This window comes from Ruditapes philippinarum, unplaced genomic scaffold (genome assembly GCF_026571515.1).
Source record: "Ruditapes philippinarum isolate M1 unplaced genomic scaffold, ASM2657151v2 ctg2395_1_1_1_1, whole genome shotgun sequence".
In the NCBI taxonomy this organism is placed as follows: domain Eukaryota; kingdom Metazoa; phylum Mollusca; class Bivalvia; order Venerida; family Veneridae; genus Ruditapes; species Ruditapes philippinarum.
The window spans coordinates 11,423-152,444 of record NW_026854306.1 but is presented as its reverse complement, the minus strand read 5'-3'; the positions used below and the strand labels follow the sequence as shown (position 1 = coordinate 152,444).

At 32.9% G+C, this 141,022-nt stretch overlaps 4 protein-coding genes across 6 annotated transcripts in view; all 4 read left to right on the top strand.

The window, feature by feature from the left end:
* The first annotated feature begins 23,965 nt into the window (after positions 1–23,965).
* Positions 23,966–93,996, top strand: LOC132739752 (protein naked cuticle homolog 2-like). 2 transcript variants are annotated; one of them, XM_060727538.1, is made up of 8 exons: positions 23,966–24,168; positions 26,451–26,483; positions 28,379–28,491; positions 59,205–59,286; positions 65,333–65,445; positions 89,675–89,776; positions 91,731–92,185; positions 92,924–93,996. In XM_060727538.1, exons 1-8 carry the CDS (start codon positions 24,144–24,146, stop codon positions 93,756–93,758), a joined length of 1,758 nt encoding a protein of 585 aa, XP_060583521.1. In that variant the 5' UTR covers positions 23,966–24,143; the 3' UTR covers positions 93,759–93,996. The 2 variants fall into 2 exon arrangements, with proteins under 2 accessions (XP_060583521.1, XP_060583522.1); XM_060727539.1 differs by lacking the exon at positions 26,451–26,483 and having other exon boundaries at positions 23,967–24,168.
* Positions 93,997–104,685: 10,689 nt separating this feature from the next.
* Positions 104,686–107,370, top strand: LOC132739751 (lysozyme-like). Its single transcript, XM_060727537.1, has 5 exons — positions 104,686–104,725; positions 104,986–105,063; positions 105,319–105,368; positions 106,225–106,339; positions 107,038–107,370. The coding sequence occupies exons 2-5, from the start codon at positions 105,015–105,017 to the stop codon at positions 107,292–107,294; spliced, it is 471 nt and encodes a 156-aa protein (XP_060583520.1). The 5' UTR covers positions 104,686–104,725; positions 104,986–105,014; the 3' UTR covers positions 107,295–107,370.
* Positions 107,371–109,040: 1,670 nt separating this feature from the next.
* On the top strand, positions 109,041–116,235 carry LOC132739750 (sorting nexin-20-like). Its single transcript, XM_060727536.1, has 3 exons — positions 109,041–109,534; positions 112,760–112,896; positions 114,820–116,235. The coding sequence occupies exons 1-3, from the start codon at positions 109,339–109,341 to the stop codon at positions 115,480–115,482; spliced, it is 996 nt and encodes a 331-aa protein (XP_060583519.1). The 5' UTR covers positions 109,041–109,338; the 3' UTR covers positions 115,483–116,235.
* Positions 116,236–131,984: 15,749 nt separating this feature from the next.
* Positions 131,985–141,022, top strand: part of LOC132739749 (terminal nucleotidyltransferase 4B-like) — a gene marked incomplete at its 3' end in the record, with an annotated part of 19,073 nt that continues 10,035 nt past the window's right edge. Inside the window, 2 exon segments of one of the 2 annotated variants that reach the window (XM_060727533.1) lie at positions 131,985–132,455; positions 139,618–139,741. In XM_060727533.1, the coding sequence (XP_060583516.1) occupies positions 132,088–132,455; positions 139,618–139,741 (492 nt within the window). 2 annotated transcript variants of the gene reach the window in all.

The following is a 141,022-nucleotide window of genomic DNA, read 5'->3' as shown; positions in this document are numbered from 1 at the left end:
AAAAGAACAATAGAGAGAACAATAGAGTAGCCACATAATTACTGTCCTGTGAGAACGTCCATCCGTCCGTCCGTCCGTCCGCTTTTCTTGTCCGGGACATAACTTTGAAACAACAAGAGGTATCAACATGAAACTTTGTAGGTAGATAGATCTCATTGAGTAGGTGTGTAGTGCACAAGAACAATAACTTTGCCTTGCTCAATTTTTTAATTATCCGGGTCATAACTCTAAAACCATAAGAGGTATCAACATGAAACTTTGTAGGTAGATAGATCTCATTGAGTAGATGTGCAGTGCTGAAGAGCTGTAACTCTGCCTTGCCTAATTTTTCAATTATCCCCATATGTTTTTATTTTTACACTTTGAACTTTGTCCGGGACATAACTCTAAAAGTATAAAGAGGTATCAACATGAAACTTTGTAGGTAGATAGATCTCATTGAGTAGGCGAGCAGTGCACAAGAACCGTAACTCTGCCTTGCCTTATTTTTTGACTTATCCCCCTTTGTTAATTTTAAACTTTGAACATTGTCCGGGACATAACTCTAAAAGTATAATAGTTATAAACATGAAACTTTGTAGGTAGATAGATCTCATTGAGTAGGTGTGCAGTGCACAAGAACCGTAACTCTGCCTTGCCTAATTTTTGAATCATTCCCCTTTGTTTATTTTTCACTTTGAACATTGTCCGGGTCATAACTCTTAAAGTATAAGAGTTATCAACATGAAACTATGTAGGTAGATAGATCTCATTGAGTAGGTGTGCAGTGCACAAGAACCGTAACTCTGCCTTGCCTTATTTTTGAATTATCCCCCTTTGTTTATTTTACACTTTGAACATTGTCCGGGTCATAACTCTTAAACTATAAGAGGTATCAACATGAAACTTTGTAGGTAGATAGATCTCATTGAGTAGGTTTGCAGTGCACAAGAACCGTAACTCTGCCCTGCCTATGTTTTTAATTATTCCCCTTAGTTTATTTTCACACTTTGAACTTTGTCCGGGACATAACTCTAAAACTATAAGAGGTATCAACATAAAGCTTTGTAGGTAGATAGATCTCATTAAGTAGGTTTGCAGAACACAAGACTGTTACACTGTCTTGCCTACTTTTGGAGTTATTGTCCTTTGTTCATTTTGACACTTTGAACTTTGTCCTGGACATTACTCTTAAATTATAAGAGATATCAACAAGAAACTTTGTAGATAGATAGGTCTCATTGGGTAGAAGTGCAGTGCTAACGAATCATTACTCTGCCTTGCCTTATTTTGAGGTTATTGCCCTTTGTTTATTTTTACTTTTTGATGTTTGTCTATGTAGGTAGCTAGATATCATTGGATAGAACTGCAATGCTTAAAGAACCTAAACAAAGCCTTGTCTAATTTTGGAGTTAATACCCTTTGTTCATTTTTATACCCCCAAAAACGAAGTTCGGGGAGTATACAATGTATAGTGTTACGAGCCAGGCGTAACGAGAAAGAAAAGCCAGCAACAAACTTGTAACAATAACAAATTTATTACAGAAAAATTATTAAAGAAAAATAAAATAACAAATTACGTTTACAAATACCTGAAATCCAAATAAAAATGTAAATTACAAATGTCTAGTCTGATCCTGGAATGATCCTTTTTGAATAGCACAGTTAAATCCAAGTTAAATCAATGAACACTTTAGAATAAATTCCCACAATAAAATTCACAAGAATAATTTTAACTATTTTAAAATAATCCAAGCTCCAATAAATCACTTAATTTCCAAGTTGAATAATACTCCAAGGTAACTGATGACTTAAAAGATCACTGATTACTTAAAAGGGTAAAGGTAATGAAAAATGTATCCTTATATATATTAACTAAGAAGTTTCTAGAATAGTCTTCCATTTACTACAGTAATCATAATCTAGCAACTTCACCAATAAAGATCATTCCAGAAATTTCTATCTAAATATAATGCATGAGTTTTCTACAACAGTTAAGAACGTTCTAGTACATACATGTAGTTTATGTTCTAAAAATAGAACAATGATAATATTGGAAATACCAACTGGTCATATATAAATTATATACATGTAATAAGTTGCATACATAACACTTCCCCTCTTCAAGAAAAAGAAATATTAATGAAATGAATATTTCTTTTACATAAATTCAAATAATGTAACTTACAAATAACATAAGAGAAATGTTAAACAATTTTATACATTCATATATATGTGTATTACAAACAATAGCAAACAACAACAAAAACATAACCAATCATATCATATAAATGCTATTACAAACAATAGCAAACAACAACAAAAAAAAAATAATCAATCATATCATATACATGTAAATGTTAAATTTAAAATACTGCAAAAAACAGTTTTAGACACTTGAAAGTGCATCAGGGATCAAATTATCTTTCCCTTTAATGTGTCTAATGTCAAGACTATATTCTTGCAAAAATAAACTCCACCTCAACAACCTTTGATTTTTGTTTTTAAGTTTATGCAAGAAAGTGAGGGGATTGTGATCACTAAAGACAACAACAGGTAACTTTGAAGAAGTTAGATAAACTTCAAAATGCTGAATAGCAAGAATAAGAGCAGGGCACTCTTTCTCTATAGTAGAGTAATTTTTCTGATGTTCATTAAACTTTTTAGAAAAGTAACAAACAGGATGGTCAACACCATTGTTGTCTTCTTGGATCAATACACTTCCAGCACCTATGTCACTAGCATCTACAGCTAACTTAAAGTTTTTATTAAAATCTGGTGCCAAGAGAACTGGTGCACTCTTAAGTATGGCTTTAAGGCTGTCAAATGCCATTTGACACTTGTCATTCCAAATGAATTTATTTCTTTTCTTTAGCAAATTTGTCAATGGTTCTGCAATAACCGAAAAATTATTACAAAATTTACGATAATACCCTGCCATACCAAGAAATCGCATCAGTTGTCTTTTACAAGTAGGCACAGGAAATTCAGAGATAGCTTTGACCTTAGCTTCTATTGGTTTAACTTTACCCTGTCCCACTACATGTCCTAAAAATGTTAAAATTGCATGACAAAATTCGCTTTTTGCAAGATTAACTGTCAATTTAGCATCACTAAGTCGGTCGAAGAATGCTCTTATAGTTGTGAGATGTTCCTCCCATTCATTAGAGTAGATGATTGCGTCATCAATGTATGCGTCACATCCGTGTAGACCAGATATTACCATGTTTATAAGTCTCTGAAAAGTTGCTGGTGAGTTTTTCATACCAAAGGGCATGACTTTATATTGATATAAGCCGTCTGGTGTTACAAAGGCTGATATATCTTTAGCTCTATCAGTAAGTGGAACTTGCCAGAATCCTTTTAGAAGATCAAACTTTGTTACATACTTTGCTTTTCCAATTTTGTCAAAACAGTCATCAATTCTTGGTATAGGAAATGAATCAGTTTTTGTTATAGAGTTCACTTTACGATAATCTGTACACATTCTATATGTTCCATTTGATTTCGGTACCAGAATACATGGAGAGCTGTAATTGCTTTGACTTGGTTCAATAAAGTCATTATCCAATAAATACTGAACTTCTTGTCTTAGGTACTTTTGTTTTACAGGATTTGTTCTATATGGATGCTGTTTTATTGGTTCAGAGTTTTCAAGAATGACGTCATGATGTATTTTATCAGTCCGTGTGGGAATATCAGGAAATAAGTGTTCATATTCATATATAAGCTGTTTCAGTTCATCTCGTTTTGACGGTTCTAAGTGAGCAAGTTTTTCATCCAGATTTTTCAGAATATCAGAGTTTTCAAGCTTTGCTGAACCAGGATCAGACTTTTCAAAATTTTCATAATTATTAGATTCAACTGAACATTGATTTTGTGGAACAGAGTTTACAAAAGATATAGGTTTACTAATTTTGCTATCTCTATCAAAATATTCTTTTAACATATTTATGTGACACATTTGTTTTTGCTTTCGCATCCCAGGAGTATTAATAATATAATTAAGGTCACTGACTTTCTTTTCAATAGTATAAGGACCAAAGTATCTTGCCTGTAATGGTTTTCCAGGTATAGGTAAAAGAGCAAGTACTCTATCACCAGGGTTTAAACTTCTTTCATGAGCATTCTCATCATACCTTGATTTCATTTTGCTTTGTGTTGATTTTAAATTAACCCTAGCTAACTCACATGCATAAGTCAACCTATTTCGAAAATCTGATACATACTGAAGCAAATTTAAAGATATGTCATCTTCAGACAGGAATTTGTCTTTTAGAAGTTTTAAGGGTCCTCGGACAGTGTGACCAAATACTAATTCAAAAGGGCTGAAGCCAAGAGATTCCTGAACAGATTCTCTTACAGTAAATAACAATAAATGGATGCCTTCATCCCAGTCTTTTTCAGTGTCAAAACAATATGACCTTATCATATTTTTCAGAGTCTGGTGAAATCTTTCTAATGCACCTTGACTTTCAGGGTGATAGGCTGAAGACCTATATTGAGTAATTATTCCTAACTCTGCTGGAAAATACCAGACATAAAATTTGACCCTTGATCAGACTGTACTGATTTAGGTAAACCAACAAATGTGAAAAATTTAACAAGAGCCTTGACAATAGTTTTCGCTTTAATATTTCTTAAAGGAATAGCTTCAGGGAAGCGCGTAGAAGCACACATAATAGTTAATAAGTACTGAGAACCTGATTTAGTTTTTGGTAATGGACCTACACAGTCAATAATAACTCTACTAAAAGGTTCATCAAATGCAGGAATATGCTGTAAATGAGTTTTAGGTATTGTCTGGTTAGGTTTTCCAACCATCTGACAAGTATGACAAGATTTACAGTACCTAGATACATCTGCTTTAAGGCCAGGCCAATAAAAATGACTGAGAATTTTATGGTAGGTTTTATTTACACCTAAATGACCTGCAATGGGTGTTTCATGAGCCAAGCTTAATATTTCCTGGCGATATGATTTAGGGACCACAATTTGGTGATTAACAGTCCACTCCTCTTCAGCAGGGACATCGGGCGGTCGCCATGTTCTCATTAAAATCCCATTCTTTTCATAATAACAAACAGGGACTTGTAAAGCTTCATTTTCACTAAAAGCCTTTTGAAAAAAGACTGAAATCTCAGGATCATTTTGTTGTTCCTGGATAAGCTGTGACCTTGACAGCGTATTATGACCTTGATCTTTAGATCTTGGTGTAGAAAAGTCAGATATTGAAAAATCTGTCTGTATTTCAGACAGAGTAGGAGTGAGAGAAAAATTTATTTCATTATCAAAAGACTGACCTATAAAAGTATCAGCTAAGTCAATATCTGAACAATAATTATCTTCTTGAATGGCCTTCTTAGCCATAGCTCGAGTAACTGCACATGAAGGGTAAAGGTCAGGAATTTCCTGCTCAATGGGGTCAGGTATCTGATCCACACAAGGAGTGTCAGTTACAAGTGGATTAACCACTACCTTATCTCCAGCTAAGTCATTACCTAGCAATAAATGAACACCTTTAAAGGGTAAGAAAGATCTTATACCTACAGCCACCGGCCCAGTTACCAAATCTGAGGACAAATAAATATTATGGAGAGGGACATTAGAAAAACCACACTCTACACCCTGAATAAGGACACTAGATCCAGAAGAAGTCTTCTCAGAAAAAGGCAGTGTATCTGCTAAAATAAGAGATTGAGAAGCTCCTGTGTCTCTTAAAATTTTAATAGGAGTAGGTGGGCAAGTATCACCGATAAGTGACACAGAACCTTCCGAAAGGAATGGTTCATAAATCTCCATTATAGAATCAGACTTGGGTTCTTTGACCTTCAAAATTGCATTGTTATCAATACAAGACTGAGGTTCAGACCTTGAAGTGGTAAGACCTGTGGGTTTGGCCTCATCACGTTGCTGTTGCCTCCTTTTTAAAGTAAAGCAATCAGAAATAAGATGTCCAGTTTTCTTGCAATAATTGCATGTACGACGAGATAAGGGTTATGACCTTTATGTTCATCAGATGACTTTGGTTTGGGAGTATTTGATTGACTAGATGAGCCAGATAAATTACCAGAACTGAACTTGGAATTAAAATGTGAGGGTGTGGACTTCCCTTTATTTATAAATGAGACTTTGTGGGTTAAAGAATAATCATCAGCTAGACGGGCAGCTTCTTCTAAAGTTTCTACCTGTTTTTCATCTAAGAAAGACTTAACATCAGAGTGAATACAACGTTTAAACTCTTCAACTAACATGAGCTGTCTGAGCTTTTCATGATTTTTATTTATTTTCTTAGATAGACACCACCGATCAAAAAGTTGTTCTTTTTCTCTTGCAAATTCGACATGGGTTTGACCAATTTCTTTCTTAGAATTTCTGAATTTTTGCCTGTAGGCCTCTGGTACTAACTCATAACCTTTCAGAATTAATTCTTTTACATTATCATAATTAGAACTTTGTTCAACAGTAAGATGTGTATAGATTTCACGAGCTTTACCAGTTAAGACGCTCTGTAAAAGTAATGTCCAGTGCTCTCTTGGCCATTTTAAATTTTCAGCAACCTTTTCAAAATGAAGAAAATACTTATCAACTTCTTTTTCTTGGAAAGGTGGAACAAGCCTAATATTTTTAGTGACATCAAATTTTGAATTTATTCTATGTTCAAACTGATTTGCTCTCTCTTTCATTTCTAATTCTCTCATTTTTAACTGAAATTCTCTCTCTTCTCTTTCTTTTTCAAACTGCCTTTCCCTTTCTTTTTCTTCCCTTTCTTTTTCTAACAGTCTTTCTTCCCTGTCTTTTTCTAACAGTCTTTCTTCCCTTTCTTTTTCTAGCTGTAACTGCCTTTCTTCCCTTTCTTTTTCTAACTGCATTTTCTCTAGTTCAAATTTAAATTGAAGTTCAAGCTCTTTAATCTTAATTTCTGGATTTGTTTCAACAATCTGAGAAAGTGCATCTTATCCAAAAATATCTTCATCCACAAAATGATGAATCAGAAGATTTTTAAATTCTTGTTTACGCATTGAAGATTTAATTTCTAATAAATTATACTTTTTTGCAAGATCAAGCAAATCAGTTTTCTTAGCCAAGTCTACTACCTCCTGGGAAGGTTCAACTACAAACTTTTCTAAATTAAAAGACATGACTGCTTGCTGCTGGTTTTAAACTCAGAAAGTGATGTGTTTCAAAAATTTCAAAATGAAAGGTACACTTAATAGAACAACTATGATATCAACTCAAATGAGTAAATACGGTAATAATAAAATGTAAAATAAACGGTAATAATTTCCAATAATGTAGCCAAAAAGAAATATTCATTCCCGGACGAGCCCCCAATTTCTGTTACGAGCCAGGCGTAACGAGAAAGAAAAGCCAGCAACAAACTTGCAACAATAACAAATTTATTACAGAAAAATTATTAAAGAAAAATAAAATAACAAAGTACGTTTACAAATACCTGAAATCCAAATAAAAATGTAAATTACAAATGTCTAGTCTGATCCTGGAATGATCCTTTTTGAATAGCACAGTTAAATCCAAGTTAAATCCATGAACACTTTAGAATAAATTCCCACAATAAAATCCACAAGAATAATTTTAACTATTTTAAAATAATCCAAGCTCCAATAAATCACTTAATTTCCAAGTTGAATAATACTCCAAGGTAACTGATGACTTAAAAGATCACTGATTACTTAAAAGGGTAAAGGTAATGTAAAATGTATCCTTATATATATTAACTAAGAAGTTTCTAGAATAGTCTTCCATTTACTACAGTAATCATAATCTAGCAACTTCACCAATAAAGATCATTCCAGAAATTTCTATCTAAATATAATGCATGAGTTTTCTACAACAGTTAAGAACGTTCTAGTACATACATGAAGTTTATGTTCTAAAAATAGAACAATGATAATATTGGAAATACCAACTGGTCATATATAAATTATATACATGTAATAAGTTGCATACATAACAATAGGAATCACCCGGTGGTCGGTTGGTCGGTCGGTTGGTCGGTTGTATGGTCCAAACATCAGTTGCATTTTCCTTGTCCGGAGCATAACTTGAAGACTAATGGTTGGAATTCAATATAACTACATACAATGGTCAAACACATTGAGAGGAAGTGCAGTGTTTAAGAACCATAACTCCATCTTGACTTATTACAGAGTTACAGCCCTTTGTTACTTTTCCTTTTCAAGAACATGACATGAAAACTACTGGTTGGAATTCAAAACAACTTCATACAATGGTCAAGCACAATAAGGGGAAGTTCAGTGCACAAGAACCATAACTCCATCTTGACTAATTACAGAGTAATTACCCTTTGTTACTTTTCCATTGCTTTTTTGTCCGGACTAATGGTTGTAATTCAATATAACATCATATAATGGTCAAACACATTGAGAGGAATGTGCACAAGAACCATAACCTCATCTTGACTAATTACAGAGTTATTGCCCTTTGTTACTTTTCCTTGTCCAAAGCATAAATTGAAAACTACTGTTTGGAATTCAATACAACTTCATACAGTTGTCAAGGACATTAAAAGGAAGTGCAGTGCACAAGAGCCATAACTCCATTTTGACTAAATACAGAGTTACTGCCCTTTGATATTTTTCCTTGTCCGGAGCATAACTTAAAAGGTACTGGTTGGAATTCAAAACAACTTCATGCAATGGTCAAGCACAATAAGAGGAAGTGCAGTGCACAAGAACTATAACTCCATCTTCAGTATTTATAGAGTTATAGCCCTTTGTTCCTTTTCCTTGTCTTTCTGGACTTATTACAGAGTAATTCAATAAAACTTCATCAATGGCCAACCACATTGAAAGGAAATGCAACATACAAGAACCACAACTATCTTTAATTGCCCACAACCATAACTCTGTATTCAATTCTTTTACAAGGAATTCTGTTACTAGTAATATCCTCATTTCCGAAGCAGTCTTGTGGGGGTATTAATCACATTTAGTGATAGTTCTAGTTACACATTGAATTTTACCCGGGACATAACTCTGAAACTATAAGAGATATCATCAGGAAACTTTATAGATAGATAGATCTCATTAAATAGAAGTGCAGTGCAAAAAAAAACATAACTCCGCCTTGCCTTATTTTGGAGTTTTTGCCCTTTGTTCATTTTTTTATACTTTCCTGTGTCCAAAACCTTCTCGGGGAGCATCACCCGGTTCAACCGGTTCTTGTTTTCTCTACTTTGGGAATGGTGCCGGTACCAGACTGATTGGGGAAAAATGCGTTATTTTGACTTAAATTGGGGTAAAAATTCATTTTTCAGCTACAAATAAGATTAGTCATCATGAATAAAGATAGCTAACAGCTTCCATTGTCCAGGTAGTACTACTGAGTGGTGATTTATATGAATATGTTGAATTTAAATGATTTCAGAGAAATCACTTGGCCTTGTGGAAATTTGAACAGCCATTTTGGGAATTAAAACATTAGAAATTGGGAATTTTAATGTCTATTTGCTATTGGGAACAGTACCCTTTTAGGATAGTAGTTATATACAGAAAAGGCACTGCATACAATGGTCAAGTATATTGAGAGAAAGCACAGTGCACAGAAACCATAACTCTTTCTTGACTCATTTTTTGAGAGTTTTTGCCCTTTGTTACTTTTTATTGTCCTGTGCATTACTTGAAAATTAATGGTTGGAATTCATAGAAACACCATACAATGGTCAAGGGCAGTGAGATGAAGTGCAGTGCACAAGAACCATAACTCTATTTGGACTAATTACAGTTCACCCTATGTAACTTTTTTGTCCAGTGCATAACTTGAAAACTAGTACATGTAGTTGGAATTCAATACAACTTCATACAATGGTCAAGCGCAATGAGAGGAAGTGCAGTGTACAAGAACCATAACTCCATCTTCTGTTTCTGTAGAGTTATTGCTGTTTGTTCCTTTTCCTTGTCAGGTGCTCTACTTAAAAACTAATGTTTAGAATTCAATAAAACTTCATTCAATGGTCGAGGGCAATGAGAGGAAGTGCAGTGCGCAAGAAGCGTAACTCTTTTTGGACTTATTACAGGGTAAGTCAATAAAACTTCATCAATGATCAACCACATTGAAAGGAAATGCAACATACAAGAACCACATCTATCTTTAATTGCCCACAACCATAACTCTATTTCAGTTGTTTTGCAAGGTATTCTGTTACTAGTAACTTCCTTATTTCCGAGGTAGTCTTGCGGGGGTATTAATCACATTTAGTGATAGTTCTAGTTAAGACGTTCGCCTCTATTATTTACTATGTTTAATCAATATTCAAAGATATCTACACAGATGTCTGTCAGGAAAACATGAGGTAAGACAATAAAGTTAAGATTCAGATATGAGTTATAAAGAAGTAAAACAATTTTAGGCATAAATTTGCTTGTGTAATCGGCTTGTGTTGACATAAACAAAACATGAAGCGAAGAGCACAGCGTTTTATAAGAAGCTGGTTATGAATGTATCTATAAGCAAAGAAAAAGCATTTCATAATATGATTCAATATTTACATACCGTCACAGATTAAATGCAAGCCGTCTTAAAAAAATTATGGGTCATCCCGCCTGTTTGTACCCTCTCACAAGACCCGGTTGGGGTACAAATCGTTTATATACTGTGAAGATTCGTAACAGATGACCTTTTTCCCCTGAAACCATGTAAGAGGTGTGGTTGGTGAAATGTTTAACAATGGAAGAGGAAACTATGTGTTCCATAACCTTACAAAAAACACATGTTAAGGAAATTTGGCTATAATTGTTTTGTATCGATAAAGACTTCGGACACAATTGATAGTAAGAATACACAGAACGGGTCTAACCTTCGCTAAGAAACAAATAGAAATTTAATGATTGGAATTTTGACAAGTTTTTTTTTCCCAATGTATCAAGTAAAAGTCCACTTTGAATAAAAAAAAATAAGTTACTTCATAGATATGAAAGTAAACAGTACATTATTTATTGGCGTCCGCGCCGAAGCGCGACGCCCTTATGGAATGAAATCAGAGGGCAATTGCAACTTCTCGGGCATTTTCGTCGGCCATAATAGCCGAACATTCCGATTGGTATGAGTGTTTGATTATCAAAAATGAAATGTCGCGATATGTAAAATGAATATTTCGCAATGTAAACATATTCAAATGAAATTATCTTATCCGTCAATTTATCGCGCTCTTCGGTATTTGTATTAATCATTTGGTAGTACACAGTGGGTTATTATATGTGGAATTGCTTTATCTATAAATAGAATGATGACCTGAACATTGTGAAAGTCCGAAAATCTATTTATAGACGTAGTTTTAGTTTACCGAAACGGTCATTCGTGCCGCAACGAACTGGAGAATTTTGCAGAAAATGAAATGCAAACATAATTGCAATCTTTAAGTAGGCAATTTTTACGAATTGTTTTATCATAATATTATCATTCTTCGTCTGCAATTTTAACGACTTGTTATGGGTTAATTGATAGGCATGTAAACACACTGATGGGTCAGACTCTAGTTAGGTCATTAAAATAGTAGATTGACCTCCCAAATAAATCAATTAACAGACTTTTTTCATTTTGACTATTATGTTGTATGTTCCAAAGAAAATACTACATGAACTTGAAATTCTATCAAATAACCAATATTAATGATAATATCCAAAAATACCCCCTATATAGTATAAATAAATTTATACCATATAGGGGGGTATATTTTGGATAATATAGACCTGTATATTTTGGATATTATCGTTAATATTGATAGAATTAAAGTTCCTGTGGAAAAAACATTTAATATTCAAATCTCTAGCATGCCTTCCAAAGTTCATGATGAACAATGTCTCGTCCGCCCATTCATAAATGATATACAATACTGGTTAAAACCAATTTAACATTGAAAAGTTTATACGAATATCTGGTCATCAGATGTCTACTAGTTCATCTTCACTTGCTGCATTTCTTGCATGGACGCCCTTTGATGCTTTGCATTAATGCTTTTCTTGTATACTTATTATAATGGTTAACAAAATGCCAACCTGTTGACATTTTAATAGTCGAATTTGTTTATGAGTGTAAGTGGATATATTTAAATTGCAAATGGTTGTCAGACATATTTTAAATCATAATTTTACCGAAACAGGCCTTATTTTCCTTTGGATGTCAAATATATATGTTCGTTTTACATTATCAAAGGTCTGAACCACGTGGTACTCCTTTTTAACTCGTATCAACTCCAAGTAGCCATATAATGTAAACTTTCGATAAGGCGGTTTGTGATAAAAAAATTATATTAACCGGTTAAGGCATGTGATATGTACTTGATTTTGGTAAGCATGCCATTTTGAAGATAACGCCTTGGTTTAATTCTAGTTTTCAGTATTTACACTATAACCTGTTTATACGTATTAAGACCTTTTTATCTTGGAATTTATCATCAATAAGTTGTTATAATTCGCTGTCTTGCTTGTTGCCATCGTGTCGAAAAAGTAATAGGTATTTATAACTGTTTTCTTTTTGCAACATACATGTATGGTATTAATTGTAAATGCGCTTTTTATCTTTAAAAGAATCCCAAGGACGCATCGTTAAGGGCATCGATTTCAACTTGTAGATCCTATAACTGGCATATGCTTTTAATAATATGAATTATTTTGTATAAGGAAGCTATTCAGCTGGCCTCCGGAATGTCCATGGTTCTACTCAAGTACCCGGTCGTGCCGAAAGAATGTACTTGGGCTCGTGGACAGGTTTGCTGAGAAATCGCACAAAACTTACAAGAGATCTTAATCAGGAAGGCTGTTATTTAGCTTCTGTACTTTGTTTCCATTCTTAAAAATATTCATCTTGCGGTACAATAAGGGACATTTTCTTATATGATATTGTTGAAAAGCAAGCAAAATAAACAATGTATTGTACAGAATGCTTTGAAAAGTCAACTGCGCTGTACCGTATTGTATTTTCAAAGGAAGTTCGATTCAAAATCATGGTGTCTATATTCTGATATTTCAGGACTTATTGCATCTGCTACTCTATGGCTGGATTCGACCTCCTTGGTATCGGGAAATATGCTGCAGACATCGTTAAAACGTTACACCGTCTGGAAAGTAGAATAGGAGATACTTCGGATAAACTAGAAGGAAGAATAGAAATTACTTTTGATAAATTTGATATGCTTGTCCAAACAGTGCAGAATGCGATTGTCATGTTTTCATGCATTGCTATTGTTTTCATAAGCAGTACTCCTTTAGCTGCTGGTTTTATTGGGAGAGAAATGTCCAGATATTTAGCTTCAGTGACGCTTTCTATGGCGTTGATTATTTTCTTTAATATAACATTAATTTTATGTTTTGAACTCAATGTCAAAAGATGGATTTCGAAAAATGTGACAAGAATGTTGTGTCGTGTCGTGAATCATGTTCTTTGGATTCTAGAATACATGGTTAAGTATCTTGTCCTCGGAATTTGTAAGGTGATATGTTTAATCATATGGATTATCAAAGGCATCGTTATGGTTGTTCTGACCACAATGTACAAATGTATTTGTAAACTGTTTTTTCTGATGAGAACCTATGCTTTGTGCATGTCTATCCTTTGTATTTTTATTTTACTTGTGACTGTCGTTGGCCCTTATTTTCTTTCTTATTAACTTATTTAGTTATTTTTATTTTGTTTCATATCATGAAATTTGCCTTTGCATTCTCATATTTGCTTAAAAAATAAAACAAATAAAACAAAAAATGACTTTTTTCAACAAGATATTATTACATAAATACCTTGTATATCTACTGATGTGAAATGTTGGGACACTGGGTCTTAAGTCATTTCTTTGTTATCACTTTTGGGCTTAAAACCAGCATCACTATTATCATGTGTAAACAAAAGAATGTCTTCAAATGAACTTTCAAATGTCTGCTCACAAATATAATTATAAAAAAATCTGTCATGCCATATGTCTCTGGAACAACAGATGAAATTTTAAGAAGCAAAATAAAAAGGTCATGAAGCAGGTCCCTCAAATGTTGACTGTGCTAAACATTTCCTACACAGACATTGATATGAAATAATTGTTCATTCAATGAAGGCAGCCTCCCAACAAATTTAAGCAACACAGAACACAGATGAATACACGCTGAATACTGACCCGTTTTAATGAATTTATTTTTTATTGCATTAACATTGTGTCATCTAAAAGTAAACATTATCTTCGGTACAGACTGACTTACACGAGTAGTACGCATAAACTTTAAGAAATTAATTGCAACAAATGAGATAGAAAATACGAACATAGAAATAAGATGACATCTTGATTGATGGTATTTTTGTCTGGAAAGTAGACTAAATCTGTCTCTTTTGATGCAAAGGAGGAGAATATGTTAAACTTGTCCATTTCCAAGCCTTACAACGAAATAAAATACATGTATATAAGGCATATACATATGAAAAAGAAATAAAAACTGTAATTTTCTCTCTGTTCTCCCACCACATACAACATTACAAAATACAATATCTAGGTTATAGGTTATTTGGAAGCAACAGAGTCAAAATGGACAATTAAATCCTTCAAAACACTATATCAGTTGAATTGTATAAAGAATTGCTCGTAATCCAACATACTAGTAATACGCCACGCCCGATACTTTCCTTCAATCAGTTAAATCTACGTTAAAACTACCTTTGCATCACCATCTCAGATATCAAGCCGTCCGGTTAGCTCAATAGGTAGAGCGTTGGACTGTGAATCGGGCGACCCGGGTCCGATTCCCGGACGGCGAAGGTAACTTTCGTTGTGATTGATCATGAAATCCTTTCTAAGGTCATTCGTCCTGTACCTCTGCTGTGGTACAGAAGTACATGTAATCAGTTCCTTGCGAAGGTGAAGGCGACTAGTACTAGTAAACTGTTTGACAGCATATTCAGGAACGATGCGGTGGCTGAACTGTGCTCTGGTAAATTCAATGTAGCTTATTGCCGTGATCCGGAGTGAAAAAACTACCAATACCACCACCACCACATCTCAGATTGAAATTGAAATAATTGCATTTACCACATTGTAAAATACGGCAAACTAAAACAAAAGGTTTTTGCGACGAAGCATTTTAAGAAGTCCACTTTGAACGCCTTTGAGATACAGTTTACAATATACTTGAACGCCCCCAGTTTTAGTATTGTTCTAGTGTCCCCACACTAAACACTGTCCAGAGCTGTATTGAAACTGACTGAATCAATACAGCATCGTGTTACCCGTTGGTCCAAAGGGGACAGTCAACTCCCTAAACTGGAGGCACATTGAACTTCGACGCAAAGATCAACACCTGATCGTGTTCCATAATATTTGTATGCTGCAAAATCAGATTGTCATTCCCTTGACAACATGACAAACACCCATTCATTCAAACATAATAAAAACACTGTATACTTACAACTATAAACCCATTTTCCATCACTACCTAGACTGCTCGTCACCTTGTCTTGTTTGCTGTATCCCAGACAGAACACGTCCCACTTTAAGTAACACACTTGTCCTGTTGTTTTTGTTTTATTTTCTTAAAAGTGTAAGATTACTCTCTTTTAATGCCTTTCTTATAATTATACCAATTGAAATAAACATATTTTAAACATAAATTCACGGGACGGCCACATCAAGGGAGGTAATCAATACGAGTTAATTTAACATTTAGGACAACTTTCGTATATTAAAATGTCTTCACATCAATACGATAACGACTTAGTCTTTGTTTATAACTACCAATAGGGAACTGAGAAGATCATTACAGAGGTAACAGTTACCATGCTAAATATCTTTTTTTTAAAAAGGCATTAATTATTTTTGGACAAATTTTCAGATTGGAATAACGAAAGATGCGGAATATCATTTCATATATCTGTAATAAATCTGTGTAGACTAAGATATGGCGGCATGCATTCCTCAATTAGTTAGAGCTCGGGACTTGAAACCTCGACATTGTGGGTTCGATTACCGGGCTGGCCAACAAACTGGCCGACAAAAATTACTAATCATTCTTTCGGATGAGACTTTAAATCGAGGTCCCGTGCAGAGTGCTTAAACGCTTAAACTTCTGGAATTGGGGCATCTTCTGTACAATATGAAATGACTAATACTCTTCTGGAGGATTCGCCCATATGTGCAATCGACGTCACAATATGTCAGTCAGTTGAAACTTCGGAGAATAACATAACTTTGACTTTGGACAACCATTCAAAATCCAGTCCCCTCGCACTTTGATTCCCGGTTTTTGGCGCCAAAACATTGGCCCGGGTCAATAAAAGACGAAAATTAAGAGCTATCCCCGCTATCAACCGGAAGTGGGACGGGGTTAGGATCTTGAAGTGTGGTTTGCTTGATAAATTTTCTTTTTGAAGCTTATCTCCAATATGCAGGCTTCATAACCTCTGATTCCCTTTCATAATTCCCTTTTATTTAGTTCCGCCTATTGTTTTCTTGTTTAGGGCACACGCATTCTTTTACTTGGAGACCATACCCCGCTTTTCATGCAATGGCACGAACGTGTCATATTAAAGGTTCCATGATGACCGCCGTGTGAACACATCTGCGGATGTTTCTACATTCAAAATGTCAACATTGTCACGTTTAAATGTTGAATTCTGCTTAAGCCGGTGCTAGGGGGTGTGAACGATACTATCTGGATTTATGGTATTTTTGTACTAAACGTGCAAAGGGAGGAATGGGGAAACTTATCCATTTCCAAGCCTCACAAAAGAATAATATATATACACATGTATATACAATATTCATAAGTGTCGCCGTTCCTGGACAGCAAAATACGTGTATACAATTTACAAGATTTAGCCATCTCTACCCGAACACTGCCTGCATTAAGCCAATCAGAGGGGAGAATTGACTACCACATGGAAACAAAGTGGACGTCAAAATACCTCAAAAAGAGGTGCCTATGGTACGCCATTCGCCATGTTATTGTCGGGTTACCTATTTATAAAATTGAAATATTGTCTTGTCTTGCATTCATTGAACGCCGCCTTTCCTTGTTAATCTTGTTAAAGAAGCTGGGAACAAGTGTGTTGGCTCCTGCAGGGTGAACAATATTTGGAATATTTCCCTTAAAAGAAGATGCATTTGCTGTATTGTTCGGAAGGAGTCAGTTTCACAAAACAAATCAAATATGTTACCCTGCTGAACGGCGATTCCTAATATTTTTGGAAATGCTTATAATTGTTAAGAAATTTAAACGATTATTCTCACTCTGTTCCCTTACCACTTATATTTAGGTTATTTTGAAGCAAGAGAGTCAAAATTGAAAATTAAATCCTTCAAAATACAAATATCAGATAAACCGCCTCCGTGGTCGAGGGGTTAGAGTCGATGACTTCTAATCCAGTTACCTCTCTGGCGTGGGTTCGATCCCCGGGAGATGCTTTGGTAGTTTAGCGCTGAGGAAGGTAGTCTAGTACTGGTGTCACTCTCCAGGAACGATGGTAATACTGTTGGAAAAAGGTGTAAAATGAAACAAACAAACAAACAAACTAGTATCAGATCAATTGAATTGTATAAAGAATTGCTGGTATACCAACATACTAGTAATATGCCACGCACAATACCTTCCTTGAATCAATTACAAAATGTACATCTACATATAAAACTACCTTTGAGTCATCATCTCAGAAGTCATTTGATATGACAGCACTGACGATATTGTAAAGTACAGCAAACCAAAACTAAGGGCATTTTTTTTGCGAGGAATCATTTAAAAGTCCACTTTGAACGCCTTTGATGTACAGTTTTCAAGATACTTGTACACCCCCAGTTTGAGTATAGTTCTAGTGTCGGCACACTTTACACTGTCAATAGCTGTATTGGAACTGACTGAATCAATACAGTGCTGTGTTGGCTCAAAGATGACTGCAAAGTTGGCTCAAAGATGACTGCAAAGTTGGCTCAAAGATGACTGCAAAGCATCTGCAAGCATCACAATTCATACTTGATTCACTAAATTGGAGGCACATTGAACTACGACAATTGATCGTGTTCCAAAATATTTGTACACGGCAAAATCAGGTTGTCATTCCCTCGACTGCAAGACCAACACTTATCCTTTCATAATAAAGACAGCTACCTACATTCGCCTTATGCTAGATTGCTCGTCACCTTGTCTTGTTTGACAGAACATGTCTCACTTTAAGTAACACACTAAGTAACACACCTGTTGTTTTTGGTTTATCATCTTTAAAGTTTATGATTACCTTTCTTTTAACGCCTTTCCTATAATTATACCAATTTAAATATGGTTGGAACAAAATTATGAGGAACAAAACTTCATAATCAGCCATATTCAAGGGAGGTAATCAGTACGAGTTAATTTAAGTTTTAGGACAACTTTCGTGTACTTGTTACCAATAAGGACCTGAGCAGATCATTGCAGAATAAACATATATTTGGACAAAACCATTTATTATTTTTGGATATTCTTTTCGACTGGAAAAGCAAAAGGTGCAGATTATAAATTAATGTATCTGTAATAAAAGTCTCTGTGCAGACTAAGATTTGACGGCACGCATAGCTCAATCGGTTAGACTTTAAATCGAGGTCCCGTGTATGTGTGCTTTTAAAAACACATGGCACGTTAAAGAACCAGGAGAAGCTTCTGGAATTGGGCTGTATCTTGCACTATCCTTCAAAATATAAAAAGACTAATACATGTACTCCTCTGGATGAATCGCCTATATGGGCAACCGATGGCGAGTATAAATAAATTCAAATACGTGTACATACACACACGGCTGATCTTGGTCTTCACTGGTTCAGTTGTCGTCAGCAGACATCGGCGTCACAATATGTCAGTCACTTGAAACTTTGGAGAATAAGTTTGACTGGGACAACCGTGCAAAATCTAGTATGGTGATGTTACACCCCTCGCACCATGATTCCCGGTTTTTAGCTACAAAACATTGACTTGGTTCAATTAAAAACGAAAGGTTAAAACGCATCCCCGCGATCAACTGGTTAGGGGGCTCGAAGTGTGGTTTGCTTTTAGAATTTGCATTTTGACAGCTTATCTGTGATACTAGTATACAAGTTTCATAACGTCTGATCCCCTGATTACATTTTATTTAGTTCCGCCCATTGTTTTCTTGTTAAGGGCACGCATCCTTTTACTTTGAGACCATACCCCGCTTTTCATGGAATGGCCCGAACGTGTCATATTACATGTTCCATGATGACCGTCGTATGAACACATCTGCAGATGTTTCAAAGTTTCACCATTTTCGTTGAATTCTGATAGGAGGAGTGGACGGTAGCTTTCAATTTCCAGTACTGTCTATGAACAGGCTAACGCAAACCGAACCGGCGTTCTTTAGGGATTATTCCGACCAAATGCCGGTCTGTTTTCAGTTTGACTTCCTGTAAAATTTACAGCAAAGAACTGAATATAAGAAGACTTTTCATTGGTCATTTTAATATTACAAAATAAAATCTGGGAATCTCATTGGCTATTCTAAAATAATATGTAAAGGATAGTTTTTGTCATTCTAAGATAGTTCGCCATTATAAATAAAATGTAAAGGATAGTTCTAAAATGAAATGTACGGAATATTTCTTTAACTTTCTAGTTAAATTGCTTAGATATTTAAGTTCTGTTTAACAATACTTTTTGCATCAGTTTATTTAACCGAGTTAAATTTATTTAACACATGATCTGAGTTTTAAAATTTGTCCAAAATAACGAGAATAATATCAGAACTTATCAGGTACCATTAGTTTATGATGTTCAATAAGTGTCTAACATATTATATGATTAAAAAAAATTGATGTGTTCAATTGATATGATGTTTATAATTTTTATATATTTTTGCACATTTATCAAGTATTTACAAAAAATAAATGCCTCACGTTGGGTTCACTAACCGAAACAGTGCATGTTGTTTAGAAACATGTACATCTTAAAGTGTTCCATTTTTCAAGATTAATAACACTACAAAAATTATTATGTCATTGTTATGCAAGCTATGCTAACGTTTCTATATAACTTTGCATGGAAAACTAAGAACTAACATATTAAGCAAGTTAACCATTTTTACTTCGGTCGAGTATTTTTTTAAAGACAGTTCTTGTTTTACTTCTCTTTAATAAGAAACATCTTGATAGGGAAATAATAAGCAAAAAGCACAAAAACAAAACAAAAACAATAAATGAGTTTTTAAGCATCATAACCTTCTAATTTTTGAAACTGTCCGGCCATTATCAATTTTGGGGACATCAAGATGAAAACCCAACAGTATATTGGTTGGACTGGACTGCGCGTGGCAAAGGCTTTTCACTTTTTATGCAATTTTGCTCTTTGCCATTATCTGTACATGTTGAATGTGGTCATTAATTTAACATTTAGCATGCCTTTCAAATTCCACTGTTATATTACAATATTTAGTGGTAAAAATTACAATATTTTGAGCGTCTGGTAAATTTTGGTTGTGCTTTCCTTATAGGTCTATATAAGTGACATAAATTTGCATAGTAAATTTAGTAAGGCTTGACCTTGCATTATTAAAAAGAATATAGAAGTTAATATCTCCTAATAAATTTAATGTTATTACTATATTTTCATTCATAAAATTACAACGTTCCGGCTTCTAAGGGTAAAGTTTTTTGTGTTTTTTTTTTTCATATCAAAGACCTTGCAAAATCCTGTTTCCTTATCCTTTATTTACATATTTAATAATTGAAGAAAACATCCAAAACACGTTTAAAATATTATACAAGTTGACCCATCGTGGCTTTTTAAATTTGTCGAATGTGTTTGGAAAGTATATATAAACGCGGACATGGGGCGGATACACGGGGGTGGAACCCCATATGAATCTCAAAAATGAGCATCGGTAAAAATGATATGTGAATTTCCGCTGCACCAGATGTGAAGCATAATATCAGATGTGACTGGAAAAATAGGCCGATCGCAGGGTAAGTTTTCATCTTTTCAAACATTTATATAAAATTCAATCCTTTTTTTAAGAAAATCGAAATGTGATTCTACCCTCCTGACTCTCCTCTATATTACCCCTTGTTGTTTTGAATTTCTATGCAGTCTTCATCGAGATATTCTTTCCGTCGTGGGTTCTGGTGTGTCCAAAACATGCAATATGATGAAGAAAATGTCACTAAACGGACTCAAAAAAACATAGATTTTACGAAATCTCACTACAGGTCGATGCTAAACATTCAAACAAATCCTGGTTTATATATTTATTGAGATTTGGCTACATACAAGGGAATCGCTGCTCAAAATTGCATTTGAGCTCCAGATGTGCTGAAGAGATTCATATGTGCATAGCATTAAAAATTTGCAACAATCTAGAATTAATTCTATTGTGTATCATTCTGTAATAAATACTATTATCCGAAATAGACACATTTTCACGAGACGAGCTTGAATAATAGTATCCATATAGAAAGAGATATAAGACATTCTGCATACGAAAGGTTTTTAATATACGTAGATATGGTGGGAAGGCCTTTTTTGACTTATTGACGTTGTGTGTACTGCAATCTTTCCCTTTTTATGCCAAAGGCCTTTTTTGACTTATTGACGTTGTGTGTACTGCAATCTTTCCCTTTTTATGCCACCATGCATTAACTAAATTAATTAATTAATTAATTATTCACTCAATTGCACTGTCTGCTTAATAGGAGAGTAATGTGAAGCGTGTTTGAATTTGTTATGATGCTGTAAGAAAGTTAGTGATAAACTTTTAAAAAAAGACCAAAGAAGATTTGCATATTTATTTTCCACATGAAGAAACGTCCCTGCAGTATATTTACCTGGTTCACTTCATGCCCACAGTCGCAATTATGGGTCAATGCCTATCTGAATTTTATGCCTGCTCTGTAATTCTTTGAATGGTTTTAAAGAAACTTTAACATATCTTAACCGTATTGAGCGGACATGCGAAGCTCATAATGCACATAGATTGTTTCCTGAAAATGTTCATGTACGCAAAAAGATCACTAAACTTATTCTCCGCTTTATAACTGTTATTTCAGTGGGAACTGTAAATTATAAACACTTTCGTAATTCGTTTCTTTTGTTATTTTTCAGGAAAATGGGTCGTTTTCTAGGCACAAAAAAGAAAGGTTTAAAACTTTCAAGAATAAAACGTCACGTGTATCGTGAAAAGAGGAAGTCATCAGCGCTTACATATCCTTTTTTCGCCTTTTAAATTGTCCCCATGTGTCAAAAGATTCCGCGTATCGCAGACTCCAAAGTCCAAGAATTCACCAGAAAGCGCACGTATTACTTTTTCCAATTCAAAGAAAAAACGCTTAATATTCAATTCACAACTATATATTAAGTCCCATGAAATGTTCTCCACAGAAAGGATTTGCAAAGAAAAATAAAGTCAGTTGCAATGAACAGATAGACATTATGGATGACATGGGTTACATAAAAAGTAACCAAGGTTTCGGGTGGGAAATTTAATTTATGGAAAGAAGCCAATCATAAATTGAAATTTTATGTTTATTAAAATTCTCATTTCTGTTTATCATGCGATAAAACAGTTATAGTATATCGAACTCGATCATTATGTAGAAATATCATGACCTGGGGCGGCATCTCGGGTTTTCCTTACAGACAATGTTCTCGGCCCATATCCTGTAAAGAAAAACCTTCGATGTCGCATCAGGCCATGATATTTACACATAACAGTCTGTCGCTATAACTATAACTTGTGGAATATTAAAGTTATAGATATTTTTTAAGAATGTAAACATTATTAAAGAAACATATTATATGACACGATAGGTACTCATAAGAGTACTATCCGCTCTGCGTCAACATTTTCATGTACTCGAGCCTTTTAGTATTTCTAATGCTAGTATAAGCTAGTAAGCTCTGTCACTGTGGTAATCAAACACACTAATGTTACAATTAAACTTTCAGCCAAAGATGCAAAACCTATATTGTTTCTATACATTGGCTATTCAATGATTATATGGAAGAGGTCCGTAGTTTTGTAGATGGTTTTCTACATCACTTATGAATCTGTTCAGCACATCTGGAGCTCAAATGCAATTTTGAGCAGCGATTCCCTTGTATGAAGCCAAATCTCAATAAATATTTAAACCAGGATTTGTTTGAATGTTTAGCATCGACCTGTAGTGAGATTTCGTAAAATCTATGTTTTTTGAGTCCGTTTAGTGACATTTTCTTCATTCATATTGCATGTTTTGGACACACCAGAACCCACGACGGAAAGAATATCTCGATGAAGACTGCATAGAAATTCAAAACAACAAGGGGTAATATAGAGGAGAGTCAGGAGGGTAGAATCACATTTCGATTTTCTTAAAAAAAGGATTGAATTTTATATAAATGTTTGAAAAGATGAAAACTTACCCTGCGATCGGCCTATTTTTCCAGTCACATCTGATGTTATGCTTCACATCTGGTGCAGCGGAAATTCACATATCATTTTTACCGATGCTCATTTTTGAGATTCATATGGGGTTCCACCCCCGTGGGATATATGTAAAAACAATATGGGGCTAAAATTGCGCCGACTATTTATAATAAATATTCATTTGCAAATCCATCAAAGTTCACCTTTAAAATCTACTCTTCACGCACAATCATTATAAACGGTGATTTGCTTGATAGCCGGATATAATAATTTCAGTATTTTCTAATGTTATTCGTAAGCAATTTCGTATATCGCGCTGTCGGTTAGATCAAAGGGAAAATGTTAGACAGGTCCATTTCACTTATCGGGTTATACTTAATTACTTTCGAACGAATACTGTGAGATATACCGCATTTAGAAACTCTTATGTGTCGTACTGCATTGCTTTTATGTTTATCAAATTCAAAATTGTCAACAAAATGAACTTACACCTTGCAAGACGGCTTTGTTAAAATATAATCATAGTAAAATCTACAATTACCCCCTGGCCGAAGATGGAACAGCCCATCTTGTCAATCAATGGAAAGTCCCGCCCTCAAATGTGTAAAGAGCGTAAAGTAATCGGTGCTGGAAGTAAATAGCAGTGTGAAACAAATATTCGTTGGATTACCGACACACATTTCACAATAAAATCAAGTTTGTATCAAAGTGGATTAATTTGTTGTTTCAAGTTTGGATTTATATCATTTGTACCCGAGATGGATGATTAAAGAATGGGTAAAAACGCGAGTAAACACGGTAAGTGTTTCCTCACTGTCCGAAGGCTCCCCTTCACGGCCTTTGTCAAAATTGTCGGCCCCTGTGATCTTGTTGTTTTGTGTATTGGGTGTTTACCCCGTGTAGGAGTACACACTGGGTATTAAGTAGGGCATAGTGCATGTTATGTGTACAGAAGTACCTGTGTGTTGTTAAACGTTTAGATAGGTAGATTTAGTTTACTGCTTTTGTACTTATTAAACCCAGTTATTGTATCAGTGTACTGTACAGTATGCATCAATCAGATAATTTAATACAGTACTGTATGCTATCTTCCACACAATTAAAAAGTGCCACAGAAATGTTGACAGAATTTTTGAAAACCTTTTGAAAATTGATCATATACCGGTGAAAGTAAATGTTGCTTTGTGATATTGTCATTTTATGGCAATGTGGAAAGCATCAGCAGATCAGGGTCAGCTTGGTCCTCACTAACTCTAACTTACTTGGCCAAGAGTCCTTTTGACCCAATACCAATTTGAAATGGGTCAACTCGGCTTATATTTATTTGTAAATATTAATGTAGATTAATGCGTTGTCGTTCACCAAGCATTTAGGTTAAAATGTTCATTTAAAGTACAAATTTTAACCTAATATGGTTCTACAAGTTTCTTTGAGTTAGAGGAATATTAGCTTATAATGGGTCTTCAAGCGTCCATGTTTATGAACTATGACACAACTTGTGCCGCATCAGATAAAAAGCAAAAATGTTTAATCACGGCAAGCCATAACTAGAATATATGGGACTTTGTAAATTTATAAATAATTTCATAACAAACTGTACAGACACCTAAGTTATTTTTGTTTCAAACCTTATTTTGTACGAAATATTTTTAAATGGCATTGCATGTTGTTAACATAATTGTTTTCTATATATAGATCGAGTTATAGTAAATACACATGAACATAAGTTGTCAACCAAATTACAGACCAAAAACATCCTATACATGTACATCAATACATGTTGATAACTGTTTTTAAAAATTGGCCAAGTTGACCCATGCCAATTTGTTTTAGGGAAGAGTAGACCCTTTAACTTTGAAAAAAGTAACAAATAATATAATTTATAAACAGTAAATTATATTTATAAAGTAACAAATAATATAAACAGTAAATTATATTTAAAACAAATATGATAAAGATGTAAATTTTGCAGTAACAACATTGTTTCTATATAATTCTTAAAGAATGGAGTTTATATATAGAAAATATGCAAAAATCCAAATTGGCATTTGATATTTTTTGATACCATTTTGGTTAAAAAAACAAGTCAATTTGTAGTGATTGAAAACAGGTTCTTTTATCAAATTCATACAATACAATCTGCTGGAACCAAAAGTGATTGACGTTTGCAACTGGAAGCAAGCCAGACCAGTCTGCACGTCCTGCGTTAAAAATCACTGTTTAGAAATGTTGGCCTTAAATTGTGCCATTTGATAGGTTTTAAAAAGACATTTAAGGCAGATGAGGGCAATGGTGTTATTTAGTCATGCCATTTTACAGCTTAATTTATTTGTAGAACAGGTAAATTAATGTCATCAAGACTCGTGCACGCATACAGAGGGGGGGGGGGGGGGGGGGTAAACCGGGTCATGACAAATATACAGGCAGGCCTGATTGACTTATTGTGCGATTTGCATTTATTATAGCCTAAGACATACTCATGTCAATATAGGATAGCATGGCATATTACAGTTAATCCGGGCATCTCCAGCCACCAAAATTTGGAAGTCTGAGACTACAAAATCTCTGACATTGGATTAGTCACATTATAAAGATAAAGAAGTTACATTTTTGAAACATGCTGAATTTGTACAATGGACTTGCCCTGCTTTGAATTTGGAACAGTCCATTAGAAGTGTAAGGGATTTCAGTATTAAAATACAGAGAAAAAAAACAACAGTATAGTTGTGAATAGCTGGTCAGATTGCATGATTATATAGGTAAAGAAGGAAAAGTATTAGATCATGTAAGTCTCAAGCCAAAATCAAGGAGTAAATAACTCCCGAATTTCCATTAATGGAAGCCCTGCTTAATTGAGCTGGCCTGGCTCTAAACTGGTGGCAGAGGCCGTTCTTACTACCGGTTTCTGCAGGTTGAGGAATTGAAATTGATTAATTAATTATGTTTTGCATGATCAATTTATTTATGTTATTAAATTACTAACACAGCATGATTTTATCTTTTAGTAATTGATGTAGTTGCATTTTTATTTTATTTCATGCTCCGCCCCCTGTTCTGCTTGATTCACAAATTGTACACAGTTCATCGACCATGTGATACTCCAAACCGTGAAGGTATGCCTCTTAGTTACATTGTATGTAAAATGTAAAAATCACCAGCCTGTGAAAATCAGCCTGTGTTGTATATATAATATATTAAATATATATAAGTATTGTTATTTTGTTCTTGTTTTGTTTTTGTTTTTTTGTCTTTGTGTTACCATTTGAATTCGATAGATTTACATATCTAAAAAAGACTATGAATTATAAATAAAAGCCTGATCTTGAATTGTTCTTAGTTAGGTAAGAAATGTTCCGTTAATATGATATTTAAAGGGCTTTTGGACATATAATGTTGTTTCAAGGACAAGAGCTCAATTCATGTGTTGGGCACGAAACTTCTGCCAGGATAAATCTCAGGGATACAAACTTAATTTTGGAGCCATCTGCTAAATTCTAAGTACAGGATACAATATCATAACTCGCCCTGTTGCAAATTGCTGGGTATGAGTGAACTTTGGATCCCTGAATTGTAAAAAGATTCCTGTTAAATTATTTTTTTTCCAGAAATTAACAATACAGTTACTGTAGCATAAAAGTTGTAATTATGTAATTTATAATTTATATACTTAAGCTTGACTGAAGATTAATTAAATTTGAAAAATCCTTAATTAAAAATAACCGCGACTTTTGAGTTGACATTAATCAAGTTTGTAATTGTGATATTTAAAGTTACGACAGTTTTAAGTATAACCATTGAACCACATGACATGCTCACTACTGTTTGTAAGTCAGTTGCAACCAACCCTGCGCCCCCTGCACAAGGCCTTGGGATAAATTAGTCTCAGGACTTTAACTTTTGGAAAATCAAAGCCCTGTTTTAAAATATGTCAGACAAAGATGCAAGTCAGTTTATTAAATGCTGTGCAAAAAAAAAACAACAACAACAAAGCCCTGTATTGACACAATAGTGCTTGAACATTGATAGAATGTAATGTTAAGGTAGAATGTTGAATTCTGAACACTGCAGTAATGAAAGCCAAAGGGCCTTAAAGCCTCTAGGGAGAGGAGGGGGAGGAGACTGGGGTTGGGAATTAGCAAATGGCTATAATTATGTTATAATAAGTGCATTGCTAACAAGTACCATATATGATATTACCTTTATGTACTTGAATGTTATGAATGGCTTGAAATTTGCCTAGTGTTCTGCATCATTACTGAATGTCAAATTATTTATGACTAAATTAGTTCTGCTAATTCTTTAATGTGCCGTGAATGTACAATTTAAAGCTGATGCTGTAATTGATAGAAATACAGGATATATTCCCCAATAGACAACTCGTAATTGTTTCCCTCAGATCAATTAGGAGATAGGGTCATGATTTAATTAGTTAATAACTAAAATAGTAATAAGTTAATACAGCTCTGATGAATTTGCCTTTTTCTGTGCCTTTGATATTAATAAGAATTATCTCAGTGGTATATTTATCTGGATTAAAATTTAAAAAAAAACAACAAAAAAACAACAATGTTAACAGTTAGAAATATCTAATTTTTCAATTTCCATTATACCTTTGCATTTTGTTATGGAATTCCCCAGCTTTGAATGTTGAAAGGAATTTTTTATTGTCTGTTGATTAGATAGATTCAGTATTAAAGTCCTCAGAAACTATGACTAGACTGTTAAGTTTAATAATGACTGCAATGATCTGCTTATTTATTGATCCAAGTAAATAGGTTGAGCCAAACTTTAGTATCAGCAGTGCCGGTTAGTTCCAAAAAGCGGCTTTGAGAGTAGTTCACAGATTTCATCGTGATAGAGCTAAAATAGAATTACACCCTACTCCCCACCCCATTTCTGTCTTGTTTTAAGATTGACTGAGTACATGGCCAGCTTTTAAACCAGAGGAACAATGTATTCTGTCTTTATTGTCATATTAAATACAAATGTGATTTCTTTTGCATTCCAGAGTGTTTCCTTGTGAACGCCCATCTGAACAAGGCCTGGGAAGAGCAAATTTGGAAGAAAACCACCAAGACTGGTTACAATCTTGCCAACTACAACATGAACCAGTCTATGTCTGTAAGTACAATCAAATTACTACACAAGTAGCAGTATTTAACCTTTGACCCGAGGATCTGACTGGTTTGATCAGGAAGGGAGACCATTTTGCATACACAAATCAGATAGTTTTACACATGAATTGATTTTTCTTGTGAGCTCATCAGGATGGCACAATATATTATATTATATATATGTATATATACAATATTCAGTTAAATTGGAGCTTAATAGATGAATAAATTAATATATATTTATTTTCTCACAAAAACTAATGTAGTTGAAAAAATGTAGTTAGAATTTGCAAAGTTTCATTTACATGATTAACGATAGGGTCCATTTGTGTAAACATTCCATTTGACCCAAATTTATTACTTTTTCATAAAAATTGGGTTTGGAAAAAAAGGGAGATAACTGAAGAAAAAAGAAGTATGTAAATAAAAGGGGGCTAACTTTTTTGCCGTCACACATATTATTTGATTTGAAAGTGATTTCAAATCTGTTTCTACAGATCATTTGAGATAATTGATGCATGTTCAAGTCAGATTTATTGTATTCTAAGTGGAGACTATTCATAACTGTGTAATATTACATCTACATCTTCTTTATATGCATGCTAAGACATAAAATTATTTTGAAAACATGTATGACCAGGCCATTGTTTTTGTCATTTGTGGATATTGTTGAGTAAATGAAAAAGAAATTGTAATGGGTATATATGATTATGAATGCATTTCAGGCCTTTTTGAAAGTAAAAGACACAACAGAATCAAAAGTGATGAAAATCACTTCAAACCAAATCTGTTATTCAAATTGTAATAAAGTCTCGACAACAATGTTTCTTAGAGTGTGTAGCGAACATAAATTCTGTATTTTATGATGATTTCTTTTCTTTTTATAGTCGACTCCTTATATTGATATATTTTTATGTTTTCATCCATAATCATCAAAGAAAACAGTGTTACGGATACGTTATTATGTGGAAAGAAGGGCAGACAGCGGAAAACCGCAAACAAAACACTTTGGTGAAAAAAACGTACCAATTTAAATAGCCGTGTTGTAATCAGAGATTATGTATAGAATCAAAGTATTTTTCCCATTCATGGATTCAGGTGGAAAGAATAACACGTTTGGGATATGCAAGTTGAAATTTATTTAGCCGCAGTTTAAATAGCATTTAAATGTCTTTGATCTTAAGTTCAACGTATCCTGTACCCCAGACAGCGACATAAGTCATTTCATTCAATAGAACCCACAAACAAAATTTGAAAAAAAAGTGGGAGGTGTGTTTTGTATTTGGGGAGGGGGGGTGTAATGTTCTTTAATAAATTACACATGTTTGATGCAGAAAAAAAAGGCTTTTTATGTTTATTTTTATTGATGAAAATGAATATTTTAATACCAGGTTAAAAGTTTACGGGTACATTTTCAAGCTTGTGTGATTTTGATACCTTAAACTTTAATGGCAAAGTGTTTGTTTGGCTTTATAAAACATTCTTTGTTAGTCTAAGATTAAGTTTTCTTTTTTATGGGATGATCATCCCTTTGAACTGATAAACAAATGCAACAAAAATACAGAAATTTCAAAACTGGATTTTTAGGATTGAATTATGTTTAATCCTTGGCTTGCTGGTGGCAACGAATCTACCCATGCAACCACTTCAGACCATAGATGTGCTATCTGATCATGGTCTGCACTGATTACTATTTCAACCGCCTCCGTGGTCGAGGGGTTAGAGTTGATGACTTCTAATCCAGTTACCTATCTGTCGTGGGTTCGATCCCCGGGAGATGCTTTGGTAGTTTAGCGCGGAGGAAGGTAGTCTAGTACTGGTGTAACTCTCCAGGAACGATTGTTAGGAAACTACCTGCCTATATGACTGAAATACTGTTGGGAAAAGGTGTAAAATGAAACAAACAAACAAATGATTCCTATTTCATTAAGTATATATTTTGAAATTGACCCTAAAAATGATTAATGGACATAATGGTTATAAATGTATCAAAGATACCATCGATAGTTCTTGATTTAGGTGTGGAGGACTGTGGGATAGTGTTTGGGTTAAGGTTTTACCTTCAGTTTGTCCCTGGTTCAATTTGGTGGTGGGGAGAGGGTGCGGGTAAATATCGACTATACCAGCAGAGCAGGGCCTTAAAAGACATTTTGATAATCCAATAGTCAGTCAAAGTCCCTGCTATTCCTTGGAGAGAGGGGAGTAACAACAATTGACGTGGATGCATTACATAAACTCAGTCAGCAAGATGTTGTAATGCATTGATGTGTAATCAAGTGAGTCTTATAATGGTAAGGCAACAGGCTAGACCGATTAGTAATGTTTTATTTCATTTGAATAGTTGCTTAATCACTTTGATGTTTGATCAGTACATGGGAGCTTTGATCTTGTATTAGACAGAATAAATTATACAACATTTTCAGAAATCTATAGAAAAGCATTTGCTTTGGCAATCCCATTGGCTGGAGTGTTTGGTGCATATTTTGTTTATCTGTGTGTGTGTTTGGGGTACCTTTGATTTGAACAGACTTGAAGGGAAAAAACAATTGTTTGTGAAAAATTCTTCCTAGTTTCAGGATTGGCTTGAATAAAGGGGTGTCCTTGGTGCATTGTTTCTTAGAGTTGTGTTAATTGCAGGATGCAGATGGTATGAAAAGCCTTTGAAGTCCCTTTTCCTCATCTTGGTATAGGGCTAAAATTTGTTTTAAGGTTGTTTTTGTATTGTTTTTAGATCCTTCATCAATGCTTTTTGTTTGGTTTTCAAAGCTGGTTAGAGCCTTTGTTATTCAAGAAACCTTGTCTTTGAAATTCTTTAGTGGCTTTAGCAAATGTGTAAGTTAGAATTTATTAATTTACATCTGATCATAAAGTTAACATGTGAAATCATTGAGGTTATCTTTTAGATAAATTTTGTTAACATATTAATCATTTATATTTATTTCTATGATATCATTTTTAGCTCGACTTTTCTATGAAAAGGGGAGCTATCCTACTCGCCCCGGCGTCGGCGTCGGCGTCGGCGTTAGCGTTAGCGTTGGCGTCACACCTTGGTTAAGTTTTTCGTACCACCCCACTTTATTTCAGAAGTATTACAAGTATGGCTTTGAAACTTACCATACTTGTTCACCATCATAACCTCCATCTACAGACAAGAGTACATAACTCTGTCAAGGTTTTTGACAGAATTATGGCCCTTTTTTGACTTAGAAAGTGTATTTGAGCTTGGTTAAGTTTTTGTACCACCTCACTTTATTTCAAAACCATTGGAGGTATTGCTTTGAAACTGACCATACTTGTTTACCATCACGACCTTCATCAACAGACAAGAGGACATAACTCTGTCAAGGTTTTTGACAGAATTATGCCCCTTTTTGACTTAGAAAATACATTGAATATGGGTAAAATCCACTTATTGCCTTAACCCTTTGAGATATTGCTTTGAAACTTTTAATGCTATTTCACATCATTACCCCCATCTGTACGCAAGAGAAGGTAACTCTGTCAAGGATTTGTTTTAAAAATTAAGGCCTTTTATCGACTTAGAATCTTGGTTAAGTTTTTTGTACCACCTCACTTTATTTCAAAACCATTGGAGGTATTGCTTTGAAACTGACCATACTTGTTTACCATCACGACCTTCATCAACAGACAAGAGGACATAACTCTGTCAAGGTTTTTGACAGAATTATGCCCCTTTTTGACTTAGAAAATACATTGAATATGGGTAAAATCCACTTATTGCCTTAACCCTTTGAGATATTGCTTTGAAACTTTTAATGCTATTTCACATCATTACCCCCATCTGTACGCAAGAGAAGGTAACTCTGTCAAGGATTTGTTTTAAAAATTAAGGCCTTTTATCGACTTAGAATCTTGGTTAAGTTTTTAGTACCAGTCCACTTTTTGACTGAACTGTTTGAGATATTAATTTGAAAGTTGGAATACTTGTTTACAATCATGATTCCCAAACATGTCCAGGAGAAGGTAATTCTGTCAAAGATTTTATTTGAATTATGGCCCTTAACTGTCAATGTTTTGTATTATAGGCAAGCACTAAAAAAGTCGAGCGCGCTGTCTTACGGACAGCTCTTGTTAGCTCACCCAAGCACAAAGTGCTTAGAGGAGAGCTTTTGCAGTGACACTGAGTCCATCATAATGTTGACAATTTCTTTATGCAACATCTCCTAAGCCGACTGGTGGATTTTGACCAAACTTCATAGGAATGATTAACTTAGGTGGTTCTTTACAAAAGTTATACAACCAGTTCAAGTTTGATGCTTTTATAGATCACAGAGGAGCTTAAAATAGAGACTTTAAAAATTAAAACTTTAAAAATCTTCTTCCCAGAAACTACAGTACAGTGTACCCATACCTTAGATGTTTGGCATGTAGCATCACCATGTTCCTCTATAAATCATGCTCCTGGGGTCAAGTTTGGTCCTGCCCCTGGGGTCACTTAGTTTATATAGAGTTATTATAGACTTACATGGAAAAAAGGGAACAAAAAACGCTTACAGTGATATAATGCTTTGAGTTTAAAGGCTTCAATATAAAAATGTCTTACAATCTCAGTGTATTTAATGTTTGAACTAGGGAACTTAAACCTAATATACCAGTTAAGATGATTTAAATAGCATAACACCTTTAACTAAGACTTAAAGAAACACGGCCATTATAGTTTTTATTCTCGTTGTCTTCGCCAATGACTGTCTGAATTACTCGTAAGTAAGATTGGAATCAGATCTTTTTTAGAGTGTTAATTACCGAGTGTTTGAAATGGTTCACAAACGGCAGATCAAAGGCAGTGCCCGCCCCATAGCCCATTGTTGTTAAACCTTGATTTCCCGTTTATTGATAGTAAAGGAATCTCATTAAGGACGTTAACAGATAACAATACATGAAAGGATGGTTCTCTGAATTAAGAATTATCTTTATCATCTACAAGGGTATTCCATGTTGTTCACAAGGACTTTGTAAGTATATGAAAATTGGTATATTTTAAGTTGGACGCAATACCGTCGTATTCCAATTGATATTTAGAAGTAGTAGCAAGCGTAATGATATGATGTGGCGATATATAGAAACTTGAAGTAGATTTGAAGAATTGTATCATTGTAAAAGATTTCCTTTTCATGTACATTGTATCATCCGTAATCATATACTCATAATAGTGTGATTTATGGTGGGATATTTGATTTTGAATGTTTTTTAAGTCACAATGACATGGGTTAGGGTCAAGTAGTGACTTTTCCAGCTGTCATGCAAATAGTGGAAGGCTGCAAGTGCCACTGCATTTTTTTTAACCAGCTCATGTGCAAGCTATCTGCAAAGGGTTGCTATATCTATGGAGGTGCAACATGGTAACTGGAATTAATGAAACTATACCGATATTGAATTTTGCCAGTGCAATTGCTGTATCAAATGAGGTTGATGTCATAATTTAATATTGATTTGGTTGAAATTATGTTTGTAAAAAAAAGGTTCTTAAATTCCAATGATTATACATACTGCTATATTCCATTCATGTTTTGTGTACCTAACCATGTGCATTGATATATTCATGTTTAGTGTACTTCTTAACACGCCAAATACCTTAAATGGACTTGTCCATTGTTCCGTCTGGACAAATACATTTGATTCATTTAATGGAAAAATTTCAAATTATTTACCAATTGAATAGCGAACAGTGCAGACTATGAACAGATGGCACAAATGTGCTGACTGATCTTGGTCTGCACAGTAATAGATGGCCATTCATGGGTAATTCAGTTGCTCCCAGCAGGCTATTAGGGTTTACCTAATGTTCACTCTTATTTCCCATCTTTGCATGTCAATTCAAACTATATTTATCTCAAAAAGGACTACAAGAAAATATAAACCACCTGATTAAGTATTCAAGTTAAATTTAGGTATATTAAAAATATTTTCTGATGTAGAACACATTTTCAATTTTGTTTGGTTAAGACTGTTAAAACATTTGAGTGAACAGGTTTTCAACAGGAGAACTAGAAGTATCTACAGGTATATTTATTTTCAAAGCCGGTTAGGTGGACCGACCACCAAGATCTGACCAAAATGTGCTAAAATCAGCGGGGAAAAAAACAACGAACACCCAAAAAAACCCAAACAAATTCAGTTTGAGCTCAAAACATGCATAGCAAAATAGTGTTTCCTCACAACCTGACCTTGAAGTCACATGAAGGGTTTAAAATGTAAGATCATGAAAAGAAAAGTTTTTTTCAATTGGAGTTGACAAGTGGGCTTAAGAAAAAAGTAGGTCATGTTTTGTAAAAAGATTTGTGTGTTAATGTCTGTCATCTGTTATGTTATCATTTTCGTTTTGTTGACCTATTTTCTTGTGAGACATGCGTATAAACAACATGTTTACAATAGTGTAGGAGTTCATTTCAGTGAACAATTTCAACATGTTGAGTGAAAGGTGAGGTGAAAGTGTTACCTAACATTGTATGTAATGATATGCAAAAAAATGATGTTATAAAATTAAAATATAGAGGGTTTTTTTGGTGGATGTAATTTTAGAAATGATTTTGATTTTCGTTAAAGCTCATGAAAAGCTATAATGGTCTATAGTGGTTTGGCTGGGTTGCATTATATATAAATCAAATCCGTGCTTAAATAAAATATTCAGTTATATAAATAATGCGGTACTTGTCTCATTTTATCAGCTGTTGTTTGGGTGCAATAAAACTTAACTGTACTCATATAGATGTCATGAGAATAATTACTTATAAAATTTGTTCCCAAGTAATTTGTCAATTAAAAAACCTATGAAAAAACTCCTTTTTAATGTGAAAGTTTTAGACCCCGGCTTAGATAAATTGTAAGTTTCACACAACACTGGGGTTGTTTACTGGTACTAACGGGACCCGGTATTGAAGGCATCATCAAAAGACAATTATCACAAGAGATCAAAAGGCTGGAAAATTAGAATTTCTCACTTTAAGACAAGTCTTTTGATGTTAAAAGTAGCAGTTATTTTTTATTTCAGCTTATAGGTGCAATTAGCCATAGTGGTGCAATAAAACTGTTGTCCATTTAAGGTCAGGGGAAAATGTATGCTTGTGGTTAAATAGTTGATCATACAAAAAATAATGTTCTGACCATATTGTCTCTACCAGGCCCCAGGAGAGTAGCAGGGACTTTAAGTTTAAAAAATTTTGAAGGCCTGTGAAAATCTCAGCTAAATGCCCCAATATTTTTAGATGAACATATTCCCGGCTATATTTTTGAACCAAGAGAAAACCCTGAGGTTATGCATTTTGCAATAATGATTTGCTAATATTTTACTCTGCCTGGTATGAGTGTAAGGGGTAGGGTTCCCATTTACTGGTGTCAATATAATTTGGGTATTACATAACAAGTTTATAAATTATATGTCATCAAATAACCAAAGCACAAAATTTTTATTAAAGGAATGAATTTATACAGCATATTAACAGTCGGTCTCAAACCATCTAAATGGACTTGGCAATCTTTCAGTCAGGACAACTATATGAAATGATAATAAATAATAAACTTTACATTTCAGTCGTAGAATTGATTTTACATCTTTTACCCCTAGCCTGCTTGTGGTGACTGAAACTTACATACTTACAAAACCAGTGCAGACAATGATCAGTTGATTGGCACATTTATACCATCTGGTCATGGTCTTAACTCTTCCGCTCACTCAGCTACTTGGGGGCGTCCATGGCCGAGTGGTTAAGGTCGTTGACTTCAAACCACTTGCCCCTCATCGTGGGTTGGAATCCCGACAGGGACTTTGGATTATTTCATGTGAGGAAGCTATCCACAGTTAGCATAGGGTGGTCTGTGGTTCTACTCAGGTGCCAGTTTGTGCCTGAAATAATGCACGAAAGCGCACCTGAGGTCTTCCTCCACCAGTAAATTTAAAAAAGTATAATTAATGATTTTGTCCAGAACTGTTTGCTATTCAGAAAGTAGATATTTTGAAAATTAATTTAAAAGAAATTATAATTGGTTTTGTCCAGAACTGTTTTATGTTCAATATAAGTATAATTTTATGTTTTGAAAATTAATTAAAAAACAAAGAAGAGGTTTTTGTCAAGTTTGAGATATATTTATCTGTTACAGCGTAAGTCCGTTTAAGATATTTTGTACATACAGGGTTATTAAGTATAAAATAAAGAGAGTCCAGGGGCCCCTGAAATAAAAGATATGGAGAGAAGATAAAATAAAAGAAAATTATTCAAGGCACTAATTTCACATACCTGAGTTTTTGCATTATTTTTTGTAAACACATGTCATTACTTCAAATAAAAGATTTAGTGGATCATTGTTAAATATGTTTTGCTTTCCTTGTTAATAAAAGATACCTTAAAATAGCCAGCAAAAGGCATATCAGAGATTACTTTTATTACACACTAGTATTTTTTTCGACATTCCTGTTTCGACATCAAAGCGTTTGTCCGATGTTGATGAAAGGGAATAATTATCGTATGATGATGTATTGTGGTATAGAAGTCCGGCTTTGAACTCTTTGCCACTATAGGTAATACAAGCAAGTCGAATATATCGTAAAGAAACAACCTTCGGGGCTCTCGCTCTGTGGCTGAAAAATGAATAATTAGTCATCTACATCTATGTTTATCAGATCCTATGTTAGTATTTAATTAATGGCTTGGCCTTTGATTTTCCATCCTTTGAAAAGAAAATAAAAATCGTGTAATTCAGGCTATCTAATATACCTGTCAATACTTGATTGATACATGTATTACTGGCGAATTAAGTCTTTTTAAGTCTGGGGAAAATTAATATAAAAGATAGAGATAGTGTAACTACATCATGTAAGGTAATATATTTGATTCAGAGAATTTCTCCTTAATTAGTAGCTTACTTAATTAATAGTTTTCACATTATCACTATTGTTGCTTGATTAACCCTTTTATCTCTAGATGCGATAAAAAAAAGATTTTTCTCACCTTGAAATATCATTATTATCCTTTATTGTTCATATTATATTAGGGGTCAAGGGCATCCGGCTGTCGCCATTATAACTACGTAGTATGTTTTCAGAGCCTTTTAATGCCATCAGAATATTTCAAGTGAAGCCAACTCAGGTGTTTATTTTTAGTTTTAAAATTAACAGAAGAAAGTTCATTGGAAGGAAAGTTTTTAATTAAATGAAAAAATGAATGGCCGTCTTAAATATAGTGACTGTGAGTATCGGGTAATCATGAATGAGAATAATTCTGTAGTTGATGCCAAATAAGATAGCGTAAAATAACATTAAGTACTGTATTAGTTGTAAAGCCATTTAAGGTCTAAATTGATGCAAATATACAGTATTATCTATCATTTAGACCTTACTAATGTTAAATATATAAATTAAAAATCATATAAATATGAATAATGATGGATTTCAAATGCCCAGTAGGTCATTGATCCCGATAGAGATCTTATCACTGTTGGGGAGGTGAAACTCTGGCCAGAATAACAAAATTGATATAATAGCCCTATCAGAAATAATTGCCGCCCCTTCACAATCAATAAAATAACTAATACAGCACTGTCTTTGAGAGAATGACTCACAGGCCAAAAGAAGTGCTGATAGGCTTAAAATAGTAGTATAGAAACTGGAGGTTGGAATGTGGGGTACCCTGAAATGACCAGTTGATATTCACCTGTATACAATGTGTACAATAATGCAATGTGTCTACATACATTCCCATAACTTCAAAAAAATGATCAAAGTTCTAATATTTTACATACATTGAAGTGATATTTATGCAATATACATCAGATTACAGTCCGGTTTTTGAAAAAATTAATTTTGATCATTTTTTCACGAAAATCAATGAAAACCCACCGTTGGCTTCGTGGGCTCCTATTTGGCTGGGACATAAAAAATCCATTACATCATTTTAGTCGTGGTAAACTAATATACAGTAGTAATCACAATAAGAAGCATTTGGGGAAAACGGTTATAAAAAAACAAAACAACAAAAACTGCACTTGGAAACTTTATTACAAGTCTAAATACCGCCCTGAAAGATCTGAAATATTAAATAGTGAGACGGAGACTGTTAGTGAAGTAAACATTTCTTTTTTTATAGCATTGTAGCATTCATACTGGCATAAAGTGGAGGCTGTTGCCAGAATTTGTCTTTGAAGCAGCGTAACTTTGATCTAGCATGCAGTATTATCTGGCTTTATGAGTGATTGGATAATTTAGATATGATATAGATAGCATTGTACTTTGTCTGGATAATTAATTGATACAGATAAACTTACACCACCGGTTTGCTCCATCTGGAATCTTATAATGCTTCACACTGCCTTATTTGCATGATTGTGTGTGAATGTGGGGAGTGAGGGGGCGGGGATTTTTTAAAGATTTAGGGCCATTAAGCTGTTTTGATAATTTGGGTAAATGTTTTAAATAAAACTATTATGATAGTGACAAGTAGAATTTAAGATATTTAAACGGCACCTGACTCCACAATCTTGAAGGACGTGAATGCTGGTCCTGAAATTCAAATATAGTATGACTATATACATATATACCATGTATGTAACTTATGAAGCCTGCATTACAGTAAAGCTAATAAATATCTGAATACGGCGCCTTGTTAAAATTTTAAAACTTTTGTTTGTTAATTTAAATATGAAGCCATTGAAATATAAATTACAAAATTCGAAGCACCTGAGGAAATGTTCATAATTTATTTCAATTTTATAGAATTGATAGCACATGACCCTAAATTATACATGGTTAGGTATCAATAATATGAATCATTAATGACTGTATAAGTGGATATTTCCGTGTGTTAAAATGTTCGCAAATTTAAAATTCCAGACATTTCATTTGAGGAAATATTAGCGAATCATGCAAGGGTAGAATTTAATGACGAGTTTGGTTGATATTTATACGCTAGAGGAAATTGTAGTGATTTTTGTTAATTTGCGAAATTCGCCCGTATTTCCGCATAGCTAACTTAATTAACCACTTATACATAATTACTGATTATGTAAAATCCTGCTTCCAAACTTTCTTATGGAAGATCAGTCAGTGGTTCAGTACTGTCCTTAATGACACCTTCTCATTGTGTGTTCATCTCTAAAAGAACTGTACAACAACAAAAAAAAACATTCTGAATAGCTTGGATAATAATTAATGCTTAAGACTTCCAATATGACAAGACACAATTAAAATGTTATTATAATAAACTGGCATGTTTTTATGTCCCCACTTAAGGGCTGTCTAGGGGCTGTTGACAAAATTTTGATTGTTGAGGTAAATGTAACCTGTGGTTAAATTTCTACATGTAGTAGTAGTAGTTAATTAGTAGAGGTATTGTAGAGTCACACTTTGATAATGTTTTTTACACTCTGTGTAAGTATAATCTCTAAAACTACTCAAGGAATAGGTTGGAACTTTAAACACTAAATATTTTAGAGCATATGATCAGAGGTCACTGTCCTAGGCCTATTTCTCATGCATTATAAGTTTTTAACAGAATTTTGGCCCTTTTTGAGCTTAGAGTTTTACTATCATGCACAGTGAATGTAGTTGTGTACACTGTCCTACTGACAGCTCTTTGTTGACATTTTAAAAAAAATTCCAAGTGAAGGAATGTCTCAGTTCAATAGTAATAGATCATTTTACAATGTTATAGCATATCTTACACTAATCAGTGTTTGTTATACAGTATCTTCAAAGAATCAATCTATCAAGTAAAGAAAGTTGATATGACAGTCTGGTAATGTTTAAGTCCCACTATTGACAGATATGTATGAATTCTTTGATCTTTAATAGCCATTTAATTACTTCACTTAATGAAATTAACTAATGGTCGCTTAAGTTCAAAGGAAAAGAAAAGAAAATGACGATTTATGTATGTAATTGTTTAAGGAACTTATAAAAATCTTTTCACTAAGACAAATGAGGAAGAAATAGCCACTAAAGAAAGGTACTCGAGAAATTGTCAAAAAAACTTTGTTGTAATTGTCACTTCACTATACATAAATGTACTTTTTCTTTATAAGTAAAACGTATTTATATTTTCTTTCAACACTTGCCAAAAGTGTTTTTAAGGGCATGCTCCAAGCTCTGCATGAATATGAATGAAAAAATTTGATACAAACAATATTGAATAAAAACCTAGCTGATGGGATTAAACTAAATGCTTAATTTGTGAGAGATTTCCCTCAAGATTTTTAATTACATTTGTAGATTTCCCAAAGAAAATCATTGTGGTTATTAGATTGGTGAATTTCAACAGGTTCTATAACTGTATGATCATGGTCAGTCTGCCAGGAACAAACATTTTTCACATGCATTCAATGCCAACATTTTTCAAGTGATTTCATCCAAACAATTATCCTGTTGAATGAAATTAGCCATGTTATTTGAACATTTTGGGCAGAGTTATAGCCCTTTCTTTTTTAAAACATATCTGTAATATAAGTGAAATCACAGGTGTTCCCCGCACGGCGGTGGCTCTTGTTTTTGCTTTAATTATTTACAGCTTTTCTGTCATTACTTTTCAAATATAGGAAAAAATTCAAAATTTAGTTCTGACTGAATACTGAGTGTACAGTGCAGACCATGATCCTGAGACTGCCCAGATTGGTCTGATCAGCGCTAATATTTGGTCTTACCGGTCACATGAGTAGAATTTGTTGCCACTTGCAGTCTTATAAAGTTAAAGAAAACAGATTGTGTTTTGTACTGGGCCTTAAAAGGCAAGCTTCTATTGTTGACCTATATTTGACACCATAAGCTTTCAGAGGTAATAACGACCCACCTCTTGTGTGTAATACAACCAGTTTCACTGAAGTTTTATCAATACATAATAGTACTTTAGGTATATTGATGCAGTAAATTAATTCACAATAAATTGTCAGGAAATGTACTGTCAGACGATGAACAAAGCACCGTCACCAAATACCTCCATATTAAAGAGCTCCTCTGTCAAATATCTCCCCAGAGACTTTGCACTTTGAAGTTATATAATTATTCTGACATTAAACACTGGGCATTAACTATTGTACAAAGTTTTATCTCCTGTATGATATAAGGTCACCTTTTATGCAGATACAATATCATAAATTAAACATGCCGATGGATAAAAATTTAACTTCAAAGTAAGTATATACGCTGTACTGGTGGTAATGAATGCCCTACCTTTAAAAGGTATGACAAAAGTTTCATACTCGAGATGGATTTATAGAAGGATAAAAAAATGTCAAAATGTTTAATTGCAGTTTTGATATTGTTATTCTTTTGAAAATAAATAAAAAAATCATAACGTGATTAGTTTTGCAGGAACCTTTGACCTTTAAAATGGGAAATTTTTAGGTGGTTAAGAAAATTGAGCAAACATATTAAAATATTTATTTTTTTATCATGATAATAGGCATTTATTAATGTTGTTTACATTTTTGGCTTATTTGAGGGAAATATTATTGCACAAATTGACCCTAAATTAAAAAGCGTTGCAATGCTTTTCACTCAAATCAGCACAAAATCTCATTAAAAACCAATTATCAAATTTAAATACCAAGTAAATTTATATATTATCTATTTAAGTGCACCAGTTGATTTTTGAAAGAATTTCAGATTTAAGATTTAAAGCTATTAGACCTCAGTGGAGTTCCTTTGATAATTTGTCATTTGTGAAAAGACCTTTATAGGTTTTTCAATCTTTGTTTTCCTGGTAAACCACAACAATGATTATATTATATTAAACTATCATTAAGGAACCTAATTGAATTGCTCTATCTGGTTTTTGTTCGGAGACATGCTGTAATTTATTTCATTCAGAAGAACTCTGTAATGAGATTAAATTAAAAAGAAGATTTCTTGGATTAAAGTTAATCCATTTAGATTTGTTGCCGTTGATTACAGTTTTCTTTAAATATAGCCAGAGCAAGTTTGCTAATGATGCAGAAAGGAATACACAGAAAACACGCCCTTCTGATAGAGGAGATTTACCTCCCACTGTTCTAGCCTACGACAACATGCAGCCGGCATCCGTTTGCAGGGTACTGCATTTGGGATGCACTTGCCCCACACACCACCTATTTTGATAAAACTTTGAACCTGGAACGTGACTGTTTCTCAAGGAATCGGTCATTAGGGTAGAAACAGGGTAAACATACATGTAAATTAACAAAATTTACTTCCCTCTGGCATTTGATCTTGGAAAACTTTTATCATTGTTTCTGGTTGCCGATGACTGGCAAAAACACTCTTTTCATAAGATAAAAGCGAATCAGAATCGTAGAAAAACAGGAAGGATTTTTGGGGGAGAACGTTGGAATGTGATTTCTGATGTAAAACACTTGTATTTACTTGTTTTGATCGGATTGTCAAGATAGTTTTCATGGCCTTGCTTAGAGCTGTCTTATCACTGTAGTGGAATGGAAGGCAAGGATGGGGTACGATGATTGATTAAAATGTTTTATGCATCTTTTCTGATAGAGAGAATGTTTCCTTGATAAAAATATTCCAAATTTTCTCATTCCAAGTTTTGTTGGGATTTTTATTGTGTTTTTCATTAGTAAAGTGATGGTTGTACGCTTTTTAGTAAATATTTTGGAATTTTCCCTAAAAATCAGGCATCGTAAAATATTGTCATAGTCACTCGCAATGCATCCTGCACAAGTAGCTTCTAAATCCAATGTGCAGGCTTTCCCTGTATCAAGTTTTCTTGAATTCTGTTGGCAATTACAAGCGGACAAGTGGAATTTTTGATCTCTGAAAATTAATGAATGGCTATTAAGTCAATAATTATTTAAAGATGAACAAGTCTATTTAAGAAATTTAGGGTTGTAAGGATTTTATAAATGACTCTAATATGAATGGTTGTGCCTTAATCTTTTAACGCAAGTAATTATTGCACGGTCAGCTATTGTGCTTTCGGAGTATTAATATTACTGTATTTTTACATTTAGCATAATGATATGCCAGAAGATTTACTTTTCCTAAATAAATGATTTTTTCTTCTATTGAATATGTAAATATGCCTTGCACCTGCTTGAAAGGAAATCAAAATCTGTGCAATTAATCAGATTAAAGGCAAATATTTGCTTTGATAAACTCGATAAAACAACCTAGAAATGAGCCCTATAGAATAATTTTTTTATTACTCAAGGTCTTGAATAGTCTAAAATAAATTCAAACGTCCGATGATTGAGTTCAATACTGGTGCAGAATTATTATTTATTGTAACTTTAATCAGTGTAAGTTGTTTGTATTTAGATATGTCCTGTTTTAAATGCAGAATTATGTCCATATTAGTACATGATAGCAAGATTTCAGCAGCCAACACTGTAGGCTTAAATTGGATGGCTTCAGCAAACTGTACTCTACTGCAGCAGATGTAGGATAATTTTTCATAATGAGTGACTCTAACAGAAAGAGATCACCCTTTACCACCAAAGTACACCCTTTACCACCAAAGTACACCCTTTAACACCAGAATACACTCTTTAAAACCAGAATACACCTTTTACCACTAGAATACACCCTTTACCACCAGCATACAACCTTTACCACCAGCATACACCCTTCACCACCAGAATACCACCCTTTACCACCAAAATACACCTTTTACTACCAGAATACCACCCTTTACCACCAGCATACACCCTTTTCCACCAGAATACACCATTTACCACCAGAATACACTCTTTACCACCAGAATACACCCTTTACCACCAGAATACACCCAGTCCTGCACTTCTGTGCTGTCTGACTAAGCTCAGCGCTGATGGTGCATTTGATACACAGAAACCCCTTTAAACTTCAAATGGCTTGTTCCAAGGCAAAGCAGGGCTAATCCATTACCCAAAATTTGGGAGGTTATAAAAGTCCAGTTAATGGAATGTTTCATAGAATGCTTTGTTTGCTAAGTGTCGTTTGTTGTTATTTGAAATCAGGAAGGAAGTTTAATGGAACAACACTTAGATACATAGATATGTAAATTATAATATTAGAGGGCTCAAAAGTACATCACATAATTTTATAAGTAATTGCTGTAATTATGACATTGGGGGATATAAAACTGTAATAATTTATGCATTACATGAATTTATGTATGCTTTAACATTCTTAATTTCTGAAAATGTCACAAGTATTATAGGTCAATGTTCAAAGTGATTAAATGGTATTTGATTTTGTTTGACATGTTTTAAAATTTGACATGAAGGTCGCTGATAGAATACGAATTAGTCACTGTGACAAATTTTATGATTCTTGCTGAGGAATTTAGAAAATCCATTTTGATTAAAATTCAAGCAACCCTTTCCCTTACTGCATAACTGTTTTGAAATGAGAGAAGGTTTTATTACGCTTATTAAGTCACTTAGACCATCATCTTGCTTGGAGTCACTTTCATATTTTCGATTTGACACTAATTTTGCCCATGACCAAAGAAATTTATATTTTGCTCATTGTCATAAAGACTTTTATTCTGCTTATGGTCACATACAGTCTATCTTTGCTCTGACATGCAGGTCACAGAGACTTTTATTCTGCTCAATGGACACAAAGAAATAAACTGACAAATATGTCTGGAAAAATGTTTTAAAATGTTACAAAAATATCTGATATTAAACTTAGCATTAATGAAAGAGGAACACATCAAATCTATAAAGTCAGATTGATACTGATATCAAGTGATATAAGTGGTGGGGGTAAAAATGTATTTGCACCAAGACACCTCATTTTCTGGGTCAGCAGCCACTAAATTTATCATGATTATTTCTAAAATTAGCCCTATGATCACAGCAGTGTGCTAGTAATTATTTGCTATCATAAAAATCATATCATGAACATGTTACAGTTTTCATGGCGAGTTGTAAATCAGAACATGATAGCATCTTGTTATTGAGAGTAAGTTTTATTAGTTAGGTAGTCTTGCTGGTAAATAATATCTTGTACCTATACACTGGAAGGAGGCTTGGGTGGTCAAAAATTGTTAATGAAGCATTTTCTTTATGGTTTTCAGTTTCTGAAAATTTATGATTATAATATTCTACCAGACCCCAAACTGGCCTTCTTTGAATTCATACTTTACCAGACCCCAAACCAGCCTTCTTTGAATTATCATACTCCACCGGAAACCAAACCAACCTTCTTTGAATTCATACTCTACCGACCCCAAACCGGCCTTCTTTGAATTATCATACTCTACCGGACCCCCAAACCTGCCTTCTTTGAATTCATACTCCACCAGAAACCAAACCGACCTTCTTTGAATTCACACTCTAGGACCAGACCCAAAACCGGCCCGACTTTGAATTCATACACTACCAGACCCCAAACCGGCCTATTCTCTAGTTGTTCAACGACATAAATTATAACTATATTTAAACACTCATGAATCTGTTCCTGGAACCAATTTGTACTAAGCAATGAGTGTAAAGTTTCTTGCTCAAGGAAACAATGGCTTGCCCCAGACAGGGTATGGACCCATTGCATGCCAGCAATCCTTAAATAACTAGTATGACGCATTAATCGCTTAGCCTTTGCCACCACTTTAACCTGTGATCTTAGAATGGTTGTTGAGAAGGACCGGCATCAGTATTATATGATAGTACACTTGTTTGTTGTACGATTTTAAAATTTTCAAAGGAAGTTTTGTTGATGAACTTCAACTGATTGCTAAAGAAAGATTACCTGCAATTATTTAGCAAAAATCCTGTTATTTGAAACTACGAGATATCATAAGAAAAAGGATGTTTAAGCTCTCATCAAAGAAAATTCATTTGTGAAGTAAGCTTCAAATATTGTTTGAAATGAATTCTTGAAAGAGAAATTTATCAAAGGAAATCAAGTTTCAAAAAGATCTTTTGTTGTTGTTGTTTTTTTTTTCTTTTAAGGAAGACTAGGCCCTGTCGACTTTCAAAGGATTTTTGCTTTGAAAATTAACTTTTTCTACATTAAGAATCTGATTATAGCCCAGCATTCCTTTATTCTTTTGTTTTCTAAGAGATTGTAGGTCTTTGAAAATTGAAACTGCGAATATTATTGAATATCATTGAGTTGTCGCTGTTGGTCGTAGTTAGATTTTTGGAATGACATAATTTCAATTTAATTTGATATCTCTGTACTGTCAGATGTCCCCCGTTTTCACAGCAGCCATGTAATTTAGGTCTTATACCAAAATACCAATTACATAACAATGAAATATTTAATGATACTTCTCAAGATCTAGCTTCTACTTTGATGCTGAAATATGACTTGAACCTGCTGGAAATTTTGTAATGAATAGTGAAGTTTTAATAAATTTGAAATATTTGATTCAAAGTTTAAAGGATTTTCAATATGAAAATTCCAAAAAGTATAGAGTCTGCAGACAAGTACGCTGGCACAACCTGGCCTGGCTTTATACTTGTGTAGCAAAGGCACATCATTTTCTGCGTAAGCTCAGAGTTTAAAGCATTAAATTGACAATTTTCAGAAATACTGAAATTGAAATATTAACAGTTTATATAAACTGTAAAACCATGGTAAGACTGCACAGAAATACATGTATGTATAATTATGAAATTAACCTATTCTGCTTAATGTGACTGTATATTATGGGTAATTATTAAATTGTCATGGCCTGGTAAAGAAATTAAAGAAAACGATGCTGATTCTAATTTGTTCACTATTGAGTTGCAAGTTTAAGACCTGGCACTATATACATTTGGATCTGTCCTATGTTTATTTAAAGCACTTGTCTGTTTTGATTGTTGGCGTTAAGGACATAAAGATATTCTGCAATGATTAATAGCAGTTTAAGAACACAATTACTATATAGTTTACTGAGTTGCTATCCAAGAAACATGCAAATCATTGTTTACCTGCACTTTATCTGTGTTTTGTTTTAAGGGTTATCTTGACATTTTATACCATTTACATAAATTTTATAGCTTTTGATAACCCGTCATTCATGGTAATGATTATAATTATAGGTTTAGTGCTGAATAATTGACCGTAAATTCAAGGATTTTTATAGCAGTACATGTAGTTGAAGATTACAAACTGTTTCACAATTTTCAGTATCTATTTCAGTAGCAGTGTAAAATTGCGCTAGTAAGGCCACAGAAAATTAATTTTTAGACTCTCATCCTCGCCCGCCCGTATCAAAATCTTTCCGCCCAAAAATAATTTATTTTCATTAAAAAAAAAAATTGTTCATTTTGCAGACGTCTGTGGATGAAAATTCGTCCGAAAATCGTGGTCGAATATTCACGGGAAGAACGCATAAAAATCAGACTGAGGTTTACAGCGTCTAGTGATCAAGATTTTAAATACGTTTGTTTTCGATCAGTAAAATTGTCAAAATGTTTGTCATATGTGAAATATATGATGCAGTAAACAACTAACTATTTGTGATTGGTTTGGGTTTAGTTTTGATCAAAATCTGGGTGGAAATGATGCGACGTCCATCAATATATTCATACATTTCTGTTTTTTTTTCAGGTCTTAAAAGTGATGGATAAAATAAATAATAAATTCCACCCATCCGCCCCAATTATTTCTTGAAACCTGGATGAGAGTCTAAAGATTAATTTTTTATGGCCTATTCTGAGTGTTCTCATTATATTCCAAATGTCCATTATTGATGACAGGATGCTCAGTATTCTAATTTTCAGTTCTCTGAGTGTCCAGTATTCCTAAAGTTAACCCAGTATACATGTCAAATTGTCTTGAAATATTCCAAATGTCAAATTCTCATCTGAGTATCCAGTATTGCTGACTATACACTATTTCTAGTATGCAGTTATTAAGTGTCCAGTATTCTGAGTGTCCAATATTCCTTGTATGTAGTATTTCGAGTGTCCTTTATTCTGAGTGTCTAATATTCCTAGTATACAGTGACCAATATTCGTGGAATTCAGTATTCTGAGACTAAGAGTCAAATATTCCTAAGTTTCCAGTATTCCTGCTTAGCCATTATTCCAAATACATATATTTTGAGAATCCAGTATTGTGAGTGTCAAATATGCAATGTATGCAGTATTTGGAGTGTCCAGTATTCTGAGTGTCCAATATTCTTTGTATGCAGTATTATTCTGAGTCAGTCCCATATTTTTTGAATGCAGTATTTCTAGTCTCCAATATTCCTGGACTGCAGTTTTCTGAGTGTCCAGTATTCAGTATTCCGAGTGTCCAGTATTCAAATGTTTGTTTGATGTTTATATGACTGATTCATTTGTTCTAGCCATTTAGTGATCTAATCTAGCTAGCTAGAAATAAGAAAGATGGGTGGTACCACTCCAGTGCCTGCTTGTGCCGCAGGGGCATGATGGTCTGTATCAAGAGTTTCACATTATAATACTAGTATTACAATGTTCATTGAAATAAAAATACAGTCAACTATCGTTATCTCGACATCGCTTTTCTCGATATTTCGTTATCTCGATGAAATTTTGAAAGTCCCGATTTTCTTCCTTCTTTATCTATATTGGAAATATTTGTTTATCTCGATATTTTTATTTCGATATTTTCAGTATCTCGATGTAAAATTTCAGCCCCAACAGTTATTTCCACAATATTATCCTTTGTTTATCTCGACTAATAGTTTTCTTTCGTCTGTTCTTCAGACGTGTGAAAAACACAAACTGGACGATAATTGCTCAATAGCATGTGTCATGATGCTTATGTTTGTAACAAGTTTAGTTGTTTTTATAAAAGTTAATTTATTTAGCGTGTTGATTGCCTTATGTCAAAAATGAGTGTATTTTACGTTCTTTATAAATATTCGAACACTGAATCAATTAGTTATGGCTTTAAATGTAAATGAAATAGTGAAAGTATAGAAACGCTATCGTTGCAATATTGTTTCTAAACATCACCACCAAATCAATCAGCGGTCGAACAATCTTGAGAAAGACCCGAAAAATAACAGGGAGGATATCCAGATCAACCACCCTGAAAACAATGTTTTCACTATATTGGTGTATTACTGAGTATACCTCACTATGTGTTTTATCACAAACACCTGTATTTCCGCTGGTAAACATCCGCTAATCTTACTTTGTTTATAAATATTGACTAGGCCTATGAAAACAAGACATGGGGATATCAGTTTATTTGACATAAGGTATTGACATTTCTTTTGTAAAGATCAGTGTCTGCCTTAATCAAACACTAATTTGTTTATCTCGACATTTCGTTATCTCGATATTTTTTTGAAAGGTCCCGATGACTTCGAGATAACGAGAGTCGACTGTAATAAGTTAGTTATTGGTCCACCTGACACAGACAATAATTACAAAGTTGTGTCTGCAACACATTTGTCTGGAAACTAAGCAAAATTAATGTGAAAACTAATCCTGCCCTAAAGAAAATAAACTGTTGAAAAGAGGATATAAGAAGTTACTTGCTGTTAATAGCTTTCTAATATTTACCAACAGCTGTTGACAGGTTTGAGGGTGTTCAGATGTGAAATTTTTGTATTGAATTTGTCCTGGTTTGAATTTGGAACAGTTTAAATACTAAATTTAAGGAATTTCAACAATATTGAATGATTTGCAAAAACTATTAAAGCAACCAGTCATAAAGAGCTCGGGTCAGACTGTACAGATTTGCAGGCTGTCTGGTATGATCCTTAAACAGTTTAGATTTGTCTACTATAATAATTATAATGAATATGATTGTATATATTGTCTTAAAGGCACATTATGCCTCAGAAACAATTTTTTTCTTTGTCTAGAATGGTCAAATTTCAGTTTTATAACATTTAGATAATGGTTTAAGAATATGTTATTACCTGAAGAAAATTGTGTTAAATTTGAAGTTGTTGTTATTAAAGAAAATATTTAGATGTAAACAAAGTAGTATTAATTTTTTTGACTTCCATACAAATTACTTAATCACTGTAACAGTACTGTTTTCTGAAAAGCAACAAAAGCACAAAAGATGGTAAGGGTTATTGGCCAATGAGTTAATTTTGGAAATTATAATAAAAAGCAAGAAATAAAAGCTTTTGAGAAATAAAAAATAAAATTATTTGAAAATTATGGGCATTTAGATTTAAATTTTTGTTGATAATGAGCATGTTTTGTTAGATATTTTCAATCCGTGCCAAATTACTACAGGTTGTACCCAGTGTGATTATATTAGATATCTTATTATGAAAAGATTAATTTATCTTGCAGATTTTATTGCTGTAACTGCATGTGGTTAATTTAATACAAAAACGAACAAAAAACTGGAGCATATGAATGAAATAGTTTCTGATAAATGTTGGGGTATTTTTTCTTTCAACAACTGCGAGATGTAAATTAATTTTACAAAAAGCTTTATAGCAAGTTAGCTGCAGGAGTGACTTTCTGTAATTAAAACTATATTAAATTACATAGGACAACTACAGGTTCAAATAGCACAGTTGAATTCTTCCATTTACAGAAGCTTAAATTCCAACATGGCGTCCTATAGGTCAGTGTTTCTACTTGGGACTGTCGGAGGAATGAATGTGGGGTCATCTGCTGCCAACAAAGCCATATAAAAAATTATATTCCAAATTGACCTTGACCTTTTAAACCAACTGGCAGCTGCCGATTACCAGTATTACGTATTCATTTAGTACATTATATCCATATTGTCCCTTAAAATGATGAATGGTTTTGTCTAAATTGAACGGACAAGTCCATTTAAGATATTAATTGTGTTAAAGGTTCATCACCATTCTTCAATCCCTACCCCCTACTCCTCTATCCCCCTACCCCCAATCCTCTATCCCCTACCCCTACTCCTCTATCCCCCAGGTACCCCATACTCATCTATCCCCTAACCCCATACTCCTCTATCCCCCTACCGCCCTACTCCTCTATCCTCCTACCCCTACTCCTCTATCCCCTACTCCTCTATCCCTCTACCCCCTACTCCCTTTATCCTTTACCCCCTACTCCTCTATCCCCCTACCCCTACTCCTCTATCCCCTACCCCTACTCCCCTATCCCCCTACCCATCGCCTTGACATGCCATAGTGTTTTAATTACTTAAATAATCATCTATTCGGTGAATCTAATAACTGATCTAGGATGAAACAAATTTACTTCAAGTGTTTAATTTATTCTTTGTCATTATTTTTTGTTAAAGCAGAAATGTAATATAATTCCATACTTTACCACATTTTGAAATTGTTTACTTTAAAACTGACTGCGCTGGCATTTAAGGTATTGTAAGAATGTTACATTGATTTTCAGTATTAAGGCCAAATATATGGACATTTGTTTTTACGTCCAACTGGAAATGTTTCAGCCTTGAGACTCGATGTAGCTCAGTGATAACGGTCTGTTTGGCATCCTCGAGTCCTGGGTATGGCGCACATTTACCTTGTCAGTCTGGTTGTTGCACAACTAACTGATCATAAATCATTATTTTGTACATGTCTGCTTCAAATATTTTATGTTGAATAGGTCAGGCACTATGTCACTTAGTAGTTAAACAAATAGTGCAAGCACTATGTATCTGAAATGTTGATAAAAGTGGCATTTAATCCAACAAAATAAAATATTATCATGCATATTGCTTAAAAATTATAATGTTTATAAATTAACATAAAAATTATAATGTTTATAAATTAACAATAAGCAAAACAGTATAAATAGGTCTGGTAAAGTAAAAATATGAATGGCTTTCAAAACCTTAACATGTGCAGTTATGTGTTTATTATATTGATATATAAATATATAGATTTTCAAACTGAACAAATGCTTAATGTAATTTTTAGCTTGATCCTCATTTACTTTCTTTCCCTTGGAGAACACCAGAAACATTGTATCATATTTTTTGGCCTAACATTAGAAACATATGCATTATATTTGCTGCCTTGACATCAGAAACATTCTAAATAGTTTGGCCTAACATTAGAAACATGTGTATTATATCTTGTCGGCCTAAAACCAGAAACATTGTATTGTATTGTTTGGCCTTACACTAGAAACATACTATAGCTGCTGACCTGACATCATAAACATATGTATTGTATCCTTTGGTCTTGCAACATTTTTAACTTGACAGGAGACCTGAAAACTTATTAATCTTTATAAATGGATTAAATGTCATCTGAATATGTTACCTGAGTACTAACAAACAAATTGGTTAAAGCAGCTTGTTTATAATGAGTGTTAAACATTTCAGTAGGTTTTATGCTAAGTTTCAACACTAAATATCTAATCTTATCAGGAATTTTTTATTATTATATGAACACAGTAGTGTTTAGCCAATTTGGTTGAGCCATGTCAAAAATCGCCTTTTTGATCCTTACTCAAAGTATTCTGATTAAGTATGTCGCCCAATTTATAAGGTAAACTGGTTAAGTGTCTGTCTGGACCCTCTGGTTATATAGTTCACAGTGTAAAAAGCAATATATCAAATTGAAAATTTTATTGACTAACAAAATTGAAGATAATACAATGAGGTACATTTAAGTCAGTGATAATAAAATTGCATTCCGAAACCGACATTAAAGAGGTTTGGAGGTCAATTACATGGTATCTAACCAAATAACCCATAAAATGAATGGAATTTAACAAATTCTGATGTTAAACAACCCTTAAGTATTAAAATTGCAAATGAACACAAAAAATGAAACTACATTTTTTTTTTGTTAAACCTGTAAATTGGTTAGACAGATGGTTTGGGATTATTTTACTTGACAAAACTCTTTTTTGTGTCGCCTCTACGGAGTAGTGGCGACATATAGGGAACACTTCTCCGTCGTCTGTCTGTCCGTCTGTCCGTCTGTCTGTCTGTCCGTCCGTCCGTCACAAAACTTGTCCGGACTACTCCTCATAAACTACTGGTGCAATTTCATCCAAACTTTACAGGAATGATCAGTACCAAGTCTAGTTGTGCATATTCTCAGGATTTTCTGGTTCAATGATTTTTGTCAGAGTTATGGCCCTTTAATAATTTTTAATTTTAAAGTTTGTCCGGACTACTTCTCTTATACCACTAATGCAATTTCAATGAAACTTTACAGGATTGATCTGTAGCTCAAGTCCTTGCGCATATTGCACGGGTTTTCCGGTTGAATGATTTTTGGCCGAGTTATGGCCCTTTGATAAAAAGGTGTTTTTTTCTGTGTGTTGCCAGATACACAAAAGCTTGTCCGGACTACTCCTCATAAGCTACTGGTGCAATTTCATCCAAACTTTACACGAATGATCAGTACCAAGTCTAGTTGTGCATATTGTCAGCATTTTCCGGTTCAATGATTTTTGTTTGAGTTATGGCCCTTTAAAAATTTTTATTTTTAAAGTTTGCCCAGACTACTTCTCTTATACCACTTATGCAATTTCAATGAAACTTTACAGGATTGATCTGTAGCTCAAGTCCTTGCGCATATTGCACGGGTTTTCCGGTTGAATGATTTTTGGCCGAGTTATGGCCCTTTGATAAAAAGGTGTTTTTTTTCTGTGTGTTGCCAGATACGCAAAAGCTTGTCCGGACTACTCCTCATAAACTACTGGTGCAATTTTATCCAAACTTTACAGGAATGATCAGTACAAAGTTGTTAGTCTAGTTGTGCACTGTCCGTCTGTCTGTCCGTCTGTCACAAAATTTGTCCCAACATGAAATTGGCCATCATGAGGCGACACATGTGATTACTGATCGCTCTTGTTTTTTTCTTTCAATAATTTAGTTGATAAAAGGATTTTTCATCCTAGATTAAATACTACAGTCATAAACTTTGTCTTACAATAGTATTTAAACTGACATGTTGAAGACTATAAAACTCCTTCTAAATCTATTTGAATATATATTTTAAAAGCATATATTTGAAGGCTAAATTTGTTTTATAAATGGAATTGCTTGACTTTTAATTTGGGACACATGAAAGGAAATCCCTATCCTTGGCAATGTGAAGTGCTGTAATTTTTAAGTACTTTAATAGTCTATTGTATGCCATTCAAAACAGTGTGCTTTAAACCCTGCCAGGGACATGGAATTTTCATGATGATAGGCGATGAGTTTTGAGAGGATTTAATCCTAAACATTACGGCTCAATTTTTGTCTTAAACATGCTCTGAGGGGAATTGGCTAACACTTAAAACACCAATAAAGTATTAACAGAGTGGAAAAGGATAAGATGAAAGAAAAGAAATAGTTTTGATTTTAGTTGGTATTAAATTCAGGGACAATTTTAATAAGTTGAATAGGTATTTCCATTAAATAATGATAATATTCATTTATAATTTCAATTCAGTATATAAAAACTGCAAAAGACGTATCTCTAGGAACCCAGTGGTCTCGAGGAGTTGAGCTGGGTTTATAATATGAAAATGATGGTTTCTCCTCATAGATAGTAATTGCCGAATAATGGCTAATAATTACGCTATAATAGCTAATAATTATGCTTAATGGGAACAGTGATTGGTGTGGGCCTGGGGAGCCACAATGTGGCTATTATTTGCACCAATATTTTGTTGCAATTGTACAAATAGTGCTGGGTAGATTATTGCCTTCAATAACAAGCCATCAATTAGTGTCAGTGAATAATTTACTTCTCTCCCATCACTTCTAAGAAAATATGAAAATAAATGTACAGAATGCATTGATAAGACTAAGATATGTTCTAACCTACTGGGAGTAAATGTGGAATGTTTTAAGAAAAGGATATGTGTACAAAAAGATGGCCAATTTACTGACTTGTTATTTTACAATGGTTTTAAGTAGTTTAACTTTTGTTACATCAGTTAATTCTACTTAAATGGATTTCGTTAAAATTGGACTAAATAAAAATTCACTGTATACAAAAGGTATATTAATCACAGAGTGCAACTGGTAATGCAGAACTTAATTATCTGAGAAAGTCACTGTGTGTGACGGGTAGTATTGGAAATTCAATGTGCGCATTTGCAAATGCAACTCCCATGTAGAACCGTTAAATTAAGTGCTAGCATAGTATAATAATTATTCTTGGTCATGGATTTTTCTGAAACAAATATGATCATTCATTTAGACAACAAATATGATCATTCATTTAGACAGTCAGACTTGTTAAATAATTGGAAATAAAGAATTTTGAATATTGTAACAGTTGAAGTGCTCATAGTGCCCCAGTATAACAGAACATGAGTGAGGTTGGTTCTTTGATGTTTGCTAAAATTTTATAATCTGATTTTTTACAACAGACTGATTAACAGTTTTATATATTTTGCAACATGTTTGGGCTGCTCTGAGGTGCAAGTCTTTCATTGAGCCACTAAGACAGATTTAGCAAACAAGGTGCTTGAAACAGTGTATGCATTTAATTTACAAATTTTGAAAATGCTTAATGGTTTGTTCCGTATCATTAATTAAATATATAATAAAAATAACCTTTGTCAAGGTCTCTAACCTAGATTATTTCTTGTGACTTGAAATTCATCAGCTCATGACTTGACCCGTAGTGTGTCTATATGACTTAAAATCTAAAAGCAAAGAAACAAATGAACAAACAAACATGCAGAGATGTTTTCCTTTCTTTCTTGTGCCAAATCCCATATTGTCAGTAATTATGTGCATACTTATATGTGATCAAAAAGTAAAGTATTTAGAGGTTGGAACTTAGAACCATCATTCCAATATTTCCTATTCAAAGATGATTAAGGAAAACTTGAAAACCATTTTATAAGCTATAGAGGTTTTGTGTGTTTTCTATTTCCAATTTTCTTTTATTATACCCCCATTCCACTTGAAAAAAGATATTGTTTTATTCTGTTTTACGAGGAAACTTGAAAGAATTTCCAGCTTTTGTTGTAAAGGAGGAACTGCATTTGTGAGATAAGTAAAATAGACACTTTGATGATATGATGATGAGCACTGTACAAGAATCTGTGTTGAATTAGTAGAACAGTTGTTGATCAAGCAATAGAATGCTTGTGTGAATGTTCTGTTGTTGTTGTTGTTGTTGTTGTTGTGGAGTGTAAACTCGATAAGAAGAAGGATTAATGATGATGGCAGAAAAATAGTTCAGCAATAACAAAATAATAACAAAACAAGTAACCCCATTGGATCTGTCTAAATTAATATTATAATTATCCCGTAGCCTGCCAGCGGCAAACTGAATTTACCCATGCAACCATTGCTGACCAAGATAAGCCAACACGTCCTTGCCATCTGGTCAAGGTCAGCAATGTTTACTTTTCAGTCACTTTGTATATACAGTAGAACTTCTATGAGTCGAACTTCGATTAGTCGATTTTCTCGATGTGTCGAATAAAAATGAAAGTCCCGACTCTCCCCCCTATATATTCCTTATAAAAACCTATTTATGAGTCGAAATTTTATGTGTCGAATTTTTCGATGTGTCGAGGTTTTTTCGTGGTCCGTATAAAGTAAATCTAGTGCAATTTACCACAAATAAGTCGAAGTCGTTGGATTGTTTTGAACACCTTGACCTCGAGACATTTTTCACACCTTATCTGGCTGCGAAGACGATTTCCAATCAATTGTGTGATAGGTGTTAATAACACAGCCGTGTGTTCAAACAGCCTTTGTTTGCGGTAAAATATGTGATAAAATGCTTTAATCGTAACTTTTTTAATTGCCGTAGTGGTATTTGAAAGTAAACAGTAAGAACTACTTCACTACTTTCATTTGAAAACATCCTTGACCCGGTGTCGCGTGAGAATAACACGCGAAATATTTACTATAAGCTGGTTTAGTTATCGCCCTTTCGTAATCATACGCCTTTTGTAACTCTTTGGGTAGTCGTGAAAAACGTAATTTGACATGCTATATTTATCATTGTAAAATTTAAAGATAAGATTAATGATGGAAAAACATGAAATATATTTCGTTATAGAGCTTATAATTAGGACTAGACACGGGTCGAAATTTTGTCATGGAATTGAGAGCGATTCATGAGTCGAAGTCCCGATGTGTCGAAGTTTTTACGCAAGTCCCTTCAACTTACCGAAGTTCTACTGTAATTATATATTTTAAATCTCCATAAAAATGACAAATGGTTGTTGTCTAGATTGAAAGACAGACAAGTCTAGATATTTGACAAGTCTATATTAAGATATTTAGCATGGGAAAGATTAAAGTTTTTATTATACCCCCACAAACTAAGTTTAGGGGGGGGGTATATAGGAGTCAGCTTGTCGGTCGGTCGGTCGGTACACATCATGGTTTCCGGACGATAACTAGAGTTTGGAATGAGGTATTGTAATCAAACTTGGTATATAGCAACCTTATGTGAAAACTCCTGTTTGTATTGCATTTGGACCCCCTGGGGTCAAGGTCAAGGTCACTGTTACTAAAAATAGAAAAATGGTTTCCGGACAATAACTACAGTTAGGAATGAGATATTGTTATCAAACTTGGGTGTATAGCAAGCTTATAATTATGAAGACCTGGGTTGGTATTGCATTTGGACCCCCTGGGGTCAAGTTCAAGGTCACCATTACTAAAAATAGAAAAATGGTTTCCGGACAATAACTAGAATTAGGAATGAGATATTGTTATCAAACTTGGCATTTAGAAAGCTTATATGAAGACCTGGGTTGGTATTGCATTTGGACCCCGTGGGTCAAGGTTAAAGTAACTGTTACTAAAAATAGAAAAATGGTTTCCGGACAATAACTAGAGTTAGGAATGAGATATTGTTATCAAACTTGATATATAGCAAGCTTACACTAAGACCTGGCTTGGTATTGCATTTGGACCCCCTGGGGTCAAGGTCAAGGTCACTGTTACTAAAAATAGAAAAATGGTTTCCGGACAATAACTAGAGTTAGGAATGAGATATTGTTATCAAACTTGGTGTATAGCAAGCTTATATGAAGACCTGGCTTAGTATTGCATTTGGACCCCCTGGGGTCAAGGTCAAGGTCACAGTTATTTAATGGTTTCCGGACAATAACTAAAGTTAGGAATGAGATATTGTTATCAAACTTGGTGTATAGCAAGATTATATAATGACCTGGGTTGGTATTGCATTTGGACCCCCTGGGGTCAAGGTCACTGTTGCTAAAAATAGAAAAATCTCCGGACAATAACTAGAGTTAGGAATGAAATATTGTTATCAAACTTGGGGTATAGCAAGCTTATATGAAGACCTGGGTTGGTATTGCATTTGGGCCCACTGGGGTCAAGGTCACTATTACTAAAAATAGAAAAATGGTTTTCTGACAATAACTTGAGTTAGGAATCAAATTTGGTGTATAGCAAGCTTATATGAAGACCTTGGTTGGTATTGCATTTGGACCCCCTAGGGTCAAGGTCACTGTTACAGTGTTACTAAAAATAGAAAAATGGTTTCTGGATAATAACTAGAGTTAGAAATGAGATATTGTATTCAAACTTTGTGAAAAGCAAGCTTATTCAGAGACGCCAGTAGGGATTACAATTATTTGAAATATTTCTTTGTACACAGTTGATAGTTTGTGTTGAAATTTTTCTTCAGACTACTTATTTTTCAAAAAGTCAAATTTGCTGGTGGGGGTATTAATCACCTTCAGTGATAGGTCTAGTTTAGCATAGGAATAAGTTGTTATTTAGCACGGGAAAGGCAGACAAGTCTCTATTAAGATATTTAGCATGGGAAAGATTAAAGTTTTTATTAAGCATAGGAATAAGTTGTTATTTAGCACGGAAAAGGTTAAAGTTGTTATTTAGCATAGGAATAAGTTGTTATTTAGCACGGAAAAGGTTAAAGTTGTTATTTAGCATAGGAATAAGTTGTTATTTAGCTTAGGAAAGATTAAAGTTGTTTATATTTTGTATATTTTCAGGAGTTATCAATCTGTCTGGAAGATAAACAAGACAATACAGAAGTTAAAGAGACAAACAAGGATAGTAATCTAGCTCTGAAAGGTAAAACATATTCTGGTGAAGGGCAGATTATAAGTCCCCCCCCCCCCCCCCTATGTTAAAGTAATTTGAACAGCTATATAAACAACAATGTAGGATGAAAGTGGCGGACTTAGTTTGTTTGTTTGATTCAGTTCATGAGAGACAATTGAAAGATACAAGTGCCTGAGTACCGGCGTAATTGGTGCTCAAATTACTAAATCATTTCACATAGAAATCGTCAAGAATGGCTTATTTCATGGCTTGAATTTTGCCAATCCACAAGTGTCTAAACAGAAAAATGCAAATTGTTTTTCCAGGAATCTTTAAACAAGCAAACTTTTACAAGTGATGCAATTAATTTGAATATCCATTAATAGATGTAGATTTTTTTAATGAAATTTTAATGGAATTGGAAAAAAGGGAACAATTTGCTACATACATATATTTATTGTACTCTTACAAAAATTGAGAAAATTACTGTACAACAGGAAACAAAGGCAGACATAAACGATACTTTTTGTCTGATAAAATGCACTTTGAAATAGTTGGTTTAAATTGCAAGCTAAACATTTCATGTACTCACACAATTAAATTTGCAAGAGTATTAAAAAAGAGTTGAATTCTAGACTGGCTAGCGGGGAGAAAATAAAAAGTGAATATTTAAAAAAAGTCAAAATGCTCCAGTTACAGTTTCCCGTGTCCTTATCTACAGGGGACCAAACAAAAAACAAAGGACAATTTTTTTGCCTTTTCAGAAAAGACATTTTTCATTTAACCAAAACCCAAACAAGTGAAAAAGTTTTACGAAAAATTTTAAAATTAAAAAAATCCCTGCCCTTTTAAAATTTATTATTGGGAAAAAACACATACTTAAAGTCAGATTTTTGGGCTATAAAGGAATGGAACATTTTCCCTTTTTTCCCCTTTTAATAAGCAACTACTTCCCTTTTTTTTAGGGTAGAAATCTAAAGCATTTATTGCGATGCATTTTCTTTAAGGGGAATTAAAAATTTTGAAGGTACTGAAAAATTCCAGCTGTAATAGTTACAGCTTTTGATGTTGAAACATTTCACTTAACTAGTCAGTTTGTATGTATAAATGTATGTAAATTATCATCAAGATTTTTCTGATATTAGCCGACTTCCAGTGCAAGCAGTGATAATTTCTTGTCTATGACATTCATTTCATTTTATTATAAACACATTGAGGGTTCTCTTAATTTCTTGTTAAGGGCTATATAAATTTCATGTTCCAATTGTATTTAAGAGAACATTGAGGGCTTTATAATGTTTTCAAGCTAAATATATGTAAAGAACACATGGAGGGCTTTATTAATTTCTTGTTAAATATATTTAAAGAACACAGTCATGGAGGGCTTTAATAATTTCATGTTAGATATATTTAAAGAACAAATTGAGGGCTTTAATAATTTCATGTTAAATATATTTAAAGAACACAGTCATGGAGGGCTTTATTAATTTCATGTTAAATATATTTAAAGAACAAATTGAGGGCTTTATTAATTTCATGTTAAATATATTTAAAGAACAAATTGAGGGCTTTATTAATTTCATGTTAAATATATTTAAAGAACAAATTGAGGGCTTTATTAATTTCATGTTAAATATATTTAAAGAACAAATTAAGGGCTTTATTAATTTCATGTTAAATATATTTAAAGAACAAATTGAGGGCTTTATTAATTTCATGTTAAATATATTTAAAGAACAAATTGAGGGCTTTATTAATTTCATGTTAAATATATTTAAAGAACAAATTGAGGGCTTTATTAATTTCTTTTGTTAAATATATTTAAAGAACAAATTGAGGGCTTTATGAATTTCACGAGTGTTGAGTGTTTGATAATACTGATACTTAAGTCATTTTTTCCATTTTTATATAAGAATTAAAAAAAACAAAAAAACAATTACTGTGAATAAAAAAAGTAATGATCTGATTTTTATAAGCATTATATGAAATATATGTGAATATAGATCATTAACTTAATACAATTTTTTGTGTCGCCTTGAAAAGGTGACATATAGGGGTTACTTTTGTCGGCGGTGTCGGCGGCGTCTGTGTCGGCGTCGTTGTCGGCGTCCTCTAAAGCTTGTCCGGAGCATAACTCAGTCACTATAAGTCTGAATGACTTCAAACTTGGTATGCATGCTTCTTTCAATAACCTGAAGTGCAGTGCACAAGGACCGGTACTCTGCAGTTCTTATTTTTTGAGTTATTGCCCTTTGTTAATTTTCATACTTTAATTTTGTCCGGGCCATTTCTCTTCAACTAAAAAAAGCTATGGACTTGAAACTTCATAGGATGATAGATCTCATTATTAAGAAGTGCAGTGCACAAGAACCAGTTCTCTGCAATTCCTAATTTTTGAGTTATTGCCCTTTGTTAATTTTCATACTTTATTTTTGTCCAGGCCATTTCTCCTAATGTATAAAAGCCATGGACTTGAAACTTCATAGGATGATAGGTCTCATTAAGAAGAAGTGCAGTGCACAAGAACTGGTACTCTGCATTTCTTATTTTTTTGAGTTATTGCCCTTTGTTTATTTTCATACTTTAATTTTGTCCTGGCCATTTCTCCTTAAGTATAAAAGCTATGGACTTGAATCTTCATAGGATGATAGATCTCATTATTAAGAAGTGCAGTGCACAAGAATCGGTACTCTGCATTTCTTAATTTTTGAGTTATGGCCCTTTGTTAATTTTCATACTTAATTTTTGTCCAGGCCATTTCTCCGAAAGTATAAAAGTTATGGACTTGAAACTTCATAGGATGATAGATCTCATTAAAAAGAAGTGCAGTGCATAAGAACTGATACTCTGCATTTCTTATTTTTGAGTTATTGCCCTTTGTTGATTTTCTTACTTTATTTTTGTCCTGGTCATTTCTCCTCAAGTATGAAAGCTATGGACTTGAAACATCATAGAATGATAGATCTAATTGATAAGAAGTGCAGTGTACAGAAACTGCTGCTCTGCACTTATTATTTTTTTAGTTATTGCCCTTTGTTATTTTTCATATTTCATTTTTGTCCTGGCCATTTCCCCTAAACTACATTGTTCACAAGGCGACACATCCGACTCGCGGAGTTCTAGTCTTTTATATATACATTGTATATGTATACAAATAAATTAGTCCCTATATACACCTTCAAAACACATAAAACTATTTTGATCTTTGAAAAAAACATTATATGTAACCCTTTGAAGTTCACACATTAAAGACCATTCTTGAAGAAAGTATATTGAGATTTAAGCTTGAAAAAGTCATGTTTTGGGTTGTTGTGGGTTTATGTAAAGAATACATTTTAGTGGTTTCAGACCTTTTATCTTAACATTTATTGGTCTATGTAGCCAGGGCTTCCCTTTGAACACAGACTATCCTTTTTCCCTTTATTTTCCTGTGATTTTTGTATATGGTCGTTCATATTTCCTGTTCAAACAGTCATGAAGTTTAAAACTTTTAAATTGTTTGTAATGTGATCTGTGACATGGTCAAGTTGCCATATGACATTCAAACCAGTCTAACCTTCTGGAGTGAGTTTTATGTAAGTTTTAAAGCTTTAATTGTACCTGATAGCCTGACTTCAATTCATATTTATTGTAATATTGTATTGTACACATAATTTATAAGAAATAAATTTTGATTAAATCTAACCCTAACCCTGATAAATTTTTCTACTGCCCACTGGCACTGTCTTGACATTAATTGTCATGTTTAAAAAAAATATGTTATTATAATTTTCTTTTGTTTGTTTAAATATTTCGTTTAATGTAAATTGTTTTATTTGTTATTTATAAAGTAATGTATGAGGCTATAATTATATTGAATATGATTATCTTTGTTATAAGGAGGGTCTAAATTGAAAGAATAACGTTTGTAATAATCCAGCAGCTTTAAGGTACAAATTCATCTGTTAACCAAATCTGACTGGAATTTTTTAAAACATCTGTTTCATGCACCTTTTGTTCAGGATGTGAAAGGGGGTAGGTCAGTGGGAGACTGGAGTTGTTACAACTTTGGGTTCATAGAAACTAGGTTGATATAACAGTATGTTTTTGTTTATCGACTTTTTAATAAGACCAGAGTGTCATATCTATTCTAGCTAATTGAGGGAATTAAGCGAAATTATAACATGAAAAACCCAGACATCTGTCTGTTCCTTACTGATTTTATGGAGAATAACATCCTGAAGATGTAAGCGAGAAACATGTAATTAACGCCCTTAAATGGAAAGATTAGACCGAATTTGTCTGTGAATTATTCAAGACAGCCACTCTTTAAGTATCATTGACAGCCAGAGAGCTTTCGTTTCCTTTGATGGACTAAAATTCCCTCGTAATTTTTTATCCCATTTTTTTTCCGCGGAGGTTTTTATAGTCTGTCGTAGCAGCATGCAAAATGAACCTCTCGTTTTATTGATGATTTTATAAGATTCCACAATGTGAAATAACAATTCTGTTTGATCATTGGATGAAATTACAATTTCATTTCTGAAATGAACAAGAATTGATGATATTAATATTTTTTGCTGAAGTTACCGTATAAGGTATTGTAAGTGCGCCATGGTACCCTCAATTGGTATAGGATAGAATCTCTTTCAGTTTTTATCTCCAGGACCATCTTATTGTCACTTGGAAGTTTTGTTTGATCTGTTTTACAATTTTATTCATAAAACTTAGTTTTCTAAAAAAAATTCAATCAAAACTTTTTAAAAGTGAAATGTTGATCACCATTTCTGTTTGTCTATACAAGAAAACAGATTGCTTATCAAAAAACAGCATGGCTTGATTAAACAATAACAGTTTGAAGTTTAAGTATATTTTATTTGTTGTATTGTTTGTCTGTAAGTTCAAAACAGTCATTTTAGTGCATTTGAATGTCTTTGTGTTATTTTATAGGCAAACAGTGTGTTCAAAAAAGCATCTAAAAACACAGTTCTCATAGGAGCCAGATTTTTTTTTAAATTTTAATATTTTATAACAACAATCTTAATGATTATTATTAGCTTAATAATTAAATAACATGAAAAGGGACTGAAGATTGCACAAGATGAAACCCAAATTTATGCACAAGAAAAGCTATGGAAGGTTAAAGACCATATGATTTTCTTTGGTTAAGAATAAAACTTTAAAAATATTGTAAATTCTCAGTAATATGAACTTTACAATGTATTTTTGACCTGAAATAAAACAAAGTTATACCTGAAACTGCAGTGGTGCGCCTGTTAGCAAGTGCTCTGATTAGGAAGTTTACGGTACCTTTAATGACAATACCGTATTCTGAGTGAAGTTAAAAGGATACATCATTAAGTTTGATAATAGCATATTGTGTTTCTGAAAATTAAAATAATAAATTGATCTGTGTAACTGGGCGCTTTGAACACTGGATTCCCGCCGGATCTATGACTTAATATCGTATTCATAAAGAATTAATTACCACGAGACGTAGTCTTGTCAGAGAGATGCTTTAATAAAATAAAAAATAAAAAAAGGATGATCTAGATGTTAATTTCAAGAGAATATTAAAGTGGTATATCTCCTATGAATCCTTTACGGTTTATGAACCAATTAGATTTTAATGAAGTTATGTGATACAGTGTACGTGAATTTTGAAGCGTGTAATTACATTTTTAGTGCCGTTCAATAATTTAGTGGTTTGCAACCTTGAAGTGAAAAGAGTTGATATGACTGTTTTCATTGGTATGAACAGATTAAATTGGCAGAACTTTGTTCATATGTTTGTTAAATAGGTCAGATTGATGATGGAAAAAAAATGTTTCATCAATGTTCAGAAATAAAAACTATAGCTTTGAACTTGTAGACATGTTAAAACTTTTCATATTGCCCATGTGCATCTTAAAGGGGCATAAATTATCAGTGCCTTACTGTAAGTAAACACACCACCCCCCCCCCCCCCCTGCCCTTCACTCGACCCACCCTAACACATACAATCCTGACCTTCACCAGAACCACAAAAATGTAAAGTAGGAGAATAAATCAAGCCAGTAGTTATCGCTATTATATTTGATTTAAATCATCTTTTCAGTGGAGTTACCTCCCATGAAAACAGAGAATGGTAGTGGCAAGGTGTTCACGTTTGACCAGAGTGATGAGAAGGAGAAAGGCGAAAAAGAACATGAAACAACGCTCAACATTGAGGTAAATTATAGTTTGATTTCAGAACAATGGTAATCTGTATTAATTCTAGGTCTATTTCCTATTTAATATAAATTGTTACCTTAGTGCATTAACAGGATTATAAACTCCTATGAAGTTACATAAGGAGTTACCCAGTTACTGCACGAAAGTGACAATATGTGCCTAATTAAGGGAAGTCAAACTCTACTTATATCGGGTTGAATACTACATTTTGTCTCCCGATACTGAAATTACACAAAACAACATTTTTGATACTGAAATTACACAAAACAACATTTTTGATACTGAAATTACACAAAACAACATTTTCGATACTGAAATTACACAAAACAACATTAAATATATTTAGGTATGATTTATGTGATTTATGATTGTGTGGCATTGTTTAAGGTAGACCATGGGTAATGGGCACCATAAGGAACTGTAAAATTGACAACATAGGACAGTTGTATGTCTTCAAGGTCACCTGTATGCAAAATTTAAATAAAATTTACCGCGTGGTTTATGAGTTATGGACAATTTTCTGAACTAAGACCTTGCCATTAGAAGAGCTTGTTTTCAGAAATGAGGAAACTGTAAATAATCTGTAATATCATCATTATAAAATATGTTTTTCTGTTGCTCATTGTTAAGAAACAAATGATAACATTCAGGTAACACATTACACAAGCAAAATGTTTGTTTGTAAACAAAATGTTCTTAATATGTATAAAATTGTTACCCTACCCCGCCCACTTTTAACACTAATTTTACCATTTCCCTATCTAAAATGCCTTATTCAAATTATCCCTAAAATTTATCGAAATGAGGGTCTGTTTTCAAAGTTTGCCTAAATTTTTTCAAAGGTATATTAGTTGATCATGCAAAATATAAAATACTTTTACCGTGTAGTTTTTATTTTATCGAACTTTGAAAATATCTGGTATCATATTTGCTATAAATTTTGGCATTATTTAGCAAAAAAAATACCTAAAATAATTACATAATTTAAATAAATTTTTTTTTCTTCAATAATGGATCAGAGAGATACATAAATAATGTTAAAAAGAAAAAAGAAAGAAAAAAAAAGTTGCCCCTTCTGGGGTTTGAACCCACGCCCCTCAATTTCAATGTAGTTTACAAGCGATTTTAGCCTATTTGAATACTCTTCAAAGTGGAGGTAATGCATTACCCATGGTCTACCTTAATTAGTAAACTGCTACCAGTGCAGTCTGACCGCATTCTACTGTGTTGGATATTTAATTATAATATTGAAATCCCTATAAATATTAATGGACAGGTCCAAATTGATATCTGGACTAGTCCATTACACATTTACACATATAAAAAAACAGTTCCAAAATTTAATCAAGCAATTAAAAGCACAAAGACACTAAAAATTAATGTATGGAGATTTTTTAAATTTTTAATCAAGCCAAGCAATTTGTAATTTGTAAAGCAGCTTTACACACTACCCTATTTTACATACTAACCAGAAAACCCATTTGGCATCTTTTCTATAGCAGAAACATAGTTCATTCCAAGAAAATGTATTTTGGTAAAAATGCTTCAGTTGTGGTATTTATTAAATGTGAAGAAGAAAAAAACAAAAAAGAAATATTTTATGATATTTTGAGACTGATTTTATCCAAAATTAACAATCAGGAACAGTTCTAAATAAATTTGATTGTCTCTATTAATTCATAAGTTTTACTAACAATCTTATGGACACAGTCAAGCTTGACAGCTAAGATTGTTTTTGTTTGTTAGTGCACAGGTGAAATGAGTGTATTTTTTCTGACAGGATATTTAGCATAGACTGAGCATTTACTGTCTAAATACCCTGTCTGTTTTCTATGAGAAGGCTTGTAATATGTCAGAATACATCTCCCACTGCCAGCCATACATTATCTAGATGTAATGAGCAGAATTATGAGTAGAATTTCTACAGAAAATCCTGTCACATGTTCTGATCTGCTTTGCAGTATTATTATGTATTCTGATTATTCTGATGTTGAAGCTACAAAGCATTTGTAACTTTCCTCTGATTTTTGTAGTGATGCCAACAACATATCCTCGCATACTTTTCAGACAGACAAATTTTTTTATGAAAAAAAAAATCATTTGTGGGCAATATTCATCATGATAAAGGCCTAGTTTAGCAGAATTCCATTAAGCAGGCAGAATAGTAGCCAAGAAGTTAAGGTGTCTGCTTGTCAACTCAAGGGTTGTGGGTTTGAATCCTATAGGTTGGTCATGATAATGTTACACAGATTAGTCCCAAGAAGAAGCACAATCACAACCTTTTGGTCACTCTCAATTTTGTCAAGTGTGACAATTTATATAAACATGATATATGGTGTAAAATAGTCTTGTATAGAAGTGACAAATAATATAAAGCACAAGATTTATGCTGGTAGTTTCAAGGTCAGGTTCACACTTGAATGTCAGATGTCCAAAACAAGACTTGAACATTCGGCCTGTGGTTTTAATTCATAAATATCCATAGTTTCACAAATATGTTAAGGAAACATTAGTGTCTGTGTAATAATAAAACATATAAGATTTGATTATAATAAAGCTTTGATTAGATAACTAACATCTGTTCATTTCTACTCACAAACAACCCTTATTAACCCAAAGTTGTTTAACTAAAGGAAATCGGTGCAAAATTGCCTTAAAGATGTGTAATTAAAGGAAATCTGTGCAAAATGCTACTTGAACTGTTCAAATAAAGTCTCTCATTTCAAACAGCTCTATCTTACACTTTATTATTTAATCATCTCCAGAGCAGTTACTTTGATATGCTTGTAATTGCTAATGTTCCTTTTAATATTGTATATCAAAACATGCTGTCACATGACCTATGACATCAAAGGGAGGATATGGAAATATGATAGCGAAATTTCTCCCACAAAATTATTATTAACCTTTTGCATGATACAGACATATTACATACATTTATATGAATAGGTAAAAACCACTGATTGCATTTTTCCCCATGTTATTAGAGAAATTGCATACTCATGTTTATAAGATATTTGATGCTGTAACAACTTACCAAGTTTGTCTCACTTTTGTAAGCTTCTGGTTAAAATGTAACTTTAACAACTGAATTTACCCCATATTGCAAACCAGAATCAGACAGCATAGGTGTGCCTGCAATGGTTCTCTATTGAGTGGGTACTTATTTTGAAAATTTCCATGAAAATGATGAATGTTTTTTTTTTTAATAGGAGAGGTTTCTTATAAGATCTTCACTCACTGTCTGCTGATAGTTGCTTGTTTCTTTTTGCTCCAAGAAATATATATTTTGCTCCCTGTGGAATATATGGGCCATCTTCTCTATTCTTTGGTCACACTTACTTTTTAGCTCGACTATTCGATAAGAATAAGTAGAGCTATTGCAGTCACCCGAGCGTCGGCGTTGGCGTAACCACTTATGTTAAAGTTTTTGTAATAGTTCAAAATATTTTCAAAGTCCATTGACATATGGCTTTGAAACTTTGCACACTTGTTCACCATCATGACCCCAACCTGTAGACAGGAGGAGGTAACTCTTTCAAGCATTTTGACAGAATTATGCCCCTTTTTCGACTTAGAATTTACGTTAAAGTTTTTGTAATAGTTCAAATATTTTCAGAGTCCATTGACATATGGCTTTGAAACTTTGCACACTTGTTCACCATCATGACCCCAACCTGTAAACAGGAGGAGGTAACTGAATCAAGCATTTTTTTTACTATCAAGTACTAAGAATAGTAGAGCGTTGCTGTCCTATCGACAGCTCTTGTTCTCAAGTTACCTTAATTGACATGTATCATAAATTGTTTGGTGTAATTCAATAATTTTCTACCATTAGATACTTTTTTATATGCCCGAAAGGGCATATTATGTTATACCCCCTGGCGTCCGTCTGTCTGTCTGTTCGTACGTCCGTCAGAAATTTGGTTTCCGGAGCATAACTTAAGTTCCATTTGGCCCACAATGTTTAAACTTCATAGGATGATTGTCCATATTGGGTAGAAGACCCCTATTGATTTTGGGGTCAAAAGGTCAAAGGTCAAGGTCACTATTACCTTAAAACTGAAAACGGTTTCCGGAGCATAACTTAAGTTCCATTCGACCCACAATGTTCAAATTTCATAGGATGATTGTCCATATTGGGAAGAAGACCCCTATTGATTTTGGGGTGACAAGGTCAAAGGTCAAGGTCACTATTACCTTGATACTGAAAACAGTTTCCGGAGCATAACTTAAGTTCCAATTGGCCCACAATGTTCAAACTTCATAGGATGATTGTCCATATTAGGTAGAAGACCCCTATTGATTTTGGGGTCAAAAGGTCAAAGGTCAAGGTCACTATTACCTTATAACTGAAAATAGTTTCCAGAGCATAACCTAAGTTCAATTCGACCCACAATGTTCAAACTTCATAGGATGATTGTCCATATTGGGAAGAAGACCCCTATTGATTTTGGGGTCACAAGGTCAAAGGTCAAGGTCACTATGACCTTGATACTGAAAACAGTTTCCGGAGCATAACTTAAGTTCCAATTGGCCCACAATGTTCAAACTACATAGGATGATTGTCCATATTGGGTGGAAGACCCCTATTGATTTTGGGGTCAAAAGGTCAAAGGTCACTATTACCTTATAACTGAAAACAGTTTCCAGAGCATATCTTAAGTTCCATTCGACCCACAATGTTCAAACTTCATAGGATGAGTGTCCATATTGGGTAGAAGACCCCTATTGATTTTGGGGTCACAAGGTCAAAGGTGAAGGTCACTATTACATTGATACTGAAAAATATGTTTTCACGCATAACTTAAGTCCCATTTGACCCACAATGTTCAAACTTCATAGGATGATTGTCCATATTGGGTAGAAGACCCCTGTTGATTTTGGGGTCAAAAGGTCAAAGGTGAAGGTCACTTTTACCTTGATACTGAAAACAGTTGCCGGAGCATATGTTAAGTTCCATTTGGCCCACAATGTTCAAACTTCATAGGATGATTGTCCATATTGGGTAGAAGACCCCTTTTGATTTTGGGGTCAAAAGGTCAACGGTTAAGGTCATCCTTACTAAAAAAAACAACTTTCGGGCATATAATGCTCCGCCTAGCGGTGCTCTTGTTAGCTCTTAGGTTAATAAGGTCAAGGTCTTAATTTTGGCTATAAATAGATATTTGTAGAGGTGCAACAACTTGTTCCTATCCATCGAAAACTGGTTTTTCTGGGCACCAATTCAATGCCCAATATAAAAAAATAATAATTTTGATTACAAAATGTATATCAAAAATAACAATTTTGATTTGATTTTATAACTTCAAAAAAGCTTAATTGAGGACCACAAAAAAGCAGAATTGTCAACTTAAGACAAAAAGTAATTAGACATGTATCAGTCATAAATGATCAAATTGTGTTGATGAAATTGAAAGTGAATTGAATCTAACATTTGGTGAATCATTAGCAGCCCTTGATATTTGTTCCTTTCCTTGTGACAAGACCATGTTTTTGCTGTGTCAAAGGGAAATAAGGGAGCACCCATTGGCACTATCGATGTTTAAACTTTTAGTTATAAATCATTACCTCATAAAGAGATAAACTTTAAGAAGAAAAAAACACATTTTACCTTTGTAATATTATTCACTTTGCTTTGGTTTTGAGATTAAACAGAATCTGTATTAAATGTTAAGAGGCCTACTCTCAAAGCCAAAGGTTTTGATGAGCAAGATTTCTGCTCCAAGTAACAAATCTCCGTTCATCAAACCAATCATATTGTAGATCAAAGGCAAGGCATGTTGATAATTAAAAACCACCTGAAAGCGGTGTTTGTAGACTCAAAGACCTGGTACTTCTTGCCATTTTCTTTGAAAAAAATACAGCTCCTGACAGACATAGATCATGTGAAGTCAAGCTTTTAGCAAATCAGATTTATGTTTCTTCAAAGAGAAGCATTAAGGCTTATAAGGTAATTACAAAATTGCTTTTGATGATGGAAGATGGAAGATAATCAAAGACATATTCATGTCATTTTTTGATGTTTTATTGTTCAGCAGTGTGTGACACAGAATCAATGAGTTAATAAGGACATTATTATTGGGTACATTCATATTAGTCATACGGGGAAGTCAAAGACTGGGCACGCGAAGAGGGTCGGGGCTTTGACTTGCCCGGCTTTAGACTTCACTTGTATATTTAAAAGAAAATCAAATAAAAAAACAATTAAAAAATATATAGAATTGTATACCTATCAATGAAATTTTCAGTGTCAGTTCTAGTTGTGCACCGCCATTTAATTGTAACTCAATGATAATAGGTGTGGTATTCTGATAACGGAACAAATCTCAACTTTTCTGATAAATAATAAACGTCGAGTATTCCGAGTGAAAACGGAAGCGGTGCATGTAATACCAAATGACACCTTTAAAACGGAAAGAATAAAAGGAATTTCTTAACAACTTCCCAGTTCATAGGCTTTGCTTAATTTCATATTATATAAAGTAAAGGAATATCTGATTCATAAATTGCTTTTTGTTGTTTCTTTCTGGCTGATTCATGATGCCAAAATTTATACTTACTCTTTCACAATTGAATGGCAAATATTGCTAAAACTATAATTTCAAGAAAAGTCATACATGTCTTTCACAATTCAAAAGGGCCTGGGCTATTTCACAATTTGGGGATGGGGGGACCATGCATTGACTATTGTTAACTATAACTGATGAATGGTGTTTTCTACAACAGGTACCTGAAATGAAAAATTGTGTGCTTTCTAAAAAAAGATCCACAGGGTTTATTGTTGCAATTTTGTCTATTCTTCTGTGTGTGCTTCCTTCTTTTGGTTCATAACATTTTTACACTGTCAAAGCACGTTGATATTTTGACTGACTTATGGCATAATTGGTATGTTTGTAACATTACATTGGATTTATACCCTTGGATGTAATTGCAGGACTGGTAGATTTAGTCAAGGTTACTTCACTTTCTTTTCCTTGACACCATTTACAAGGTTATAAATGCAACAGGACTGTCCGAGAATCTTAAAATATGTCAAATTACACTAATTGTTGATGATCCCCATGGCATGTTATTATTTGTTCATTTCCTAATTACATGTATATAGTAAGGACATGCTTCCTTGGTAAAAGTGCCATCAGGTTGCATCATTGGTATCCATTGGTACTATATTATATAAATAACACATGGGTTTGTGGGTAACAGTAAAAATATCATCCCTCGTAAAAATACTGTTACCCTCGGCTACGCCTCGGGTAACAGTATTTTCCTCGGGATGATATTTTTACTGTTACCCACAAACCCATGTGTTATTTATTTTATTACCCCCGAACAAAAATACTGTGATGATCTCAAATTGTCAACAAAATCTAACTGTAACAAAAACAAACCAAGAGTAACAATAACTTATTTTAAACTGTCCTTACCTTTTAAGTTTTAGTGTACTTTAGGCCTACTTGAGAAGTTCTCTTTTTCTTTTATTCTTTCAGCAAATGATGACATCTACAAATCATAAACATACAATAAGCTAGGTTTTATTAGATAACAAAACACTAACCCATTTATAAGGTTATGATCTGTGAAATCGGATCCTTCTGCATCCAGAATATCATGAATATTCTTCGCATGGTTTTTGACAAAGTGCATTTAGTAAATAACGAAGATATCCTACTGATGTCTGTCCACCAACTCTATCTGTAACGTTTCACTAGTTAAAATTGTTAAATTATCCTTTGTTGCATGCTTTAGTTGTCTGCATATTCCAGTTTGACACAAAATTATTTACATTACAATTACTTCCGTTGAAAATGGATGTTTCCTGTTGACTATTTAACAAAAAGATATTTAATACGCGAAAGGGACTCTAGGGTGCAAAGAACTAAATGTATCAGAGTAATGGCTACTTCGGCGATGCCGTATCGTCAAAAATAAGAATGAATCGAGAAAAAGATGGCGGTCATTTTATTTCATTTTATTTAGAAAATAGACCACGTGACCAAATTTTATACTGTTAAAAAATACTGTTACCTATGTAACAGTACAAAATTCGTAGTCACGTGGTACACTTGCATTAACAGTAAGAATAACTCCCAGAGGCCTATGGGAAATTAGCATTACCAAAAAAGTGAGGGGTAATAAAATGAATTGTTCTCACAGGGCAATTGTAGGTATAAAGGTGACTCGGGCAAGAACAAATTAGGGTGTATGACAGTAACATTATGTTAATGTAGTGACATAAATTCAAACCTCATAACTAAATACAAATAATTATACAAAATGATTTGAATGAATATTGGGACATATATACTGTATATTGTATTTTGCAGATAAAAAAAACAAAACAAATAACATCAGTTACATTTGTTTAATGTATTTCAAACAAAAAAAGATGGAAAAAAACAACAACACACCTTTGTTTTAGCTAGGAAAGATACAGCAAACATTCTCTTTAATTGTGGCAACATATTTTAAAATATACATGTATATAAAGGGTGTCAATATTTGATGTTTCCTTAGCTTTACACTGTAATCAGCAAGATGTCATTGTCAGTATTTGGTACAGTTTCTCGACTTGTAAGTTTCTAATTAATATGACATTCCTCTATCACCACTGAAGCGTTGGGGTCTGAATAATACTGGTGCAGTCTGAGAAGGTTGCTTGATTTCAGTACTTTGATTCAAAAATGGAAATGGACTGTTCCAATTTACACTGGGATTTTTTTAGGTAGGGGGAGGAGGGTTAATTAGGTTGCTCCAACACAGTATAGGTCATATGGGGCAACTTTCCAGCTTTACTGGGGAAGAAAGACCTTACACACCCTTCCATGCATTATTTCATGCACCTAAAGTTATAGAACCGCTTACATTATATTTATAAGCTAGCTGGATAGCTTCTAGTTAAATGTAAGAATTCAGAGTCACTATTAGAATTAGGATCCACAATGGTGTGGGGCAAGTGGTTTGAAGTCATTGACCTTAACCACTCAGCCACGGGTGCCCCTTGTGGAATTGTTTTGAGTTACAAAGATTTAATCGGGTACAGTAAAACAAGCATTAAGTATCTTACTGCCTGTCCTATCACTGAGAATCATCAACAAGTGTGTCTGACATTGATGATCAATCCTCTATTACATTGTATAAACACTTATGAAATTAATATGCTAAGCAGGTCTTGAGGCTAAATTCTTCACGTTATTAATTGCGGATGAGGAAAAAAATGTGCAAGTTTCTGCCATCCTGTTTTACCAGCCTATGAATTATGGATGTACAAACACTTCCAGCTAGAATAAATTTTTTTTCTTGAATCTACAGAGAAATTTCAGGAACAAGTCGGTGTCTGAAGTTCTACTTTAATCCCATTTGCGATCAAATACAAGTGGTGGCGTAAAAAAGAATTCTTAACTACGAATACTTGTTTTGCTAATTATTTTCCGTTGGTTACACTTTGATGGGTAACATTTCATCTTTTAACCTGTTACAATCATTACGCTATTGAGCTGTAGTCATGTAGAAGAGGGTAACGAGATTTTCAGTATAGGTAACGTATCTGAATACATCGGTGTTTACATCATTAAGGGAGAAATGTTCAGGATGAATTCTTTCTCTTGGCTTTGATACCCGTTGTACGTTTTATGTTTTTCCCTGTCATGTTTGTTCGTTTATACATTTATGCACGTGAATATGGACGTGGAGGAACATGTTAAAAGCTCATTAGATATTGTAATAAGCCGTTCATTTGGAATGAAATATTAAAACGTTCCAATGAAAGGCAAATTCAGTGGCGAAGAAAAAGGAAAGAAACAAAAAATTTTATAAAAATAGAAAAACAGTTTTCTTTTAAATTTCCCTAAAAATAAATTGGGGTTTTGTCCTGATTTAAAATATGGACAAGTCCATTTTAAATGTTGAGTGTGATAAGACAAGCAAGAGACTAATTCCAGTTTAACTGGACTAAAGAACTGTCACTGATGCCCCTCTGTAAACAAACTGTAAAAGATAACTGGAATTTTAAGCATTTTCTCCTTCCATACTTCAACCTTACTGTCACAATGAATGAAAGGTATCAGAGAGGTAACTAGGTGGAGTGATAGAGAGAGAAATATTATAAAGAATAAAGATTTTTGACCAGTTATATGGCCTTGTTTGGAAATAAAACCCCAGCTGCAAGGCGAGGATAACTGGTCATATAACATGTCTGGAATATTTATGAGGTATTTATAATACAGTGAAAAAAGTGAGATTTCTTTATAAATTGAGAGCAGCGGTCATGATTATCCAATGAAAAGCAATGTTACAAACATTCAGTAGCGTGCATTATTATAAATATCAAATATATATTTATATATATATATACATAGAGAGGGAGAGAGAGAGAGATACTGTTGCTTCCAGCAATTCTCTCAAATCTCTCAAGTTATGAGATCTTACACCTGCTAGGGCAATAACTGACAGCAAAAACAAACAAACAACAGTTACTGATTAAGAAACAAAGCAAAATGAACAATCCTAGAGATGTTAGAATATTCTAAGGATGGAATAATCTTTGATGTTTTTATCAGCTTTTTGACATGTATATTCAACTTGATTGGGTGTTAAGCAATTTTTTCGCAATTTGGTATTTCGAAATCCTTGACTTCTTTCTTACTCATCATGATATCTGCAGCAAAGGTTGGTGGTACTGGTAACTTATAATTTGGAATGGAAAAAAAGGAAAAATTTTCATTAAGAAAGAGGTTATCATTTTCAAGGCCAGCAAAATTTTGATTGTGACTTTCTTGTCTGTTTTTAGCTAAAGCATTTCTCAACATAATAGTCTGTATGATATGTAAATAATAAATTCTCAAGAATTTCCATTTGTCTGTACATGGTTTGGGACTTAGTAACCAGGGCAATGGGGACAATTGATTTTGCGCACCTGATACTGTGATATAACCTAATTGTGAATATTTTACTGAAAGCAAGATTATAAATTTTTTTAAATTAATTCAGTCAAAAGTCTCAATTTATAACTAAATGTTTATGGGAACAAGTGAGAGAAAAAAATATGTTTAGTATTATGTACTGATTCTCACTGGTGTATTAAATTGTTTTGATTTATACAACAACAATGACAAAATCATTATACATTGTTTTACTATTGGCTGTGATGTTTAAAACATGAAATGTAATTGTAATAACAAGTTTGGTAACTGAACTGTTCAGTTAAGGATTTATTTTTAAAAAACAAATTTAAACATTTCTTGGTTTCGAAGTTTGTATTATTCTGTATTGTTCGTTTGCCATTATTCAAGTTGATTTTTATGACAGAGTCTTATTTGGTTGCTGTATTTGCTCAACAATTTGACCAAATTTTGTCACAATTTGTCGCTTTTGTGCAATTTGTCTTTTTTTGTCCAATATTGTGTTACAATGATTTGGCAGGAAGAGAAATGTTACAGTAGCTTTAGATTAATAATATTGATTCCGTTAATGACCTGATTAGAATCACCAGTTGTAACAGCTGATCTACGATGATAACGTAACATTTTATTTGCTTAACGTAGAGTGATAACAATATAAGAAATCTGTGCGACAGATTAAAGCCTAATTGATTACAATACACACTAACGTAATATATAATGCATATAATTTACCCTTTCTGGGAATATTCTCTGAAAGAACCGTTAACGCTAAATTATTATCTTTAAGATCAATACGACTCCCTTTGTTACAGCTATGAGGTGATAATTGACTGTTAATGAACCCCTATTCAAACATGAAGATGGTTATTATCTTATCTTGAAAAATCTTGAAATGTACTTTTATGCTTTACAAAGTATGGCACAGACATTTTTGAATTCTTGTAATTTTTTCCTATTTATTTTTTCAAACACCGAGCTAGTTGCGCTACCTAATTTGAATACTAACTTAATAATGGAATATTTTCTGAAATTATGAACAAAGAACAGTGATCCTTGGCTCGATAAAACAATCTTCAGTAATAATTTATCTCTAACTAAAAGGGGAAACTTAAATGACAGGTTTTTCTGTATTAAGTATATTAAGGTGGTTTTTTGTGACAGGTCTGACTGTAACCTTTTCAGTAATACAATCCGGCAGTCTTAGAGATGTTCGTGACAGTATGCTAATCTTATAGATTTAGAACGAATTGTTCATATGTTCATTAGAGCCTCACAGATAGTATCTGTCTGGTGGCAGATCTCTAATGGCTGCAAGAGACAGTGATTTCAGACACTTTTGAGGGAATGTAGAGGTTATAGACTTGTGCGGAAATTGCAAAAGTAATGAGTTGTGTAAATTGTCACAAGTTTGTTGATGATCATAATTTGACTGCCTGTGGTATATCGGCAGTCACAGAGATGTCAACATTTTATGGCCTGTTCCATTTGTTAATATGATATTGCATGCAAATTGTTATGCCTTAACAGTTTCAAGTTTGTATTATCTGTATTGACAACTTGTTCACAGACTGTTGCATAACCCTTGCCGTATTAGTCCAGCAGGCCATTCAAACTTAAAGGGATTCTAATATAAAAATGTGAAAATTGGGCTATAAACATTATAGCGAGCTCGAAGAGCAGGCCCTCCGAAGTACTGATATGACACTTTGCAACTTTTCGAATTTAAAGATAAGTCTAAAAACTGAGGAATTCTGACTGAAAACAGATGTGTAGACTGGTCGACAGCGCACTTCTATGGGAACCATAATTGCAGGACAGGGAACCAGAATAAACGGAAGCAGTGAATAAAATACCGAATGACAATTTTGAAATGGAAAATGTAAAATAAAAATGAATGATTATTGGCGTCCGCGCCGAAGCGCGGCGCCCTTATGGAATGAAATCAGATTTTGTGAATGGGCGACAGCAACTTCTCGAGCCTTTTATTATGACCACATAATGAAAGCCGATCATTCCGATCGGTATGAGGGTGCTTGATTAAAAAAAATGTCTCGATATGTACAATGAATAGCGAACTGGAGAATTTCGCAATGCATGAAATAACCTTTTCCGTCTCTTCGTTGTTTTATTTATCATTTTGTAGTACACAGTGGGTTATTATGGTATGTTAAAATAGAATAATAAGTTGATGATCTAAACATTTCGAAAATCTATTTATAGAGGGATGTACTGCTATCGGTAATTCCCGGTCTCTCCCGGTCTATTTTGACCGGGATTTACTAGTAACCGGCGAATAGTATCACACGTTTATTGTCCGGTCTCTCACGTACGGTTTTGGAGTAGATGTTTGATATCGTTACAGAACAGAACAAATATTTTACAGATAAATAAGTTTTTTTCCAAAATGAATGTTTGTCACTTAGTTTGGTTACAATAATTAATAAACACAGATGAACTCATTATTATACATAACATACAATTCGAAAAAACCCAACAACAACAACAACAATAGCATGTTTCATTTTATCTTTATGAGATAAAAACAATAAATATGTGCAATACTTGAGCAAAAGGTACATTTTTACGGTATTAATATGACACTATCAACTTTGAAACATTTTATTTAATTTGTTATTCGTGTTTAGTAAAGATGCCGAGGAATTATTCAAAGTTACAAATTAGATTTTATGAATTATTCAATTGATTGATAATTTAAAAAATGATAAAGAAAAATACAAATGTACATGTACATTGTTTAAGAATAAATAATATTATATATTGAAAGATAAAGAATAATTTACTGACTTTTTCCGGTTAAGTTTTGATTTATAAGCGTCGGTCAATATGACAATTGAATTCTTAAAATTTATTTTACAATTTTGATAAAAAAAGAGTAGTAAACGTAAAAACTCAGTATTAAAATAGCACATAAAACACAAAAAAGAGAGGAAAGCAATATTCATAAAATCTGTATTTTTTATATTAAAATAGATATTACAATTATTGTATAATAAACAATTATGCTCAACATGATCAACATGGTAATATAACCAGTGTCATATTTTTACTAAGTGTGAACAGATACCTTAATAGGGGGTCTTCGCTATTAATAGCGATAACATGATTAGAGACAATTCCACAAGGTGTTGATCATGCGTTACACATATGAATTATAAATGATGGTATACATGTATACCCGTTGCTATTAACAATCACGGTCATAAAGAAATAACAAGTAATATTCTAATCTCTAGCATGCCAATCAAAGTTCATAATGAACAATGTCTTTCGTCCGTTCATTCTGGTAAAAACAAATTAACCATTGAAAAGTTTATAAGAATATCTTGTCATCATATGTCTACTAGTTCATTTTCACTTTCTGCATTTCTTGCTTGGACGCCCTTTGATGCTTGGCATCAATGCTTTTCTTGTTTTTTACTATTTCACAGTAAAAGTAAATCGAGCTTGCTTTGAGGCTTTGCCCTTTTCATATAAAAACCTGGTTAAATATGGAAGTCTGCATGTCATATATTTTAAGATGTGCTGGTTTGTAGGTTGTTCCTTCAGCAATAGCAGACTGAAGTTATAAAGATTTCTAACTTGTTAGAATTTAGTTCCATTGAATGATTCAGAATGCATTTTTAGTCTTAATCTGTTTTTGCATCATGATATACTGTGGGAATTGATTTCTTTTAAGTGCTTTACAAATTGTACAAAATATTTGCATATTTTTGAAATATTAAGAGAGTTCATTTTCACTGGTGCCAGTGTCTTGTATTATGTTACTCATGAATATCATATTTGCCTAAATTTTGTGTTTATTTCCGAGAGATTTTCACATTTCGCATAAATCACTTACTTTAGGGTTTGTTTCCCTGACAATGATAATTTGATTTACTGTCAAATGTTGGGAGCTGATTGTTTGCTTGCAGCCACTATTCCCAGTATGTGATCAATAGTACTCTTCAGTGGATTTGGAGAGGAGGGGAAAAAATGGTTCTGCTTGATTCATGTTCCCAAATATGGTCTGCTTGATTTATTATTTCAGTGAATAATGTTCCTGGAAAGCACAATGTCTTGTTGTCATGAGAATTATATGAGTTTTATAGGCAGCAAATATATAATTAAATCCCAATAAGTAATGTTGCCACTTAGAGAGCAGTCAGATATACAAAACATTACAGAACAATCAAATATGATAGCTAACACTTTGAAAGGGATTATTTAGTTCCAAAAATGCTATTATAATAAATAAATACCTTTCAGGGATAAAAGCTGAACCTGCCATTACTTAAGTTCTAGTGAATTTGAAAGTATTTTGTAGAGAAGACAATTTTAATATGTATAATAACTTTTATGACAACTTATTTAACATTTAGTGCTGTTTCCTTCTTGTGATCAGCATCAAACATGTTCTATGTCTATTATTAAAACATTATAAACACAGGTTTGCCTTTCTTGGAAGGAAAATTCTTGTTCATTTCTGTGGCTTAAATGTGACATTAAGTAGACATAATATCTTGAGAAGAATTTAATAGAGCTTGATGGGAGATAGGGAGCATCAATTTAAAGATTGCTAAGGCATCCAGTTCTTGAATTTGTGTCCATTGTTGAACATTATAAGGTTCCTCTATAGAAAACAGTAATGTTTCAGTCCTCAGATCTGGGCAGATCACTGTAACAGGCTCTTTTAGTCACACAATCAGCAGTAAGCTTCAAATAAGTGATTAGCTGCAAGTGGAAGCGACGTTTATTACTTATGTAATTTCATTGTACTTGGAAAATCTAAGCATAGAGTGATACAGTATTGTATTTTCTTTTTTTAGATCAGTTTAATGTCTGTTGAGTTATTGCCCTTAAAATGATAGAAAACACATATAAAATGTCATTTCAGATCTACTATTAGAAAATGTTTGTAATTTTTTAGCAGATATTTTGGCAAAATTTTTACCATCATTACAGAGACTCTGTGTGTATTTTTATTGAATTGTGTATTGATTCCGGCAGGGCATTTTTCACAGGTTGGGGAAGCGGTCTTGCCCTTAATTTGGGGGGAAAGTTGTATGGTATATTTGCAAAAAGGGAAAAAAATCTTGATGTAAATTCAATTTCGGGGGAAAACTGCATGATTTTAAAGAATTTTTCATTGGGGAAGCCCTCGCTATAGAAGAGAAGAAAAGGCCTGTCAGGAGTTATTCCCCCTGATCTGATGGAAAACATAATGTATCCCAATGTATCAAGATACTGAGAAGCTGTTTAAATGAGATGTTTTGTCTAGATCCTAAATGTTTAAATTATTCAGTGATGAATATAATGCATTCTTTTTTTTGTTCCTGATGTTTTATTCATTTGAAATTGAGCTTTTGGTGGTGGTAAACTATTTCCAGTTTGCAATTTGGAAAACTAGAAACTATTTTGTCAATAAAAAAACAATTGTTTTGCACTAACAGCCCTTGAAATGCCTGGCATGCATTTCTGTAAGCATGTTGTGCAAGCGGCACAAAGAAAAACACATTTTTTGATAACAACTAAAAGCCCTATAAATACTTCTACTTATTGCAACTGCAATGCTAATGATAGGAAAGTCCCTATGAAGAAATGAAACAGCGGAAAAATTCAAAGTGGATGATTAATATCTTTTATAAACATATCTTGCATTTTAATATGTCTCAGATGAAATGTTGCATAATATTTGGCACTAGTTTAAACCTCTCTGTCAAGTTTGATACAAGCCAGGTACCGTTCACTCTTACGCAATACATCGTTTTTCGCAAAATGTTAGTAATAACGCAGAAAATAAAATAGCGAGGGGTGGTTAATTATCAGATCTAAGAAATATTGATAATAACTTCGCAATGGTAATAATAGATAAATATTTCTTAAAAGGCCTATTTTAACTGATATTACTTTTATAAAGAGTTGTTTGAAAGAGCTGCAATACCAAATTTTATTTTGAAGGGATTAATTTTTGAAAAATTTAAAAATCTATGACAAACTTGTGCGACACCAGTACTGGTTATGATTAGTTTAAAAATTGTTCAAACAGCTAGATTACAAGCAATGAGGCTAAAGTAAATATATAAATGTACTAAGGTGCCTGTAATACCAAAGGTTAAAATGTATGATATTTTACATATTAATGGTATTTTACATATTAGTGGTATTTTAGGTGACTGACTTGTATAAAGCGGTGCAATAAAGTTTTATATTATTTCTTGTTAGTAATTTTTGGTTGACATTTGTATCTAATTGATCTTAAAAGGTTACACGGAAGGTATGAAAATGAAGTTATTTCATAACTGCTTTTGTTGTGAGTTGCAGTTGCGTGGCTGAGTTAGAAAAATCATTAATAAATTCCGCATGTTAATGATTAATTACAATCTGCATATTTTGTCTGCTTACTCAATTTTATCGCAAGCAATAAAACGGGACAAATTAGTAACAACTGCAATGCTGAGTAATTATTCTACTTTATCTATTAAATAAATTGTATAGTTAAAGGGAAGTTAATTCCTTGAAGGTGTGAGCGTTTTGCAGCTCCTTGATTTCTACTGCAGGCTGCAGACATGTTGTTTTATGATGGATTAAGAGTAAGAAAAGTGCTTTCAGAATTAGCATTAACATTAATGTGTTTGTTTGTAGAGAAGATCATGTAAATTGTCAGAAAGGTTTTAAGGATAAGTACAAAATTATGTCCTTTATGGCTGTACTGATTAGCATCAAACAACTTTTAATGTTACAAATTCAGAACATTCAAATTTATTTTGCCCATCTTCTTTTTACATATTATTCATTCCATTTTTCCTTCATCAAAGATTATGCATTAATTGTACTTCTGTGTGTGGAAATTGAAATTCACCTTTATACCTTTTTTTGTCATAGATTATTCTATATATCATTCTCTTGTCAAAGATTATTCATTCTGACCATTTTCTTCAATAGATTGTTCATTTAACACTGCCCTTGTCAAAGATTATTCATTTTAACCATTTTCTTTAATAGATTATTAATTTTTCACTTCCCTTGTCAAAGATTATTCATTTTTACCATTTACTTCAATAGATTATTCATTTATCACTTCCCTTGTCAAAGATTATTTGTTTTAACCATTTTCTTTAATAGATTATTAATTTTTCACTTCCCTTGTCAAAGATTATTCATTTTTACCATTTATTTCAATAGATTATTCATTTATCACTTCCCTTTTCAAAGATTATTCGTTTTAACCATTTTCTTTAATAGATTATTAATTTTTCACTTCCCTTGTCAAAGATTATTCATTTTTACCATTTACTTCAATAGATTATTCATTTATCACTTCCCTCGTCAAAGATTATTAAATTTGTCCATGTACTTTCATAGATTTTTATTTTATCTTTCTAAAATTTATAAAAGATAATCTACTTTTTGCTTAAAGGGAAAGACAAGGTTAGAATAGAAACTTGATTTCAGAAAAAGAATACTATAAATAATAAAACTGCAAATTTTCTGCCGCCAAATAATAATATTAAACGAATGATATCAAAATTTAAATCGCTAAATCACCGATTTCTACAAATCAGTAAGCGCGGCCATGTTTGTGTATTGACCGTATAAAAACAGGTGCGCGTGATGTCATTTCCCCACATCTTTAGATTCATGATAAATCTAGTTGAATCGTAAGGAAATATTAATATAATAAAGTATTGACCAGACAATTTAATTTCACAGGAGGTGTAGAGGAGATTTTTTTATGGTTCAAAATATGCAACAATATCAAAAAAAAAAAATAATAATGAATAAAGAAACGTACGGCTAGCCAAAAGTTCTAGCCGTACGTGAGCCAGGACGCACTGTATTGTCTAGCCCATCTAGTCTAGCCGTACAGCACTTTTCAAAATTATATGGAAGTCGAACGTTATAAAATTGTTGATTTTCATGCTTATCATTTGTTGTTTTATTTGTATGAATTATTAAATCATTTTTGTTAATTTTAAGCACATGGATCGAATAAAAAAATGATCGGAGTGGAATAAATAAATAAAAAGAACATCGAATGAAAAAAAAAAATGGTGAAATGCAAAAATAATTATATAATTTTCAAAACAGTAGATACATATCGAACATTATAAAAGCACAGTCAATCAATTTAATTAGCCTTAATTAAAACCTATCCAGGGACTGACAATAGAATTTTAGAATGCCTTTCACGGAACATGCAAACTTTCCTTGATGGACAAACTTCTATACAGTCCGTCGGTAATTGTCGCAATTTATCAAGAGCCTAACAACAATCATTTTCAGTGTTTGTTGTTGTTTTTTTTTTCGTATTAAAGGTGTGTCGAAAATTAAAATTAATGAAACAAAAAAGGATTATTATCAAAATTTTGTTAACTATTTCAATTGGTGTAAATGCAAGCCAAGGCTATTTTTTTCTCGACATCTTGCGATGACAAAGATCGATATATATATATAGCGATCAAGGCGATTAATCTCTAAAAAAGTTAACATCCGAAGACAATTAATGCTGTTTCTTGGTTAAAATTTCTGCTTAAAGTCATAATATAACATATGCATTTTCAACTTCCAAAAATTTTGAAAAAGTGCCGTACGGCTAGCCAATATACAGTGTGTCCTTGCTAGTCGTACGTGACTCACGTACAGCTAAAACTTTTGGCTAGCCGTACGGGCCCGTACGCTAGCCACTTCCATTATAAAAACCCTACTAAAACGTGTTCTTAATAGTACATATAATTAAATTTTGCAGTTTGATTCTGACTTTCAAATTTAAAGGTGTGAACATATGTTATAATTGATGTACGCATTTCAAAAATATAAGCAACTCTTTTGAAAAGTAAATTGTTAACATGTCTACATGTCAACGTATGATGCTGGGCATCGTTATCGTAGCCTAATATTCACTGCAGGCAAATCATTTTTATTGGCTGCTCAAAAATCTAATTTGAATAATTTATTCACACAATTGCTGGTTCTTACTACTTATGTCTAATACTGCGCATTGTCCATTTTAATTGTTCCTAATTTGCACCAAATGTTCCTGTCACACTGTGTACTGACGATTTTTATTGCTCCTTGTATGCCTCTGTGCCGACAGACCTTTTGATCATGCACAATGTTGCCCTGATTGGTTAATCACCCTTGTCAAATATTCCAATGACGAAATAGACATCTATTTTTTTTACGCTTCATCAGTGAACTGAATGACCTTAGGGGGAATTAGGTTCCACACCTGTCAGTAAATTACAGCACATCATAAAATAGCAACACATTTTTTTCAGTTATCAATAATCATTTTCAATATTATGTAGATTTATGATTTTTTGTTTTATTGGATTAAATTTACGGTAGTAGAAATGCGTATCTGTTGGGGAAAGGAATTTGGTAAGTAGATAACGTGGAAAAAAGCTTTAGGGAACTGGATAAACCCGAGAATATGCGTAATTGTAGGGGAATGGGCAACCTGTTGCTGTTGGTACCAGTTTTGACTGGGTGCCTAAATAACCTAACGGACAGTTTTGTTTTCATACGATATTAGTCTGGCTGCCGATTTTCCTGCGCCATTCTCATTTTTAGTGTCAATGGCGGAAAATCGCGTCCTCAGCATATTGGATTTAGTTGATATTTAACTTTAAAAAAGATACATGACCGGTGATGTCCCCTATTTGGACAGCTTGTCTAGCGAAAATTAAGTACAAAATAAAAGGATATATCGTCAATTTGAAGAAGTTTTTCATAGTACCAAAATTGAATTTATTGTTTATCTTTGAAAATTAAGCAGTCATTGCTTAAATCATGTGGTGGGATCATCAGCAAGCTTGAATATCGGACAAATGATAATTAATGTCGCGGCGTCTTCAATTAATTAATTAAAGCAATTCAGTTCCATATGATGTTTTCATAAATAATATATAATGTACGCAATAAAATTAATAAGTTCTTCATTAAGATATATTTCAGTTGTACCAGCGTGTACACCTATACCGGAAGTGGGTATAACACGCCACAATCTCAGTCTCGTCTGTCTCGCGAGAATGACAGAACGCCAAAATGGCGGCGCCCATAAACTTATTTCTCAAGTAAAAAATAGTGTCTTAAAACCCGAATTTCTCTCTCATAGGGTTGATGTCAATAGGAAAACTGTCATGGTTCCTCTTTTTAAATGATGAATATTTATATTAGACAGACATCAATCCATCCATTCCTATTCCTTTAATTTGTGAATAAAGAAAAAGAGAAAACCTATGTGTTTTTGGAGAAGGAAAACTGGAAGCACATATTTTTTCTTGAGGTTGAAATAGCAAACAAACTAAAATAATATGAGAAGATATTGAATGTATGCTTTGATAAGATGAAAGAGTAAAACATTCACTATATTTCCCTCCTGTTATCTTAAGTTAGAGGTTAGAAATGTATTCCTGAAAAACAAAAAATGTACCAATAAAACTTGTATTAAATTGAACCTAAGATTCACTGAAATGCTAGTTTATTTTAATGTCTTGCCTTCACCACCCATATATTGATAAAGCTTCAGAAACTACCACCAGTTATAGGGCTGGTAGTTCCCTACAGAAACTTTCACATGTTAAAGGGCTGGTTGTTCCGTACAGAAACTACCACCTGAGTTTTAGGGCTGGTTATTCCTCTATAGAAACTGCCACCAGTTATAGGGCTGTTTCATGTCTATAAAAACTGCCACCAGTTATAGGGCTGGTTCATGTCTATAAAAACTGCCACCAGTTATAGGGCTGGTTCATGTCTATAAAAACTGCCACCAGTTACAGGGCTGGTTCATGCCTTATTATGGAATCTGCCACCAGTTATAGGGATGGTTTATCCCTATAGAAACTAGCACCAGCTATAGGCCTGGTGCATCCCTATAGAAACTACCACTGCCACAAGCAATAGGGCTGGTAAAAATCTGTAGAAACTGCCACAAGTTAAAGGGCTGGTTGACATCTTGGAACTGATTAATATCTATTGTAACTGCCAACATTTATAGGCCTTGTACACCCTTATAGAAAGTGCTTCCAGCTATATGGCTGGTTCATCACTATAGAAATATATAAATCCAGAGTTTTTCTATAAAGTTTGACTATACCAATAGTCTGAAAACTTTTGATCGCTTTTATAATATTGATGATTCTTGATATTGAAATCTCTTCATTTATTGTATCATAAAAGCTTATGTGAGTCTAGGAATCTGAATGGGCATGATGTGATACCAGAGTGTATTGTGATGAATCATTTTAAGGGTTTTAAAATTGGGTTTAAACATACTTTAACATATCAATTATTGTAAATAAGAATTTTTTTATGTACATTTTGTTTTTGTGATTTAAAATATCAATTTATCTGAAGGCCTGTATGTTTGGAGATTTGTTTTATCAAGGGAAAAAAAGACTTCTAATGTTCTATGATAACTATTATTGTTGACTATTATAAAGAAAAGGTAAAAACAAATTTTACTGTGATATAACTGAAAATGTATGAATCATTTCATAAGTTTTTATGGTTGTTTTTTGTGTGGTTTATCTGTTCTATTTTGTTTTAAATGATAAGTTAAAATCTTTGTAATCTACTGCATTATTTTATATCTTACGCTCCATTTCAATATAGATACTGCATTATCGAAGAAAAGAGTTTTTTTTCCAATTTTTAATTTCTTTTGAATGTAAATGACTTAATAAAATAATTTTGAGAAATTATTTTCTGAAAGGTTTTGCAGACATTTAGGGCTAAAGATATTTGTATTAAAATGTTTAAAATCTAATCTAGTTCTTTTTTTTTAGGTTTTTTTTTCTTCATCTATAGATTTTAAAAAAAAGTTCAAAAGTTATTTTCTCTTTGATGGAAGCTGTAAAAAACTGATAATCAAAGGAAAAAATTCAGATATTTCTGTGAGTAACTAAAATATGTGAAGAAAAAAGTAGGTGGAATAAATTGACTGACAGATTTTCAAGTGATCTTTACCTAGTACACCTATAGATATTCATATTTTAGTCACAATCCACAGAATGCTGATAAGCGGTTAGGCTTGATCATCAAAGAGAAACTTGGCTGGTTCATTTATATAAATCGTTGTTTGATGTACTGTAAAGTTGGCATATTTTGGTGGCAAAATCTCCAGTAAAATATTTTACCATTGCTTTAAAGATATTCCAGTCAAGGCCAAAGGTATTTAGACTATTTGGTTAATGTCCCACTTTAAAGAAGGCTACCGTTGGGGTTGGGGGGGGATTTTTTTTATTGGCATGAGTCAGTGTTCTTAAGGAAGTGAATAAATTTTAAATGTTGTCAGTTACAACTAACTAAACCACATGAAAGCAAATTTTAAAAAAAAATATATTAATAAATTTCTTAATTGAAAAAAAAAAAATATTGTTAAAGTGGAAATAAAGGAAATAAAGTAAAAAACCAGCTGTTTTATTGAAATGGGTTTCAGCTTTAAGGGGGGGGAATATAAATTGTCATATTTTGTTACACCTGTACTGGTTTCAGAAGTACAATATTTTGTCTTTAGTTCCTTGAACAATTATATTTAAATCGTGTTTTGTACAGAAACCAATTTGTGCAGAGAAAAAAAGGGGGCAAAAACTTGAGATTAATCTTTGAAAACTTTACATTAATCACTGAGAGGATGAGAAAAATGAATGAAGAAGAATGTTAGAATGTTAATTGATACTGTGATATGTGAGCGGGTTGGCAGCTTTCATCAGTTCAGCAGATTTTGGCGTCTCCTGGTTATGATTATCTCCCTTGTTTTGATCATTTTTCTGTCATAGTATCAGTTGTAAAACCCTTACGATGAAAAGGTCCTCTTATAGCTTGTGGAATACTTCAGTGTATAAGAATATTATAGGATATTATCTCCCTTGTATGATGTAACCTTCTTGTCAGATTTATAAGTAGATAACTTGCATTTTCATCTTGTATTATATTATTATAGGCCAACATTTTTTTGTAGGACTATTAAATTTTGTTTGGTAATAGCAAATAGTTAAGTAGAGAATTTTTACAGAAGTTGTATGAATAGCCTTGAAATAATGTTGGTTTCTCAAACAGAAAATATCACACATCATATGTGCAAGGAGAATGGTAAAAAAATGCTTTGAAATGTAACAGGAGGACATTATGTTATAAAGGTTGTAGATCAGATTTAAGTTAATAGCAAAAATTTTGACGACTTGATAAAAGTCACCCATTTTCATATGTAAGGGGGAGAATCTGTTATAATGTATAAAATGATGCTAGACATTGTTAAGTCCCTTGAATTTGAAAAATAAAGAACCAGTATACCTGACCTGTATTATGTTGTATATTTTCAGGAATTTGAATGTGGTGTGCACTTTGGAGGAGGAGAGAATTCTAAACAAGAGTGGTCCTTTACTCTGTATGATTTTGATGGGCATGGTAAAATAACAAAAGAGGTAATAATAATCATCAATTGAAAAAAAAATATAAAAAAAATTATTAATTTTTACTGTTTTAGGGAATGGAGGGGTCACCTGAAATTCTTTAAGTTAATGGCTTTCCCAAATTTCAAATTACTTACCTCTGTAGGCTCAAATCCATTGGTTGGAAGCTTTTCAGCTAATTTACGAAAGTGGATGGTTCTACTATAGTGCCTCCTTGTGCCAGAAATAATGCAATGCATGGAGGCGTAATGAAACCTTTCGCCACCCTGTTAAAACTTAAAATATGTCACCATTTGACCTCTGAAACCTAATCCAGAAAATCAAAACAAATCATACGTTTTAGATAAGAAGTGATGTATAACTGTTTACTGTTGACCTCAAATGTAGTGAATGTCAGTTCTAAGAAAGTAAAACTCAACCAAAAAAATAAAAAAATTAAACAGTGTGTGGTATAAAACTGTTCAATGTTGAGTGGTAATAACTACCTAAAGGTATTACAAATGGAGAAGTGTGTGTGTTGGGGGGGGGGGGGGGGGGGGGGGGGGGGGGGGGGGGGGGGGGGGGGGGGGGGGGAATATTGCTGGCTCTAAAAGTACAACTGATTTCCATTAAGATATATTAATAAGAATGTGTATAAAGATATCAAAAAAGCCAGAAAAATAAGAAATTAATGATAATATTAATTTTATGGCGTTTCTTTTTTCAGATTTATAGCTAGTAAAGCTTTGGGTTTTTCTTGTTGGCATGACGCATATCTCTATAAAGTTTGTTTACGTACTTCTCCGAGATAACACAATCTTAATTGATTGCTGCAAAAACAAGAAGCAAACTGATTAATTTTGTTGTTTTTGTACAATTGTATGTAAAGGACCTACTTTGATGAATGGATAAAAAAATTACGAATCTGTTAATCAGTATTTAACTGTTATTACGAAATTTCACGTTAAGTGATAAAATAAACAAAAAAAAACCAAGCACTGCATGAACTTTTAATTTTTCTAGATTTAAAAGGCTGGGTGTTTTAGGAGTCTTTTTTCTGCCTGAATTGTACCAAGTATTAACCGGTTATAAAATAAACACTTTGTCATACAAAGTACGTAATTTGTCTGCTAGTGAAACAGTGTGTATTATTTCATTTCACTTATTCCGGTCTGATACTAGAATTTGTTTATATCAGCTTCATACCTTTAGTAAGGATATATTTTTAAACAAGTGAAATTTATTTGTTCGTATGCAGACACTCTCAGAGAATTGTAGTATGCCACCAACATCGTCAGACTTCTTCCCATTTTCAAAACACGTACCTGGAGAAAAAAGATTGGACAAATCATTGTTAGGATATACTATATTACGAGGCTGTCTATTTTCCGTTAATTCATTTGTTGGGGGTCCTCAATAGCTGAGGTGGGGTAAGATTGCTGGCTACAAATCACTAAACCCCTCACTTATTTTGGTTCAAACCCTTTAGGGACTTCAGAATTTGTTTCATGTGAGGAAACTATCCAGCTAGCTTACAGAAATTTTATGGGTCTTCTTGGGTGCCTCCTCATACCTGAAATAATGTGTAAAGCGGCACCTAAAGTCTTACTCTACCAGTAAAGCTGGAAAATTGCCATATGACCTTTGGTTGCGACATAAAATCTAACAAAAACATTTTCATTTGTTTGACCATAGTAGAGGATTTGTTGTGGTGCATTATATTCTGAAAGACATTGATTTGATTTATATTTTATATACATGTATCAAAATGTAGGAGAATTTCTGGTCACAGACTGACAGCTGACTACATTTATTTAAACCCTTCTTAATTTTGAATAAATTTATTTCATTTTCCTTATTTGATTGATTGATAATGAAAATTTTGATTATTTTTTGGAAAAATAAAAAAAAATGAAAATAAAATAAAATTGTTAAAGATTATTTTTCTAAGTTTGAGATTAGTTAAAAATCAACCTTTTTTTTACAGGATCTTGTTGGACTATTGAAGGCATTATATGATGCCATCGGATCTTCAATAAAGATTCCAAATAATGGCACAAAGACATTAAAACTCCGCCTGAGTGTCGGTCAGGAATCGTCACAGGAACTCGTTCCTGGTGAAATTGCTTGTAACGCAGTTGCAGGCACTGAAAAAGACACTGAGGAAAAGGATTCGAAAAATACTCCAAAGAAAAAAGACAATTCTAAGCATAAAGACAATATTAAACAAAAAGACTCTCCGAGGTCAAAGGTTAAGGACATTTCACGGTTGAACAACCTTGTAGGTGTCGGAAGTCAGAGTATGCCAGCAAAGTGTAATAATAACGACGCACAAGCGTTGTCACAGAGTACAGCAAAGTCAAGACTGACGACACAACGTCATAAAGAACTGGCAAGTCTGGTGAAGGAGAACATGGAGCGCAATCATATTAAACCTCTTCGGTAATAAATTGGTTATTTTTTCCCCAAGTCTAATTATTAGTAACAAATGTATTCTGGTGGCAATCTTGAAATTCTCAATTATAATTTTTAAAAGATACTGAAATTGACTCTCAATATATGTTTCCACTTGCCATGCTCTTCGTTAACAGCTAAGACCTATCATTACTGCCTTATGCTTTGGTAAGGTTTTATCAAATAGAGGAGCTTAGGCTAGGGGGTTAAAGTGTTGGCCTGTCAACCTAGGAATCGTCAGTTTGAGTCCTACTGCTGACACAGATATGATTCCTCATATGACACCAGTGGAAGTAGACTTGGGTGTAGTTTAGAAAAGCTACAAGCTTTCAACACAATTGAGCTAAAACAAATAATTAGTTAGAAATTAAAGTTAATCATTATTTTCTTCAAAATATTTGCTTTGTTCAAAGTATTATATTCTAAGTTCAGAATTCAGGGTCTTATTTGATGTTCTTCTAATGCTTATAAATGGTGTATGTCAGGTTCTAAGTGTAGATTATGTACTTATGTTTACATATACCTAGCTTTAAACTGATCCTAATCAATAAACCTAATATATACCATTGACACCAAGATGGACAGGTTTCCTGAAATGTAAAGTAACATTAAATTTCTCAAACAACAGTTACATTTGTTTGAGTTTTAAAGTAATGATTAAAATATATTAAATGATGAAATATTTTTTTGATTTTCAGTGAAATTTAAAGTTTTTGTCTATTGCAGACGGCATCACAGTGATTGCCATGGGTGTGTACAGGAACATAAACACCAGAAAAGACGCCTGAAACCCTCGCGCACAACTAATTCAGCTAAAGATAATAACATTAAACAGAGGCAAGTAAAGTCTCTAGCTTCTGCTGCTGCTGCTGCAACTCAAAATAACATGGTAGCAGACGACACCCCAAAGGAAAGTCAGGACCGCAGAAACTATTATCTTGATTTAGCAGGTGTCGAAAATAACACTTCTAAATTTCAGGACACGCCAACTTCAGCATTAGCTTCAGGAAAAAATTCAGAATTAAACAACTCACGTGTGAATACCTCAAAATATCAGCCAGTTAAATCCAGTTCAGCATTATTTGGGGGGCGTTTTTGTGCTCCGAGACATTTTCGTTCAAGGTCACATGAAATGGCAGACAAAAAGTGTGATAGTGTGAAAATTCAATCAGAACAATGTCAGGCAGGCACTGAACAATCGGTTTCTACCAAACCAGACCATTTAAGGTCAAGGTCATTTGATCCTCAGGACTCGAGTGTTAGTAACATACGAGCTATGAAAGGAAATCCTCATTTATTATTGTCAAGTCAGAAGCAATCGAAATTTCGGCCGGTTAGTCTACCACCGCACATACCGGAAACAGTATCCCCGCATTACCATCGGCGACACCGGCATCGGGAAAAGGACCATGACATGGCTATGCAACAAGTTGCGGAATGGATCGAAAGGGAGCACACGTTGGACTTTGACGGTGAAAAGGTCATAGTTCAAAGACACGAGCATCACCATGTACATGAACACCATCATCATCATCACTATCATCATTACTACGAGGCATGATGTTGAAAGTTTGGTGCTAAATTGTTTTGCCCATGAAACAGAAATCTAAGTTTATTGCAATAGTTATAAATTGATAGGTCAGATTGATACGAATTTTGTAGAATTTGATCCTGAATGAAGTTTTATAATTGAAGTTTTCTTTTGAATTAGTAGTTGTAAAGAAAATCTGTGTATTACACTATAAGGGCTGATATTTCTTTTCATAAAGGAACTTGGTTGTAAACGTTGAGGGTAGATATTGTTTTTTTAAAACGTAAGTTTTGCTTAGTCTATTAATTGTTTCTGGAATACTTACATCTCTGCATCAAATTATGACAATTTTATACATATGCATTGGATATAAAGGATGATAAAGTAGTTTTTAGATCATTTTTGAATTAAGCTTAAATTGTCATTACTTTGTTAAAATTTCTATTAATCATAATGGACAGATTGATTCATACTGGGACAAAACTACACCTATGACAAAACTAACATGTTGAATAATTAAAGGCAGGAAAAATTCATTATTAAAATTGAGTGATTTTAGGGTATGTTTATCTAGAAAGATTCATCAAGAAGAAAATTTTTAGCAATTAAATTTATAATAATGTTACTTTATTTTTGAAAATTGGTGTCTACTCTGATTATTACGCAATTCCTGTGCCACATTGATATATACTGTTCGCATTTGATTGTTTTGTAATATTTAATGTTACATTTTTTTTCTTGTTAAGGAGATGTAAATTATCATTAACATGTACATTTTTTATTATTGAAATAACTTGCCAAGACTGTTATTTGTGATACTGTGGGATTGATTGTTTTTGTTTACATCTGTCAGCAATTTTTTTTCTCTCCTTGTTTGCTTTATCGATTATTAGTCCCCTACTGGTTTACCGGAGGGGACTTTAGGTTTACCCTCCGTCCGTCTGTCCGTCCGCACTACCAAAAAGGGATAGAGGGCCATCTAACTGTAAACAGAACAAAAGAGAACAATAGCGTTCATTCCGTAACAAAAGAGTAAGGGGTTATTGGCCCTCTATTAAACAATAGAAAATAACAAAAGAAATGGCCCTATATTCCATTTCGGCCGGACGTCCGTCCGTCTGTCTGTCTGTCCGTCAGTCTGTCCGTCCACAAAACTGGATCCCGCGATAACTTGAAAAGTACTGAAAATATTTTTATGAAACTTGGTATATGGATAGATGGCAGTATGGAGATTATGCACGTCTTTTTATTTTCTTCCTATGTTAAAAATTCTGGTTGCTATGGCAACAAATAGGCTGAAATATGGCAAATTTTACATATAAACTGGATCCAGTGATAACGCAAAAAGTACTGGAAATATTTTTATAAAACTCGACATATGGGTAGATGGCAGTCATAAGATTATGCACGTCTTTTTCTTTTCTTCCTATTTTGAAAATTCTGGTTGCTATGGCAACAAATAGGCTGAAAATACGGCAATTTTTACACATAAACTGGATCCAGTGATAACGCAAAAAGTACTGGAAATATTTTTATGAAACTCGACATATGGGTAGATGGCAGTCATAAGATTATGCACGTCTTTTCCTTTTCTGCCTATGTTGAAAATTCTGGTTGCTATGGCAACAAATAGGCTGAAAATATGGCAAATTTTACACATAAACTGGATGCAGTGATAACGCAAAAAGTACTGGAAATATTTTTATGAAACTCGACATATGGGTAGATGGCAGTCATAAGATTATGCACGTCTTTTTCTTTTCTTCCTATGTTGAAAATTCTTGTTGCTATGGCAACACATAGACTGAAAATATGGCAAATTTTACACATAAACTGGATCCAGTGATAACGCAAAAAGTACTGGAAATATTTTTATGAAACTTGACATATGGGTAGATAGCAGTCTTGAGATTATGCAAGTTTTATCTGTTCTTCCTATTTTGAAAAAATATCTCTTGCTTTGGCAACAAATAGGCTTAAAACATGGCAAATATCACAATATTTGTGATTAGTCAAAAAATGCTGAAAATGTTTATGAAATTGCATCTTTAATTCAAGAGATATCTCCTCTAAGAATTTTGCTTTTAAAAATGTTATATTTTGGTAACAGGGATGTTTCAAATACAGTCGACTCTCGGTAACTCGAAATCCAAGGGACTGGGCATTTTACTTCGAGAGAAACGGAATTCGAGTAACGTGGAACTGCCGCCATTACGCTGACATTAGTACATGTATATACATGTGCCTGATAAAATGTGCAAAGAAGTAGGTTTGTTATTGTTGTTAGCGACAATGCTGCAATATTTAACCATTGAAATGACGGTAAATCACTTACAACTACGAATTATAAATAAACAAAAATATATCATTCAAAATTTAATACATGTATATTAATTGTGAAACATAAACACACAATTATATTTGATTTAATTGATCATCGGACGAAAACGAAAGTAGCAACTATCGTGAAACGGAAGTACAAATTAATGTATGCAAAATGACGGAACATTAATTATACAAATGTCATTTACGTTGATAACACACATCAATACCTAGGCTGTTATTTGACTAACACCCGTCAGACTGGCACGAGTCAACTTTCTTAAAGAAATGTAATCAAATTTTAATTTAGTTATCTAACTGTTAAAACCAATTAAGTGCTGAAACGGATTAAAGCCATTTACACGACGTGTTAATAATACATGATGACCGTAAATTAAAAATTTCTATGAAACGTGTTAATCACGAGTGACAACATCTCACCTTGATGTCTCCGACCTTTGATCAGTCGGCTGATTTCACACTTCGACTAATTGAGATGAAAATATGTTGGACTTTAATTGACGGGTCCAAATTTTCTTTTCGACTAAACAGGAGTCTCGGTAAGTCAAAATTTGACCTAAGCGGAGTTAAAATACAAAGATAAAGAAGGAAATTTGACGGGACTTAAGAAATTCTTCGACTAACGCGGAATTTTGAGTAAAGCGAGTTTGACTTATTGAGAGTCAACTGTATTAACTTTAGAGTGTCCTTCAGTCCGTCTGTCTGTCTGTTCATAAAAACTGTTTCCTGTGATCACTTTTAAAGAACTTTTCCAACAAATTTACTTAAAATAGAGAAAAATGGAAACATTAGTGAATGGCCAATGGCCCTTCAGAATGTTGATGGGGTTCTAACCGGTAGGGGACTTATGGATTGCTTGCAATACTATGATAATTGCTTGTTTTATTATTGCATGTCGCCATCTGTTTAATGAACAAATTTTTATCGTGAAATGGAAGATGCATAAATTGTATGATCTTATTTGTTTTTAAAGTTTCTTATTCTGTTGAATCATGTGTTTATGATCATAAGTGAGTTATAAGTGAGTCAGTTCTAGAAAGAGTTGGAACTTAAGATGTCTCTGTTATTTACACTCATTTAAATTCAAACAATAATTTTTGTGTCACCTTGAAAAGGCGACATATAGGGGGTTACTTTTTTGGTGGCGGCGTTGGCTGCATCGCCGTCCCCTAAGGCTTGTCCGGAGCATAACTCAGTCACTATAAGTATGATTGACTCCAAACTTGGTATGCATGCTTCTTTCAATTACCCGAAGTGCAGTGCACAAGAGCCGGTACTCTGCACTTTTTAATTTTTGAGTTATTGCCCTTTGTCAAATTTCATACTTTAATTTTGTCCAGGCCAATTCTCCTATACTATAAAAGCTATGGACTTGAAACTTCATAGGATGATAGATCTCATTAAGAAGAAGTGCAGTGCACAAGAACCGGTACCCAATGATTTTTGAGTTATTGCTCTTTGTTGATTTTATTACTTTATTTTTATCCAGGCCATTTAACCTAAACTATGAAAGCTATAGACTTGAATAGATCTCATTGAGAAAAGTGCAGTGCACAAAAACAGGTACTCTGCACTTCTTATTTTTTGAGTTATTGCCCTTTAGTGGTGTTTATAAATAACCTATATTTAAGAAGAAAATGCCTATGTGACAGCTATACTGTTCACAAGGTGACACATCCGACTCGCGGAGTTCTAGTTGCAGCAGATATATAACTTTATACATTTGAAGGATAAACATATGTAAAACGATTGGTAAAAAAAAGGTTTTATTACAGTAGTTTTTTTTTTTTGTATTGTCTGCTAAATATTTTTGTCTTTATTGAATTGATGGTGTAATATTTACAAATTTAAGATTGACAAAAAGAATGTAGATACATGTAATGTAAAATTTTCTTAAATCTAAAAAAAATAGAAGATATTGATTTTATGTACAGCTATGTTACATAATTATGTGTGTGTATTGTGTACAAGTTCTACCTCACTATGCCTACTGGGATTATTTATGTATATGTTGTCATTTTCATTGTGTAAATAGAAACGTGTAAACACGTCTGATGTGTGATTTTTGCCTGAAATAACAATCATTTGTGTAACTTTATTTACTAAAAAAAATTTGTCATAAATAAACATAATTTTCTTCTTTTAAAGAACTTACTTCATGTTGTAAAATATAATATAGTTGTGGTATGATTTACGTGGGTTTTTTCCCTTATTTTCTACAGCTTACAGATTTTGATCAGGTTTTAATTATCACACATTGCATGTGTCCTTTTCACAACCTCTGTGCTTTTAATATGACTATTGTCTTCCTAAAAAGTCAACCAGGGTCGGCAAAATAAATTGTCAGTATTTCTGAAGTTGTCCCAAAGCCTGTAGTACTGATAAGTGGGAACAAAAATCCAGAATTTACTTTATTAACATCACACAGACAAGTAAAGCAATGTTTCAGACAGTCCAAGACAGGTTGTATTAAAGAATTGGGGGGAGATAATCAAAGACACTTGTTAACCTTGTCAATGATTGGGTCATGATGATATGTATATTGAAATACCTAACTTTCACAAGGGATGATTCATTTTATTACTGAAATACCTTACTTTCACGAGAGATGTTCCATTTTATTATTGAAATACCTTGGTTTCACGAGAGATGTTCCATTTTCATATTGAAATACCTGACTTAAACTAGGGATGTTCCATTTCAATACTGAAATGCCTAGAGATGTTCCATTTTTATATTGAAATACCTAACTTAAACAAGGGATGTTCCATTTTAGATACTGAAATACCTTACTTTCACTAGAGATGTTCCATTTTAATATTGAAATACCTAACTTAAACAAGGGATGTTCCATTTTGTTAATGAAATACCTTACTTTCACTAGAGATGTTCCATTTTAATATTGAAATACCTAACTTAAAGAAGGGATGTTCCATTTTAATATTGAAATACCTAACTAAAACAAGGGATGTTCCATTTTGATATTGAAATATCTAACTTTCAGAAGAGAATGATGTTTGATATTTAAAGCAGAAAACTAGATTAATTTCAAAAGTTATGTTGTGTGAAAAGAAAAATTTAAAATATGAAGTAATCTAATTATGAACTTTATTTTAATGTACAGCGATCTGATTTTCTTTCTATGATTATATAGACATTTTGGTAGTGTTCGTTTTACCATAATACAGTTAATACTTGTGTCTGAAAGTGAATTTCTAATAATAGAATGCTCCTTTTTCAAATCATCTAAGGCAAGTTATCTTTGTAACAACTTGCATTCAGTTTGTAACTTGTTATTTGTTTTACCACAATCACGTTATTTTCTATATGCAGGCGTTGTGTTGTATTATATAGAATGACAAAGCCATGATTGCATTTTACCACCAAATTATCTAGATGTATATGAGATACATGTATAATGTTGCTTTTAACAATCATAAATTTAAGTTCTGATATTGTACAATGTTAATCCTAACCTTACTAAATATCTTAAATGGACTTGTCCAGCTTCTATTTTAGGAAGTGTCCATTATCCATTTTAGGAATGTCAAGATGAAAATTTGAAAATGTTCAGCCAGCAGTATAGAGCCTGGTCAGACTGCACAGATGATGTTCAGACTCGCCTGGCTCTATACTGGCGGCAAATGTTTTTGGGTTTTTTTGCTGCCAGTATGACAAGGGTTTAAGAAAGCACAGTATTTGAGAGATACGCCTATGTAATAAAAAGTTTTACAGGATTTGATGCAACATTTTATATAAGTACAACTGTTATTTATTCTTCATTACTCAAAAGTTCATTTGTTAGTATTACCTGGGACAGAAAGATACATTTTAGAATCAGGTTTTACTTAATGACATGTGTAACAAAGATTACTCACCTGTTAAGAATCTACTAGTATATCAAAGCTCTGTGTTCACAAGACAATGTTAGCAGTGAAGACCACATGATCAGATGGTACTGATCAGATGTTACGGATGTTCCGGCAGATCTTGGTCTGCACTGGTCAAGTGGGTACATTTGGTTGCAGATAAAAAGGCTTAAGGTTAAATAAAAGAGTATTAGCATATTCTTTGTTATAACAATAAACATAAATATGTTGAGCACATAGCAAAACATATTTCAATATAAGAACATGTAATGTATGTTAAGACTTTTAAATTTAGTAACTTTATGACATTTTTTGTTAGGTTATCATGGTAGGGTATAGTTAATTAAATAGGGTACTATTTTTATTATTTTCATTATAAGGTACTCTATTGAGTGACAGAGGTGTTATCGTTGTATATTAAATACCAAAGATGGACATACATGTAATAAAAATCATTGAAACCATTAGTTATGAGTTTGTTATTGTTGGCTTGGTTTGTTGTTCATGTTTAAGTACAGATTAGTTGCTGGTTAGTCCTTGCTTCAATGGTGTAGGTGACAGCTTTCAGGGGCATTAACTGAGCTATTATAATATGTACTCCTTAACAAGAGGGGTTCGGGGGCATGATACCCCGAGAAATTTTGAAAAAGGAGGCCATGTACTGGCATTTTGTGACTATCTAGAGGCTATATTGACAACATATTGGTGATGATTTCAAACTCTTTTCCAAAGAAGTGGGGGTACATTGCTTTGCATTTGTCGGTCCATAGACCAAATGGTTTCTGATCAATAACTAAAGAACTCTTAGGCCTTGGAACTTCAAACTTGGTATGATGATTGGTCATGACCAGTAGATGACCGCTATTGATTTTGGGGTCAAAGGTCAAGGTCACTTTGACCTTGTAGGTATAAATGGTTTCCGATCGATAACTAATGAACGTTTAGGCCCAGGAACTTCAAACTTGGTTTGATGATTGATCTTGACCAGAAGATGACCCCAAATTGATTTTGGGGTCAATGTCACATTGACCTTGTAGGTAAGAAAAAAAATGTTTCCGATCATTAACTTAAGAACGCTTTAGCCTAGGAACTTCAAATTTGGCATGATGATTGCTCATGACCAGTAGATGATCCCAATTGGGTTTTGGGTCAGACTTGGTCATGACCAGTAGATGACCACTTTTGATTTTGGGGTCAAGGTCACATTGATCTTGTAGGTAAAAATGGCTTCCGATCAATAACTAAAGAACGCTTAGGCTTTGGAACTTAAAACTTGGTATGATGATTGCCATTGATTGGTCTTGACCAGAAGATGACCACAAATGATTTTAAGGGTAAGGGGTCAAAGGTCAAGGTCATATTGACCTTGTATGTAAAGGTTTCAAGTCAATAACTAAAGTACCCATAGGTCTAGGAACTTCAAACTTGGTATGATGATTGGTCATGACCAGAAGATGACCCCAATTGATTTTGGGGTAAAAGGGTCAAGGACACATTGACCTTGTACATTTAGGTAAAAATTGTTTCCAATCAATAACTAATAGGTAAAAAATTGTTTCCAATCAATAAATAAAGAACGTTTGGCCTAGGAACTTCAAACTTGGTATGATGATTGGTCATGAACAGAAGATGACCCCTATTGATTTTTGGGGTCAAAGGTCAAGGTTCACATTGACTTTGTAAGTAAAAATGGTTACCGATCAATAACTGAAGAACGCTTTTTGGCCTAAGAAATTCAAACTTGCATGATGATTGCTCATGACCAGTAGATGACCCCTATTGGTGTTTTGTCAAAGGTCAATGTCAAATTGGCCTACATGATTCATAAAATTTATGCATACACATTATTTGGTAAGATTTGTAATAACTTTGTCCTAAAATTTGTGGACACAACCTTTACATTTACAATTACCTAGTGACTAGTCATGACCAGTAGATAATCCCTATTGATGTTTTGGTCACTAGGTCACAGTCATATGACTAATTAAGATGCCAAAAAGGGGCATACATGTTTTACAAAACATATTCATTTAAAATATGTAAAATGAACAAGTATGTTACATATACTATAAAACTTTTATGCCCCCTTCGAAAAAATCTTGAAGATTTTTTATCACAAGAAAGTGGGGAGTGAGTAGGTCACAGGGTCTTGAATGTCATTTGGTTTTATGATCTTGAAAACTATTTATCACAAAGTCTTCATATTTGTAGTAGTGATTGGTAATACCTATTAGATGACCCCTATTGATATCACTAGTTAAAAGTTCTAGGTCACAATGGCCTTAAATATCTCATTATCTTGAAAACTATTTATCACAAAGTCTTTATTATTTTTCTTTTTTCCATAATTGAACACTTCCTTGTACCCTTTATGACAAGTTTCTGAAACAAAATTACCAACTATGTGAGTCAATGGCTAGAAAGGGGGGCATATGTGTCGTTCGACATTCTTGTTTATATTTATAATCGATTTTTTTTGCAGAAAAAAGTATTATTTTGCGACCTTCAAACTGATGTTATAGCAACAAATCTCCCGTATTCAGTAAATTTTAAATTTAAAAGGCCCGCTAGGAACGTCGAAAGCTAAAGAAAGCGTTTGTTTTCATTGATCTGATTATATGTCATGTTTGGGTACAGAGCCTTGCTTCCTTTGAAAAGTCCGGGAATTGTCAAAATTCACATTAGTCCATCACATAAGCCACACTAACACTGAGACTCTTGGATCCAATGCTCTTTCAGGAAAGACTGTCATTCTGTATCTTCATAAGTAGGAACTAATGTAACAATATATTAATTTATGAATGATAATAGTGTGAAAATTGTGAATAAGTTCAGTGAGTTTTTTGGCCTGTTAAATATTTCATTACATTACAATATATATAAAAAAATACCGCGTTATATTACACGCAAAGATATTTCAAAATCCCCTTTCAGAAATGTCAGTAAATTAATTAAAAATTGTTGCGTATAACATAAATTACGTGCATCACGTGAAAACATTAAATGATTTATTTAAGACATTTTTTGATCACGTAAATTCATTAGCAGATATATGACTTTAATAATGATGTCACTTGCTTGATGACTCATCGCAATGTTTTGCTGACCACAAAGAATGATAATGTAAACAACTAATTTTAGAATATGACGATTCTTTTAAATAAATACATAAAATTGAGAAGGAATTGTACATTCTTTGTCTTTTTCTGCCTTTTCGGCACGCTCAAGTAATTCTCTCAATCAATTGATTATTATGCCATTGATAAATTACACCAATTTGTTACTTGTTTTCTGATTAAAGATGAGAACAAAAACCAAACATACAAAGCTACGTTGGCAGAATACAATCCAGCCACACCAGCAGGGGACCCAGAAGGCACCCAACCAATAGCAGAAGAGGACACGAAAGGGCCGATACGGGATGAGTTAAAAGTTTGGGGAAAAATTATTGCGGGCGACCTGCTCGCCGAATAAGAAGCACGGTGCGCAAAACATGCTGCCAAGCCAATGCTCGGGGAATATCTCGGCCAAGAATGGGTTCTGAACCAGACACCTTAAGCTTTTCGTAACTGTCCTCCGCTGAATCTGTATAATATATCGCAATATAGATTATTTTAAAAGATATTAATTTATACTGTATATGTTATGAAATTTTTATATAATGATTAAATCGAGTCAGTAGACCTATAAGAATATATGTGCCCCGACCACACTACCCTCTCTGTTTTTATTACTTTTTTAGAACTTTTAGCGCATGTGATGTTTTTGAATACAGGATTGATTTGTAGCACGGGCGTACAGGAGTACGCCTAGTAACGCCCCTGGCTAGCATAATTTTGCAAGCGCACGTTCCCCCAAACAAACAGTTACTTGTTTAAAACCATCTGAGTCCTGTTTCAAAGAATGTTAATATGTAGCATTTCATTGTGAATCAGGGTCTTCACCATTACTTGTCTTAAATATAGCACTTATTTTAAGTCTCGGTGTAAATTCATTAATTACAATATTTATAGACAATATTTAAAACGACAATCGAGCTGTGGATTCAGCGTTTTGTCAGTACAACAAAAGTAAGGAAAGAACAGCAATCCCTGCTTTTAAATTTTGAGTACAAAACGACTGTATTTAATTCGCGTTTGATTGAAACGCCGTATGAAATAGTGCTCTTCAACCAAGAACATATATATGTAGTATATATGTAAAGCACAAAAACAAGACTAGTAATTGTTAAGGTTGAAAAATTAAGTTCAATGCAATCTTGTGATAACTTCATAAATGTTTTGATTATAAAAAATGTGGGATATAGACAAAATATGGTCAACATGTCACTTTCTTCTGTTGGACCAATCGCACTGCAAAATACGTCGAATTACATGACTAAAGCTATTCAGCTAGCTTACTTGAGTTCGCTGATTCCTAGTGCTCCCTGGAAATGAATAAATTATTTGAATTTCCAAGTTTATCATTAAAACTTTCATATGTTTTAACCACGAACATACGTTCTTACCAGAAAGGAAAAAAACGCTGGAAGTGTTTACATGAGCTTTTTATCCCGTTATTTCCGTGTACATGTTTTTAACTTGCGTAAATCCCACACCTTCGTTGTTAATTTAACTTGTTTACAAAACTAAAAAAATGAATATTCTAATAATCATAAACAAAATAGAAAAAAAATCATATCCGCCATATCATAATACCATAATTAATGACATAAGACAATGTATAAATAAATTTTGTAATAGTTTGGTTTCATTGATGTCTTACTGAGAAAGGAGAAACATTGAGGTACGTCCATTTATTTGTCAGTTTATTTCAGATAACTCTTTAATGTGGGCTTAATAAATAACAAGTGAAAAGCATTAAAGTACGTCGTTTTACTTATTAATTTATTTCTTTTTTTTTTCTTTTTTTTTAAATCTTAATTTAGTTTTAGACAATACAAAGCTTATATTTTAAAATGTATTTAACTAATTCGAACTCATTGCCCAGGAAAAAAAATCTTCGGCATTCTTAGCTTCTCCAAATTTCTATTTGATTTGTTTCAGATAAACTTTATACAACGTAAAGAAAAACAATGTTGGGTGTCTTTGTTTTCAGTGTATTATTAAACATGGCAATGTCAGGTATTGTAAAAATCATTTTGGTTGATTTTGTTAGTATAAAGAAAAATAAAAGAATGTTTAAGGATTACTTCATAATAGTGCAATAAGCATGTATTATTGCCACTAGATTCAATCTAATAAATCAGAAAGAACATTTTTGGGTTCAATCGCAATTGGCAAGAAACAAACTTGATTATTTTCTTTTCAAATTCTTTCAAAAAGTGAAATGCATATACCGAATATTTTAACTCACATTTTTCTTTCTTTTTAATATAGGTGTCATAGAAAATCCTGTATCACTGATGTGTCTAAATTGCATGTGTAAGGTAAGCTATCAAGAAAAGGACAGCTTATTCTTGATATCATATATTTTTATAGATTAAGGTAAAATATTCTTTTTGCTAGTTGTATTCTTTTTGCTAGTTGTATGTCTAGTGGCGACCGTAGATTATCGCCCGGTGTAATGGCTCACTTTAGCTAGTTTACTCGGTGTCACTGAATTTAATTTTAAAAAAAGACCGCTGGCGATGAAGCCGTTGCTGTTGAAAGCAAAAATATCTCATTTATAGTGTTTTTAAACCAATCAATTGTTAATTGATGTATGATCTTTTGATGATCTTCACTGTTACCAAGATCACATTCAGAATTGGTCTCTTTTTGTCTTTCTTCCTTGTTTCTTGATACTGTATTTGTAATGTACATGCATTCAAAAGGCCAATTTCGACATGATATCTACATTTTTAGAACATGGTGGTGTTAGTGCTTTGTTACTGTAGATGACTTATATTTACAACAGCCTTTGTCGGTTGGCTGCTGCAAAAATAGCTCCCTCATTACTGTAATATTTTTTCTAGGCCTATGGATTCATTAATTTATATTCATACAGTGTAATAGTGTTGTGATTTATAACTTCTAAAGCCGGCATTTGAAACTTGTGAGAGATGGTACTTTCGTAAAGAATCGAATGAAGTCTGCCAATTTCACCTTTTGGCTGCTTTCCAGTGATCTCCATTTTTAAAACCAAACCACTAATCAAAGCAATTATTTTGTATTTTCATACCTTAAGATAATATTTGAACACTTTTAATTTGTTCCTGATCATTAAACAAGATGAAAATAACACACAAAGTGTGACCGTATTGAGAAACCTGTACGTTATATAACTATTATCTTCTGTTGAAGGTAGCAACAACCTCCTGTACTGACGTAGGCTGTAACCATGACCGCGAGGGAATTGCGTGCGGATATTACCAAATCCATTATGGTTACTATATTGATTGCTACAAACCAGTACCAGGTTTGCTTCTTTTTATTAGAAATGATAGACCTTTTTACAATTAATGTATTTATGTTTTTCGCGCATGCGCTGTTTTGCAGTTGTAAACACCATGTTGTAAAGCACTGATTGCATATCTGTTGCCTAATTATTGAGAAATTGTTTCTTTTGGCGATTAGGCTAATACAAGAATGCTTGTAAAATTGCTGTCGGTGATGGTAACGGGACGTCTGTATATGAATTAAAGCTATGGTGTTTAAACCCTGGCAGCAAACAAAACTAAACAAAGGAATCCGTAAATCTTATATGACATTTGAATTTATTATTCAAGTGTGTTATATCTAATCCTAATGTCAAGAAATCAAATACCTGCTTGAAAAGGCGTGTATATCACATTCATTGTCTGCGATTGTCCCATCTCCAATACAACGCCCCAGCCACCCACCCATAAAAACAAACAAATTGTATGAAAGTGTTCAAAAATTATCATTGAAGGATCTTCCAAAATTTACACTTCAATTTAAATGTATTTATATTGTTATAATACATTGACTTACATGTATATACTTGTATTTTATGCGATATTAATAATTTTAAGTAACCAACTACAAAATTAATGCCATAGAACGGCGGCTTTGTAGTAGAAGTTTCGGCCAATTCTTCGGGACATTTTATAAACGCGTTTTAAATAAGTAACCCTGGTATTTCTATATTTACAGAAAGTGGCTGTAGAGGCCTCTCAGAACAAGAATGCTGGATGAAATGTTCCAGAGATAAACCCTGTGCAGAAAGGTGTATCCAGTCTTACATGTTACGGTACAGAAACAAGAACGGAGCTGGATCAGATTGTGAGAGCTACGTGAGACTACATGCCGGCGGACCATATGGTGCAGCAAAATGGAACCAGGCCTGGTACAATCGAACAAGTTATTATTGGAACTATGCGAGAGCTTACGGGTGCGTCTGGAATTCATAGATCGAGTTTGGAAGAGTGGTCTTTTTGTCGAGATTGAAAATGATATCTTCTAATTGTTGACTTTGTATAAATCTACAATACAAGTTTGCATTACGTGTTCTTATTGAGAGATAATGCTCTTGCTTGAATGAGAATAAAAGTTGTATTTCATCTTAAAAGTTGTCTATGTAAATTGATATGTGATTCTTTTATTGAATACTAGTATTTATGTTTGAAATCTTTATGTGTAATCGTTCTTCTAAAGAAAATATAAGAATTTGCAAATGTTTCTTTCTGATAATGTAGCTCAGGAACATCTCTTGTGGCCTTAGTGCTTACACTGTTTCATCTTGCTGCTGAAGAACTTGAATAGTTCACTTAACTTGACAACACACGTATGGTAATGTCAAATAATTAGTCCGTGCTGAACAATGTGTGTGCGTGTGCGCGCGCTCTCGCGTGTGCGTGTTGTTTTGTTTTCCTTCTTGACTCTTGATTTCTTTCTGGATTTTTTTGAATTAATACGCGGAAAGTCCGAGCGGGGCCAAAGGCCCCGCGAGGGCTGTAGCGCTCTTAGATAACATGTATGACGCGTATCAATTCAAATAAAATCAAATTAAAAGTAAATGAAAATTTCAAAAATATATATATCCTATACCTAATGAGCTGTAAAAAAATCCTTAGTTAACTGGGCGCCGCCATTTTGAAATCCTTTTGAGCTAAATATAGATATCAGAGCGCTTTTAATGAGCGTCTACATAATTCAGACTATTGCTAGCAGACGCATGCTAAATAACACTTCCGGTGAAAGAATGATGTACAAAATCAGAAAATAAACATGCATTTCATTAATAGAACTATAGTAACGATTATAAATATAAAAAGTTACTTTAACGTATCCTTTTTGATAAATAAACACATTAAAAAATAACGTTAAAACAACAACTGTGATTAGAGATAAACAAAAATGGCGGCCGGAATTTTCCAAACGCCGACGCATGCGCAGTGCCCCCCTTTACGTTTGGAGATTTTTGGGCACCCCCCCCCCCCCCCCGATGATAGGTTGAACACCACCAAATTATTCGTTTTGTTTGATGGAACAAAATACCTGCAAGGAAAATCTGGTTTACATGTACAATAAACATGCTCTGCTAAAATCATCATTCATAAGAGCTTTCTGCGCCATAGGTAGCACCTAATTTCATATTAAATGTATTACTGTTATCGTCCGACATTTATGTTTTTCTTCCTTCATTAGAATCTTCATTTAACAAAAAAATTCTTTACGTTAGAGTCATACAGATATATTGTTAAAATTTTTGTGATGACATTTTTTGAAAAACAACGTGCGTAAACTTCAAACAAATGTATACGAGTATATATAGTGCAATTTGTCATTAAACAGAAATTGTTATATCAGTTTGACTTTCTGTAAAATCAGCAGGGGAGGACTGAATATAAAAATATTTTTCATTAGTCGTTCTAAAATAAAATGTAAAGGATAGTACATAAAATTAAAAGGATAGTTTTACGACTAGTAAATAAAATGTAAAGGACAGTTAAAAAGTAAAATGCACAGGAATGAAGATAGTTCTTTAACCTTTACAGTAGGTTAATTTGTAAATGATTAAAAAATTATAATGGCAAACTTAAAACAAGTAAAAGGGACACCTAAAATTCTTTTTGAAAAATCATCAATATCAATATGCTATAATTTAATTTCAATGTTTACAAAATTGGTATTTTCTTAGCTACAAGAAATACTTATTATGTTTTTGTTATGCAAGCATCTTTTTGTATTTAAAACTTAGAAATAACATAATTTTGCATGTTATCCAGTTTTACTTCGGCCGAGTATCTTTTTAAAAGGTACTTCTTGTTCTATTTGAAAGTCCCCTATGCAGGATTATATTTAGTACCACAAAACCTACAGTATGCGGAACAGGAAATGAGAAAGCAAGGGGAGTTACTCTTATAATTTCCGGCTGTCAAAAAAATCGGGAAAAAGGTAAACACGGAAAATGTTTGAATAAATGAATTTCACGGGGAAATACAAGGGTAAACGATGGAGAAACTTAAACAGCGCCTTGGCAAGAACAATGCAATCGAGAATGTATTAAATGACAGACATGTTGATGATCAGGAGCAAGAATTAGCAGATGACACTGACGCATTCACAAATTCAGCATCCAGTGAGCTCGAAGTGGACATTTCATTACGACTCAAGTTGTCAGAATCTTCAAATAGTGTCCATGAGAAAAGTATCATTATTTGTCTTAATTTGTGCACATATCTTTCAAAAGATTCTTCTTATAAATTAATATAATAAGCTTCATGCATCAATAATGTTTAGATTATCATAAAAAAACACAGCTAAATAACCGAAATACCTACTGGTAGGGGACCATCAACCAGACACTTTTTGAATATTTATCCATACAAATTTCACAATTTAAAAGCTAGAGATCTAAAAAAAAATTGACATAGTACAGCTAGGTTCTTCTCTTACTGTCAAACTAGTTTGTTTATTTTGTTTATACGTTATATGTTAATTGGCACTTATATTTGAGGCCCGTCAAGGAGGGTATCAAAACTACCAAAATTGTCAACACAACAGTACCATGTGTCCGAGCAAATATGTACATGACGTTGATTTAATCTAAATAAAAGCTTGGGTGTTTTTATGTTATATTTTTAATATGATATACAGTATTTCAGAAGCATTTCAACAGAAAATGCTGAAGTTTTGGACATTCCATATTTTACTTTGCAAATGATTATAGCTAGTATAAGAGGTCAGGTATTGCACACTTGATGTCCAAATGTTCAACGTCAATTTTCTTGAAATATAAATCAAAATAATATGAAATTAGGCAAAACCTATGAACTGGGAAGTCGTTAAAATAATCCTTTCATTCTTTCCGTTTTAAAGGTGTCATCCGGTATTACATGCACCGCTTCCGTTTTCACTCTGAACTCTCGATGATTATTATTTATCCGAAAAGTTGAGATGTGTTCTGTTCTTGGAATACCCCGCCTATTATCATTGAGTTACATTGTAAATGGCAGTGCCCGATTAGAACTGACACTGAAAATTTCATTGATAGGTATAGAATTCTATATATTTTTTTATGTTTTGTCCATTTAGAGAAAGTCACAAAAGGTCACACTTGTATGGATGAAGTGAAAACACAACTCTAGTATTTGAATGAAAATAGGGCATTTATTAAATGCCATAAAATACATAGCAAGTAAAAAACGTTTTCACAAGAACATAACTGGATGGAAAAAAACGCCACAAACCCCACCTATGTTTTTTATTTGATTTTCTTTTAAATATACACATGTAGTCTATAGCCAGGCAAGCCAAAGCCCGGACCCGCTTCACGGTCCTTGACTTCCCCTTATTACCATTTACCTAAGTTAAAATAAATTTAATTACTTATTTATTGAAGAAACTTGCATTTAATGTTGAAAACAAAGCGACTGATAGAACAACAACTACTGATCAAAGAAAAACACTAAACATGCATTTTTGTGGCCGTTCAGGTTTGGTGGTTGTCCAGTTTTGGAGGTCCCCGACCAATTGGCGTGGATATATCAGAAAACCTTACATGGGATGCCCACATAAACAGGACATCCAAAAAAGCAAACCAAACCTTAGTATTCCGATGTAGAACCATAAATATTAAATCCCAGTCCATTAAGACCATTGCTTACCAGATGTTATTCAGCTTGAATATGGTTCCGAAGTATGGTTTCCCCACACCAAAATACAAATAGATCGAATTGAAAATATCCAAAGAAGAGCAGCCCGACGGATCAAGCTAGATTATGGTCAGACCTCTAGCATTACGGACATGCTTCATACCCTTAAGCTGCAGAAAGTGGTACTCAGACGTATAGATGCTAGGTTATTCCCTTTTCTATATGATTCACCATGCTCTTGTTGCTATCCCCATAGAAGAATATGTGACACCCCACTCCCGAACATCACATCATGGTCATCCTTTATGTTATAAGTTATTCACAGCAACTTCAGACTATTACAAATTCTCTTTCTTTCCTAGAATGGTATACCACTGGAACCACATACCCTCTGCCATTGCCCTGCTACCTACCCCAGAGCAGTTCAGTGCAACCATAGCTTGCATTGAACATGTCTCATCCTAGTTTTTCAGCCCCCTGTTTTTTAAACCATTATAGCCATTAAGGATTCTCCTCAAAATAAAGAGAACAAAAAAGTTGTCAAACTTATCAATGGTGCCAGTAAGGTAATTCACAAGCTCCAAACAGTACCTTTCTTTAGAAATTGCTGTTTCAATATTCCATTCACTTCCAGTAAAAATATTTATTTGAAAGTTTACTAGAGTCTAGATTGGTCTTCTGTTGGTCGGCGCTAAAAAAATTGTGCATATCATTTATCAATACAAACATCTTAAGTGTGACGTAAGAAGCTGCTGCCCTGACAAATGATCAATGTCAATGTACATTGTTTTCCATTTCTTCAATATCCTTGTTGATTATTCCCAGTACTGAATTGCACAGTCAGCTTAAATTTTTCACCAGTTGAAATACCCTTTAAGATTAAAACTAAATGATAAAATAAGAGATTTGTGATCATTGCCATACATGCCATAATGTTCAGGACGTCCAGGGTTGTCCCCAAAATAAGGTATCTGTCCCGGAGATGATTTATGACCCGTTAAAAATCAAAATCTATATTAATCTACTTTGCAGTTAGAAATTTAATTGCACAAATAATTATCAAGCATAATTAGCAATTACTAATCTATAGAGTTTTATACATGTCTATTTTCTTGCAAATCTGAGCAAAAGATCATGTACTGGTCAGGGTTAGGACTCATTCACTACATAATTGCTAATAAGGCACAAGTAACTTATTACACTTTAAAAGCAATAATTGGTGGTATTGTCCTGGGATGATATTTTTTTGGTCTTAACCGTACTTGGGAAAGTCTATTAAAGGGTAAGTCCTATATAACAGTACTTGGGAAAGTCTATTAAAGGATAACTCCTGCCTATTGCGCTATCTAGGTACATGAAAATATGATGTTTTACGTGGTATTTTATTTAAGAGGCTTGATACTGCCTTGCCTATTTATCGCATTGTTATTAATCTTTGTTATTGTAAACAAAGGCTCAAGTTATCATCCTGGGACAGTATACTTCTACTGTACAAAATGTACAACTTATCTTAAGATTTGTTTCCTTATTAAGGAAAATACATGAATGCTATGACTGACACAAGGAAGAAATAATTAGTATTATTATATACATTTTATTTTGAAGTTTATTGTATTATTTTTCAGTTTGGTGTATAGGTTATTAAGTTTGTTGTTCAGTAAAATGAAGTGAGTCAAAAAAAAAAAAAAAAAAAAAAAAATATATAAAAAAAAAAGTATAAAATAACTGGAATTAAAATTTCAGATTGAAAATTGACTTTAATTGATTACTTGTTTCAGATTGTAGTGGTGTTTACAATGAGGAATCAAAAGAAATTCATGTACCAGATTTTGACAGTGAAAATCCCATGAGTGGACGGACAGTTTTTGAAATCATCTCCACTGACACAATCAAAGATGGACATTCTAACTTTGTGGTAATTTATATCCATTGAGTTATTTAAATCAGCCATAACCGAAATCAAACTCCTCACAGTGATTACCGCCCTTGGCAAAACTGTAATCACTGCCTTCACAGACATCACATGATGATGAAAGTCACATGAAGTTGTGTCGAAATTCAAATGTAAATATCGACCATTACATAGAAAATATAACATCATTTTTAGCTCGACTATACGAAGTATATGGAGAGCTGTCCTACTCGCCCCGGCGTCCGCGTCCGCGTCCAGATTTTAGATTAAAGTTTTGGTGCAGTAAAATATTTTTCACTATAACTTTGTCATTTCTTAAGGTATCAACTTCAAACTTCAAATATATGTTCCTTATCATCAACCACATCTTAAGTGACAAGGTTCATAACTCTAGCACTAATATTTTCAGATTTATCTCCCCTTGAACTTAGAATTTTCCTTAAAAAATACTATTTTTTACTGATACTTCTTTATTTCTTAAGGTATCAACTTCAAACTTCAAATATATGTTCCTTATCATCAACCACATCTTATGTGACAAGGTTCATAACTCTAGCACCAATATTTTCAGATTTATCTCCCCTTGAACTTAGAATTTTCCTCAAAAAATACTATTTCTTACTGTTTCTTCTTTATTTCTTAAGGGGTCAACCTCATACTTCAAATATATTTATATTTACATTATCATCATCCCCATGTTATGTGACAATGTTCATAACTCTAGCACCAATATTTTTAGATTTATCTCCCTTTGAACTTAGAATTTTCCATACAAAATATTATTATTTACTGTAACTTATTTATTTCTAAAGGGATCAACTTCATACTTCAAATATATTTACGTTATCATCATCCACATCTTATGTGACAAGGTTCATAACTCTAGCACCAATATTGTAAGAATTATCTCCCGATAAACTTAGATTTATTTACTAGAAAAATGTTATTTTTTATTTTAACTTTTTTATTTTTAAAGGTATCTACCTCAAACTTCAAATACTTATTCCTTATAATCATTTACATTTTATGTGACAATGTTCATAACTCTTGAAGCAATATTTACAGATTTATCTCTCTTTGAACTTAGGATTTTCTTTAAGAAATATAATAACTTGTTTATTTTTTAAGATATCTACTTCAAACTTCAAATATATATTTCTTATCATTACACAAATGTTGTGTGGCAAGGTCCATAACTCTTGCATAACTATTTCTAGAATTATTCCCCTTGATCTTGGAATTGATGTTAACAAATGTTATATTTTTACTATAACTTAATACTTAATTATACATAATTGATTTTTCTTTCATAGTTTTGTCGTCCTTACTATGTCCAGCATTTTATTAGTCGAGCTTCGCTGTCTCCTGTGACAGCTCTTGTTCTCTTTCTGTTTTATTTTTAACTTTTCGTACCTACGTTCGTTATAGTTTATCAAAAAATTATCAAAAGTATACAAAATAATTCAAAAGCTAGAAAGTATATAATATCAAAATTTTGATGAACATTTTTGTGGTGGCAGAGATCTCTGTACTGATGAGGGGAGATCACTGTGTAGGAGAATGATTGCAAATATAGAACATGGTGTTCTTTAAAGCAGCATGCCTACAGATTTATGCTAATTTTCATAAGAATTTTGAAAATTTATTTAAAAGTAAAATATTGTTTAGTGAACTAAGAATGCCATATTGCAAATGGCATTTAATATCCACGCAAATCACCCAAAAGAGGTTAATGCAGCTTTAATGCAGCCATAAAGAAATATATGTATAGATGAAAGAACCAAACCTAGATTAATTATTTCATATTGATCGGGAAGTTTCAATACAATTTTGCCATTGAGATAAGTAAAGATATCAGATTTATTGAAAAAATTAATCACGCAAAAATACATGTATTTAAATCATTTTCTGCTATGTTTTTTAAAGATATACAGGATTTTGCTCACTAAATCCTCGATAGTGGATCCAAACCCTGTTGTTGTTGAGAGACGTTACTCAGACTTTCAGTTGCTTCATCAAAATCTTCATAAACATTTCAATGAACAAATGGACGTTATATCATTCCCGAAGAAAAGATTGTTTGGTAACTTCACGCCAAAAACTATAGCAAAAAGAAGTCGCGCTTTTGAGCAGTATCTTACGCATTTATATACCATTGACGAGATTCGATTTTCACAAGTATTTTTAGACTTCTTTTGTCTGGCTGATCTAAAAGAAGCGTACAACTCTATGTTAGATGTAGAATACGAAAAAGCAATCACTTTCTTTCAAAAGGTGCTACTTATCCAAGAGAAGATTTTAGGGTTCCTCAACCTGAAGATTGGGGAGACATTATGCGCGTTAGTTTCATGCTGTCAAACAGTTGAGGATGATATGATGGGATTGAAGTATGGGAGACAAGCGTTGAAGTGCTACGCAAATCATGAAGAGAACAAGTATTACCTCCCCTTGTTGCAGAGCTGTGTGCATTTATGCTGGAAAACTGGCGAGGATAAAGCCAAATTAGAAGAAATATTAAATCAGAGAAAAAGAGACTCTAAGGATCTTCCCTCATTATTGTCTGTGGTTCACAGCTCTGTTATTTTATGAGAAAGATTGTCATGTATTTATTGATATCTATTGTATGATCGTTTTGGTTTCAGTTTTTACACTTTTATATACAGCTGGTAATTTTTAATGGTTGCTACTTTTTACACTTTTTAATATGTATTCTATTGGGCAATTAGCTGACAGTTTCTTTGTTGATATGAGCCTTAGATTTACAGTATAAGCTTTATTAATGCTGTGAAAAAGAGCCCACAACATATCAAATTCATCATTACTTCATCTGTCTTTCCATTCTTACCATCTCTAGCTTTATCCAAATTAATCCATGAAACTAGCCCAGGTCTGTTATAGATATTTGTCTATTGTTTCCATAATTTAGCCGGATTTGTTTCAGAGACTTATCTGTTGTTTTCATTATTTAGCCAGATACTTTTTTATATTTAAGAGATATTTGTTGTTTTCAAAATTTAGCTACAATGTAGATCTGTTCTAGATATATTCATTATCATATATCTGTTGTTTTCATAATTTGGCCAGATCTATTCTAAAAATAATATCTATTGTTTTGTAATTTAGCAAGATAAGTTGAATAGATACATGTATATCTTTTGTTTTCAAGATTTAGCCAGATCTGTTCTAGAAATATATGCAGATCTATTGATTCCTAAATTTACCCAGATCTGCTCTAGAGATGTATCTATTGTTTTCATAATTTAGCCAGATCTGTTCTAGAGATATTTCTATTGTTTTCATAATTTAGCCAGATTTGTTTTAGACAGGGGCGTAGCTAGGCCGAAATCGATATTATGCACGCTCAGGCTGGGGGGTTAAGGGGGCCGCTTTAGGCCCCCTTGCAGGTCCAGGGCAGAGCCCTGGTAGGGGTCCAGGGGGCGAAGCCCCCGGAAGCTCATTGATTTTCACCATTTAGAGATGTTTAAATTATGCATTTTCATGCCCATTGAGGTCCATAAAATTACAAATTGAAGTCAGAAGGAATTTAATATTATCATTATAAGAACATTTTATGTAATGATATGAGTTGTGTTAATATGTGACGTGATTTAGAAAACGTCTTAGATATAATTGCTAGATCGTATAATAATATTTCAAGGTATTTGATAAACGTTATATAAGGATATACATTGAATAAACAGACGCAAACAAATGACGTGTACGCTTTTACTAGTCAGCAAATAAAAGTGACAAACACAAATTTATCTACAACAACGTCAGCCTAGATCACCCTGTCTCTATGGATCTGCAAAAGTCCTAAGCCAGAGAGATGACCAGTGGTCATCGTTGAGCGCTAGAAAGTCTTTAGCCTTTTCCAGCTGATGAATGAACGATCAGCACTGGCATTGCTGGAAGGAAATGCAGACACTTGTTAACATTTGGATAAAGCTCTGTCGGTATATCTAACAGCACATATTCTATAATAAACGGAGACTGCAACAGTGAAGTCTCGCACCGATTTACAGAAAATAATGTGTTTTCTTCATTTTTAGATTGTTGTTTCTCAATTGAAATATCGTTACTAACTAAAATCTAAAAATGTTATCAGTTACTACGTAGCGATGAGTATTATCTTAAATTACTTTTGTCTGCTCAATGTTCTCGTAGCAGTCGAACTTCTGGTATCATCTCTGTTTCTCGAGCTTTGATGAAAACGGTCGTTCATGGCAGTCATTTACTTATACGGCAAACTGATTTCTTTTTGGGCTAATATGCTTAATATCACACTGAAAAGTGTCCTTTGCATTTGTGAAAATATTGCAAATTTTCATTTCTCAGTGTGATATCTAGCATACTCATTTATATATATACAGTAAATTTTTGTTATTTGTTTGTTGTTTTTTTCCTTTTTTTTTAATTTATAAGAGAGTCGACATACATAATGCCATTACAATAAAACGCATAGAAAATTATTTTATTATTACAGATACTTTGATATATACATAACATGTATAGGATCTCACATGAGTTGTCATTGATGTAAAAATATGATGTAAAACGATTAAAGAAAAAGTTACAAACCTTTGACGAGAGTTTAAGATATTTTTAAGTAATGCCAACTAATGTAAGTTTCATTTTTATTACACATTAAATCGCATTCAAATTTGTATAAATAAATACAGTTAAATAAAAGTTATATCGCCAGCACAATTTTCTTTTTCAAAGAGTTCAATCAAATTTAATAATGATCACACACGAATACATCTTTCAGATATATTTGTGTGGGATTTTATAATTTGCCAATAAGTAACTGATGAAAGAAATTATAAAAGAGTAGTACTTAAAAGTAAAAAAATGCCTTTGAGACATAAAAATAAAAGAATTCTGGGGCATACTGGGCCTTTTGAGGCTATACTTTAAGAGCGTCACTGAAAAAGAAAACAACGACAACAAACACAAGAAAAACGTTTTTACTGTTATATAGTTAGTAGTAATACATATTTTTCTTCTTGTGCATTGTTTGCGATTACTACAGTTAAAGGGATTTAGTATTTTGTATGGAAGTCAAAATACTACTTTGTTTACATTTTGCTACTTTTTTGACAAATAATTTCACATTAAGCGCTACTTTCTTCGTTAGAAGCATTTAACAAGCTCTGAAACTATTATTTAAATGTTTTAACCCATTACTTCATATACACGCCTTTTAACGCCTTTTTCACCCCCCCCCCTTTTTGATGTCTCAAATGATGAAAAAATGCCTTATTTAGGCCCCAAACACTTGTTTTTGTTTGAGAAATGTTGTTAAAAAAAGTGACCCTTTTTTCGGCGCGGCCCCCCAACCAAAAGATACATCAGGGGGTTGCCAGAAGGGGGATGTGCCCCCTTCTGTTTGGGGGGGTTTGAAGGGGGGCGGAGGCCCCCTCATCGCCAAGAAAATTTTGGACTTGTGAGAGGCTGTAAATGACCCCAGATTGATCATAAGGTAACGTGTAACCAACGCTGAAAAGCATTTGACTCTATCTCAATCCATTGAGAAGTTGCAGCACTTTGAAATCAATTTTGATGGAAAAAATCAACGCAAAATAGTGATTTTTGGCAATTTTGAGATGTCCCCTCGTTGCCATGGTAACAGAAAATTTAAGCCTGAGCATGTTGTTGCAAGGGCAATGGTCCAGTCAACATTTGTGCCAAGTTTGATTAGTGTTGAAGCAGTTTTTATAGTATTATAGCAATTTGAACTTGTAACGGGAGACTTTTCAATGAAAACAGCCATTTTTCACAAAATGCTCATGAAGCAATGGGTTAAAGCAGCACACCTCCAGATTCATGCTAATTTTCATGAAAATTTGAAAATGTATTTAACGCTTTAATATTGTAAAGTTACCAAAATAATGCAATTTAGACATTATCAATGCCACTTACAACCTATGTAAATTACTATAAAGAGGTCAAAATATGCAAAAATAGCCCTTACTGCGTTCGTAACGCAATAACATTAAATTTTAGTTATACATACTGAAAAATTCGGTCATTAATAGCACATTACATGTAAAGTTTTACTAGAATTTTGACTCTTTACTGTATACCTTTCCTAAAATCTTACTACATGTACACTTTTCTCAGGTTTGATTTTATCGAAATAGTGCAGCTTTAAAACTTGATCTCGATCATGTTTCTCCTTTTTGAAGAAGTAATAATATATTCATTTCTGAGGCATAATTGTCCGTTTTCTCGACAGAATAAAACGTGGTTTTAACAAGCGACGTCGTGTGATTTATCTTTCTGGCACTCCCAATGCAAACGTTTAAACGAACACATTAATGGACAGTGAAACTCTATAAAGTTTATCTGTTCCTGAGAACATTAGCTATTTGCTTGATGGGCGCCGCATCATTGGCCTCGTCGGCGTTACAGCCAAAGAATGGAGCGGCGTTGCAGGTCTCCACAATTGTTTTGCTGTTAATCTCGCCACATACAGTAACTCGTTCTGTATGTCGGGCGAAGTGTATTTCGAGCGAGCATTACCTCCGTTAGAACCGTATTATGCTTCATATAGTTCTTTATGGATTAATACTCTTTACGTTATATTATTATTGGGACTTATTAGATCTACGATCTATATTTATATTAGAATCAATGATATAATTAGAGCTAGATCTATATAAATGTTGGAACCATGCCTCAAAACACTCCAACACCACCCACGCCTATACCCTTTAGTTTTCTCAACGTTTTTCGTATATTTGAGTTTTCGTTTTCCTGGATCAATGTTACGCACGTGCGTAGGTGCGTAACGCTAGCTACGCCTCTGGTTTTAGAGATACATCTTTTGTTTTCATAATTTAGCCAGATCTGTTCAAGAGATACATGTACATTTTGTGTATCTATTAATTCCTAAATTTAGCCAGATCTGTTCTAGATATATTTTCTAGAGATATTTTTTGTTTGTTTCATAATTTAGTTAGATATGTATTAGAGATGTATCTTTTGTTTTCATAATTTAGCCAGATCTGCTCCAGAGATATATCTATTGTTTTCGTAATTTAGCCAGATATGTTCTAAAGATACATGTATATCTATTGATTCCTTAATTTAGCCAGATCTGCTCTAAAGATATATCTATTGTTTTCATATTTTAGCCAGATTTGTTCTAGAGATATACCTATTGTTTTCATAATTTAGCCAGATATGTTCTACAGATATATCTATAATTAAGCCAGATTTGTTCTAGATATATATCCTAGATATAATCATTGTTTTCATTGTTTTAAAATATTGATCTGATACATGCACTGGTACTAGTAATTGATTGCTACATTTATTTATACATTAATCAGACTTGTTCCTAGAGATATTTATTGTTTCTACAATGTAACCAGTACTGTATCTTTAATTCATGTTAATAAGGCAATTATTAGGGTTTATGATCATTTGTAGTTGTTGTAAACATAGTTTATATTTTGTAGTTGTGTAATATTTGATGCATCTATGGCACAGGGTATATGATTATCAATTGAACCATTGGAAAACCCTATCTTCTATATTTCTAAAAAGGATACACAATGTAGCTTATTTGCTGGAGGCTACAGAATTTACAGATACAATAAGTGCAGACCATGATCAGTTTACACATCTTTGCCATCTGATCATGATCTGTACCGTTCACTATTTAGTCTGTAAATATTTTGAAATTTTCCTAAAAATGTTTGGTGGCAGGAGTATCCATGGCCAAGTGGTTAAGGATGTTGACTACAAACCACTGCCCCCAAACCCCCTCACTGCTGTAGGTTCAAATCCCGCCAGGGACTTTCGATTCTTTAATGTGAGGAAGCTATCCAGCATGGTAGGTTCTAATCAGGTTCCTTCTCATGTTTAGGATAATGCTTTGAGGGCACATAAGGTCTTCCCCTGCCAATAAAGCCATATGACCTCTACTGTGTTGGTGCGAAGTAACACCCAACCAAAGAATTACATTAAGCGGGGTAAGGGTTATTATCCATCATTGGATATTATGATTATAAAGCTCAAAACCAGTATTTGTATGTGTTTGGTCTAGGATTAATTGATCAATTAATTAACCCTGTGTATCAAAATATAATATGGATGGCCTAACATTTAATATTGTATGAAACACTGTATGAAATTTAACAATGTTATTGCATAATTATTTCTAGAGCTGTTGTTATTGTTGTTGTTTTTGAAATCATTATTGTAATTATTTTTGATGTGTGTTATTTTGAGTGTCTAAATATACACATGTTTAAGGAATGTCAAGTTATTATTATTATTATTTTCTCTCCAAAATTGTCAGTTTGACCTTGACCTTTCGTCTGTCCTTCATGACTGTTTCTAGTACATAATTTATGTAGCTTCATTTTTTGACAGATATCTTACAATTTTTTTGTGTAATGGACCATTTCATGCACCTCTACCTTGCAGGTATTAGGTTGATTGAGTGAAGGTCACTGAAGCTAAAAATAGATTTTTCCTCATAGTAAGGTCATAGGTCATGTGGTTGATTTTGTCAAGGTGACATCATGGAGCATCCTTTGGTAATACAAGTATCAATATTCTTGTTCTTATTAAAACACTGCAATTATTTGCCAGATGCAATTTTGAAAAACAATTGTGATTTAAAGTGGATTTTTCTTCTCTTATTTGATATTATATACATTTAATTTTGTGCAATATTCTTGAAAGGTGCTTTCCCTGACACTTTAATGTGTATTTTTGTTTCCCCTTTTCTATTTTTAGAGGAACATTAATCACATTATCATTTCTTTTAAACAAATTCGAGACAAACTTCGATATCCAGATTTCTTATTTTCTTTATTTATGTGATGAGTTGTACATAATTATATCAGTATGTTAGTACATATTTGCATTCCACAACAGAGCACAACTGAATATTTTAGAAAATAAATTAGAAATACTTATGTCAGTTGTCTGATCAGGTCAATTACCAGTTTAACCTCAGTTGACAGATTATTAAACATGCTACTAATGTTTCATAATTTTACCACTTAGATGATATCATAATTTCTGTTTTTTATATTGTGTTATATATTGTACAAAGCAATTTAATGTTTACCTTTATATAAAATAGATGTTTCATATAATGAAACAGTTTCAGTTTTATGTACTGAATGAAATAGATAATTAATCAATTAAGTTTTATGTAAAAAAAACGGATAAACTATCAAATATTATTATTGAAAAAAATATGAATGTAATAATTAATATTTTGAAGTTTGTGTGCGTGTATGTTTTTAGTATGTTAAACATGGACTAAATCTTATCTGCTATCTAATTAAAGGTTTTGTAATCAAGCCGAATTGAACATATTTGGATATTTTTGTTGCCTTCTTTTATTATTATTTTTATTATTTATAAATTTATATTCTTGGGTACAGTGTATCACTTTTGTTTAACTATTCCAATATTTTACTGTTGATTTCATTTTAGCATTACAAATAAAAATGATGCATTCTTAACCTTGTGTTTTCTTTTATAATTCAATTTCACATGCCTTCCCTTTTTTAATGTGTTTAATTATTCTTATCTACTTTGCTTTCTCGTGAACATAGTAATACATGCAACTTTTCATTTTGATAAAAAGGGGTTGTTTAAAATAAAAATATGTGGGCTATCAAAAAAATGAGTTTCAGAATAAATTTTATAGATGAATTTTTAAAAATTATTTTGATAGTGAAAGTTACTTGCAATTAAAATTAATTATTTTTTAGGCCAATTCTTTAAAGATACAAGTACTTGTGTCCTGTGAAAAGAAAAAGAAAAAATAGCAAGGTCATGACAAGAGTTGGACTCGAACTCGTGATCACCAGAGTTGACAGTCAGACACCTTATTGATAAGGATTTATCACACCTGCTCCAGCACACCTGTAGCACCCTTTGTGCTTCCCTTAAATCGGGCGTGCAACTTCCAGCGCTACCTTTATGCGTTAAATGTTAGAAAATTAAATGTAGTTAGCTCTCTTTCCTGATGATTTAATATATTTTTTAGCATATATATATTTTTTATCTTCGCTTGAAACCAGGTGTGCGTTGTGTGTGTAAAACTTGAAGAAATTAAGGTAGGCGTTGTGGGATTTCTATAACATGTATAATTTCTGTAAATCATTTTCTAGCATGAAAACCGTAGTTCGACCTTGCTTCTATCATATAACATGTATTTATTTTCTCAACTCATTAAATATATTTTGAGAGAGTAAAGTACAAAATTCTACGACCCGTTTCGCTGGAAACAGTGTGCTTCTTGATAAAAATGTCTAAGTCATTTTACCTCTAAAGATTTGATCAAATTACAGTATACTTGTATTGCCTACCATCAGCTTCTGGTAATTAGTAATGTATCTGTGTCAAACAGTAAATGCATCAATATCTATTCAGTATTTTGTTCAGTGCTGCATGTATGCGCGCGCCGTTGTGCTACAGATGTGCACCTTTTAATGTCCTGTTTCAGCACAAAGTCGAAATGTATTTGAAATTAAGTTGACAATAAATCATATCGTGTCTCAGTCATTTAACATATTCTATCAAAAAGCAAAGACCTTGATTTTCTTGTGCTATCCGTCTTTGGATCGAATATCAGTATTCAGTTTAAGATAATTATAATTTTTATTTCACGTAGCATTACTGACAAGGAAAACGTTTTTCGAAGAAACGAAAAAAAGCAATTCAACTGACATTTGTAGGGACATTATACATATCGAATGCATGTAATAAATAAAAATCATACTATATACTATAATATACATTTATTCATTATGTCATAATCCATGACCGAGAAGCCAGGGATGAAGGGCAGTCTGTATGTACAAGTCCATGCTATTAATACCATGCTTAATTTGTACTTTCAGGTACAAAAAAAAAACTGAAAAAGGTTCGTTTTTTTTAATAAAGGCCGGAGGGTGGATTTGATTTAATTTATTATGGTTTAAACTTTCTAATATACCATACGGAATTGTTATTTGTTTTCATGATCATCATCTACATATTCTAGCAGTTCAGCTAAATCTATTAGGGAAATACATGTACCTTACATAATCGGAACAAAGGATGATTTACAAGAATAACTATTCTAAAGTAAAATGCATTTTAAACACACGCAACCATCTTACTTGGTACGTATTTATGAAAATGCATACATTAGTAGCACCATTACAGCATATGCAGTACCAGACTAAAAGAATGAAAAAAGTTGCTTTACTGACTCTTTGACACTGATACTATACCTGATGATGTTTGTAGCCAAAACAAGTCTAATGTTATCAAATCTGTTAAGTAAAATGACTTATATGCAAAATTAAACATTTCTATAAAGATGTAAGCCGTTTTCAGCTGCATACGTCGATGAGTTTTGTTCTGTATTCGTGCGAAATACATTTTATCAATCTGAGCTCAGAAAAAAATACACACACTATACAAGTAACGAGGTCGAACTACGGGTTATAGAAATCCCAATGAAATAACACCACCTACCTTTTTGATTTTTTTCTCTCCAAGTTTGCATACATAATGGTAGCACCAAGTCCTGTCAACGCATACCTGATTTGGAGCGAAGCACCAGTGTGTTATGTGCGTTGAGCAAGCGTGATTATGTTAAACAAGGTCAAACTTACTCTTGATATATTTCTCTCATGGTTAAACCTTTTCATATTTTTGTCCATCTTTCAATGTATTTTTTTTTTAAATATTTTCAGAAAAATTTCCACAAAAGCGAAGAGCAGACATGAAATGATCAGGCGGCACAGGTCGCAAGGGTAAAATCTGTTGCACTATTTTATAAGGTTAATTAAGATAATGAATAAACGTGAAATCAGGAGGAATTGTTGTCAATTACTAATAGTTACTTGCATTCTTCTACTTTCCTTTTTTCTTTGCCCGTGTGCATTCTTACACATTTGGGGTTTCCTTAGATCGTAGATCTTTTCTATAAAAGAATGCGTTAAAATTGAGCAGTGAACTGTATCATTAAACTGATTTTTTTAACAGAAATTTATATAGCTCTCTATAACGCTTTGTTTATTTTAACATTGATTTATGATTGTATGTGCATACGATGTTAAGATACTAATTTCCGTAAGTTATTATTTATAATCCACAAAAATGATATATGTATTTGCAAGAGTGTTTGTCGTAATTATATTGCTGTTCATTGTTATTTCTGTTTTCTGTTTATATATGTATACAAGGCCATATTGGAAATAAGTTGTATGTTTATTATGTACACTTAATATGTCACCTTGTCAAAATAAAGTTATTATGATTGTTATTATTCTTCTTCTTTACAGTGATACAAATATCATAGCTAAGAATCGGTTATCCGCCATAGTGATTTAAATTAGCCCAACAAATTGTGCGCCACGGCTTTTTATTATTGGAACAATGGTCGCCCTTCATCTTTGTAATATCAGTTTGTAAAAATCGGGCGGTCTTGCAGTCGAAATATTGAGACTAGTTCACACACAGTTATAATTCCTTTGGTTCGTTGCTATTATACATTGTTCTTTGAGGACGAGAAATATGACGATTGCATATTTATTGCAGATTTATTTTCTACTGTTAAAATAATATTCTGTGAACAGGTTGACAAATCAATCATTTTGTTCCTGATCAAGATACAAAAAAGGAGAAAGAACTGGAAGCATAAGTAAGAGTTCACTTGGCTGACTTAAAATTGTGACGTTTTCCCATCAAGATCTACGATATTTTTTAATGTAATCTGATATAACTGTGAATTATATGAGCCGCGTCACGACAAAACCAACATAATGGGTTTGCGACCAGCATGGATCCAGACCAGCTTGCGCATCCGCGCAGTCTGATCAGGATCCATGCTGTTCGCTATCAGTTTCTTTACTTGTTATAGGGTCTGTAAGCGAACAGCATATGGATCATGATCAGACTGCGCGGACGCGCAGGCTGGTCTGGATACATGCTGGTCGCAAACGCACTATGTTGGTTTTGTCGTGACGCAGCTCTTATAGTAAGTAAAAAACAGAACATACTAGTTCGAAATCGATATGGATAATAAATAATTGAAGGTACGCGTGTGATTGGTCTTATTGGAATCATATAGTATATATATGTATACATTTTTGTGATAAATATTAATTTAATCCTATATAGATCTACTTGTTGAATTTCTTAAATGAGCATCGCACTAAGATAAGAATATACAGTACTGTTATTTTAATTAACCTCTTTTTAAATCCAACTGTTCAAAAAATGTAAATTTGCATATCGATCGGTTAATAACAACAAATCGCTAGTTAAATTTATGTTTAATTTGTCTTATTAATGATAGTTGTCTTACTGTACGTAGCTTTTTTCAGAAAAATAGAATTTTAACCCCTTGAAACGACGGAAAAATAATTTTGTGAAATCTGGGACATAGGCCTATTATAATTATGAGAAATACACTAGCTGTATGTGAATTACAAGAATCAAACTAATTAAGCAGCGCATCCGTTTCATATAGTTTTGGTTTTAATACCAGTGAAAATCTATTAATTAATGATTGATTATAATATTCTTATGTTGAATGGTTAAGTTATTGTTAATGCATGCTTTTTCAATATCTTAAAAACATCACATTTACTCAATCAGATTCGTTGAAATTTTAAAGGAAGGTCCGTCTGTCGTTCTGAATAATAACCGAAAAGTGTTTAACTTTAAGCGGAATTTGAAAAGAAAACAACGTATTTACCCCAAAGATAATGTTATATACAGGAAAGAACTGGAACATTCTACAGTAACGATTAAAAATGGTACACGTGTAGGAATTGTAATGAGTTTGGCATATCAAACGTACCTTTTGATGCGGTTTTTGATACTGGCTCTTGTAAAATCGTTGACTTTTATCCTGAGAAAACAACAATTATATATAGTTTGTTATCTAGCTATATATAATAATGGAAAATGTTTGGGATTATTGAAAATATGATCCACATGAAAAGGAAACAACTATCTTAAATATTATACAATATTTGATAAATGAAATCAGGATCTTTCAAATATCGGTAGAATATTTGAAAGACTTAGATGAAAGTCTAACCTTTTTATTCAATCAAGATAATTACAAAGGGGGAACTCTTAACCAGAGACTTCTTTTACAGACTAAATGAGCCGCGTCAAGACAAAACCAACATAATGGGTTTGCGACCAGCATGGACCCAGACCAGCCTGCGCATCCGCGCAGTCTGATCAGGATCCATGCTGTTCGCTATCACTTTCTCTACTTGTTATAGGGTTTGTTAGCGAACAGCATGGATCCTGATCAGACTGCGCGGGTGCGCAGGCTGGTCTGGATCCATGCTGGTCGCAAACCCATTATGTTGGTTTTGTCATGACGCGCCTCAAATATAGCTCTGTGGATTGACCTGATATCATTATAATCTGACTAATTAATTAGATATAAATTTTAGCTGTATCAAGTTGTGTGAAAAGGCCATGCATCATAAACATTCTTATATTTAAAATATTTATCAAGCGGTAAAAAAGCCAATTTAGATTTTACTTACATTAAAGTCTTGAGTCAGAATAACCAGTAAACGTTTGGAATTACTTCTCTACGTGAATGATCGATAGTACAAGAGTAAGACATTATAATTAATTGCCTGGTAGAATAATTTATTTTTTTACTAGTAATTTTAGATTTTTTTCTAAGCGTGAACATATTGATGGGTCGTTAATGTTTTGTCATTTAATACTTTTCTTTAATAAGAAACTCATTATTGGCATGTTTTCATGAAATAACGTTGTAATTTTGCTTCGAGCAACAATTAATGAGGCAGGATATATATAACACACACATTTTTCTGTCCCAAAAACAGTTGAGAATGTATCATTTGAGAATTCAATGAGAATGTATCATTTATCACATAAAATGTATTTTACGATGAATTATTTTCTTTATCATCTTTTGTTTTAAGTCAGGCATTCAAAATTAGAAAATCGTCCTGGTTTTATAACATTGCACAACAACTTGTAATACATTTCGCTTCTTTCACCAACTTTTCGTTTAATTGACACCAAGTTGACGTACGCATGCGCAGTGGACAAATCAGATTGTGAAATTCCGGTACCACTAAAATACGCAACGGAGATTTTTTGGCGCAACGGACGCAACGGGCGCAACGGAGATATTTTTTTAGAAAAACCGCCACAACGCCTTTTTTAAAGTCAATGTGCTATATTTAAGCATCTAAAATGATTGTTTAGCACTATTAAGTAAGTATGTTTTAAAATGTTTCATAAATTGTATGTTTAATTGCACTGAAGGGTTATATGCCTGGCGAAATGGAAATTTCATGGCGCAACGGAGATATTGTTTAGAAAAAAACCGACACAACGCCTTTTGTTTAAGTCAATATGTTATATTTGAGCATCTAAAATGATTGTTTAGCACTTTTAAGTAAGCATGTTTTAAAATGTTTCATAAATTGTATATGTTTACACTGAAGGATTATATATGCCTGGCGAAATGGAAATTTCATGGCGCAACGGAGATAATTGCACAACGTATGTATTAATATATGAAATGTTATTTGAATAAATAAATTTTAAAAAAAGATATAAAAACTTTAATCGTATATCAAATAATCAAATAGCTGCAATGTTGATGTTGTACAGGATTGTGTGCCGGCGAAATGGACATTTTGTCTGCGCAACGGAGATTTTTATTTGGCGCAACGGAATTTAAAAAGAAAACAATGTTTGTCCTAATTAAGTAGTAATATGAAGAAGTAAATCATTAAAGATATTAACTGAATTACAGAAGTGTTGTAATAAAAGTCTGTTTTATTAGTTTAAAAATGGAATTAAATACGTTTTTATCGTTATGGCTGACACTGGAAGACAAGTATGGATTTTACAATCTGTTTCATTTTTTTTCCCGTTCAATTCGTTATTTTTTACGAAAAGTATTGTAATAGCTTTTCTATACATAATTTTTAATTGAATTTGCATTAGTTTATACTAAATAAAGTCATATGTTGATATTACAGAATCAATGTTCATATTTTTTTTATTATAAACATTCATTGTATTGTTGTTATACGTTTCATTATTAAACTCCGTTGCGCCGATGGATTATTGCGAAACGGAGATTTTATTTTCAAAACTGTGTACTTGTACTGTTTTTTTTTATGTCTAAAACACAAAATAATCATATAAGTTGGTATTGTTGATATTTTATACATATTTTTTACATATACTGTATAAGTTTGAATTTATTAGGTAGAATACTGATTATATCAGATTCTAAATGGACGGCGAAATTGACATAATTTCGGCGCAACGGAAAATGAAGATTTGCATAACGGGTAGACCTTATGTTTGAACATAACTTAAGAATTTGAGAATAATAAGTAACAGTCTTTTAAAAATGATTTACTTTCCTTTATTTTAGAAAATGTTGAAAATAGGACATTGTAAGATATTTAAATTACGGCGAAATGGACACATTTCGGCGCAACGGGGATTATCATAACAATTTTATCATATTATATTATTTTATTAATTTATTATCTTTCATTAATCATTGTGTACTTTTTCAATAATTGTTTGTTGTGTATACATTGTATATTTCATCCAAAGCAATCAAAATATTTCATAATTATGATATTGACAAAAGGTAATCAATTACGCGAGAATTGTTAGCAATTAGCAATGCATAGGCACGTGTATGGCACGGGTGTTTAATGCTTTTAACAATTGTAATATTTTCGACAATAACAAGTTATAAAAGATATTTAATACCTTAAAGTCAATACATTATTACTATATTAGACCTTCTATGTATAAATTAGTAGATTTACTACAATCAGATAATAAAGCTATACTTGTAAATTTAGGAAAATATATAGATGTAGCTAATAAAAAGCGACAAGAATTGTTACTATCCGTTGTTAATTCATAACACATTTTGAAATGTTAATTGGTTCAACTTATTATCCTTATTATCGTTAGAAAGATACATGTAATATTATACTTTTGACGCTGTTATTGTCACGTCTTTTCTGTTTTTGGTGTTTTTCTTCTTACTGGAACTTTTTATTTCTATGAATGATAATGAAATTGTGATGCTTTTTGTTCCTTTATTTGCAGCTGTCTGTTCTCCGTTAGAATGTCATCAGTTAAAACTTTTTATATTCTTATTATTATTTTTTCTTTGCTTTTGTCATGTGACCACAGAATTATTATATTTGTAATTATTGTATGTAACGAGATACTGTAAATGTATAAGTTACCGAAATAAACTATTTTTTCTTCTTCTTCTTCATGTTCCTCTTAATCACATTATCTAAATGGTGTGAAAACGCGTGTCCAATAAACATCAACCACGTGTCAGTGGTAATTTAATTATCGGATTAAACCCGTGATAAACATTCTGCCAAATTGCTGTTGTTTCGCTATATAACAGTAGCTGCATTTGGTTTTAACGGTTTTTTTTTTCTTTTTCTTTTTTTGAACAGAACATATCTTTTTATTCACCCAGGTACATGAAGATATCATATCGTACAACATGGGGTTATTACGAAATTTACATTAACACAAAATAATACAGTATCCGGTCAATGAGTATTACAATGCTGCAAAATCATGAGAAAAAGAGAAAGAGAGAAAAAAATGAAATATAAGTTTTGAAATTTTTTTTCGCTATTTAGAGACACGTGGGTGGCTGGAGACGGGGGAATGCTCACTTTAAATCAACATTAAATAAATACTGATGTCACTCGTTAATTATTTTTTTGTGAGCCTCGTATGATTATATCGTATGATTATATCATTTATTGTAAATTCCTCATACATGTATTTGCATGTATACATGTATTGAGAGAAATAAAGATTATGTTATGTTATGTTACATGCATGTCATTGATTAAAGTCATTACAATATTTAACGTAAATATAACGTAATACACGGAAAAAAAGAAACAGATTTAAAGACTCATGTTTATCTTCGAATATCAGCCATGACGGAAATAAACGTATTTCTTTGTGCAGCAGTAAAGCCATTAAGCAGCGTTTTGTTGAAATTTGATAATTTATTCGTAAGATTACATTAGAAAGTCTACAGCGTATGCACTACGGACTTTTCGTATTCTTCAAGTAAAATTCTGAAAATTATGTATAGAAAAGCTATTACAGTACTTTTCGTAAACATAACGAATTGAACGGGAAAAAAATGAAACGGATTGTAAAATCCATCACGGACTTTAATTGACATAATATAAATCCGTGAATCCATACTTGTCTTTCAATGTCAGGCAGAACGATAAAAATTAACGTATTTAATTCCATTTTTAAATTAATAAAACAGACTTTTATTACACCACTTAAATAATTCAGTTAATATCTTTAACGATTTACTTCTTCATATTACTGCTTAATTAGGATAAACATTGTTTTCTTTTTAAATTCCGTTGCGCCAAAAAAAAAAAAATCTCCGTTGCGCAGACAAAATGTCCTTTTCGCCGACACACAATCCTTTACAACATCAACATTGCAGCTATTTGATTATTTGATATACGATTAAGGTTTTTATATCTTTCTTTTTTTTTAACATTGGTGTTAATTAATTTCATATATTAGTAAATACGTTGTGCCGATTTTCCAAAATTATCTCCGTTGCGCCATGAAATTTCCATTTCGCCAGGCATATATAATCCTTCAGTGTAAACATATACAATTTATGAAACATTTTAAAACATGCTTACTTTATAGTATAGCGCTAAACAATCATTTTAGATGCTCAATTATAACATATTGACTTCAAAAAAAAGGCGTTGTGTCGGTTTGTTCTAAACAATATCTCGCCATGAAATTTCCATTTCGCCAGGCATATAACCCTTCAGTGCAATTAAACATATACAATTTATGAAACATTTTAAAACATACTTACTTAATAGTGCCAAACAATCATTTTAGATGCTTAAATATAGCACATTGACTTTAAAAAAGGCGTTGTGCCGGTTTTTCTAAAAAAATATCTCCGTTGCGCCCGTTGCGTCCGTTGCGCCAAAAAATCTCCGTTGCGTATTTTAGTGGTACCCGTGAAATTCGAACATGCTGAACACAGCAACTTGACAAATTTCAACGGTTTTATGAGAGAAAAAGGTAAAACGGAGTCTTTACGTTATATATACGGGAAACACCGTGTGCATGGATCCAAGGATAGCTTGGTATCCGCCTGAACATTTGGGATTGGCGCACGATATATGGACAACTATCTGGGAGGCAGAGATAGGCGTGGACAACATGTCCCTCAACAATTCAAATCCAAATTTGGACCAAAAAGCTCAAGAGTACATTCCACTAAACTATGCTAATAATTTTGATCAAAAGGTTGCTGTGAATAACAGACAAAATAGCATTCAGAACTCACAGAATCAATACAAAAGAAAATGGGATAATAAGGCCAGCACCTATGGCTTGAATCATTCTTCTAATAAACATTTTCTCAGAGAAGATGGAGGATTAACACCTTGGAAACCAAGAGAAAAACAGTATAAACTACCAGGACATATTGGGTAATTTCAATTTTCTATAGAAATTAAAGATTTATATAATAATTTTCAGAAAATACAAGGGTCAAGGTCACTAAAATATTGTGTACATGTAGGATCAGTTTGAATATTGATACTGGATTTAACAGGTAATTTTGTGTTACATATTATTTATTTGTATGTATTGTAACTTTTCAAAATTTTGGCCAGAAATGATAACTACATACAAAAAATAGATATCTCTACTTAACAAGCATTAAAATCTCTTATAAGTGGTCAGAATCGATTACAACTTCAAGAAAAAGATCTATGTCCATGCCTAATCAACCGTCTATATATGTAAAAATAGAATATAAAGCTCCTAAGAAATAATCTTTGAATCTTTTTTGGGTTATCAGTATAGAGTCAATTAGACACAGGCAATAAAGGTTCATTTCGGCCTTAACCATATGGGTAAGTACTGGGCACTGGTCAATTCAGAACAGGTGTAACTTGGCCTGGTATATAGATTTTTATGTCCCTAATTGTCTACAGTTATTTTATTCATTATAAAGATCCTTGTTCTCAGGGTTCTCTGGGACGCTTTTTTTGGCATCCCGGTACGCATGTTTATTACAGCTGGACGCAAATATTTCAGAGCAAGGATTCCGCGTAGCTTAATTTTACCGACAAAAGGATTAACTATTGACTGTTTACGCCGCAAGTTTAAAGACTGTTTTCTCAAATTACAAATGAGTGTAATTTTTAATTTTTGTCGAATATTTTCGGCATTTTCTAGTCAAAATTTTGCTTTAGTTTCATTCTTGCTAAAACGTTCTATAAGAGTATTAAGAATTTAAGATATTGTGCCGAAATGCCAGGACAACAAACCAAAATACACATACGCTTTTCTTTGATATTTAGATTCTATCCGAACATCGACGATTTCATATTCGCCATAAACCCTAAAATTTCGCAAAGGGCACAAAAATTCTCAGTTTTCAAGCCAAACATGTGAATAAATTGTTCCTTTGATATTTAATCAACATTAAATATTTAAATATCGATCTTCAATTTGCCCCCTTTGAAGATATATGCAAAATAATTGTTTATCGGATGAATCTCTTATATAATGTGTGAAAATGTACACGATTTTCCTATATTCATTCTGCTAAAGGCTGCCTATATACAAAAGTTAACTTTTGGTCTTTAGGGTGGACTTATCTAACCAGAATAAAATTTGATTTGGTATAAAAGTGAAAAAAAAAAACCGATTTCCACGTGTTGATGCATTATAATTTTATTGTTTCATAATAAATATAAACAACAAAACAATAATTATACTATGTAGTTCAGAGTTTGTTTTGAATAACTATAAACTTTGAAAGTCTCTTGAAGATTCAAAATATCAGTAATGCTATTGTGTGAGCATTAAATGACTTATCTGTAAACATATTGCGACGTGCTTTTGGACTCCAACTTTTTCAGGCTTGGGAGTCCATGGACTCCATGTTAAAGAGTCCTAGTGAGAACCCTGGTTCTGTATAACCAGTAATGCCATTTAAAAATCTTTTGTACAAAAAAGATATGGAACAAAATTACTTGGGTATTGCAGATTGTAAAGTTTCATTTAAAAATACCTGTACTCATAATTGTACAGATAATAAAAAAAGTCATTCCTTAAAACCGAAACTTGTAAATAACCATTGGTATAAAAAGGGCGCCTGGTTAGCTCAATAGATAGAGCGTTGGACTGTGAATTGGGTGTCCCGGGTTCGATTCCAGGACGGTGCAGGTCACTTTCGTTGTGATTCATTGATCATGAAATCCTTTCTACGGTCATTCACACTGTACCTCTGCTCTTGTATGTACAGAAGAAATCAGTTCCTTGCGAAAGTGAAGACAACTAGTACTGGTAAACTGCTTGACAGCCTGTCCAGGAACAATGCGGTGGCTGGTAAATTCAATGTGGCTTATTACCAACACTACCACCACCATTGGTATAAGTTGTGTTTTTGAACACTATTTCATAATGACTTTTATGCTTGAGGAAAATAGAAAGAAGACAATGCATAGAAATTAGAATATTATGAACAGTAATATTAATACAAACTGAGTTGACACAGGATACCAAGTTTGTATTGGGCCAGGATGACTTGGGAGGGAGTTTCATGTAGCTTAAGGACCGAGCTGACCCTGATTCCAACTTGTCACAGGTTGTTGAGCATTGAGGTAAATGACCAATTATTAAAACAGTTATCAACGGATAAATCCTTTTTGTCTGTAAGTTTGTGACAAGGTATTTATTATAATTATTTAAAATACTGTTTTGTTTATAAACCTGCACATGCCATTAGAAAATATTTTGTACAAAAAAAGTAAGGAAGAAAAGTAATATAGGTATCTAGTTCTGCTGATTTTAAATTCTTCCAAGGTTTTTCCTAAGACACTTTTAATGTTGTTCAGGAAAGAAATTACAGAATGCTTAAGTCCTTATATTATTCAAAATAAGCAAAGAAAAACACATTTTTTTTCAAAATAAGATAAGAAAATCACATGTACATTGTACATATACTTTATAAACACTACAACAATTTGACCTATTCCAGACTTAAAAAAAGTGTCAGACATTCGGTCTGACAAACCATGAAAATCTGTCAGACCGAAACGAAATCTGTCAGACCGAATAAAATTAATCAAAATCAAAGGAAAACTTGTGTTTGTATTTCTAAGACACTTTTCGGTTTTAATTTTTTCGCCGTAAAAATCGGCACAGTCCATACAGCGCATTTTCATCTCCTCCCTGTCATACACCAACGATTCACGGTCCTGCTTCCATTTTTCATTAAATTTTGTCTCAGGTCTATTCTTTTCATCCTTTTACTGCTGTTCTACGCGCTCCTCTGACGTAGATTTTCATTTTTTCCCATGTTGGGCACCTTTAGCGACGCCATTTTGGATAAAAGTCGGACCGATCAGGAATAAAAAATCGTCGGACCTAATCAAAATTTATCAGACATGTCCAAAGGACTGACGTATTTCAGGAAGTCTGTATTCATTGTTTTAGGGTTACATATATTCATTTAATGTTCAGTTGTTATATATGCTTTATTTATATTTCTCTGAAATTGTGCAAGCAGCATTTATGATAATTTGCAGACAATAACTTTACCCTGAGGAATAGTGAAATGCTTTACTTATTAATTGATATATCAAAATAAAACAAGAAAAAGTAAAACTTCAAGATTGAAAATAAATGCGTTAAAATTTGATTTTATCACTTGTTACTCCAGATGTTTTGTTTTTTTAATCAAGGCATAAAGGTTACAGATTTTCTTTTCAATCAGTGAAAGTATTTGACCCCAATGATACTGTAATTTGGTACAGGACGTTACCACTATGTGTTTGAATCCCAAAAGTGGAGAGGAATCTTTCCAGCTAGTTGACAGATTGTCAGTGGTTCTACTGATGTGCCTGTTTTGTGTCTCTTAACTTGAACTGAAGAAAAGGAAACAAAATTGAATTAAAATTCATTGAAAATTTCTAATGTGATTGAGGATAAGCCGAAAAGTGAAAGTGGCATTTTATTAGATATGAAGTTGAACAAGTTATTTTGCCCATGAAATGACTTTGAACAGGAGAAATTAATCAAATTCAAGGGCAGATCATTCAAAAATGAGATCGGCAATCCAAAATGTTTTGTCTAAAATGTATCTGTTGCCATTTTCTTGAGACTGTGAAATGTTTAAAAAAACATGTCTGTATTTTATTTATGTCTCTGAAACTGAGTTTACATAACATGTACAATAATTAGTTATGACACTCACATTTTAATTTAAAAGTTTTCTTTAGAAGGGTTTCTTAAACATTTCTCTAATTTCATTGGTAAACACTTCAGATACTCAGGTGGAATTGTTTTGCGGGAATAATTAATCTAGCACATGTTATTTTCATTTTGTTTACTATTCTCATTTCTGAAGTCATATCAGAAGAAATGCTGTCTTATGCTAAATAACTTGTTATTCTCTAAATTGTTTGAAAGATAATTAATTGAAAATTTATTTATAAATAAAGAACATTGTTAGTGACTTGTAAATACAAGGGAAAAATGATTTTGCAGTTGACATTTCTTTGTACTTCAGTCTTCATATTTGAAAATTTGGATAAAAAATCTTGCTGAGTTTTCTTTTTTTGAAGTATTTAACTGGGACCGTGTACTATTAGCTACTGTATTGTAAACAACAGCATAAACACTTCTCTCCATCTCTGTAATAGTGTTACAGTGCAGTAAATACTGTGTCAGATACAAGGAATGTGAGGCACTCTAGGTATACACCACGGCTTGTGTGGGGGTGTTTAATTTCACCAGTATTACTCAACTGGGCAACTTGTAGGTTGTAGTTTTTTTGCAAAATATCAAAAGGGTATTTATATTATAATAATATATGTATTTATGTAGGTATTACATTATGATGATGATGATATAATTATTTATTATGCAATAACTGGTTAGCTCCTATTAAATCTTGAAGGACTTTACCCATTAATACTATAAAAAAGCCTCTTCCCAATCAATATTTTTTTTTAAAATCATGCAGATTTCCAAAAAGTCTGAACTTATACTTGTAAGCTTTTTACTTCCCAAATTAACAATTTTACATTTTAAGTGATGTTTTTTCCCCCAAAAATCAAGAGGTTAAGGCCTTTTCCCAATTAATATGTGAGATAAACCATCAGTGGTCATCAGCATAATGTCAGGCTAGCCTTTAAATGATAATCCATCCATGTAGTGTGGCCATGATGAGGCTATAGCTTGATTTTTGATTTTGAATTCCCTTAAAACTTGAATAGACTGTTCCAGATACAAAGCTGGGCAAAACCTATGAATGATAATTTATTGATAATGATCATAGGAAAAAAATATATTGGATTCAGGAATAGACGGTTAACCTATCTAAGGATAGAGTTCATTTATATATTATTTGTACTTATAAATAGAAAAAGGCCAAGGAAATTTTGCGGTTTCTTTTTTGTTCTTCTGAGAAATTTACCATATATGCATTTTTCAAAAATAGATAAAAGATTTAAAGCTGTATTTTCCAATAATGTAAATGAAACCGTTTTAAAGTCCAATAGTAGTGCTAAAATTAGATCTTATTTAATATACCTGCAGTGAATTATTTATAACTGTGTTACGAAATGTGATTTGAGATAAGGTTTTGTTTCAATAGTTTAAGAGTCCTTTTAAAACATGTAGCATGGAATTTACTCTGCACATGTAAGTAGGTCACATAAATCACTAATTGGATTGATGTTGTTGTTTTTGTTTGTTTTGATTTTTCATGGGAAAAATGTGACCACTATTTTGTTTACTCTGGAAATCTGAGTTTAACTGGAAATCTGCCATTTTAATTAAAGTTTACTACATCAACAAGTCTTGAAAGTAGGCAAAATTAATTTTTAAAAGTCTGTTGTATTTGTTTAGAAGATATCCCCCTACCCCCCTCACCCCACTTTTATGTTATGAAAATCAGGTCAGACATTTTACTATCAGTGTAATTTCTGAAACAAAAATATAAATATATATAGGTAAAGAAGATAAAAATGTCTTTATTTAGTTTAGTTTCAGATAGATTACAGCTATTAAAGTATATTGGATGTTTTGATTTTGTTTATCTTGTGATTTTGATAAAATGGAGAGATAGGGATATCTGGAGAAAAAAGGAGATATGTTTATAATTTTAAAATGAATAATTGTTATGAGTTGAAATAACCAGGTTTAAACTGTTGAACATTCCAGATTTTGTCAAGAAATTTCCAAAATATTCAGTATATTGTAATCATCTCAACTATTTAAAATCATATGATTATTTTATGGAAAGCACAATCATCATTTATGTATTTTGATCTATATATAAACTCAACGTTTAAAAAGTTCAAATTTTCTGTTGGTTACTGTGTTAATTTTTCTCAGTTTTAATGGCATGGGCTGTTTTGGTTAATAAGGGGGAGAAAAAAAATCACTACTTTATGTAAAACAGGATACTGTTTCAAACACTTAACACATTGGAAGTTTGAAACAGTTTATTTTTCAACCCAAGCGTGCTGGAGGCAGTGTATTCTATCCATGTGACCAGTGCAGCCACCAAGATCAGTTGGTATCCGTGCCGTCTTATCATAGTCTGCAATGTTGGCTATTCAGTCAGTAATTATTTTGAAATTTTTAATTTGAAGTATAAATGGTTTTGTCCATGAAGATGAACAAGTTCGTTATGGTGATAACAGGTTTTACATATTCTGTGATATATATAATTATAATATAATATATATTATTATGAAACAAGAGCTAGGTGTAAAGTGACTTCCATTTTGTCTTGATTTTATATAGAATTCATTTTAAATCTATATTATATACAATTAATTAAATGGAAAGGTCTCTGTAAATATCTATTAGTATTATGTCCATTTACATCACTGTGCTCAATACTGTTTAACGTGTTTTGTGAGTTGGTAGGTCTTTACTACTTTTACAGATAAATACCACACAAATAGGCATCTGGGATTTCCCTTCACCAATAATGCCTTGTATGTCTACTGATGACATTAACAACAACAATATATATATTGAAAATCTTTGTGTCTCCCTTATAATCTGCCATATAAAGATAACAGTGTTAATGTGTCTTAAAATGAAAAGTAAACATAAAAATCTGATCTCCATGATTCAATGTAAAAATCATGTCCATGAAACAATTGATATGTTCTCCAAACTTAACTTTAAAGAATGGGTCCTAAATTTTCAAATCTAATTCTCACACTAAATCAATTCCCAATCTGAAAAAACATCATCTTGACTCAAAATCTGTGGTAAAACTGAAAATCTTATACGAAAACTAGAATTAAAAATCTAATACCAAAACTAAAAATCTATCCCAAAACTAAAAATCTGATACCGAAACTTAAAATCTATCCCAAAACTAAAAATTGAATACAGAAACTAAAAATCAAATACCAAAACAAAAAATCTATCCCAAAACTAAAAATCTAATACAGAAACTAAAAATTTTTCCCAAACTAAAAATCTATCCCAAAACTGAAAATCTAATACTGCTACTAAAAATCTATCCTAAACTAAAAATCTAGTACTAAATCCCGGAACTAAAAATCTGGCACCTAAGGAATAATTTTGCAAATTTTGTATTTACAGGCTCCATGAAGAGATCAAGGATTTCTTCGAGTACATGTCCCCGACACCCGAGGAGGACAACATGAGGGGTGACGTAGTTGATCGGATACGAAACGTCATAAATGGCCTATGGCCACAAGCTACTGTAAGTTTTAAACTTAATTTACCAAGGCACAGATGTGCTGTCTGTAATTTTAAGTTAAAGTAACAAATAGAGATTTAAAACTAGCAAGATATATTACATGTAAGCACCCATGAATGAGCATTTTTAGCTATAGGGAGAGATATTTTACTCACCCCTGGGGGCAATGTCATCACTCACATTTTGGTTCAGTTTTTGCATGCAGTTTGGTGTCATCAAAGCTATTGAAGGAAATGGGTTGAAACTTCAACACTTATTTGAGAGCATAATAGGTCACTGTCCAAGGTTCATAACTCTAGCATGGGTTTTGACAGAATTACGGCCCTTTTTTCGAACATAGAAAATTCCAGGGTCTTGTTTTACTTTCAAGCACTGAGAGTCGCTAGTGGAGCACACTGTACTACTGATAGCTCTTGCTATTTTTCATGGTTAAGCAAAAATGACATTTTAGTAACAAAGAAGTTTCATAAGCTTACAAATGTACATGTAATATTACGAGTATTTTGTTTTTAAATTTACTTATTTTTGCCTTTTTTCAAATTCAAAGTTATACAATAAAAGAATAATTGAAAATAATGAAAGTTATGAAACTTTGCAGCGACATCTTCTATAATTAATAATATTCATCAAGTTGTAAAAAGTAATCACTGACTCAATTATAAGAGTAAGTCTCAAAACTTTCAAATTCAGTCCAATACTAGTATTACTACCACATTTTTCTTTATTACTAAATGGGTGCAGTAAAAACTTGCAAATGTAAATTAAAATGAATGTATGTTTTTCTTTGTCATTCATTTTAACATTTTTATATTTGCATATATATTTTTTTGTGATACAAAATCTGATAATTTTGTTAACTTCGTTATAATCATGTGTAATCAACAAGTTCACAGATGTAAATCTGTTGCAGTGCATGCTTTTCTTCATAAATAAATCGCTGTTCTGTGAAAGAGACTTTAAAAAAGATCTTTATCACAGTAAAAGAGAAACTTTACAAGATGTCAAAAAGTGGTGTATTGATTTAACACTGGCTGGCATGCTGGTTTGATGTTTCTTTGTTTACTTTGTGATGTACATGTAGCTTTGTAGGCTAAAAGTACAGCTAACCTGATAGGCTTAAATTGGTGTGCCATCTTAATCCACTTTCCCAGCATGCATCAAAATATATCCCTCAGTAAACTGTGATTGTTATAGATGCTTTTTTAAGCGTTTTTATAGACGGAAATGAAGTCTTGGAAAATGAATGAAACTGTCGTCAAGGAGTTATTGTATGGTTTTTGAACA

What these genes read in the sequence shown, in the direction of transcription:
- LOC132739752 (XM_060727538.1), top strand. Translation starts at nt 24,144, where the DNA reads ATGGGTAAAAACGCGAGTAAACACG. An exon ending in TAAAAACGCGAGTAAACACG is followed by an intron (nt 24,169 to 26,450) that starts GTAAGTGTTTCC and finishes AATTGTACACAG; the next exon opens with TTCATCGACCATGTGATACT. An exon ending in TAGTAATCTAGCTCTGAAAG is followed by an intron (nt 59,287 to 65,332) that starts GTAAAACATATT and finishes TCATCTTTTCAG; the next exon opens with TGGAGTTACCTCCCATGAAA.
- LOC132739750 (XM_060727536.1), top strand. Translation starts at nt 109,339, where the DNA reads ATGGAGAAACTTAAACAGCGCCTTGGCAAGAACAATGCAATCGAGAAT. An exon ending in AAATAGTGTCCATGAGAAAA is followed by an intron (nt 109,535 to 112,759) that starts GTATCATTATTT and finishes TACTTGTTTCAG; the next exon opens with ATTGTAGTGGTGTTTACAAT. An exon ending in ATGGACATTCTAACTTTGTG is followed by an intron (nt 112,897 to 114,819) that starts GTAATTTATATC and finishes TGTTTTTTAAAG; the next exon opens with ATATACAGGATTTTGCTCAC.
- LOC132739751 (XM_060727537.1), top strand. Translation starts at nt 105,015, where the DNA reads ATGTTGGGTGTCTTTGTTTTCAGTGTATTATTAAACATGGCAATGTCA. An exon ending in GTCTAAATTGCATGTGTAAG is followed by an intron (nt 105,369 to 106,224) that starts GTAAGCTATCAA and finishes CTTCTGTTGAAG; the next exon opens with GTAGCAACAACCTCCTGTAC. An exon ending in TTGCTACAAACCAGTACCAG is followed by an intron (nt 106,340 to 107,037) that starts GTTTGCTTCTTT and finishes CTATATTTACAG; the next exon opens with AAAGTGGCTGTAGAGGCCTC.